A 124,789-nucleotide genomic window follows, 5' to 3' on the forward strand; every position below is an offset into this window, starting at 1 on the left:
AATAATAATAATAATAATAATAATAATAATAATAATAATAATAATAAATAATAATTTTAACGGTGGTTTTAGAAATGGGACACCGCTCGTAGGAAGTGATCAACGAACATCTCGTCCACAGTATTTTGTTTTGCCATTTTGCACACTAATGAAAAATGTTCGCTGCCAAAATTTGGTGGTCCGCTGAAGTTTTAAGTAATTCGAATAACACATTATGTTACACGGTATGGGATAGTATTTTGTGTCCGATAATTATTGTTGTTGAGTATTAAAACGGGGACCGGTCGAAATGGCGAAAAATAAACAACGAAAACAATAGTCGAGAAAAGTAAGAAATCTAGTGATTTTGGTTCAGTTTCTTTGAAAGTATAGGTATAAGTAACTTTGATATCAGTCCTATAAAGTCTTTCGTTATATTCTCGTCGAGTTCATCATTACATTTACCTAAACGCTTTTTTATTGATTAAGGGAATTCCGTAAATAGATCAAATTAATTTTTGTATCTCGATATTAATTAAGTTTTTGTTTCTTATATAAAAGCATAAGTATCAGTGTATTATATCTAGAATTATTCTCATACCGCAATACATGTTTCTTCAGAGTGTTGCAGTAAAAATCATACATCAACGCTTCGGACAAGTCTAATACACACATTCGTTTGTAGACACCTATAGGATGATTAAAATGTATATTTGTTCTATATTGTACGAATAATATTTCATGTTTTAAGATATTAATTTTTAACACCAACTATTTTAAACGAACATTTTTTTTTCCGTATTAATTTAACCTTATAAATAACAAATAAATGTATACGCCACTGTATAATTCACTACGATTGTTTTTGGTGTTTAACATTTCGCTATTTCGACTTTCACGATTTATACCTACTTGGACTTTAATAGAAACATATGTTTAGACGATATTAAAATGGTTAAAATCGTATTAAGACTAATTCATAATGGTTCGAATCGCTTAGAAAATTAAAAACAATTAAAACAATTAAAAAACATCTCTTCAATCGAGTGCAGTTCATATATATGATAAACAATAGATATGCATCTGCGTAGAGACATGTGTTAATTTATTTTTTATAGCGAATTTCACGTCTCGATATTGACGGTTTCGATTCGCATTGACCTTGTGAAAAAAACGGAGTCTTACTGGTATACGCTATACGTATAAAAATTAACATTTAAGCTAATTACACGGCAATTACCGGCACGTATGAGTAGAAACTCGCGTACAAGACTGCTCATACATTTTACTAGTGGACGATGGTCGATTTTTTTTTACATATTATTATTATTAATTTTTTTTCACGCATTCGATTACTGTTTAAAGCGGTACTATTACTCGCGGTGATTGCCGGCCGAACACAGAACATGAAAACATTAATTATTATCACACAATGTACCTATATTATAGAGATATATCGGTTGATGTATAGGTCTAGGTTCTCCGAAAATCGTGAACGAGCCGACGTTCGCTTTGGGTGAATATCAACGGGATTAGGAAATCCGAAGAGTTAAAGGAGATATCACATTTATGTTTTTTCTCTTAATTTATCGTAAATCCTATACGCGCGGGTATTGCGTTATCCGCTCAGGCGTTGCAGCGCGGAGAAATGTTGTATTGGTATCTGCGGGGGACACGAACCTGTATACGAACGGATAATAATAACAATATCTTAATAGTTTATGTTTTTCGATGGGAACGCGGTGTTCGGATTTCGGAGTTATGAGGTCAACTAGATCGTATGAGCACCGACTAGCGACTAGTGTTTGGTTATTGTCAACAAACCGTTCGCGTGTGTTCATGTGACATCACGAGGAGAGAAAGAAAGAGAAAAACCATTGCATTGTGTATAAGTGCGGATGGATAAACACGCGGTTCTACAATGACCGTTTACGAGAAATCTTTAAAAGATCATGTTTTTTTTTTTTTTCGTTCGGTCTGAAACATGATACACATTCGCTAAACGAACACTTTTCTGTTGAATTCCTAAGTGGTACGTGCGTGCGCCTCCAGTACGGACTAGATTAAATTTTTAATTTCCCTCGTAATAACATACGTATTTTGTGAATACGACCGATTTTGTTCGCCGATAGATTTACGACGTCGACGTATACCGGTAACGCATACGCGGTCGGTATACGAATACGTATATTGTTCCTGCGGTGTCCGCAGGTCGTCGTGCTATGTAAATACATATAGTTCACGAACCGTTTTCGTGGAGACGTATAATTTTCGACGGAGAAACGGAGAGGAAAGAAAGGAAAGGAAAGGAAAGAAAAAAAAAAATCAAACAAGAAAATTCGCACACATCCCGTCGGGCGACGGCGGATCGTGTTCCAGACCCGGACCCGGAGCAGCTGTCGGCGGCGGAAAGAGAAATCTGGTCGGATCGGTCGGAACGATAATATCGTAAACGGACACTCGGCCGACTCAATGTCCTTGATGCGCTGACAAAGAACAATAATAATAAAAATAATAGTAAACGGTACGGCAGACCTCGTACACGGATGGCGCACCGGGGGGGAGGGGGGAGGCAGAAGTTAGGTGTCGTACGCACGTGCAATTGGATCGTGATCGTCGGTTGTACATACAAAACACCGTTGTTACGGTCGCGGGTAAACCACGGTAAACGCATTTTTTTGTTTTTCTCGCATGTGACGGCGCCAACTCGGGAGAGTAGTTGTAGGTACGGTCGCGCGGGCAGAAACAACCGACACCCGAAGCTGTCGTGTCGACGTACGTTAAAATGTTGGTCGTGCACGAAAGTCTCAAATCCGTGGTGGGAGGTTATCGAAATCTTTAAATCTCCGCTGTACCGAGTCGGACGTCCGAGAAGAGTGCTGCTGCTGCAGTCACGGACTCCGAGATGACGATGTGAACACTTGCACCACGCTGCGATAGACGTTAATAATAATAAAAAAAAAAACAGAAGAAGAGAGAGAGAGATAGAGAGAGTCGAGTTCGTTTCGAGTACGGTCGAGCTTCGAGAGATCCGGGTTGCGCTTCAATATTATTATTATTATTGCCGGTGATGGCTACCGTAAACTCTCCTCCGCCGCCAGTTGGCAAGTCCATATGGAAAATAATATACGTATAAAGATGATATACGGGTAGGCGCGTCCGCGTATGATTTACTGCAGCAGAAACAGTTGGGGATTAGAGTTTTTTCTTTCACTTCATCGCGTTGGAAAACAAAACGTACACTGGAACGACGGAAAATAATGATAAACAAACGCTGTCCAGCAGTACTCGCAACATCGGATTTCAGATAAGAACTTAATAGGCATAGAAATGTACTCGGGTGATGTTCCAATACCGTTTCGGACACTCCGGCGACCACCAACTGCAGTGTTTGCTTTCTGCTGACGCGTCCGAACCCTTTTCTTACCGATCACCGTTTTCACTACGTCAAACCAGTGCCGCAACTACACACTACGGAGCTGGTATGCGAATCTGAATTTGGGGCCTAAATATTTTTTTAAAAAAGTATTTACCTACTATAAATAAAACATGTTAATTGGTGTTTATATTATGGAAGGTAGTCTAGTGGATCTTTAATTATAAATTATCTGCATCAATGTAGACATTCCATTATATTCTGCTATTTCTGTTCTGAGAATTAATATTACCATAGGATTATAAATACTTTAGTAATACAATAGTATTTATAATCAATGGTATTGCATTTGGTCGTTGGCAACTAGTTAGTAGTTGAGTATGTTATTTGATTATAAATATTTAATAATATGATAAATCTGTTTTTTACATTTATCAATTTACTTCAGTTAAAATGTCTATAATAGTACATTGTGTGGGGCCTATAACGGTTTGGGGGCCGATGTGCAATGCACACCTTGCACACCCGGTAGTTGCGGCACCGGTCATAACACACACAATGCTTCGTGCGCTTTTTATCCTTTGTCTCGTGCGCTGCGCATTTCATTTCGCAAGCGCGTTTCTCGTGACGCGGATTATTATGCAAAGTCGATATTATCTTTAAAAGCCCCTTTTACTTTTGCACATGCTGAAGTCGCAGTAATTACAAACCGATTTTTGGTTTAAGCGTACAACGTTCTCATACCATTACAACGCGTTTCGTGTTTTTTTTTTTTTTAATGAAATCATCGGGAAAGCGACGGTGTGTTATAACATTTGTAAGTAATGTTTGGTCAGAGTCTTCTACCGAACTTCATCTCCGACGTACAACGCACGAGCAGCAGGTAGGTGGTTAAAATAAGGTGGGTGGGTAGGTAGGTCGGTCGCGTATTTTGAATACTTTTTTTTCTTAACAGGAAATAATTGTCAAGCGCGAGAGAATAAAAATTGGAATATCAGATACATTCATACGTGTGCGCACGTGTACACCGAACTCGCGCGTCTTTGTGTCCACAACACGTGTTATAAGTAGAGTTTCAAAACGAATAAGCGCACAATAAGTTTGTTTGCGTACGAGGCCGATTAATCTTAAACGAAATCTATCATTTCGCCCAGGACGGAGAGCCAAAGAAAGTTAATTACATTTTCCTCCGACGCGACGGACAATGTTATCGTCTCCGGGGGGGCGTACGTGGGGTTGCCCGTATGTTGCGCAACGGTCGCGGAATGCTATCCATCACAACGGTGGCAGCTTCTGCTGCGTGCAAACGCCAACATATGACGGGGGAAAACGCGCTCGGCCGGCTTGCAATGGTTTTCGTTCGCTTCGAAAAGCGTTTGCTGGTTCGAAACAACGATGTTGCGCGTCCTGCATGTGTGCGATTTTCCGTTAATATCCAAACGAAAACCGATTTTCTCGGTTACTTACAGCAAAATCGAGCACGAGAAACGAAAACAAAAATCCAATCCGTTCCCTGGGAACGGAGACGCCGAATTACTTTTTTTAACACGTGGTGGAAACACATATCATCCGTACCTAAACATTACTTGACCGTTAATGATCAGACCAAACCGCATGGGCGTAGCTAAAATTTGAATCAGGGAGGGGCAAAAACATAAAATGATAAGTGTTAAACTCGTAATTCAAATTATCTACAGATAGACCATTGGATAACACATGAAACGTCAAAACGATTACACGTGTAGATATCACTCGGTTCCACTAAACTATTTTTAGAATTATATCTTATTTAATTTTTGATTTTAATGTAAAACATACACGTTTGGTATAAACAATTATATTCAGTTTGAGGCGCAGAGGTGGGCAAGTGCCCCCCCTGCCGCACCCTTGCTACACCCATGCCAAACCGTTTTTATATTACGTAGGGAATCGATTACATAATACCGACTGGCTACTTAGTACTAGTTTGTCAAAAAGGCTATAGACCCAGTACCCATTTTAGGTGGTGCAAACGCGCTACACCAAGTACTTATTCGGCGCCACTTCCTGGCAACACGGAATGCACCCTGTTCTCCGCTACTGCATTAACTTTACGGCGACGCCGTTCACTTGTAATACGCGGATCGTACGTGATTGCAATGTACACGTGATTGGATGATGAGTTCGATTGTCGCAGCGCCGTCGTCGTACCGATAAGGGGATGGGAAAACGAGAGAGAAAAAGGAAAAAGAACGGTAATATGATCGACATTACGATTACGACTGTTTAGACGTAATTTCGTTTCTCGGTCACGCGGGGCGGCTGCTGCGGGGCCGTGGTCGACGTCGATCGTGACATCGAACCCCGCCGCGGTCGCAAAAGTCGCGACCAGAACCGGCATAATGTCATCACGCGGTTACCGTCGTGCCGGCGTGTATACATTATGCATAACGCGTACGTGGACGTATATTGAATTGAAACCGGGCGGCACAAGCGTTACAATAATAATAATAATAATAATACACACACGACGTAAGCGTCATCATATTCATACGTACGTCGTGTGTGTGCGGTCGCGGACGTTGCGTAGACGAAATATGTAAATCAGCTACGGCGTACCGTGCGCGAAAGCGACACGACGTTTTGCAAAACGAAAACAAACGTACAGACGTAAAACGCTTACGTGCGCGAGCGTAATACGTAAAAATAGAAAAATTCTGAAAAAAAAATCGCGCGCGCGACATTATACGTGCGCGTACACCGTGCACGGAATGCAGATCGGCCCTGTTGTCCGCGTGCCGAACGTGAAGACGGAGAAAAAACGTACGTTTCGCCCACCGGTCGTATTGCGGTGAAAAATCGATCCGACAATTTTAGGGCGAAAACCCGTTTTCTTTTGGCCCGTACTCGTTGGTAACTCGCGGGATCAAGTACGGGAAACTGCGATCGCCGATAACGGTTACAATCGAAATCAGATAACAGAACTCGCCTTTCTGAGTCGGTCCGATCGGGTTAGGTTGGAAACAGTGCAGGATCCAGGATTTTCTTTTTCGGGGCTTGAAAAATGTTTTCCCTTGGGATATTTTTTATAACGTTGCAGTCAGTGATTGATAATGAATTAAGATAATAGTAAGAAATATAATACATTAGTTCTAAATCTAATTTAATTAAGAAGAAGAAGAAGTTCTAAATCTAATTTAATCTAATAAACTTAATTTAAATAAGCTTTTTCTTGATTCATAAAACTACTGATTTTTAATATATATTTTTCCTGAATTGGTGGGGGGGGGGGTGATAACCCCCTTCCCCGTGAATCCACCACTGGTTGGAAACATACGTAACCAAGGAGTGTTACACGAGGTAAACATCGTACATGACGTACGAGAGTAGTACACATTATTTTCGGCGGAATATCGGAATATAATTATCGTGTTTAAAATATACAGTTACGAAATCGGTATTTAATTGTATAAAACCATAAGCGATCAACTGAAGACTAGTTTAATAAATCTGCTCGGTAAAGAACCGTTTGCTCTACAATAACCAGTCAAAATATACCTTCTTGGTTTTACGATATAAGTAGGTTAACGATATCTCTCTCCGCACGTTTATCCTCGGACGACTTTCCTTTGCCCTCCACGTGATCTCTAAGCCACCGGACAAATATGTTACCAATTACACGTATTTTTTTACCGGCCCCTTATATCCCATCGGTAAAATATCATAGCACAATTTCCACCACAATAATTTCATCAACGAGCTCAGTTGAATTTATAGTAGTCGCGGTTACCGCAGCAACGCATTGAGCCAATGCCACCAACGTATGTAGACCTGAAAAAGCCTAACGGAAAAATAAAAAATTGTCGACAAATACTAAAAACGAGAATGATACTACGATATTATGGTAGTTCGTTTTGATCCGAAGACCAGTATTCTTTGATCGCAAACGATTACGATTATCTTTTAACGTATACTGGTACCACTATGGTACCACGTTCGGTTATCTGCTGAAAATATCTCGTCGAGTATTGAGAGCACATCACAGGTATTCCGTGTTCAAACACTGATGCTTTCAATACGTACGTGTTCGGATTGCTAAACGTACAGTGTTCTATATCGGTGTAATGATGTACAGGATTTATAGTAATGTTTGTTGCACCGACCGACATTAGGTGAAAAAAAAAAAACGTTTTCCTAGACCGTCGTTTTCGTCGTAGAAATAATACGGCCAACAGACAAAAGACGAAAACACGACAAAAATACAGCGGTCCGCGTCCGGTCGAACTCTCTGGCGATTTAGAGCGCACATTCCCGATTTCCAGTGAAACGTTCGCAACACGTACTCGTCCGAACGGTTTTGTCCGGTAACAATATCGAAACGTACAAGTACATTGCTCGCATGCTTTTTATTTTTGTAATACGCCTGTGGGGTCGCGTACTGTTGCCGAGTTTTCGCGTACTCGCGCGCACCGCCTCGGGGCGCCTCGCACGAGCGACAAGGGGTCAATGTTTATGGTACGGTCGCGTTGTGCAACCACACAGTCACAAACAGTAACGTATCGGTTTGCTATTATTATTATTATTTATTACAATTTTTTTTTTTCTTTCTGTGTTCAATGTTCGGCCCGAGCATACGTAGTTGGTTAGGTTATAATATCCTTTTTTTTTATTATTACACACTCAACCGCGTTTATAACGATTTGACATGAAAATCGTACTACTCTGTCGTACGCGAACTGTTCACGTTTCCCAGGCAAACGATACGCCCAGGTACGACAGGGTATCACGATACGCCGTCTCGTATCGATCGCATGATCACGTCGAAACCGTGTCGAAAAACCGCGGTGCACATTTCATTGAACAGCTCGAAATGGATCGGTAGAAAGTTTTGTTGTAGAAAAGTCTGAAAAACGTTGACGTCGAACGAGTCGATTATAATGTTAACATTTTCTCAACTTTTTGTTCGCTTTACAGCATTTTCTTATAACTATCTATAGGCATTTACTTAAAACGTCTAGATTTACAGAATGATTAAATACAGTTGAGAATCGTATAACTTGTAGTATATATTTTTTCATACATTTTTATTTTATTAATCATGTTGGTGTGACGTTTTTCTTTGTGATCATACTGCCGGATGGAAAACGTACACTTTATTATAAGGTTTGTATAAAGTTTCGTAATACGAAATAATCGTATTTAAGTGATAGGTTATTTTAAATATATTTGGTTGAATAAGTACTGAATTATGCATTTTATACGTGTTTTTTTTTTTACAAGTCTATACATTTATTATACTACGCATTTATGTGATAAATTTGAATGAAAATATTTTATTAAACAAGAAACATTATATCGGCTTTTTGAATCGTTTTTTAAATACCATGATTTATCTTTGAAATATGAACAAATAATAATTCAAACTAATAAAACTAAAAGAAGACAAACATCATGATAATGTATTTTCGTATAACTGATCAAGTTTTTGATGTTATTAAAAAGTTTTTAGAACTTGTAAGATGTTTAAGATTACAAAGTTCAGAGTTGTGCTGAAGCATATATCTAATATTGGACACTTGTTAGAAATTACTTACCTATCTTCTAAAAAGTACAAGTGTTCATATTGTTCTAAAAGTATACTGATCTAGATCTTTCGACACTATTTATGCGTTTCTCGCACATGAATATAAATTTATTAAATCGAATAGGAACAAAAGCTAAATTCATATCTTTATTTATTTCTATCGTATCAATAAATGTTACATTTTTCAGTCGTACATACGAACCTACAAGTTTCATCACCTTTACGTTTGTTTACTTCTTTTAAATTGTTATTAAAAAGTTTGTGTTCAAGTAAAACGATATTTGATAGTTTTAGTAAACTAATTGTGCAAGGATTATGAGACTACTTCGTACACAAACAAAGTGCTGACAACATTTTCCATCGGCTTTTGTTCCACACGAGTGTTGTTACGATAATATACTAGTAATAAATTGATAAAAATACGTAGTAAACTATACGCATTCGATTACGCAGCGCATATTTCGTCTTGCGGCAGATTTTGCGACCAGAAAGCAATCCGATATCGTTAAGCCGATTATTTGTTGCGACGGGTGTTGCGTGTGTGTACGGTGTAATGTATCATATTTTAATTACATAAATATATAATCTGCGCACACCGTAGGCCGGTCTAATCCCGTTTGGTTAATCTGTGCAGTGGAACGCGCGTCTGCGTACAGACGACGACCGTAACGACGACAACAACATCCATCAAAAACCACAAAGACGACGTCGTGGTATTATATTAAATTGTATTATTATTATTATTTTATTTGTAATAACCTACTAAGACGCCACAGCAGACTTTTTGTCCGATAATCCGGCACGGCTGAAACCAAATTGCGTGATCTCGTTCGTTACGCGAGTGAAATACCGTTTCAGGATACAAGGTAAACCGTTTGTAAATATCCTGGCACCGAGTATAAATGCATATAATAATACAGTGTTTAATAATAAAGAACAAGTGTCAGAAGGTTAGATACCAAGTAGAAGTCCCTTAGAAAAAAACTTATTTTTTCGTTCATGTTCGTCACTTTCAATTATACGTTTAAACATTTGGATTTATTAATTCACTAGGCATTACAATTTTTTTGAATGTGATGCATCAAATAAATAATAAAAAAAGAAAGAGCTCGAAAAAAAAAAAAATTATGAAACCGAAAATTTCAATTTTAGATTTTAGTTTTAAAGGTCCTTTAAAGCTTGAGACGTCGATGCATTGCATCCCCCTAAATCCCGGCAAAATCTGGAACCGATAAACGCACGTACGTACCCGGTTGTGAGCGAGGAAGTAACCTTATTAACATAAGATGTTTATCCCTGTACAACACCACTCTAACGGGAAAATAATTTAATGATTGATATTACATTGTAAATCGATTTGGTATTGTTTTTTAAAAAACAATAGTAAGTGTATTACCTAGTGTCGTGGTGGCTGATGCGAGAACGCCAACCCTAATAATGTACGGTAGGGGTGCATATCGAAAATTAGGTATCAACGACTTGCTATTTTGCTTGTAGTACATCTACAACTAACCACCACCGCCGAATAGTATTTTTAATTACCCAACAAAACTACCGATCAATATTACGCAGTGCACAGAAATACAGTTCGAGGGGAGCGGGTTATTCTTGTAAGGGTGTATGAGGGACGGGTGTTGTTGTGTAATTGCGCTAAGGTCTGATATTTTATCACCACACCACTGGTCTTACATGTTCCCCTCCTCCTAAGTTTTTACGTACAAAAGTATGCGAGTAGAGCTAGACATCGTTTTTGTTCCATTGCGATTTCCTGTTCCACGTTTTATTTTTAGTTCGAAACCGTACAAACAGACGTGTGTAGCCGGAAGGGAAATCCTAGACCGAGTTCGTACGATTTCCACCGTGTACAGGAAATAAGTGCGTGCTATTGATCGAACCGACCTTTACATTCCGACGTGTGTTCATGTCTCACGATTCCAATGATCATCACTATAACAACTCGCAAAGCATAGTCAACTTCGAACACGGAGCAAGCAGGCCTCCGGTGGAGTGTGCAAGTAATGTTTTGTCGCTGAGCGAAACAGCCGCCTTCGAAATTAGCATATTTATTTTGAAAACGTATTTTTATGTTAATCGGTTATTATATACGCGCGTACGAGCACGCTCACTGAATTTCAGGTTTTTCATTAGCTCGGAAAGAAGTTACACCGACCTCATTTGTTTTTTTTTGTACAATGAATTTCTAAACAATTTTCACAAGCCAATACTAGAAGCTGAATAAAATTATATAGTAGAACATCACAATCGGTCACTCGTACCGTTATACGGAAACAAAAGTACATAAAATTAAAAATTAAAAAAAAAAAATTGAACTTTAAACGTTACGTTCACTGTGCGCACACATTATTCATACAAATTCTACCCTCGACAAGTTTAATGAAGGAGATTCTACCCTATTGTACGACGATTCTTCGTGCACGCTTATAGTAGTGATTGCTTAGAGCACTTCGAACACGAAAACAGCGGTGCAGTCGGTTCGGGTTGGTACCAGGTACCTAACCGACCACGAGACTTGACGGACATTCGTCGAAAAAATGAACAACTATTTATTTTTATGGCCGGGGCAGAGTGATGAGGTGCGTCGAAGACGTCGTGCAGCCATACAATGTAATTTACGTGCACGGCACCGCAGTTGTATGGGGACCATTTTCGTAGGAATCGAAAAGGTACGCTCGGCGTGTTGCTAAAAGGCTTCTTTTTCTCAAGTCGTTCGAGTCGCATACGGAATGAAATCGATCGCGACGTTTGCGTAACATTTATGCGAATGCGAAACTGAACGTTATAATTATGCCAAACATTTCGCGCGTTTTTATTTCCGGTTAAAGCCACGACAAAAATCAAACGTTACGTCGCTTGCGTCTAGGTTTCTAGACATTTTCAATGTTTCATTTTTTAAATACTACGGATTCGGAAATTTTTTCGTCATGCCGTTAGCTATCGTAGCTACCGTAGCTATCGGAATCTCGACTGACCCGTTTCCGTACGAGCAAGACGTCAAAGGCATAATATTCGATTTCGTTCACTAGAACACGCGTCGATCGCGACCGCGATGTTTTCCGGTCGGTTACTAGCGATCTCCCGAAGCCGACAGGTCATAGCTATTGTACACTACGTACGTCTATAAACAGCATCGCCGAACGATCGTTTTCGCATACATATATTGTTTTCCGGTCGCGGATTGGCTAAACGGGATGAATACCTGCTCACCAATATACACGTACGTCAGTGGCGTCATTCGGGGAGAGGTTAGAAACTCGTGCGTTTGCCACAGTCCAAAGTTTAGTCATTCCGACTATCGTCAATACATCGTCAAAATATGGATACATCTTTTATAAAGCCATTGACGTGTTGTAAATCAGAAAAATGACACGTGCACTAGACGGGTACGAACGTACAAATCATTATATTTTTGGACTGGTTTGACGTCCCCTTCGATCACGTTAACCGGCACTTTGGTAAAATGAGCCGCCGAGTCGGCCATGGTTAATAAGACCGTTCCGACTACCCAACTATGGAAAAAAAACCTAAATCACGCCACCGGGGTACGTACCGTCGCGTTGTTGCACGTGGCGTAGGTACCGTGCAAATCCAAACGTTTTCAAATGTTCGTCCTGCGTTTTATATAACCGTTCGTTTGTAGGTTTGAAAGTTATTTCGTTTATCGCGTACAAATCGATTGGTACGATATCGAGCAAGTGACCGTTTTCCGTGATTCCAATCATGTGTAAATCTTAACTTTTATTTTATTCCTTGAATATTTCGTACGCATCCATTTAACTCGTTCGTTATAAATGTAAAGTTAACATTCTAACCGGCGAAGCGCTTCGCCGTGTTGTTTTATTTTTTCATTCAATACCGTTTCCAATGAATAGAAAATATGTTTGTTACGCACTTCACATCTACGCACTGCGCACAAAGTGTGTAATAGTGCAAACATTTTTCAGCCCCAGTGCCGGGTACGGGGTGACGTAACGGGAAAGTTTTTGTTCGAAGGAGAACAGTGGAAATGCCTTGCTGTGACGGTTATTTTTAAATTTACGACACTGAACCACCCTCGTACACGAGCTTGTTAGCGCAATGCGCCGCTGCCGCCATCGTTTAAACCATAAATAAGAAACCGCACAGCGACAGATGTGCGCGATAATAATATTATAATAACTATTGGCCGTAACCATCGTGGGGCAACGCGTTTATTTCCTCTCACTCGGAATAATTATAGGGCCCCCGAATTTATTTTCGTCTACATCCATACGACCATATTCGTACGATTGAAATGATTATTTTTTCAAATGCGTTTTCAAGTGCATGTTTATCTTAAATAAATTTCAAGGTATTGCAAATTCCTGTACAACATTTTTGTAATAGGGGTTTAACTTAAAATGTTACAAGAAAAAAAATAAATCTTCACCGGTTTGTATTGGCTCAGATCAGTTTTTCAAATATAATAACTTGTTAACCATTAAAGATTCCAAATACAATACTACAACATGCATCATAATTTTGATCAGTGATTTAATTGAAGGCATTGGATACGTGTTGACTTGTTTAACAAAATATATCTATTACTTCATCATAATTTATTTCTATGCAGTAGTTACATAACATATTAACATAGAAGCGTATAAATCTTGGGGCGGATTCCTGAGCCCTGACACTAACTACAAACACGATCAATATTATTACAGTTATCTATATTAGTTATTGTATATTTACATTTATTTGCATATTTGGCACTGCCGACTCTTAACATTTTATTCAACGATCTCAAGATCCTGTTGAATGGTTATGCATTTATATTGTTTGCTCCAGAGACTAGAGTGGGGCCCCAAATGGATGTAGACCCCGGGACCCACGAGAAATCAGTGTAGTTGCACCACTCGGTGCCCTACGTGGGCGTCACTGTTGATAATAAATACATGTTTTAACTTGGACTGTAGATATATTATAATAATAACGACATTAATAATGCGAATGTTCTCTTCGGAATTGTTTGCAAATATTAACTTGATCTCTACCACAGCCGTTTTTCTAAACGTCTTCACGAAAAAAAAAAAACTGTTTTTTTTTCCTGCTCCTTTCTACTAATAATATCATGTAGTAATGTTCGTGTTAGCAACATCAGCATCTTCGAATTTTCTAAAGTAAATTCAATAAATATAGCGCTACGTCCGCAAAGTGGTTATTATAAATGATTTACATGTAAGACACGAAACGAACCCGATTTTTTGTTCTAGTCAGGTCTTGCAGTGCAACGTAGGTATATGATTATCGTCGGAGAAAACTAGTTTCGCCGAACGAAATGCGACAAAGGAAAAAAAAAAAGTAATAACGAATAAATAAATAAATAAAAAACATACTTTTCGGAGTCGTTATTTTGGACTATAATATACGTTGTCGTTCTGAAGACAACCCGCTTAACTTGGTTGTTCGATCCCGAAAATCTTCCGCGCTTTCTTTCGGCGCGGTATAATATCTTGGCGAACGATTTGTTTTTCGACCGCGTTCGCGTGCACGTAATATTAATTCATTTCATAAATATATCGTAACACCGTACTGTTCATATCGGTCGTTATGTGCACAACGAGCCGTGCAGTAGTTTGTTTTTTGTCGATCTCCGATTAAAAAAAAAAAAAAAAAAACCCGTTAATTCGATGATTTATTTGTTCTCGCGTCCGATAGAATTTTAATTCGAATCGATTACGATAATATCGTTATTGATACACTGCAACGCATTGTACGGTTTTCGATCGACGTCCACGAGCACCGCTGACAAATCGTTCCGATTCGTCGTGGGCTCCGATCAGATATCGTAACGATTCGGTAACCTAATTACAATAACGTTCGATTCCGCGATCGTTTGCGGGTACACCGTGTCCTACGCGAAATTCGCGAACACCATACACGGTCGAACGGAATTCCGATCGATGTCCTCGGACGCGAATCCGAGAAGCACGAGATATTATAATTGATCGAAACTATTATTGTTAGTAATGGCCGCAGATTACGGCTCGGAGCAGTTAATCAATCCCACGGTAACCGCGCTCGGGCTAAAATAATGTATACGACCATAGTATACACGTGTACGTAAAAATTGAATTAAAAATACCTATTACGATGTCGACTTCACGATTTGCATAACGATTATGTCTTACTGATTGTTACTGATATTACGTTATCCCGGTCGTGCGCACAACTATATTGTTCCGTGTAAACACCCTAAAACTATAGCCGACAAACGTTGGAAAAATTACGTTCTCAAGACCTACTACACGTCGTACGTTATATTTAATCAATACGCATTACGTGTGCTCACCAACACGGTCCGGTATTGTGCAAAAGAAACATAATTGTTAGGCATGTTCTATACAAAAATAATATTGATGATATCGATATCGATGTATCATGATTTAATTTTTTAACATCGAATTTTTTTTTTTTTTTTTTAGTAAAACCATAGATATTTGATATATTATTAATATTTGTTATCAACATCTTTTTTAGTCTCAAAATTGAAAATCAAATATTAGGCAACAATAATTCTACAAAGCATTTTTTTTAACCAACTTAATATGTCATTTCACCATTATTTTTAACTGTAAATTCCTATGTTCCTCATCAAGTGATGGTAAGTACGTTAATGTTTTTCCAGTTGTATGTTTTGGTTAGGATTTGAATAGTGAATTATAAAAATTTGGATTTTTTTTTTTTTTTTCCGTTGATTGGGTCCTAGAAGAGATTAATTTTCCCGAAATTAATTTTTATATAAATTGGTAATTTAATTTCAGTAGTCATTTTGAGACAATCTGATCAAGATAGAGAAGAAAATATCAGTGGTACATCGATACCATCGCACGTTTTAAATATCAAATTATACAAAGACAAATATCGATATTTGATAATTTTAACATATCCAACCCATGCCTAATAATTGCGTTACAATATTATCACCGTACTGCAATATTATTATCCTGCTGCATTCCAATACGACTCGCACGGTCCTGTAGGTGCGTTTAAAACGTCTCACACGCCGCGTAATATTATTATAATATATTATTACCGTTTTTTTTCTCTCTCACTTCTCTCTTCTCCTTGGCCTCTTAAAGCGCTGAACCCAATCATCGGCACCGTATTGTTTTCGTTCGACAACCATAATCGTAATAATCTGAAGCAATTATATTTTATTTATTTTCCGTTCAATCGTATATACATATATTCACACGATCGTTGCGTTCGGTGACTTTTACTCCGCTGTACATCGGTTGTGCTTCGCTGCGAGGGTTATCCTACCGCGCGAGTTTAGCGAAAATTCCCTGCGCAAATAACGCAACAAAACCCACACGTCCGTTATCGGTGTTTTACTCGCGTTCAACTTCATCCACGATGAATTATAATCATTCAACGTACATACTGTTGTAAGGGTTTTTTTATTTTTACATTTCGTAAGACCGTATCGTAATCATGTTTCATTCGCAACGCGTTCGATGCAGTAATCATCGGAAGGCGTACGTTTATTTTCATTTCCACAAAATCCGCTCGAACAAACGACATTTTACCATAGCCGGATTAACCTAGGTGTAAAAGGAGCATTTGCTCCAGGGCGGCAAATTTAGTAGGGCGGCATAAATAAAATAGCCTCAAAAAATTATTTAAGATCGTCATTAATACAAGAAGCAGGGCTCGAGAGTTAAAGCATTTGCTTATTTTTATGGATTAACTAAAAATGTAGCAGAGTGCTATAGAAGTTTATGCCAAGTTATAACTCGTATAATTATGAAATTTGAAAGTTCCTTTTTTTGCTTTTTTCAGCAATTTTTTAAAAAAATGTTTATTTCCAGTTTTTCTGATTATTTTTGTTTATTTGACTAGTTTTTTTTACATATTTATAGTTTTCTCCTGCAAAGTCGTTTTTGATAGAATCAAAAATAAAAATAATTCTAATCTTATCTACGTTGTCACGTAGTTTGTCGCCATCCAAGGGCATCGTTGTAGGGTTAACAAAGATATTCCAACGCTGAAAATATAACTGAATGTCAAACGACAGAATGACCAAAAACAGAGAGAATAGTTTACATTTTATTTTTCAGAAAAATCCTTTAGAAAATTCATAAAATCCTTAAAGTCTTGAAGTGAAGATTTATTTTTATTTTCTTTGATTTTTTAGTTAAAATTGTATAGGTTTTTTTTTTATAAATATTTTTGCTTAATTTAAAATTTTTTAAATGCTTATTTTAGTGCTTATTATGATGTTTTTAAGTGCTTTTTTTAAGTGTTTATTTTAATGATTTTAAATGCTATAAGTCCCGAGTACTGACAAGAAGAAATGTCCAATTTATCAATTTATGCATAGAATCTGATTTGGTTGAGGAAATGAAGTGAGAAGAACTAACATAAAAACTTGTAACTATTAAATCCATAAAAAAATATAACTAAAGAAAAATAAATATTATAAAAAAAAATAATATTATATAATATATACATAGTTAAATGGTTATAATTTTTTTTTTTTTTTTTTTAATTGGCGTTAATATTAAAAATAATTTTAAATAATTTTTTTAATATTTAAGTAATTATTACTTTGATTATTATCTATATATTTTGAACCAATTTATTAATATTATAATTGTATTTTGTCAGTACTTTCCATTAGTTTAAAAAAATTCTTTGCAAAACTATTCTGTGATATTAAACATATATACCTATTTATACTTTTTAGTTTAAGTAGATTAATTATTATATTAACTACCTACATTTTATAATAGTATTTTATTTTTTTAATTTCACTTAAACTTTATTTTGTTGAGGGGGAGAAGGACAAACATTATTTGCTCCAGGGCGGCATCCGGCACTGAATGTTACTACAACGCACAAAACCGATTACACAAATGCACTTATATAACGATCATAATATTGCAGTAATCTTTGCAGGTCACGTCAATGATTACATTTTTAACAAAAATCATTCTATTAATAAGTACTAGGGAAATCATTACTTGCGTTCTTTGTAATTTTTGTTTTTGATGTTTACAATGTATATTAATTATAATGATTCAAAATTAGCATGAGCGAAAACGTTATGATGTTAATGATTGTTATTATATTAATTATTTTCGTGTTTATAGCTAACCTTGCATTTATATTTTATTGTGACATTTGTTCTAATGTTCTCTTCTTTATGAAAACATGGATTTTACACCCAACTATACAGTTATTTGACTGAAGTTTGTGTACATAATCTAAATATTCATATACGTTGTTCGGGTATAAAACGGTGGTGGAGTAGAGTGCAGAACTCGATATTCATTTTTCGTGAAATCAAACAGACCGCAACTTATTACTATTACTGCACGCCCGCTAAAAAACATGGTTTTCGACTTGAGATGAATCTCTATATTTCCATACGTAAACTTGAAATCGATTTTTTTATATTTATTATTTACATATCTTACTCGTAAATATCATACTACCTATATTATGTTGACGGCGGTGGTGTACGAGAATCGTTTCGGCGTTTCTCGACAACGATCATTATGCATATACGCGCTTTTAATTTTTTTCTCAATGCGGTTTGATGGGCTCACGTTTATCTTTTTAACAAGCGTGTAGTTCGATCCTCTTCCCCACGGTTCGCTAATCCATTAATGGACCTTCTCGTTACAGGAGGAAAAAAAAAATTAAAATTAAAAATACAAATACGACGGAAAGCAACAAAAAAAAAAAAAAAAAATCGGACAACAGGTTATTACGATAATAATTTCCTCGTACCACATAATGTAATCGCGTATTATTCCGAATAAAAGAAGCTTACCGTTATGATTTGACAATTTTTTTTTTTTTACGAATAATTGCGAACATATTCGCTCACCAAATCGACTTGAGTGCACATTTTCGTATTGTATACGCTTTTTTGTGAACGTACGCGCGCGTATAAATATATATATATGTGTGTGTGTGTGAGTGTGTGTGTGTAGTGCGCGTAGTTAGGAACAAGTTCTAAAATCTCCGTCACGTGTATAACTTTTCAAACGAAACGGCACGTCACATCGTTATAGTAGGTTTAACGGATATTTTTATCGTTATTGTCGTTTCGATAGTTTTCCATAAAACTTCAAAACGTCACGGAACACAATGTAGACGCAACAATAATAATTATTCTCGTTGCCGCAGCGTGTAACACACGACTAGGGGGACTGCAGTATTGTGCGGCTACCGTTATGTTTTCGTGCGGTAAATTGTGTACACGTTTTACGCGCGTTCGACTCTCATTAGAACCCGGTAACATGTAAATCAGGTGCACGGAGATTTCACACATTGTTATATTTTTTTTCTCCTCCCGAACGCGGTCCATCGGCGTGAAACCGTCAAACGCACTTGTGTGCAGCGAATCCTTATACGCGTATGCCGCATAGATACTGGATTTCGTTGCCCGGCGTCGCCCGAGGTACAGGTCGCCCGGGTTGAGTAATATGAATGAGAACAAGAATAATAAAAAAAATGTCAGAACGTCAGTTTCAAAGTTGTGATCGATCAACACGTGGCCCGGCGTGCCGTTACGAGGTTTGGGCGATTTGAAATATCCGACCAACATTACGGGCGTGCTCGCACTCGAACGCTATAGCCCGACGGTGTGGAAAACCGGGTGGGAATCCGAAGAGTTCAAGAATTAAATCGGCTAACGAACGGCGTCGTCTGCAATTACTGCGGAGAGTGTTATGGCCGAAAATCGTTTATTTCCCTCCGAACGATACCGGTAGCGTATCATTAATAATTGCTGTTCCGAACGGATTCGGTGTGGTTCCTTCACGAAACCATTTCATAGGTTTATCGGTGAACGTCGGCTGCGTCCGGATAAACGTTAACTCCTGAACCGCAGTCGCTGCAGTGCACACACAGTTCGTTCTGGAGAAAATTCAAAATGTAAATGTACAATGTCGTGCGCGGCTCCGAGAAAATTGAACACGGTCAACTATGAATCCATCACATCGTTTCAAGTACACCGCGTAAGCAATACAATTACCTCAGTGTACGTTTGGTTCTTAGACAACAATAAATGTAATACGTACAGAGCGTTCTTGATTAATGACAACGTGGCGTTGTGACGGTTTTTTTTTTTTTGAATCCTATTCGCATTCGTATTGCTCAGCCCTGGAAAACTAAACTCAGAGTATGAACTATACGGTTCTAAGCGTTTATCAGGATATCGCTATTGTACGTACACCGTTATAACAGTCCAGTCATAAGTCTGCTCGACGAGTAGATCGCAAAAGTTGACCGAAAAAAAAAAATTAAACTGTTTAGTTTGTAGACCGTACTGCAAACCTCGTTTCATAGCCTTAGGGAGATGAGAAAACGCCTCAGCGGTTCGATTTTCATAAATCCGTTTTTAACGCATGCCCAATCCGTCGTACAAGAAATCGTCGCGCGAAACTTTTAGCCCGTAGATCCGGGCGGTTCGCAGGGCCGTAACTTCGGTCGGTCAATCGGTTCGTCCGTTTACGCGCACAGATAACGTACGCGCGTTTTTTACGGCCGCGAGACAGCACTCTTACCGCGCGCACTCGCAGGCACACCGTTTAAACATACGTGTAGACACGTGTACGTTGACGTGCACATAGAAACCAAAAACGCCATGTCATACGATGCATTGACGTATTGCATCCCGTGTACACGAACGGTTTCCGACCGGCAGAACTTTCCGTTTTCTCGTGCACGGGAATCGGCGACATCGGATAAACCGTTTTCGCGTACTACGACGAGTGTACTCTAGAAATCATGCGCGGTTGTGCGCGCGTTATCGATTGTGCCGATTTCTTTCGCTCGCGGCTACCGCGGTATGGTTACCGCCAGCAGACTGATTTGCCTAAAAAAAAAAACGAAATATTCAATTAATCATTATTGGAGAAAAAAAATAATGTCTACAAGCGCGTACGCGTACATCGTACAATCGGTTTTAGGCTATGAATCGCCTTCGACGTGTAACTGTACCTCTACATTACGTGCTGCGCGTGCCTACATACATGTGCGGTTCATTGTGTTCTTACGCGATGTTATACATGGTCGTTGCACAAAGTGCACGAAATATTGTTACACCACGTAATATTTTGGTTCGCCGCTGTTGTACCACTGTTTTTCTTTACATTTTTTCAGAACAATGACTTAATAACGAAGTCAACACCGCAGCGCATACGCCGCCGCGCTATTATACTGTACGGCAGTAGTGCCTAACCCAACTTTTGTTTTACACCGAACGCGTAATATTAAACAGTGCACCTTTTAGGTGTAAAAATAATAATAACAAAATATAATGCTGTACTGATGGTAATAGGTTATATACTTACGGCCGTTGTGTTGTAACGATTGTTGTTCATGGTTCGACGTCGAAACATATAATTTATTATAAAACGAGCGCAGAACGGATTACCAGTTGCACCAGTGTACATTATATCTGATACAGTATATAAGACGCGTTTGGTTAATTCATTAATTATAGCGCGAACGCACTTACAACGAAATACAATGAAAATGAAAATACGTAAGAGAACGACGGAACGACGCGCGATGGTCGCAAGCGGATTGGTCAGTTCGGAAAATTGAAATAATAAATACGAGACATTTTATGAAACTTTTATGGTATGCTTGAATCACCGTTCGCTATAGATGGGACAATTTTCAAAAATATGTTTTTGATAGTTTTTATAGAAAATGTTATCTGAGTTTTCTTAAAAATATCGATTAAATGATTTTGGTGTATGATAAAATATCCTGAAAGTTTCATACAAAATTCCCCGTACATTTCTATTGTTGATTAAAAAATATTTAGTTTAGTTTCAGAAAATAACATAAATTTACAAGCGTTTGTAAGTTAAATTTTGACAAACGATAAAAATCCACTACATTTACACTCAAAAATTCTTAAAATTTTTAGTTTTAATCTTGAAAATTAGATAAAAGATTTTTCATATGATTTTTTTATAGTTACTGATATTATCCAAAAATTATATATAAGCGTTATAAAATTAAATCGGATATTTCAAAAAAATGTTTATTAAACGATATGAGATATTTAGTTAAAGACATTTCATAGTCTTAAATTATTTTAATGAAAATTTAACTGTTTATGGACACGTTAAATTTTTGATTTTTCCAAATTTTAGATACGTTTTTCCTTTTTTTGTTTTTGCGAAACCCTAAACATTAAAAGTTCAACCTACATCGCAGAGAAATTTGATTCCTCTACTATAATATTTAATGTTGGTTGATGTAACCATATCAGCCAACTTGAAAATGATAAGCTAACATCCGACTTCATCCGCTCAGATTCGTTCTTTCGAGAGCAACGACATACATTGGTTACGAGTTTATAAAAACACCAATAATATTATTCACTCGTCCTTGATCGATCCCTGATAGAAATTATTTTTTTTTAATAAAAGGTTAGTAGGTACGTATTGTTGTTATTATTGTTATACCCACAAAAACGTGAGATGCGTTCATCACGGCAAACGTGGTATTTTTCCTACGAAGGTTATGAAAACACGTCCAACACGTCGTTTACTTAATGTTTTTCCGTCTGTTAACCATCCGACCGTCGGATGAAGTGTTATCATTATAAATATAACGTATATCGTTTGTACACCGTTTTGTACTCCGCGCGTGTATTTCACAGTTTGTTTTTCTACCGTACGCACACAGGATCTGCGAGCATTCGTGGCGCAATAACAACACGCGCGTTGACGGTCCGAAGTAACGAAATCGCGGACGCGCACCGCTCAGCATCCTGTCCATGGTAGATTCCGCCCGAAAATATATGCAGGTACAAAAATTAATTTGTAAATCCCGCCCGGAAAAATGAATGTTTTTAAACTAAACGTTCCGTGACCTGTACGACGGGCGCATGTAAATTCCGTCCAAGATGAACTACAAGTAAAATAAGGTACTTGTAAATTCCGCCCGAAAAAATATTGATAACTATTACAACTTCTGAGTTTACTTTAGAAAATTTGAAATCGTCCAATACTAAAAGAATATTTTCACGATCCGATCCTATAAATTGAGCTATTGTAGCGTGGCGTGTTATAGTGTTTGGAAGTCACAAAATGCGAACAAACGAACACTGAACAATCGTATCTCATCATCACTTTATCTGTTAAGAACATACTTTTATTTGGGCTTATTTTCATCTTTATCTAGACAAAAAAGTATTCTTTTAGGCTCAACACTACGTCGATTCGCCGTCTCGCTGCACGCCCAAGTACCGAGCGGTCGGAAAAGTTGGGAATTTATCGCGCAGGACTACCGCGACGACGACGGCGAGGGCAACGGTCGCACGCGCGCGCGAAGAACGTAATCTCGCGTATACTGCTCACTCGGTTTTTTTTTCCTTTTACAACGCAGAAAAACAAATATTATTTCGCTCGATGTATACTCACCCCTCCTCCAATCCCCCTCGGCATGCACGTGGTATTTATCGCTGTTATTACGCATACTATCCGTGTGCAGCCGGGTCGCACGTAACCATCAACTCGTTGCACGCACGCCATTAAAATCGCTGTGCGTCCGTTACATTGTCCGCGCGCGGAAAGAAAAAAAAATCCTTCGCGCTGACGGCGAGAAAGCTTAGTCCGACGGGAAAACAATGCACAAACAACGTTCTACGAGGCGGCGGACGCGAGAGCTATGCACTTATGTCGTTTCCTTGTTTCCTGCGCGTTTTCATTGTTATCCTTTCGACCGCGTAGTGGCGACGACGACGCGAGCGCGGAAAAATGCGACCCGACGAACGGACGATCGTAAGACGCCGAACCGAGAAATATGTACCTCAGCGTTCGCAGAAAACTAAATTATAAAACAGTTTTGGGAAATTATAAAACCACGGTGTCATAACGCAACAAGCGTAGCGTACCGTAAAGTTGAGCACCATTTGCACATCTCGAGAAAGGTAAATAAAATACGATAAAACTAAAATTTAAAAGTAGTATTTTCTTAACATACATTTATAATACATACAAATAACTTAGGCAATGGGGGGGAATAGCCCCCATCGCTTCCCCCTCAAATACGCTACTGGCACCACGTTTATTAGCGAAGTACCCGAGCGGACGAAACGATCGAGGACAAAGACGTGCCACGTGTGGGTAATGAAAATCGAATGTAAACACTTTACGCGTTGTTCGGTACAACGATTTACGTACGCATAGGTACCGAACGCACATGTATATTCGTACGCTATAAAATATCGTATAATAATATTGTATCCGGTTCCGTAGCGATCGGATATTGCGCCCGGAACGAAGCTTCGAAAGGCACCTTTTCGTATTTTTAATTTAAAAACGTCATAAACATTAGACGTTAGTTTCGACGATCGCTTCGATTAAAGGACTTTGAAGTTTTTGTTAACAAAGCATACAACATCGACCGTGGATATATTGAACATAAAAACTTTTCGTTTCCGCGCCCTCTCAGGAATTACGCCCGGGGTGTATCGCACCTCTCTTGCTGATTATATCGTCCGCCATATGTGCGGTCAGGCACGTAGCTAAGAGAGGGCCAGGGTGTGCTTGGCCTACCCTAATGTGTGTCCTAATATGTTTATGTAAACTACCTTTTTATAATATAAAAAAATCGGAAAGGAGGGGGCCAACCTAACATTGACCGATCCAGTGAATGTTTTCTGACTACGTGTGCGGTGCACATATACATGGTCACAGGACGTATTTGCACCGCTTCACCTGATCACGGTCTTGTCCGGGCCCAAATTTCTTCGGTGGCATATGCACGTGCACACGAGCACTCCATGCGGTCGATTTCATTATTACCGGCGGCTCGTGTTCACACGTTATTAACTATGACCGCGGTTTCGTCGAGTAATAACTATAATTTGTTCGCCCACGTGTAAGTATGAAAACACACGGAAAAAACAGTCGGGGACCGGTTGTTTCGAAAACGTATTCGTCTCGGCGAACCTTTAACATTCTTATAGGACATCAAGCACCGCCTTGGGATTGGTAAAAAATCGGGAGCCCGCGCGCGCAATAACTGATTCGACGGGATTATTCGCGAACGCATCGCGTCTGTGCACTTGTTCGTATAACTAACCGTACGCCGTGGGCAGAACATACACTCGCGTGTGTTCAATTAAACGTTTACAGCGACGTTTCTATTTGCACGCGGCACGAAAACGATACGGAATCGCGCGCGCCCGTCAAGAAACCGATTTCTTACACGTGCTTGCGCGCCCACAAACGTATGTTACGTGTGAATGAGCGTTTTAATCGACGCGATGTCCGAAGCAGTTTTCGTCCGGCTGCACCAGACAAACGAACGCGTCCGTGTCCACTTCTGTAACCCGTCATCGGATCGCAAAGAAAAAAGATATTGGACCACTCGGGGTTTTTGTTTTCTCTCTCTCAAATTTCCATCTCGGTATTATAAAAAAAAAATAAAAAAAAAAAAAAAAATGCAATGTTCTGTAATCGGTCCGGAAATATCAGGCGATAAAATAGGTCTGTTGTAAAAGTGTGCCCGATATAATTATAGCCGGTAAAATACAATAAACGCGACAAAGTTTAACCCGAAACCGACGTGCAAGATCTCCGGGTCAAGATCATCCGGTATATTAAGAGGAATATGTGTAACGCTAGTTACACATAATTACACATTACGAATTGAAAAACAGCGGGCATTAGAAATTGTGCAAATAGTGACGAATAGAAAATCATATTTTTTGTTACGTCGTGATAAACATGAACAAATTATGATTTTAAGCTGAATCTAAAAACGATATGCACATCAGAACAGCGGGCGTATGTAAGGGGGGGGGGGGGGGCTGGGGGTTTACACCATGAAAAAACGTCAAATTTTAAACATATCAGTAATATAATAATTTTAGTTTGTTTATTCAATAAAGTATTAAAGTATAATGTAAAAATATATATAAAAAACATTAATGTCCGCTAATAATTAAATTGTAATCGGATAATAATAATAACAATCGACCGCACGACACTCACACACACGGTATATAAATAAGTGGGGAAATTATCGGTCGATAAAAATATCAATATCTTAGTCCGTGACTGTCACGTCTTGTCAGTTGTCAGTATGCACTATGCCCAACATAAAGTAGTATAAAAAACGATTAATGCGATCATAAAATTATTTCACAATTAGGCATGATACCCTCCCATCAAACCAAAAAAAAGTTTCCAAGTACGCCACTACATCAGAATATAATATATTTAAAATACCATTATATATCAATGATACGTTAACGGAAATTTCTCATACCGTATCAGGTATTTTAAACAGACTTTTACAACACATGCTCATATAAATGACCATTACGTACCGCTGGTTATTTGTTTATCACCCGCAAAAATTACAGATACATTTCATATCCGTGAAAAATACAGGGCTATTCAATGTGGTTTCAAATAGGCTTTAGGTATCTGCAATTTGGAAAAATCTATCCGATTTTACTGTATTCCGAATACTACTACTACTAATTAAATGTCAGCATGTCCCGACAGTGTTTTTTTTTCTCGAGCCGAGTTTACGCACCAATTATTTTTACCTGAAAAAAATCGGAGCCGAACTTACAATCGACCTTTTATAACCTTTTTCCCCTCGGTCCGGGGGTGCGCTCGTCCGTGGTTTATACCGCGGGTATAGTACGCATGTGTTATTGTAATACACATAATGTTGTACGTGCACGCGCGCGTCAAGACGTAAATCGATTGTTTGACATTTTCATCGACTCGTTTTTTTCTCCCTGCACGCGCGCATATTATTCGCACGACATCGTAACCGTGGTAGCTGTGGTACCACGCTTTCAAGTGTAATAGTAATAATAATAACAACAACAGTCGACGTGCTGACGTGCGTCTGTTAAAGTCTCTTTGTCCGGTTGAGGAAAAAAAAAATAAATACGTACAACGTACTTTTTACGTGAGATCGCGCAAGCAAGAGATTTTTTGTTTATGCCGTTGTAATAATAATTTATGCAAATGCGCACGTTGTATAATTTTTTACGTTATAATAAACATATACTTGTGTGCAGATGTGCGGAAAAGTGAAACAATCGAAAACGTTTCGTCGGTAATGCAGAACGTCGATGAAGTCTGGGCCGTGGGCGAGATTTTCGAATTCTCGATTTGTTCGAATCGTTCGGTGCAACAGTAGTGAACATAAAATTAAAAATAATCAATATCTAGTCGACACAAGTCAATGTATAGTACACATATTATTAAGTTTTATACAACCTTTTCCGATAGTTTTTACAATATTGAGCAGATTAACTTAAGTTTTGCCGTCCCTTCTATATAAATACTACATCAAATATATTTTTAATTTTTAAGCAATACTAAAACAGACTTAATTCTGAGTTCATTAAATTTATTTATGTATCAATACATTGGTGAACAAATAAACCATTACGAATTTAAATGAACCAAAAAAAATGTTTAGTCTTATTTTTTACTACACGTAATTTAATACGAGTGGGTACTAGGAATTGTAATATTTTTTTTATTTTTTTTTTAATTATCCGTGGTGTAAAAATGTTAAATACCGCCCTAGGCGTGAGCTTATGTCGCCTACCCTTTGAGCCGGACCTCGTTCTAACACTCTTAACACTATAACGTCGGTGCCGTACGTTCACGCGTTGAAATCCGAAGCTTTACCAGATTATTACATGTACGAACTCGTGATTTTATTTTTAGCTCACGTAATACGTTTGGAATGATAGACTTCCTGCTGCAAATCAAACGTGCAACGCAGTGGCATATTACGGACACGCGCGCACACTTGTGTATTTAAATATGTTTTTATATATGGAGCGTGCTGCCGGAAGAGATGGAAAGCGTGGTATGGTAATATACATCGTTGCGACCGCGAATAAAATTAGCGAAACGAAAAACAAAACAAGAAAAACTAAAAAATAGTATTGCGGCGACGTCATCACGACTTTAAAAACTCACGGTTAAAAACGTACGGCCCTTATAGGACACGGCACGCGGAAGTTTATTGTATAATAGTGTATTATCGCGTCTCGTGCACCGCATTGTGTACATGCGTAGCTTGTTGAACGCGCACACGATCTCCGGACAAATCGTCGTGAACACGTCCGATGAATGCGATTTGACCGCCGCGAGTAACTGTAAAACGATAGAAAATACAAACGGAAAAAAACAAAAAAAAAAAAAAACAGGCGAACGTAACGTACGGAAAGACCGGCCCCGACCGATGAACAATGCGCTCGCACCCCTAATCCTAGTGGCGAGGGCAAGTTAGCAGATGCTACGTTTTGGCACCGCTGACCACGAAATTCCTAAAAAAAGATTTGCGACCACGTCAACGCGCGAGATTCGCACGTGTTCGGTCCGGTGCGAATAGCGAAAACTCTCAAAAACACGATAAAGAGAATATTTTATCTTTATTTTGTTTCGGTTGGTCAAACATTATGACTAAAAATGTGCACGTTTTGTTACCGAACCGTTTATCATCTCTAGACAATTCCCTTTTAAGGAAAATTTCAAGCACGTCACTGCGGCGGTGGTACACATTTTGAAATCGGGATTAGAAATCTTGTCAATGGAAACATTCTTAGATATTTCAGATTTAGGAGTGGAAAATCGTAACGGTCGCAAATGCGTTTTCGGCATTAGACAATATTAATTTTCATCGGTACGTGCGCGGTGATCGTACACGAATCTCGATCGCCCACCGCGAGCGACTTAAACGCGACGTCGGCAAACCGCAACACGTGAAAGATTCGCGATCGCATTTACGTGGTACAATGTTCGCGTACTGTTACTACGATTAGACGTTTTCGCGGTTTTTATCGTTAAATATTTTTCCCGCCGTCCGAACACGCTTACGTAATACTTACGTAGTCACGTGCATTATATCACCCCGCATCATATTATACATCACACGCCTTCGGTCTCATTACAATATCGTTATGATGGATCGCGTGTTCGAAACACACACACACACACACACACAAAATGCGCGCACGAAGAGTTATCGCAAAAGGAAATCCGATCAGCGGACGACATCCCCCGGGACAGCGATGGACGTACACTTTGAATATGTTTTTTTTTTTTTCCGTTGAAAATTAAAATCCTACACGGTTCGGTGCCGCCGGTACTGACGTGCATACGTACCCTACGATCCGGATACCTTAATAATTTATGGGTACGAAGAAAAAAAAATTAATAATGATGGTCATAGCGAGACGCCACGGCGGATCGAACATCAAACGCGACCGTTGCGAACGCGGACGATATTGAGATATCAACAGTTTATTATTATGCATGGGCGCGTTTCGTACACGGAGAACTATCGCAGCGGCGTAACGGAGGGTGCGCAGGATATACAGCTGTATCGTTACGATGCGACAAGTGTGCACGTAACAAATTTATTACGTTTGGATCGAATGAAGATTAAAAAAAAAAAAACTCGCGTTCGTGGGCTACTTCAAAGTCGTACGTCTTACGCGACGGTGCACCTACACGTTACAATTAATGCAGTCGCGGGTTTAATAATGGTCTGCAGCAGTGATGCCCAACGTGTGATAGTAGTGGCACCGGGAGCGGATCCAGAGTCGGAGAACTGTGGGTCAAGCCATTTCAAGAGGCCATTTATTAGGGATGAAACTGAATTAGAAATGAATACCTTGTAAAAAAAAAAAAAAAAAAACACAATATGCTCATAAAAGTCTATAAGTATATTTATATTATATTTTAGAATTAGTGATACCACCGATAATGACATATTTACGATTAATAAATGTAATCTAATTTTATCAGCGCAACAAACGTACGGAATAAAATATGATTTACTTGACTTTCTACTAAAACTATATAATTTAAAATATAAATTATGAAAAGTTGAAAAGTTTTAAATTTTGAATGTACATGGCATTCATTTTTCAAGTAACTCTGATGGGCCAACTGTCCAAGGGTCCAAATCAAAGTCAAAAAGGAGAAAAAAAATTTCAAGAGACCAATTTTGTCAACAAATATCAACTGTGGGCTAGCTATCCCTCTGAACCCCCCCCCCCCCTAGATCCGCTCCTGAGTAACACCCTCGGAGCGTTTTATTCAAAGGAGACGATTCTTCTGCGGTTGAAATGTTTTAAACAAAAAAAAAAAAAAAAACCATATGTCTTTAACATTGGAAAGTAGTGCAATTATAATCACGGTCTTTCCGTTGAAGTACACGGTTCGAAAAAAAAAAACACAACAGTGAGTGATTTCTCAACATTTGAAAGGTACGTTAAGCAAAAAAAAAAAAAAGTTTGTGAGACACCGGTATGTACTGTACACCTAATACGAAAATTTATGATGATTCGGTGCGCCGACCGAATCCGAGTCCACGAATTTGAAAATTTTATTCTTCTTGAAACATTGAAAAATGATTTTTCTTCTTTTAAACGTGTTCGGTTGCAGATGAATAGAAATAATATATTGATTGTACACAGAAAAAATTTTCTGCGTTCATTTTCCACCATTTATTTCTTATGTGAACGGGCTATTACTTGTTTCTTGTCATGTTAAATTCTCCTGATGTACATTTAAAAATAGGTCTAAAAATAAATATCAAAAATCTAAAACCCAATAACAATATACGGTTATTTTCAATAATTTCAATGACTAGTTGTGGGCTCGTCGCACAGGAATTATCGGAAGTCCTCACCATGTGCCTGTTGCGAGTTTTATTGCGCATCGCGAACAAGGGATCACAATGTTATATTTCAACCTCTTGTACCGTGTACGGTTCGGTCACACGTTTTGGTACCACGTAACCCGGACGGATTAATTTTTTTTTATGATTTTCCGTCGTAAACTATGCAGGTCGAAAACATGCTCATTCCTTTTGATTCCCTTTTTATTCTCTTTTCATTCCCGATTGAGTCCCAAATGATAATTTTATATAAATTGTTATTTTTAGTAATTATTAAAAAATGTTTGTAGTTTTAATAAAATTTTAATTTTAGACCTATATGTAGATAATACGAAAATAAAACACATTCATATATATTGTAGTATAATTATTTTATTCGTATATTTTAATTAATTTCGGACTAAAATACACTTAAAAAGTTATTATAAATCAATATTAGGTAAAAATGTATAAAAACAAAAAAAAAAAACATAAAAACATGTACATTAGATATAAACAACAATCTATTAATTTATTTTTTGTTACATTTGGAAATCTGAGATTCAATAAATTTTATTTTATCTTTTTGGTTAAATAATTAATTTTTTGTTTAATCGAACTGTTCGTAAAAATATATATACTGGTTTGAAATTATTCGATTTTGAGCTGCGCGTTTGAGTTTCGTTTAAGTTTAATACGTAGGTCGTAGTCGATACCCACTGTAACATGTGTCTAGTGTTGACTGAAAATGAAACTACAAATTACAAATGAAAAATACGTATGCGTGTATATCACTCAAATATCACCCTCGCTACGGGATGTAATTTAAGATTTTTATCTTAATTAAGATGTCAAGTTATATCAATGAGAAACGGTGGTAGAAGTACGATTGGGAATGGCTATACCATCGATACATTTTTTTTTTTAATTCCAACATTCTCAATCATTGTTATCAAAATTATCGTTTGGGGCGCAAACAACCCGTCAATGAACTTGCGTCCGAGCATACAACCGCCGTAATATCGCAGATTCCCGCAAAAAATAGATATTTTAATATTACGTGACGCCCGTAACACGTAGCCACGTGTTCTACGTACGACCGCGTTAAAAATGTCACGACCGATTTATCAGAACCGTTGCCGCGGTCTAATGTTTGTAACCGTAGTATCAAAGTTGTGGGGAGAAGGCGCAATCATAGCACGCATCCTGTGGTCGACACTGGATCGTCGTGCACAATGCAATAAAGGTTCGTGTCTCGCGGTAGGAGTTTGCGTACGTACATAAAGGTCGCGCGCGCGTGAAAACCAAAACCGTGACCGTCCGTCGCCATCAACACGGAGATTTGAATGTTTAAAGAAAAAATAAAAATAAAACAGGGATATAGCATTTATACGCGTACGGGTCCGCGGGTTTCGGACGATCTTTGCGCCGAGTTCTTTACGACCGTAAACACCGCCCGTTTTATTATTAAACATGACGCGTGTGCGCTAGTACATAGCACTAATAACAATAATAATAAACAAACCCGGCGGAGAGGTAAATGGAAAACGAGCGTACGGCAACGTACTACTGGGGCTGTTGCGCGCGGAGCAATAAACTTACGGCGGTCGTAAAAACAAAAAAATCATCAAGCCGCTTTCCCGTTGATCCATAAAATATAATGCGTACGAGCAAGCGGACTGGGTTTGTTTCGGACCGTTTCTCCGGGCGTCACGCGGAACACGTAGTGATCCGCCTACCGATCGCCCGACGTCCGGCGGCAAGACGACCCTGTTGTACAAACGACGCCGGTCTCGTCACGGGGTAGGGGGTGGGAAATTAATTTTTTGAAAAACATTCCGTGACCGGCGATAAACTGAGAACGAAGCGATTCTCAAACGGGACGCCTCGGCACGTACCGAACCCGTAGAATAGACGACGAATTCGCCCGACGACGTTCACCGTCCGCTGTCAGGTCGCCGCGGTGCGCTCCGATCTTTGGAACAAATATAAAAAAAAATTGAAATAAAAACCGAATGTAAGACGCGGCACGCGCGAGTCGAACGCTCCGGGTTGGTTACCAACGTTGTTCGTGTTCGTGCACCGGTTACGGTCGAGGAACGCACGTGTAGGCGGTCACCGTTGGTCCACGGGACACGCGTTCAATTTGTCCCGGATAAGTTTCACGAACGCGTAAGCAAGCCCCGAAGAAGGTCGACCGGTTGTCGAGATCGAAAAACAACGCACGGCGGTAAGTACGCGGACTTGCACCGCGGGCGGTTGTCGATACGGTTTCCGACGGTTTTGCGACGCGCGTCGTGTATTGATCGAGACGTGATTGACGTTTTAAAGTTCTCGGACACGCGCGCGCGTTCCGATCCACTGTTACCGGGCGGCGACGTAATCGTTTTCCAAACCGGTCGGGTGGCGTACCAGTGAAACATTTTTTTGGGGAGGGGGCGTATATTAATCGCACAATTTTTTTATGTTTATAATATAATCTGAAACTTTATTATAAATTATTGCTAAACACTTAGAACTCATGTTGATCACTTGATATCAACGATAACCACATTATAAAATAGTTACTATATGTGACCATCACTCCTAATCGCGATTCGGTCGAATATCGATATTTTATATTACATTTGTAAGCGATATCAAAAACTCTTGATGTCAAACACGATTATAATTGGTGAAAATTAAAAGTATTTATAATTTACGTTATTTAAGCTGAACAATTAGTTTGCATCATGTCATCAAAAAACTTCTCGGAGGGACAAATGTCCCTCCCCCCCCAAAGGTACGGCGCTATCGGGCAAACCGTCGTGGACGACAACGCGTGTGCAACGACGATGTGCATTGTTCGTACGCGCCTGCCGGACATCGTTGCCGCAAGAATAACAAACACCGCCGGGGAAAGAGGAAAGTTTCTCCTCCGGTACGGACAACGTTTGACATCTTCACACCGTTTTTAGAACGGGTAAAACGTCCGGATATTACGATTTGAATTTAGTACCGCGCTGCAGCGATAGCGCACGAGCACTCAACGGAGCAGACCGCACAAACTAAACGTTCGGTCATATCACTTCATTGCTGCGGAGTTCGCCCTGGACGAAAACCCGCGTGGACGGACGATCGATTCGAAACAACGTTTTTAAAAATAACTTCACGCGCGGCAGGCGGTTTCGGACGAACTTTACGAGTTCACCGCACGTGCAGCTCGGTCGAAATAATAACACGTGCACGCGCCATCCTTCTCCTACTGCCTCGTAGAAATATGCACTTGTTTTATGGCCGTTCGCTTGCACTCAAGTCCGTACCCACGGACACACGCACACACACGGACGTACGCGTATGTATAAATACATATATAAGTGTGCGCGTGTGCGTGTAAATAAGGAGGAACCCACGAAGCGTCGTATACGGACCGTCTACGTACGTTGCAGGATAACAAACCGAGCGGTGCGATGTGCGATCGCGCGGCCCGGTAGCCGGCAGCTCGCGACCCGATTAGGTACAACCCGGTATAATAAATTACCGTACCGGAGGGGGTCCCCCAGGGGTCTGGGACTATAAATCAGATCACGCGCGTGCGCGCGCAGGGCGAACGGAGCGTAAAAAGAACGAAGAAAAAAAAAAAAAGTAAAAATAATTATCGAACCTTAAGATAAAAACCGTACGCACACGCGTGCACGGCAGCAGCGTACACGTGCATAAATATGGAACGTTAAGGACACGGCGCTTTCTCTTGCGGCGCGCACGTAAAGTGTAGGTGCCCAGCAGTACCCGACCTAACCTCGTCATCGTAACAATATCAGGACAATGTTTGTGCGCATTTCGGAGATAAGCTCTGCGCGTCGTACACGCGCGTTTAACAAACATTTATATATATATATATACACGCGGACGCATTGTATCGTGTCAATCGCATATATTATAATATGATATCCGTGTACAGTCGTTGGCTCCGCGCTCGCACCTGACGCACGTCACGCGTTTTTCGTCGTGCACATTTTCCGCTCGACGGTATAGTTATTATTGTTTTTATCATCATCATCATCGTTCCAGCTGAGGCTTTTCGCGGGACGCGCGTGTGGACGAGAGGATTACGTAAAACAACGACCGCGATATACGTCCAGGAAATCGTTTCTGTAACGCAGGCACCGGCGTTCCTCTTTCTCGAAACCACCGTCCGAAGTCGATAAATCATTTCGGAGATCGTGCACGGACGGCCGCCTTAAATCGTTTTCCGCGCCGCGTGAAATTTATAGTATCCACGGGCATGGATTTGCATAACATTAAGCGCTATACCTTCGCGGGGTCGTTACCTATAGTATACGTGTTGGAAAATCGCGTCGTCCCGCTGCGGGAGAACGTCGCCGTATAAAACGTTGTACATCCGTGCAACGTAACAACGCGTAACGGTCGCTTTGTGGCACGCCGCGGTAACCGGGTTTCGGGTAACAGTGTTCGGGCACACGATAATATTATATTTACCGCCTTCGCGTTTAACAAACAAATCGTAATGTGTAATGCGAGCGCAAACGTTAATTCTGATGCAGAACTGAAGCAATGCGCCCTCCTAGGTTGTAGGGTTGTCACACTCACAGCTTTTAATATGCATAATACGATTCGAAAAAATCTGAAAAATTGTAATTAGGTTTCTAGCGAAACAAGAAATAACATTTCTAAAAATAAGTTAATTATTTAATACTTTTGCGCTTCCCCCAGGTTGAAGCGCCCTAGGCAAGTGCCTCGCTCGCCTCACCCTAGTTACGGCTCCGAATGTTTCCACCAATTCAGCAGCATCCGTATCGTTTACGCGTTTCACGTGCACTTGCCACCGGCGCAGTGGTTGGACTTACGGTTCGATTGACGGACAACTCGCGAACGTATTGACGCGCACGTCGCGCATTCGAACTTCCGTACCGTTGAAGGTGTCCCGAAAAACTTTCCTGCCGGCACACAACCGGGTCCGGCGCGTTATGACGCACTGATGTTGATTGCGAAATGATCGCATTAAACGTACATTTTACGGTATCCACCGGTCCCGGAACACTTCGGTCGTAGTTCGTTAGAACGACGACACGTGATATATTTTCAGATCCGATTGAAAGGTCCCGCACGCTTTGAACTCGTCGCACGGAGTAGGGATTACGCGCGTTCGTAAACTAAGAGATTAGACGAACACCCATTTTAAATCGTTGCACTCCGACGTTTACTACTGCGTAACGGTAAATCTCGCGCGCACATCGTCTTGATACGACGTGCGTACGATCGCGATAAACAAAGATTTTCGTTTTCAGCCCGGAGACTTAGACGACCGGCAGCGGTAGCGCTGTGCAGGTATAATGCCACCGAACGCGGTGACTGGAGCGCGACGATCGATAAACCTCACGGTTCACATTTTCGAATCGTATAAATTACGGGCTCGCTTAAGCTTTTCCGTTTACTTATCCGTTTCCCTCCGCGGGTTGTAAGCGCTATAACTGTTCACGTGCATTTACGCGCACACGGATTAAAACGTTTTTATACCACGCGTGCGCCGAGTACGTTACTAAGTAATGTACTTGTACAAAATATGCTTTTGTCGTGTCATTGTTCATTAAAGACGCGTCAAAGCCGCCGTGTGCGTGCGTAGATACCGCAGGGGCAACAGAGGCAGTTGCTTCGGGGCGCAACATTTTTTTGAGGGCGCACACGATGTATGATAAATTTTATTTTTCTATTTAATTTCATTTTAATAATATTATGAACTGTACATTAACTGTGAATTTTGTATACGAAAAAAAAAAAAAACAATTTATATTAGGTGGGTGGAAAAATATATTTTGTCTCGGGGCGCTGATGGGGATAGTTACGCCACTGGTGTGCGCAAGTTTGCACACGAGTACACTTGCAATTATGTGTACACGGACGGCGTCGACAACGAAATATTGGAATTTATTCCCGCGAATTTACCGCAGCGACCACTGCGAGTGGCTGACACTTATGCGTGAAGTAATATATGCGCGTACATTGTTCACTTGTACGTAAAACGTAAACCGTGATTTCAGCAGCAGTCGTTCCATACATTTAGACGCGGCCCATGCAGCGTATACTGTTCACGCACTCGTATATGTATATTTATGGTATAAATGTTTTATGCATATACAGGCAAACGACGTATAACCATTAACGTTTCCATTAGCGTGAGAACGATATTTAAATGTTATTAAAATGTACATCGATTTCGATTTAAGCATGCTCGTATAGTATATATATATATATATCTTTATTATGTAACGAGTAAGTATTTAACATTAAATAAAATTCAAATACGCACATGTCTACAAACCTATTTTACAATAACGTGCGGTCGTCTGTCATGACAAGAAATGAGACGACATAAATGTAGAAAAGCGCAAGGTTTTTTAGTTAAATGATCAATCCTTATTTTGTATTAATACTCTCGACTGTAGTCTTTCAGGGAAATCGTTGTATTTTTGTTTTTAAATATTCCTGACAATTGTTATTGATCCAAAGCACCACGTACGCAAATCTGATATAAATGATAAACGAACTAGAGAAAAGTATTCGGAGCCAAAAGAAGTATTAATCGGTGACATGTTCTAAACGAAACTATAAAAAAAAAAATATATTAATAATAATGATAATCAATATTCTATAAGAAATATATACTGCTTTTTGGATAAGTTTTACTTTAGAGTTTCAAATTGTCATTTATTTAGAGTGTAAATATTACAAAATAAAACAAAAATGTTGTCAGATTTGTTTTAACAATAAAAGAAAAACCACTTTTTTTGTAAATCATGTCTCTCGATGATAATTTTATTTTTTTTTTACTATTATCTGGACGACAAGGAAAAACATAAGTTGTTAATTATTAATTTAACAATTAATAATAATTTCTTGTCAAACCTCACTGAAGTGCCCTGGAGCAAGTGCCCCTAATGGTATAATAATATCGACAGTAAAAAAACATTTGCCAACAAACAATAAATTATAATCACGGCTTAAATGGTGGGCGCGTGACGCGGTCGCCGCATCGGAAACATCACGTTCATCGATCACCATCGATCACCTATCGATCACTACACGTGGACATTTGTTATTACGTATTGTTACGTTGAAAATCGTCGCGCGGCACGAATATGGTAGGCCGGATCTTTTCCTCCTTAAACGTGTTTCCTTCACCCCCTCCCCCGGTGAACGGCAGACGGAACGAAATCAGTACGCGACCAACGTTTCATATTACACAACATGCGAGTCGACTGTATAGCTGTCGGCCGGTGTACCGTCTTTGTGCACACACTAACATGTACATGATTAATGGTCGAATCCGAATGCAGGCCAAACGGACGATGAAGTTGTGTCAACGAGGCGAAACTGCCGTACGCTATAAACCCTATGATCTCATTAGGAAAATGTGTCTCAAAATCGTTTTTATAGATGAAAAAATAAATAAAAATGAAAATCCATCCGGTGACATTTTTTTATCCGTTTATTTATTCACCGATTCGTATGTAGCGTTCCGTGCGTTTTGAAATTCGTTACAATGGTTATACGAACCGTATAACCTTTGGGTTCAGAATTTTTTTTTAAACACCACGTACAAAACGTGTACACGTTACGTGCGATACGGTTTGCGTCCGCCGTTTGTCGCGACCCTTAGCATTTGTACAACAATGGTCAAGACGTGCTGAAATAACGTTGTAGGCATAAAAATCGTGTTACCTACAAATCGCCCTCTGACCTATGGCAGTTTGCAAGACCGATTGGTTTTATAACGAACGCGTGGGGGGATTTTTATTCCCCTTGGATCTTAAACATATAACTGTTGTCGCAACGCAATACCGACGTGGGATCTTTACGCGAGCAGATCGGAGGAATCGACGTCTTACCGCGTCCACCGATCACTTCCCCCGCACCGAACGGCGAAAAGGGGTAAAACCGATTGCACGCCAGATCTCGACTAAATCTGGCAGTACGTTTTGTTCACGGGATTCATTCGCGTACGAAACAATGAAAAACTACTATTCCGCGCGCATATGGGATGTGATCGAAGCGAGAGTGCTCGACAACGAGCTGATCGGACAACTGCATGTTTACCGATGCACATAAATGCGCGTCCGAAAAAGAAAAAACATAACCTCGAATTTGATCGTCGGTCGACAGGTTATCTGAACGGAACGCGGCATCATAAATCCAACGCCTAGTCTGATTAAACATGTGATTTAAGATAATAATGAATCACGTTGTTGTAATACGCATATATACATACGTATATGGTTTTGTGGCAGTGACCCAAACCGTTTATGACATATGATTCATCCGCGTGTGCGTGTGTTCCTATTAAAAGAAGGTCGTCGAATCGAACGATTTGTCGCCGGGAATATCGAACGAGAAAGCCACGTTATGACGTAGGCGTACGGGGAATAATACGTTTCTAATCGGTCGTAGAAATGTTTCGAGTCGTAATCACCGGAGAATTTCGACGGACGTACGTTTCGCGCGGAGTTACCCAATCGGGTATGTGTCTGTTCCGCCGGAACAAAAAGACGCGCACTTACGTTTTCAACGAACCAATGCAATACGGACGACGGTGATTTCGACTAGAGAACGATTTTCTAATTCTCGTAGACAAACAGAACGTGAAAATATATAAAAGTCCAGTGCAAGTATAGACATTATTCCGCGCTACTAATAAAAATTATTGAATAACAATTCTTATTATATTATTATTTTTTTTGTTTTCTTCTTTTTTTGCGTTGCCGCATTGCTTCATTCGGCCGTCGCTTGACTGTTTACCGCCGTAGAATTAAAATGCAGTCAACGAGAACACAATAGTGCACTTGAATTTAATTGAAACACTGTGGGGACTTACGAGAGCGCGTGTGATCGCCACAAACAATCAACGGTCACCATTATATAACGGGGTAATACTCATAAGGTTTGTGATTGCACATACCAAAATGAGTTAAAATCCCAGTAGAAATGAATTCGATCGCGTTTCAGCCATATTTTTGTTGACGCGTGAGAATCAATACCCGACTGTTGCGGGGAAATCGAAATCGAACATAAAAAAAAAAAAAAAAACTGTTTTACCACGGTACGGTTGGTCAAGTTTTCGAGACACATCTTTAACCACCGGTAAAATTAAACTGTAAAAATTGCAGTACTGTAAGCTTCAACGTGAGATATGTGTACGACATAAGTGTGCGTTGAGTTGCTACGCACAAAATCATCACGAATTTACGTGATTTTTCACAACGAGATATACCGTTGTTGCGAGTGAATAACAATTGACACGTGCGCTTAGGACTGTTACAAAAATGTACGGAGTGCACTCGTAAAGCAGTGTTGTATGGTACAAATACAAATGGTGATTGAAGTTGAGAACACGTCTAACTCTTGAACATCACAAAATACGTGTGTAGATGCACTTGAAAAATATACGTGTATGCACGAGCAGGGCCGGTTTTAAGTTTTTCGCCGCCCCAGGCAAATCTAATTTATGCTGCTCCCATTTCAATAGTTGATTTTTGGGGATCAAGGGAGTTTATATAATAAAGACGTTCGGTCTTTAACAATAACCACTTCTTATTATTTATAAATAAAAAATAAAAAAATGGTTTAGATTTTTATTACGAAACACAAAAATAAATGAAAATAGTTTAATGGTTTTTAAAATAGAAAAAAGCATTGCATAGAAACTGATATTATACAGTTCTTATACAGTATCAAACAATAACAATAAGTATTAAAATGTCGATTGAAAAAATATAAACACAAAGTTAAAAATGTATCAAATAATATTTATTTTGCGAGTATTTTCGTGTACAAAATCAATTTATACATTTTTTTAACTCAGGATTTCTTGCCACTTTTTTTTAACTGAAATTGTAGTAAGATATAATATATATCTATATATATATATACCTTTATTAATTTATAGAAGACCTCGTAGTTCTTAATAGTTTTTAACATGGAAAAACTCAGTTCAACTAATGCGCAACCGATACAGGCGTTGTTAAAATAATACGAACAGCTGTTGGATACAAAATCATCATTATTTATAATAAAAATTCAATGCAGTATTATTAAGTTTTAATAACAATTGAAGATCTATACAATTTTTTATAATATTATTTTTTATTATATTTTTTTTATTTTACTTATGTCATACAATAACAACTTACAATTATCGCAGTGGTTATCCGTTTGTTAAAATCTTTCTTTAATATAATTGATTGCCATGTCCAATGTATAAAAGTATAACTCGACTTCAAATTTTGTTTTTTAAATAAATTATTGGCTCTTCATAATGTTCGTAAAAAAACAGACCACAGTCTTATTTTTTATGGGCCAATGAAAGCTTGTTGCTCGAAAGAAGTCTCAATCGCGTCCTCGGATTGAGATGGTATTATTATAATACGTTTTTTCGTATTTCATGTTCAATGATTTTCATTCGACATTTATCGCGTCTAAAGTAGTGCCACAAAAAAGGCTGCGTATTTTTCTACCGCGTTGGATCGGCCCTGTACAGTACACAAGCGATAAAAATGTTTCAAGATTGAACGAAGATAGATGTAAACAATTTTAGTTATTTTTAGAAATTTTAGAATTTATGCAGTTGCATAATGTAGCCGTACCCATAGGCGTCACTAAGGGGTATCGAGGGATATTTTTTCGCTACCCCAAAAAAAGTTATAGATTTTAAAAACATATTCGAAGTTTATTATTCAAGTGTGTACGAACATGGACCATCTATTATTGTGATTGTATCCAAAATAATTCTATTTTGTGATATACAAGTTCAATACAGACAATAAGGCAGTGTATACACTATAGGTCATACCAAGATTTAGGAACAAGAGTTAGCCAGTTATCATGTTAAATCTTTAAAAATGTATTTTTTAACTTTCTAAAAATAAACTTTGCTACCCCAAAATTTGGATTTTAGTGACGCCCATGCCCGTACCGATATTCTTGCATATTATTAAAATTATAGTAGTGTAAAACTATTTTAAAATATTTATGGGCATATTTATCGTGTTCGACTACACGAGTTTGTGTGTTTCCAAATACACGAACAAAATTTACAAAATGTATGACGATTGAAATATTGAACGCGATTTATATCGAAAAACTGAGTCTACATCGAACGTAAATATTTTACACGTGACACGCTTATACGTAAGATAATTCTGGGACCGAATACACGTAGTAATACGTAAAACATTTTTTTTTTAATCTATCTTCATCACACCTCAAAACACGTTTGTGTACACCCACTAGTGGAGTTTTGAACCGGTGTAGTTCTCAGCGCCCAATAAAAATATGCTACACGTAGTTATAGTATGGTTTACACAACAAAAATACTATGTGGTGCAATGTTTAAATCAATTAACGTGATGAGACTTTCTCTCTCTCTCTCTCTCACTCTTTTCTTCGTTTCTCGACGACAATGACGCGTTCGGTGCCTGGTTTTTACCGTGCGCCGAATATTGCTGCGATGTATAATCGATCCGGACAAATCGTAGTTCAACGTCTACTGTACACATTTACAGCATTAGGTGTACGGATGGTATTACTATTTTTTTCTTAGACCACCACTTTGGGTTCCTGGGACTGCGATACACATTATTGGTGGAAACACGTAACCGCGCAGCAGTGCACCGGAAAGAGTTGGATAACACATGTCACGCGCGATACACGTTTTGATTATAATGCGTAATGCACGGCAGTGGCCGATGACGAACAGCGAATCAACATTGTTATTTTCTTGCCCCAATTTCGACGATGAGGTCATTAAAAAAATAAAATAATGAAAATCGCTCGTGTTGTTGTTTAGTTTACACACTCGCTTACACGTCGGCAGACCTCGGTGTTTCGTAATAATCGTATTATGTGATACCATCGGAAACAATGTTTTTAGTAAAAGGTCATTTCGTTATTTATTTATTTTTGTGGGTTGCGGTGTGTGTGTGTGTGTGTGTGTGTGTGTGCGCGCGTAATGCGATTAAATTTAATTATGAAATCGTATCAGATAATCGTTAGTAAAAAAATATCCTCAAGAATCAAGGTAAAACCGAGCGATCTTGAATTATATATTGTACCGAAATATTCATAAAAAATAAAAAAAACAATTAAAATATACAAATATGATATACAGTTCTGTTTTAATAAGTAGTAACTTTTCGTGCCTGTATAATATTATGGAGTAGAATAATTTGCAAACATCTCTATTTTAAACGAAAACTAAATTATGTAATTAAAGCAAACTCGGAGTAGATAATGTATTAGACATACGTAAACAGACATATTAATAAAACCCACACTAAAAGATGCTATAATACCGCAAGATTCTAATGAACCTTATTCCCAATATTCTATAGATTTGAACATATTTCATTAACTAAACGTAATTATCGATACGAACTCAATATCATCTATAATATACCTCATAAAAATAATTTAAATTTAAATATTATTAAAATAATCCATAAACGTATGGGAGAAAAAATAAAACATCTCACGAAATGAAGGGTGGGCATGAAATCCGAAAATTTGAAGTATCCGGAATATCCAGATTAATAAATTCGCTTTTTATATAACTTATAATTATCTTTAATTTCTAGTAAAATAAACTATTGATTTTATCGTAACAATTAATTATTATTGTATTATATGGTTTTCAGAGTACTTATCATGACTTTAACAATTTTTATAATTTGTTAATAGTTACCAAAATAATAATTTATTAAATTGTTGAATTTATTTTATACCTCTATGACTTACAGTGATAGCATGACTGAATACCCAATTAACTTATTTTAACTGCATAATTTTTGAATGGTTATTGAATAAGCTTTTCTGAAGATGAGTTAAATGTATATTACAATACAATAATAGAATGATGGAATAATAATTGTTATCGATTTATTTACATGGAAAAGCTTTCTAACAATTATTATATAAAAATTTCAGACATGGAACAGCAAAATTGAATTGAATAATTTGGATAATCCGGATATGCTCATCACTACTTGAAATACTGTTGATAACTATTATAATATGAAATATCAAAATAATATTTCTAACAAATTTGCTTAAATTCTAAACAATACTAATCGCTTTTATAACTAATCATCATTCGATCAAACATATAAATAATAGAACTAAAAACCTCATAAAAATCTCCCTTCTTTTGAAAATGGTAGTATATACAATGTATATGTATATTATACATAGCAAATATAAAACTAAATGTTATTGTAATAAATTGTATACAAGTAGGACAAATAGAAATTTTAAAATAAGATATAAAGGAAACATAAAAAAAAAAACTGCCCCTAAAATGTTATTTTATATATTTTGATATCAATACAGACTCAGAAATATTGAGTACCCAAAATAATATTTAAATTAATTTATTCTTAGAAGATTTACACGTACACAATGAAATAATAAAAAAAAGTTTTATAATACTAGAATTTTGAATACACAAACAAATTTAAAAAATATATATCTCATATCAATACATTTTATATAATTATAAACAAAATACTCCAAGTATTTATGTCCAATTACAATTTCTTTTAAATAATCTCTCCTATTAAAATAATTTATCTCTATGTAATGTGAACCCTACACGATCAACAATACTGAAATAATTAAATTGTGTCAATATTTTGTTCAATATTAATTTCTTCCAAACTTCTTAAATACTATTGCACAATATAAAGTATTCGGATATTAGTTATGTCGTTTAATTTATGATTTATGGGTGTTTAATGGCGTAATGACGCCTCAGTATTATGGCATTAACCATCAGTTATAAATTATCATTGTTTTAAAAATGTATGTTAATGATACTAAATTTATTTGCACCGCGGTTACATTTGAACTCAACTAAAACGAGCGAAAAAGAAAAAAAAAAGAAAGCGTTGAATGAAAAAGTGATTGAGCCAGATGACTATAGGATTTTTTACGAATTATTTTGAGAATTTATCGAAAGTTTGTGAATATAAAATTATTGTTCTTCACAATATCATATCCAAACATACAATGATATTGTGTATTATGCAATTTATTTCCAACCCTATTTGATTTATTTAATATCTTGTAAAATATTTCAATATATTTTCTACACTATCAATAATATTGCGCAATATTATTGATCGTGTAGGGTCTGATTAAAACGATCAATTTTTCTCAACGCATTCCTTCCTTTATTTTTTTCAGACTCGGTCGCGATTTCATTGACTTTACATGTACCAGATGATCGAAACCGTTCACAAGTATAAAGGTACTCCAGACTGAGTATTTCTTTGTTTATTTTTTCTTAGTTTGATACAGGTTGATACACCGTCGACGGTATCTGACCCGCGCTTAGGGTCGGGCTGACCTATCTGACCAGATCGGGTCTGCAGGTGATAGATAACGGTAATTAAACACTCCGTTGTGACGGTGGCGGACAGAGAGACGAAATATGGCGAATACGTCCACCCGAACAGAGACCATGCACGGGTCAGCGGCTTCTGTGCAATCCACGTAAAATGCCGACCGTGCCCGAGCCGCGGGGCGCCCTTTGCCGATCGAAATTTACTCTCGAACCGTCAACGAAGGCGGTGGCTGGTGGGCTTGTGGTATGACCATCGGGCAACATTACGATTCGAGTGTGTTCCCATTCCAACGATCGCGCGTAATCCCTGCGAGACCGTACGATCACGCCATAAGCTTTAAGGTTTCAACGAATCGTCCGCACGGTTCTTGCGCAAAAGTCATCGCGACCAAGGAACGTGTTGGTTCGTAACGAACACTCTTTGATCGCATACGTCATTCCAGTACACGGAGATCAACCGTAGGCGGAAAAATTGATCGTTGACGATTGCCATCATTCGATTCGATCATGTATTTCCGTCCAATTGACAAACCAATGCGGTTTCAATATTTTAATACGAATGCGAATTAATCTTATAAGTTTTTTTTTTCCCCGGTCGTCACTGAACTGTGAACAGTAAAAACATTACATAAAACGTCCTTTGCGCGGGTTGTAGATCACCAGGAAGAGTCAAGAAACAACGACTCAAATGCGGATATTTTCGAATAATTGTATGATTATATATGTGTATTTATATAATCCATAGATCCCTCGAAAGATTAATTAATAAAAATTATAATATGACCTTTGCGTGTTTGCATATCAATAATATAATAAATGCAAATATTTAATTAGAATAATTGCGAGTTATGCGAGCTGGTACACAATAATATTTTTGTACGACTAAAAGTATTTAACCTTAGTCAGAACGCAAACAATGAATTATTCGCAATTAAATTACAGTGAATACTATGTAATTGTTGTTGCTTGAAGAACGAAAAAAATTCTTTTTTAATTAATATTTCAAACCACTTGCTTTACAGACCATTTTACCAAGACGATTACGCAATACTTAATTATACGCGTTAATTTATTTAAAATGTACCTATGTATTTCCGTTTTTCGTATGATTTTTCTGTTATAGTTCTGTATCTACCTTGGATGTCGATGTAACAGTGGTATGTATGTTGATTATTTTGAACCTTTATCGATTGTACTGATATTTTCATTTTGAAAATGAGGTGGCTCTGTGTTTGATACGTGTGCAACGAATTAAGGTATTCATTAATATTACCATGAAATCAAACTGCAGTTTCAGACACGTTACCGATGTATTTCGTTCGTTGAATGGATCATTATTACCGCGTGGACTTTGCAGAACCAAAGTGAGTACTACTCACTTCCTTCTCTAGCATACCAATATTGAAAATACGTAATTGTATAACATCAATGAAATGGTGTAACTGAAATCGAGAACGAAACTAAGAAAAAATTCTTAATATTTTGCGCGTTGGATACGGTGTTATTGCAATTCGACAGTGTCTGGTATTATTATTTATTTTGATGATATTATATGAGCTATGAAGTACTTGCAAACTTGAAATTAAAAGATTAATGGCCATTCCCCCCTCTCTACCATGAACGTCGCTTGTCAAAAATAATTGGTCATAACGTAGTAGGATTTTATATATTTTGAAAAAAGTCCTGTATTCTACTAAGATGTCGTCGTGGTTATCCACGTACACTTACCTATATTTGCTGGTGGACCGAACGCCGTATGTTATATACAATGGTAGTAGTACGATCATGAACGAAAAAAAGGTAAATGGAAGACGAGACTTTCCAGTCCTTTTGTTTTTTAAAACCTTTTGAACTATTATCGACGTACGTGGCTACGACGCAACGAACAAATACACGCTTAATAATAAAAAAATGAACATCTACGGTTATATTATAACGGGTGTTATATAAAACAGTAAAAAGGCATCGAATTCATCATTTTGTTCGGCTTTTTTCCCAGACTAATGGTACGAATACTTCGTACATGATGTTTAAAAAAAAAAATTATTATTTTACCCCATCGAATAACATACGAATGGTTATAATAGCATTTTATTGAATTGTATCAACTACTTTTTTATTGTACACTACTTAATTAAAACACAGTAACCGAATAATATTATTTAGGAGTTAATTGTCCATGAATTTAAAATTTATTATTCTTCATATACTGTAAAATATTTAAACTTGTTGAATTTTCTCCGGTATCGGCGCTTATAATTTGGGGGTTTGTGGTATCGGACAATTCTTCATTCATTTCAGAAATAAACTTTTGTAATAGATCCCAGGTGGACACAATCCTCATGACATCGACTAGTCTAAATACACCGAAAAGGTCAATTAATGTAATATATTTAAAACTAAATCAAAGATCTCTCACAGCAGTAGAAATTGCAACGAAAACATGTGCACGGATTTATATGTGACTGCGTGAATTGTGCATTTGAAGAACCGACTTCAAGGCAAACTCCGCGTTGTTCTTACAATAATCAAATATCGTTATTATTAATATTATATTTACCAGACGTTGCTTTCAATATCGTTTTCGCAAGATCCACGGTCAAAGATGCAATTTCTACTCCCAATCCAATTGGTCCCATTGCAAAGAAGGATCTTGGCACCATTTTGTACGACGTGTTCGTTTCAGCTGTAGATAAATTCTGACTGGAAATCGAGTCGAGTTGTGTAGTATTAATTGGAGGAGTGATGGTTGTAATTTGTGTGGTACCCGCCAGAATTGAGACGATCAACAGATTCACAAGAATGCAAATAAATATTACTTTTGACATTTTGTGTTTTCTCTGAAAAATATAAACATAATATTTAAACACAAAAATCTATTTTAGATGCAAAGAAATCGCACTGTTATACATTTTTAGAGCATAATAATTATTAACTAACTAAAACGCGTGCCATAATCTCGCATATACTTGGTTAATATTATGTCTTACCTAATTCAGACGATGAATAATGAAGCGTATTCCACTTGGTGTCAACGGGTCTGATGTAAAAGCTCTCAGTGACTGATCTTATATACGTGTAATCTGAGATAATTTTATCTGGTATGAGACGTAAATAGGTAATAAAAATAAAAAATTGATACATTTCCAATTATTTTTCGGATATTTAAATGCAAGTTAAATGAAAATTACTATACATTATCGTATTATACTCATTATTATGGCATCTGGCACCATAAAATATCATTGGAATTATGTTTTTTATTGATATATTTTTATATCTTCTCTTTTTCCGTCATTCTATAAAGTTAATCTCACGTCCTTGGATTGTTTGTAATGGTATAGTTTTTTTTATTTATTTTTTATTACATTTAATTACTGTGAACGCAATATTGTAACAATATGCGATGTCTCATAATGAAATTGCGTGTGCTTATATGTCAACCGGAGGTCTTAATCACTTCGAATCGACTCTATGCTGGTACACATACATTTTTCATCCACAGAATGTTTATATCGTCGGTTAAAAAGCTATTTGCTGTAAGCGACACTTTTGATGTGAGCGAAACTTGTCATCTAGTGTTGTAGACCAGTAGCTTTCAACCTGGGAGTCGCGACCCACAAGGGTGTCGCGAATCATAGGTATAGAGAGCCGCCTAAAATAATGAATGAAATGATTTTTCCATATTATTTCAAAATAAAAATAAGTTAATTGTTTATTTTATGAAATTTTTAAGTGTTAATTAATCAATCTAGGTCCTCGATAATGGTATACGCGCGTATATGAATAGGATTAGGATTATAGGATTGCGTGTATCGACCGTGTGGAAAATTAATATACACACGCATGTAACCGACCAATAACGGGTGAACAATATTTATGTATCAATGTGTAAGTAAATACTGTGTGACTATTTGGCCACAAGAGAGCCGTTCGAAAATTATACATTTTATTTTTTTTAACATTGATTCAATTAAATTCAAGCAGTTTTAAGTGATTTGTTAAATCATTGTCGGTTAAGTTTTACATAATGCAGTATGAGCTAAATGTATGGGGGTGCTAGAATTATGTCGACCAAATTGATCCGTGGAGGCTTTGTCCCCTACAAAACCATTCATGCATACATCACACTTACTCAGTAGCGTAGCCAGAATTTTTAAATGGTGGGGGGGCTAACCACTTTTTTGGATAAGTAAGGTAAGAGAGGATATGAGAATTCACCCTTAATCCCCCCACCATCTACCACCAAGTTTCTAAACGTAATTCAAGCATTTTAATATAGTTTTAAAAATATTTATTAATATATAATTTATAATAATAATAATAATTTTGGTTTCAGTGTTCAGTCACTTGCTCCACTCTGACAGCTGCATCCTCTTAGGCGAATTTCTGGCAAATTCAGTTATTATTTCACTTTCATCGAATTGCTCTTTTTTATTTATATTAGCCATAGCTAACCCATTCAGTCTGTTTTCCGACATGGTGTTTCTTAAAAAAATGTTTAAGCGATTAAGTGCTGAAAACGTTCTTTCCGGAGTGAAAGAGTTAACTGGTAACGTGGCGAATAATTGTAAGGGTATTTTAATGTTAGGTCGAAGATTGGTGCGATGAGAGAGTAAATCAAGAGCAGGATTCGGTTTTGGAATAGTATTTTGACTCCATTGTTGCCTCCATATGAACAGGTCAGCTCTGATTGTAGATGAGGTATCATCATGGAGATCTTGGACATATATTTTAGCAGCTTTTATAATATTTTTATTTTATTATATTTAAATTGGCCGGAATAAGTCCTTCAAGTGGCATAACATCAATAAGCCTTTGATTAAAACGAGTATCCATTGACTTTATTAAATAGTCAAGATACATTATACATATAAACACGGCCCATGGAGGGGCTATAGCCCCCTTAGTCCCCCCCCCCTTGGCTACGCCACTGCACTTACTTATTAATCTATAATTATTAGTAATTTATAATAAAATAACATTGAAACACAAATTTAAGGTAGTTGTATTTAAATACAGGTAAATACATTATTTATTTTGATTTAAATATTTTATTAAAGATATACGCTTTTGAGACATACCAAAATTATTTATTATTTTATATTTATTAATTTTAGTGCTTAGATCTTCCTCAATATTAGTAACTGACAAATTTGTAAATTTTGGCTGTCCATGCTTGTCCTAAGCCTATTATTTATTCAGTGCATAAACGAAAAAGACCTTTCACAAGTAGCCGAGCTTATAGGAATAGTTAATCCTACTTGAATAAGTTTAAACAAGTTTGGAAAAACATTTTCAGTTACCGTTTTCTTTATTCCAAATATATCAAAATCCAAATTTCTATTTCGTATACAATTTCTTGTCAGCAACATTTCTGCTTTCAATAATGTTAAATCCATATTTACAACATCCTGAAATCTTCACATGATTGTATTATTTAAAAAAGGTCTTGTGATTATAACTTTACAAGTGACCTGCCTCTAGGCTTTTGCGTTTAGATTTTGTTTCGTTTCTATGAATATAAAAGTAAAACTATTAATACTTAGGTATTAAAATTAAAAATATCTTATTTCTAGTAATTCTAATGTTATCATACTTGGTTTAAATTTCAAAATTCCTTAATTTGATCCCAAAGTTTAGAAAACTATCTTCATTCCTCTCATTTTCAGAAGTAGAATCAGAGTCGTCCTCAGGAATTTTATTGGTGGTAAGAGGGGAATGAAAATGTATTAAAATGTGAGCCATAGATTCCAAACCCTCACATCCTCTTTTTTATATAAAAACAATATAGATTAAATGAAAATGAAAAAATATTATATATACAAAATAATATCAAGTTTTCTTGATTTATAAGCCCTCATATCAAAAACTTTTTTGGCATCAATTGGGATTTCTCTATGGTCGGTCAACAATGTTAAGCCGTTAAGACGATTTTATGAATGATATCAAATTATGAAAAATATAAAGTTATAATATTAATTTTTTAATTTTTGAAAAATAAATTTATATACTTGAATAATTACGTTTCATTTTGACCAAAAATACATATCTTGATACCAAAGATATAATTATTCTCAATTCCCATAGGGGTATCTATTAATCGTCGTGTGTATATTGGATCGTGGGAAACAATCTTTTCGCCTACGATGATTACCTCAATAATGTTCATGAATTTTTGATGAGCCAGAATATCAGCTGACAAAGGATGTGATGAACATAATTGTATTGTCCTCACCTGTTTATTTTTAATGTTTGTACAATTACGTACAGTCGTACACTGTTATATTTTTAAAATTAAATACTCTTTTTGTTTTGAAGTTTTAGATGTTTCTGATTTTGAGTAATACGAAACATGTATTGATTTTGCCATGAAGAGTTTTTCTTACCTATATATACTATTTCGACTTGAATGATAGTTACGATTATTGCTAAATAAGAAGTAAAATATAAGAAATGGTTCTAGTCAAAACTTACAGGGAAGAGTTATTTATTTTAATTTCTCGAAATTTTTCCGTATAATTGAGAAAAATAGAAAAAAAAAAAGTTGCATAAAATTTAGTTATTATATTTTTATTAACCGAAATTTGAATCCTAAATACTGAAAATCGATAATATACCTCAATCATCTCAACCACCAGAGGTTTTAATAATATATTTTGTGTTTAAATACTTAATGAGCCGTTTTGTGTAATTACGAAAAATAATTGATTCACCTTCAATCAGAATCGTTTTTTCAAAACTAATGGTAAATTAGTTTTAAATTCAAAAATATCGCCAGAAAGAATATTTCACCCAATTATGAAGTCCGACCTAAGATTTGTGCTCTTTTTTTAAGTGTTCTCTTATTTCTATACTGGGAAACCAATTGAAAAATTCAAAAGCGACTGGTTTAAAGTACATTTATTATCAGCTGTGTATAATACATATTATTTTTTATAGATGAAAACGATATCATATGACATATCGGTGCTAATTTAAAGTCTAAAAATGTGGTTATATAAAAATAAAATATATGTTTATCATCATTATTCATTAAAATTAATATAGTATAGATCATCAGCGAGAGAACTGTTGGAATAGAGTGAGGAAAATCTGACAAAATTAAAATTATAAAACCTAAAGATATATTTGTTTATCATTTGAAACGTTTAAAAATACCTCGAGTAATTATAATAATAATCAAATACTGTGCTAAAATGTTCTTAGGTATTTAAACCTGTTAAACCTTTTAAAAAACCTGTTTGGAAAATGCGGGAAAATGAAAATGTTCTTTGAATGTTTAGTTTAATTGTAATAAATATTAATTACAATATTTGACCACTGTATGCACTATATTTTATAAGTATTCGAACGCAATCGGAATTTGATTTTTGAACTCCTCAATATTATTACGGGAATTTTATAAAAACACAAAGGCACTATTTTTGAAATATTTTTCTGCTTTTTTCCCAGCACCAGTTTATGGCCCAATAATTAACAATATCAACAATATGTAAAGCAATATAAACTAAAAAACAAGCAAAATATGTACAACATAAAATTAAATACGAGTTGTACTTATGGATTTTTTTTTTTTGTAATGATAATGCCCAGAAAAAATCGTTCGGTACGTATCTTGTGTACTTCGAATGATGATGATTCTAATGTTTACTCAGTAGGAAAAAAGTCGAAATTTTTTCTTTGGATTGGCAATACGTATGTTTGCTGTTAGTACAAATACTTCGTAGATGATGTTTAAAAAAATATCACAATTTTTTTATTTATATACTACCCGTCGTTACCATCGCAACTAGAGGGCCAATTAATAAAACTTAAAAATCTGGCGGACCAGAGTAAAAAAAGCGAAAATATTTAAAAAATGCATTAAAATTGATAATTAGCATTTACTTTATACAATTCAATTGGACTGCTAAACCAATACAATACTTATCCAATACCTATAGCTATATTAGCTATGTCAATATGGAGATATGTATATTATATTTAGACATTTAATATATTGGTCGCCAGTTGCCCATCCCTGGTGTACACAATATCGATTACGTACGAATGATTATTATAAAATTTTAGTGAACTGTATTAACCACATTTTTATTATACACTGTCATAATTAAAACACACAGAGACTGACAAATACTATTTAATAGGAAATAATAATTTTATTCGGAAAAAAGCATTACAAAGTACGGTACACCATATACGTTAGCCGCACGATGGCTACGTTACAATTATAAAACGGGGTTCACGAATAAGCTGACGAACATATTCAATGTGTTCGCATTGTTCATTTGCAAGGACCGCTGTTTTTTGTCCATCTCGATAGGAATTTGTTTCAAGCCAAGTTCCAAATCCTTAAGAAACAATGCAGGACTTTGATGCGTTTTAGAATTTTTCTTGTATTGATCAATAAAATCTGTAATTGCCTGTATCAAGAACACTCTGTTGGTTTTCAAATAATTCCTAATGAATTCGTTGAGCTCGATGTTGATTTGTGATTCAGACAGATCTTTATACTTAATATTGCTCAAGTTTACCTAGAAAATTGGAGAATGTATATTATAAATTACAATTACAACTTATTCATGTCGAAGGTGAATTATTTTTTTCAATCTTCTTTTCTTTGAGTTTTTCCTACTACTTTTACTCATTGGAATCTTTGAACTGTGTTCCGTAGTTACTACGGCGTAGTAGATAACGATAAATTGGGCAAGAAAATTCTAAAATAGGTACAATAATAATGTTTATAACAGGTGCCCTATATATAGGACACTGGGTATGAGTTAAGCTTATTGGTTGATACCACAAGAAATCTGAACGGGCACGCTTATATTTTTAGAAAATGTCTTTATAAGTTAACCTATATTTTGTGTTTGGTTGAAAAATATTAGAATAAAAAAAAAAACGTTAACTATTTTCACAGAATCTGTCTTTGATCAATATTTATGAAATTAGAATAATCAATACTTGATAGAGAAGTTTATTTCTACTGAGAAAATATTTTTATCTCGAAAACAAGTTTCTTTAACAAAGTTATTAAAAAATGTCGATCAATTTGTCTGTTATTAAATGAGTTAATAAATTAATAATGGAAAGTATTCGTATACATTCCTTCGCATTGGAACATATTTTCGTCTTGGTAAATACCGTCTTAGGAGGGGAAAAAAACTTAGCAACTGTCATCTACGTTAGTGACCGAAATGTTTAACCGTACTGCGAGTTGTTTGGTCATTTATAGCGATTAATCGTAATGATTGCGTGTTATAGAAGTATTATTTTTATTACCATCATTTTTTCCGCCGACCAGTCCACCGTCTTATTTTTGACAGCCAATTCGCATACATCATTGCTTAAAAGCATTGCGTTGCATTCCATGTTTGTTTGCATAAATAAACCCATCATCGTGATACTCGCACTAACGGCCAATATGATAAATTTACATTGTTTAATAATATCATTAGATTTTAATGTTTCAGTTAATAATATCGACATCTATTATAAACGGTGGAAAAAAATAGAACTTTATATAGCGTATATTGTTATCGAAATGATTTTTTCACGTTAAATCGATTTGTTTGGTCAATATTCAAAAATTTTATACAAATAAATGTTGCGGTTAGATGGTATCATTGGTATAAAACGATTCTTCGCAAATTCATTATTATTAAAATTATTTTTTTTTTTTAAATCTACATATACTTTTAATTTTCATATTTAGAAGCAGAATATTTTTCTGAAATGTTGAATGTATTTACAAATTCGACTAGTTAGCATTGGACATTTAACTCACAAGAATGAAGTATTGAGTTGATGCGCAACCACAAAGAATTTTTAAACATCTCTGTATACATTATTAATCTTTACTTAACAAATAATTAATTAACTATCGCGTTTTGTCATAATTTTGTCGAACGAAATAAATTACGATTTTCGATTATCTGTTTACGAAATGCACCTGCAATGTTTTAACTCACTTCAGTATACCATCACCGGATATTGGTGATCCGTTAACATTTCCTTTCAATGTGTACGAGCTCGTGATTTCCAATGTCGGTACATACATCTCAACTGTAGAAGCCAATCCACAAAAATCGATGATATACTGTGTTATTATAATGTTTTCCAAACCTTTGAGTGTCAAACCTTTTAACTTAAATTCTGAAATCCTGTAAAAATTAATTTTCTATTTATGGATGGATACAAACATCGGCGAGGTTTTCCATCACAATATGCAATGTTGATTTATTACAGTGTGTAGTATTTATTACACTAGCAGATGACGAGAACATAGAAATAAATCGAATAAAAAATACATTTAATGTTCTGCTAAAATGGATTTTTCACTTTTATTTGAAAAACGTTTTAATTATAAAAATGTACACACTTCAAGGTATCTGATAGGTTAAAATGTAAAATGTATTGGAATGTGAACAAACAGAAAATCTATTTCCAAGTATTATATTAAATTTCAATAATCATATATTATGTATTGTACTTTAGTGTACTGGTAACGCGATATGCAGTGTGATATGTGTAGGTTACTCATACGAGTTTTGTATTTATGTGAGACTATTAGTCCATTAGGAGTACATTTTTCGAAATTCATCAGTATTGTGCCAATGTACAATTTAGCGAGAAGAACATAATATAATAAGGATAACGAACAACAACCTTTAAAGCTATATCGTTATAGGCACAATATAAATGCCACTCAGGAATGTAAATGAACACAATTATAATGTCCTAAGTTTTCTCGTAATGCAAATTTTTCTATTGAAAATAGCCAAAAAAAAAAACAATATGACTCACTCGTTTTGTTCGTCGAACGTGTTTTTGTAGTTGGGCAACTCGGCGATTTGAGTAACGGACAATTCTTCCTTCATCTCAGCAATCAACTGTTCCAAAATTAATTTCAACGCAGCGCTTAATATTCCCGAATATGTACTCTCGACAGATGAACACATTCCCGTTGAAATCGACCGACCTGAATGTGCCGAATAAATCGATTAAAATGCAGACATCGATCGATCGTTAAATGTAACATAAATATTTGTTATATATTTAAAACTAAATCAAAGACCTTGTGGCAGCGGGAATTGCTACGAAAACAGGTGCATGGAATTAATGTCCACACCATATATACCAATATACTCCATAGGCGTGCGCACGGGAAGCACCGGGTATGTTCGGGCACTCCCCGAAACGTTGTAAATAGGGTTTCTACGATTTAAGTCTAAGAGTAAGGAGCATTCGTTTTAACTGAAGTTACTGAAATTGAATGTATTTTGTTCTAAAATATTTGATAAAAAATAAATGATATTTCGTAGTTGGAAGAAACAAAACTAGATATTCTACATCTTCGTGCAAAAACCTATTATGATAACACTACAGTTGACTGCAAAAGTGAAAATCATAAAAAATCGAAGAAAATATACGAGACCCGAGGAAAACATGTACATCGGGACTTATGTATCAAAATAATAGATAAAAAATCGAAGTTATATTTTTTAAAATCATTTATACGTGTAAATTGTAATCTATCAATTGTACCCACACGTTATGCTTAGATAAGGATCAAAAATATTTTAGGCACCCCCTGAAATGCAGGTCTGCGCACGTCTATAAATATGACTGTATGCTTGAGCAGACGGAGAATCGACTCAACGTTTTACTCCGCGTTGCACTTACAACGATAAGGGGTCATCATTATCACTATTATTATTATTACCTATTTGTTTTGGATCGCTGGACAAACGTTTGATGGCCCAAAATGCATTTTTCAATTGTTTTAATATTTCCTTTACTGTTACTAAGATCGACGTGTCCGTTCCAACTTCTAGTACGGTCTGACTAGTAGTCGAGTCGAGGTTGGCAGTAGTAGTTACAGGAGAGATGGTTGAAATTTGGGCTGTGTCCGCCAGGTAAGAGACCATCAACAGCTGGACAACGATGCAAATGAACGTTACTTTTGACATTTTGTTCTTTCGCTGAAAAAGATAAACATATTATTTAAACACGAAAATCTATTTTAAATGCAAAGAAATCGCTGTGTTATATTTTTCTAGAGCACAATAATCATTAAAATACTGAAACGCGAACACTCGTCTCGCATACGCTTCGATAATGTCTCACCTGATTTAGACGACGAATAATAAATCGTATTGGTTATGGTAAAGTTTGTCGATTATGCGACTCGGTTTACTGTTTCAACGGATATGACGTTAAAGCTCTCGGCGATTGCTCTAATATACGTGTTATTCGAGATAATTTTATCCGGTAAAAAGACGTAAATTGGTAAGCGATAAAAAAAAATGGATGCATTTTTAATAGCTGTTCGGGTAATAAAGTGCAAGTTAAGTCACAGTTACAACGTATTATCATATTAAACTCATTATTATGCCATCTGGCACCATAAATTATAGTTGAAATAATATTGTTTATAGGTATATTTTTTTCTTCCGTTTTTATTTGTCTATCAAGTTTATCTCACGTGTTTGGATTATTTATAATATTTTGATTCTTTCTCTTATTAAATTACCGCGAACGCGATATTAAAACAATAATTAAAGTCCTTTAATCTAAAATGTGGTATGTTAATAGCAATGACTTGAGCGGCAAGCGCCAAACAAGTTTTGTTTTCATAATAAAGCTTATTAATAATCCAACGTGAACATCGCATTAATTCCTCCACGTAGTTTTAAGAATTTCAGCAGCTATCTGTTAAGAAAATGAAAGAAGGTAAAATATTTAGGTCATCTCATAATAACCATACATAGGTGCGATTGAGTGTTAAACAAACAGTTTCAACATTTATAGTATTAAACATTTTTTTTTTTTTTTTGATTGACTATTTTACTTTTTTACGACTATACGTTCTTTACGAACGCGTTATGCGCTGAAAAAAGTTCATAAAATTCGAAATACCTTTATCGTTGCACTCCATTTATGCTTTTACGAATAGTTTGATACTGAAACAGTTGATTTATGATTGTGCAATAGATGAACTTTAGAAAAGTCTCAAAATTATTTTGAGAATATGAATATTAATTGAAACTCGGAGCGAAATGCTTACAAATAAATCTAAAAGTCAAGCCGCTGAAGTTAAAAGCTGTAAATATAAAACGACATGCTAGTTAGATTATAAGTAGAGCGCGGATTTTGAAGGCATTTTCTTTTTCATTCTATTGTTTAGAAATTAAGCTAGATCAGCTAAAAATTTTATTTGTACTACTTAGAATAAAATGCACGACATTTCATTTTGCTTTTTATCGTTGTATCTTTTACGTTTTTTGTATATTTATAATTTTTGGGTATTTTGTGTAATTTTTTTTGCTTTTAAGTTAATTTTTTTCAAAATGTGTTCTAAATAAACTTATTTGAAATGATTATACTTATTTTAATATTATTCAATGTGTTCCAAATCTTGTTCAATCATTTCTTGACATACTTTTCCATGTGTGTTTGTCACTTAACGTAAATTATATAGTAGATTAATTTATCTTGAAACGACAATAAACATAAAAATATGCTCTTGCTCTGAAAACGATCTACTCAAAATTATAATTCAGTTTTTGTTGTAATACCGCATAGTCATTTACAAAATTATTATTTCTTTTTTTTTTTTAACTCATTTTTAATGGGTTTTTTTATGCTTTTTTTGTAGGATGTATACAGCTTTATTATGTATAATATGTTTATTATAGTATAATACTTTTCTTTAGTTTTTTGTTGATTTAAAATCCGTACACTAGTAATAAGTAATACGTTTTTCGTACACTTTTAGAACTGCGATGGATCGAAAAACATCGACATTGTTGAATCGCAAAAACAAAAATATATATATTTAACTTTCATATCGTTCGAGAAAACGGTTCGAATTTTACTGGCCGTTAACTGCACTGGTAGAAATCAAGTCTGGAGAATGGTGAAATACGAGGACAATTAGCAGTGTCAAGTCCATGTCGGTTAGACAGCTCAAATCTTCAGAGGTATAAATGGAAAAGATGGATGTGCCGAAAGTCAAAAACGAGAAATATCTCTTCGGTCGCTTGTCATTAATGCGATGTTTCACGGACCACACTGTGCAGTCAATAAGCACTACTATAAATAAAACGATTAGGTGACTAATTATGTTTCATGCGTGTGCGTAAAACCTATGACTCTGACGATAATGTAATCGAACGAATGGCACGTACGAACGGTAATTTCAAATGATTCGAATTTAACAACTCGCAGTTGTTTTACACGAACACGGGCCGCTTGGAAATTATGTTGTAAAATGTTATTAGTCCGCGAGCGTTTATTTATTTATTTATTATGTTGATTACTAATAAGGAATAAAAACAATAAATGTTTTAATCTCCGAAAACGATAAAGTTAATAATACGTTCGTTCGGATTTACGATCGCAGCTCTCGCCGGTCGATTATCCAGATGAACTGCGCACAAGTCGACCGATATAATACGTCAAAAGTTAAAATTATAATTAATTCGAAAACAGTATTTGAAATGTTGAAGTCTACTGTGTGCGGGATATTTTGAAGGCCGCGGCGTAATCAGCATTGATATTTTGAGAATTATTTTACTGATGTCAATCACCGCGTCGGAGGCTATCCAAGATGGTAAGGTTAGGTTAGGTGGCAACAATAACTGTGTAAAAACATATTTTTTTCGTTCGAAAATATTATTACGTGCACAACGATATGAAAAACATGCTGCAGTACTCGCATCGTCCTACAGGGACACAGCTGTTGAATTTTTAGCCATAAAATAATTGCTCTGGATATGACCGTCAAATAATAATTATTGCAAACAATTTTTAATTATTATTTTTTTTTCGTTTTGAAAGTTTATTTGCCCTATTTTTTATAATTACATTTCGTTTTTTATTATTTGAGATATTTTTATTTTTAATTTAATAATTTATTTTTAAATTTGCCTCTACCACGTTCATTGTATTTATTTTAATAGTTAATACACTATTATAGTTTAGAACATTTACTATTTCAAAATAAAAATAAATGTTTGGTTGAAAAGTGTTGAGATATTCTAACTTTCAATCCTGAACCAAAAAACTGTTTTAATCCTAAAAAACGTGATTTTCGAAAAACTCTTTCTTAGGGAACCTAAACATAGTAACAAGTACCTACATTCTCTCAAAATATCTAATTAATCGGTATGGTAGTTTTGGTTTTATGTAAATCAGAAAGTGTGTGGTATTTGAATTGTATACAGGTACCTACAGCTTAAACGTTTGTACTACGACTAAAAAGTCTTCACCTGCAAGATAATTAGTTGAATTTTTTAAAGTGAAACTTCTTTAGGCGCGGCATCGTAAGTCGGATTCATAGGCCGTTGCGACCAAAAAGCGTTACGGACGTGACTTATCACTGCCGCCGCAGTAGGCCGTAGTCTTTAACAATCATTGTATATTGTTTTAAAAACAATAAACAATGTTAAAAAATGAACAAAAAACAATGTTTTCAATTTAATTGGCAGCAGCGACGTGATGTATAATCCCATGCCTATATTTACCTAGGCTATACCTCGTGTTGCGCTATTCAGCTGAACCGTATTGTGTGGTGTGTTATTATTTCACAGTTTTTTGTTCACTTTTAACCATTGATTATGAATTAGACAGAAGCGCAGCGAATTAAAAAAAAAAAATCCGTAAAAACCAATAAAAATGGTAAAAATCGAAATCTGCCGAGAACATAATGCACGGGAAAAAACATTCCAATCCATGGTCGATCGTTACCAACAAAAGGCAAGTAGATCTAATACTAACAATAGTCAACTGTTATTAACCTGTTGATTTGGCCGCATCATCAACGGTCTTCTGTTTACATTTACGAATATTTTTTAAAGTTTGTATTATGCAGTAAAATCGATCATTAAAATTATTAATATCCTTATTAAACTCATGTTTCGTACATACTACACAGTGCCGTAACGACCTCTCGTGATGCCCTCGATGCGTTTTATTTCAGCACTGTTTTTATACAAAAGACCCAATTTTAGTTGACCTCGAATGCGCCCCTTACGCCCTTGGCACATCGATCCGTATCGCCAACCTTTGTTACGATATTTTTCGATGGTCCGCGGCTGAAATCACATCTGCTGCGGTGGCTTTTTGTTAGTCCTGTAGTCGCTCGTGCGGTAAATAGGTTGAAATCGAAAATGTCGTTCGGCTTCTCGCCTCATGTACGCGTCATTCGTGTCCCGAAACACGACGACGAAAAAGTAGAAATGTGTAAAAAAAAAAAAAAAAAACGGTTCCGAAGTTACATTTTTTTTATTATATTTCTCAAGAAAAGGACATGCATTTGACATTGTGTTTACACGTTCGTATATCCGTGTGCATTGTCATGTAAATCCCGTGCGCTTACGGGTTCCGCGCGTTCCGGTGAATAAATCGCCGAAACGTGAACAACAACGGTCAAGACGATCCGCGGCGAGACACGCTTAGGGACACACTGTACAAACGGTAACGCGTCCTTGGCCGGCCAAGGAGTCAAACGGCAGGAGCAAGCGCGCGAATCGTGTTCCCTTTGTCGTGCACGACCTCGCGACGGCGGCGAACGGGTCGCGCGGCCAAACGAAATAATAATAAAAACGATAATAACGATCGAATAGAATACGAAAATAATAAAAACTAGGACGTCACGACTCGCGTCCGATATTTCATAACGCCTCTCTCGAACGGTATTTTACGTACGCGGTTATTTATTATATACCGGGCGCGGTGGAAGGCAAATAAGAGCGTTGCACACGGGTAAATGAGTTTTCGGACGACGTGGACTAATCGGTGTCAACCGGGCGCGCTTATGCGGACGCACACATACCGTTAAGCACTCGCGCGTACAATATCTAACCCTCAGTCCGAGATCCGTACACGTAATACGTCTGCATGTATGTTTCGAGCGTTGCATTATTATACGTCGTCGCCTCACGGTTTTTTTTGTTTTTTTTTTTTTTTGTTGTTTTTTTATGCACACGTTTATTTCCCCCCCTCCCCCCGTTATTCCTCTCTCCGAACGCGAAACGGACGGAGTAATGGTTTTAGCGCGGATCCTAAACGCGTCGTTGTCGTGCCGACGGTATAACAACGCCACTCGTAGTAATACGCGATGTCCGATGGTAATATATTACGCACGACGGCCGTGAACCGTTTACAAACGCTGCCGCGCGCACTCAGCCGACGAACGAATGTGTTACGGGAATAGGAAGAGCTTTAGAAACGTATTTATAAATCGACGGTCGAATTTAATGAACTTGCCCGGCAGTGATTTTACGATTCGACGATCGCTAGTGGTAAACCTGAAAATCGTAGGGAACCGCACCACCATCATCGTATATATTCAGATAACGTGATTTATTTTCGTTTAAAATACAATCATTTACGTATGCCACAGTCGGCAATTACTGAAATCGACGAGTTTTACGAAATAAAACATTTCCTAGGCAACCGAAGAGTGTGTACGACCGGCTTAAAACTATTTCGACCCTTAAAGACCGCAACTTTTGAAAATTCCTTCTTTACTGTACCTATACATTATTATTATCTCCCGATATTTATAACGAAGACCAATAAGTGAGGGCGTGATCGACTGGTATGAAAATTCATTTATTCAAAATACATGGATCGCGGTTCAATAGAAATTTAATATAAGGTGTTTTCAAACACATTAAATAACGCGACGAAAATTTTATTTATACTTCTACGTGAAAAGGATGTAAAATACAAACATCGTTATAAGAAATAAACTCGTACGTTTACATAATAACATTAGATTGGAACAATAATGAAATCGAATCACTTAACTTTCAACTATGGCGGGCGCATGCGACGGTCATCCGTAGTTAAGGTTTTCGATGATCTCACGTCTGTCGTCTGCCACCGCTGTCATCGTGTACATTTAGGTACGTATGGCCGTAACAATAATACATACGATACGGCCGTGTTATACGTCCGTGCACTGTTATATCATGATATGATAAGCACGTGTAGCTACGTTTAAGTCGTGCAATCACGTCACGATCTGAGATAGACGTATTATGTTTGTCAACGTAAACGACAGCCACTTTTCTCTGCGTATAAAACACGATCTCGTCGGAGTACGATATCATGTGATCGAATCGATCCGAAAAAAAATACTCGACGGTCTATTATAATCAGTGGCGTGCGAAGGGGGGGGGATATATCCCCTTATGGGTTTTTTTTTTGTAACCACGACGACTAGTGAACTAGTAGTTCTTCTTCGTAAGTAGCTCTTTGTCTACCCTTAAACGTTTAAAAACGTATTTAAGAAATACGACGGGGCAGTCACGGTTAAAGGGATTGGCGTTAATGAACACACATCGAGACATTCAATTATCTATAGAACAAATAATTTATATGAATTTAGTGTGAAATCCAGAAGGACGAATTTCCGCCTTGATTGAATTTTTTTTTTTTGTATTATAATAAAGAATAAATATTGAAAATAATACTCACCCGAAATATCGGAGAAAATTGTATGAAATATGACGTTACCTACGAATTTAATAGTTATTTCAAAGTTTTTCATAAGACGTGCAAATATAAAACACGAGTATAAAATTAATTATATTCTATAATGAGTGATAAAGCTGTAATGCTATTTATGAAAATTTTACACATTTTCAACCCCTTCCCCCCCATCAAATAATATAATGTTTCCTGCGTTCGACATAATTATGCATTAATGCATACATTAATGCATGTTTCGATGTAAATCTAGTCTGATACCGCCGCAGTTTTAATGAAAACTGCGAACACCCACATAAAACTGCGCATTGCGAACACCCGGGAAATGAAGTTTTCATTAAATTAAACCCTCTCGAACTTGTAGTATACTTGTTCATAAGAAAAAATTTATAAACAACACCCGATGTGTACGCATGTCCACGCGAAACGTTACGACTGCGAATCGTTTTCGTTCGAACCGGTCGACTGGCCATCGCTTCGGAATTTTCAAACGTACGACGCGGCGAAAAAAACATCAATATCACATGATTGATTACAGATACTATTAACACGTGCGTTGCACGCGTAAATTACATGCGAACCATTAGTGAATAACGGGAGTCGTTATTTACTAGTGATAAAGGGACAAGGACGAGGTACACTCAGATATTTCTCAGATGCCCCGCGGAAGAAAACGCTCAAATAAGTGATGTAAACACGCTTCGATTCGATCGTACGCACAGTAAAAGTCCTATTCAGAAACTAAAATTAGTTACTAAAATTTGGTGAGTAAAATGCAACTCAAACTTTGTCTGTACACGGACCGTAAATAAATAGCTGAACGACAGTTTTAACGATTGTGAATTTCATAATAATTATTTTTTAGGCCCTCTTCACACGACGATACTCAAAAGAAACTTTATATCGCCTGGATACTAGGATACTGGGTAACTAGGTGACTGAGCAAATTGCGTTTAAATGGCGTCATTCGAACGACACCATTGAAATCTCGGTGACTGAGCAGCTTACGTGAATAGTCTCCTCGCTACATTGTTGATCGAGTAGCCAGGTAATTTTTATTGTATATTATTTCATGTGTAATAAAATAGTATAATATGGATCAAAATTTTAACATAAAATTCGTGCAACAAATGGAAAAGTATCCCGAGCGATTACAAATTAAAAATCTACTACGGAAAAAATATAACGGAAAAAGCTTGGAGTGATGTAGCCACAAAAGGTAAGCTCACAGGTTCTGGGCACATGGCTATGAATAATTTATATCCATGTAAATCATATATGTTACATGAAATTATGAAATCAAAAATCAGTTTCCTGTAATTCTTTAGCAATAACGAACAGTCTGCAGTTAATATTTTTTTCGATGTAAGAATTGGTCCAACATTTTCTTCTGGGTTTTTTCAAGTGGCGTTTATAATAAAAATAAGGAATATTTTCTTCATCGCTACTCAAATCACTCCTAGACATCATAAAAAATGTATTTATTTTAAGTTATTTGCTGCAGAAATATTATTGTACACATGTAACACGGAAAACTGAACAGCGGCGTCGAAATCGTAAGGCGACATTAAACATTTGGTGTACTGTACGTGAGGATAACCTGCAACTGAAGTTGCCTAGTCGCCCAGTCTAGTGATATCTTGGCGATTACAGTTTCTTTTGAGTATCCCCGTGCGGGGAGAGCTTAAGTTATCGTTCGTTTTATGCCTACACAACACGTACACAGTACACCATGTTCGATAACAATTGTTGTGATTATGTTAATGTAATACATTTCGTTACAAAATAATAGTATCGCGTAAAAAGTAAAATAGATGACACTGCATTATTGCATCGCACAATATTTGTGTAAAAATAAGTCCAATAGGCCTACCGCGCGCGTGTGTATATATTAATTATATATGTAAATAAAAATATAGTAATTCGAATGTAGACGTACTGCAACGTATTATACTTAAGTCGATTTTATCTTTGAAGTTATGGCGACGGGAACACATTACCATACGTGCATATAATTCAAGTATTACCAGCAGCATAAATTATGTTATTATAACCGACGGACGAAACTTCTACCGTGCGCGAGTCTACGTGTACCGCGCGTGTAATACGTCTGATCGATCACGTAAAATATTTCTTCCGCGCGCCCAATAAGATTTTAACGATTTTTTATGCCAGCGAAATCCATCGCGTCTGACACATCTCAGTGTAATTACATTTCAATGATGCGATCTACACACATAAAGAAACGCACTGACCACTCGTGCCTCACGGATTCATCGCGGCGATAAAATAACAATTAATTTCGGAAGTCTGCAGGCGCGGCTGGATTGGGTTAGGTTATCTAATAAGCGACGGCGTCTGTAGATTTCTACATAACGCGGTATTACGATTACATCGTGAGCAACGCAATGTTTTATTTTCGATTTACCGGAAACACCTTTTTTTCGATCATTTGTTTTGAAATACGTCTTTCGTCTTCCGACCTTACGCTCTGACCGCGCACCGAAGTTTTAAACTGGTGATGCAGTAGGACATCGAGGTAATAATGCGCGTTGAGATTTACTTTGATTTTTATGATTATTTATTTACATAATAACAACCGTGTGATCGGAACGTGATGTCAGTATCGTAGTTTTAGCTTATACGTGGCACGTGGCGACGATCGAACAGACAATTACATCGTATTCGTGTATTGTGTTACTTTATGTCACGGTTATTGCTAAAATATCGAGAGAAAAATAGTGCTTTTAATTTTCGTATTATTTACAACTAGGTACACTAGACAGTATACGAATCGGTTTTATCAGAGTGTCCGAACAATGTGCAACCGGTCGTCAACGTTGCGATATTCTAACCGACCAACTTTCATAACTCAATCGTTTAATCTTTTTCACAACGATTCATCTATAAATTGTCTTATAATTGTTCATGTTTACGTTAATATGGCAGTGTATTCGTTTCGATAATATCGATGTGTGTTAAGATTTCATCGGAATGTATCGAATTGAAATGCATCGAACCAACTCCATTGTATAACACATTGTAATAATTAGAACGAATACGTGAACTTCGTAAGTATACGATATTCTGGTAATTTCGTACAAGTCATTTGTAATGTCTTCTACTTTTCTTTTTGGTCCGTTTTGGCGGTCCATCGGCTCATGTGCAATATATCGATACGTAAGAGCAAACAAACACATTATCCAATGATTTTTTTGAAAACTGCAATTTCTAAAATGTCGTTAGTCGCAACAAATTCAGGGGTTTGCCTATTAAAATTAAAATTGTATTTTTAATAACCTCTGTATGAGTATGTATAACAATTAGAGGTCTCTATTTCACGTGAATTTGTGAATTTAATTACACGTGAACACATGAATTCTGTTATTCAATCACGCTTTTATTATTAAATTTGAAATTGTATTATTGTCTGTTAGTAGTAGGAACTTCGTACTGTTTATAGAAATCTCCACGTTTCTGTCGTATGTGTAGTATCTAGATTAATCCACTTATCCCCGTCATTTTACGATAATACTGTTTATGAAACATTTATTTTTAAAATAGTTGGTATAAATACTTTTTAGTTTTTAGTTCTGGTTTTAGGCACACGTTATGTAAGTATCCGTGGTAATGAATTACACGGGAATTAAATTCACGGATTTTTAAATTTAAGCACGCGTGAACAAAAAACACGTGATCACGTGAATCTTAATTCACGTTCAAATTCGAGAGCTATAACAATAATATATCCGTGCTGTACATATAATAAAATATACGGACGATTATGTAAATTTACACGATCACCTACTATAGTAATTATGGCTTTGAAAGTGAAAAGTGATTGTCCAAACGAATTGCTTGAAAACTTGATCGATAGAAATGCGTATAATTTTGTCGAAAATCAAATAGGTAGGTTTTTAACAGATGAACAAAAAAAAAAAAAATGGAATTTTTCGGTTCCCTCTTGATAAGTCGATCAATTGCACATAAATCAATCTAGCGTAAACGGCATGAACGACGTTGACCGAACGTTTGTGTACGAAGAAGACACACATCGTTGGAGATATCTCGCGAGCACATATATTATTAACCTTGACATTTCTTTTCTATTCCACGCGTGTGTAGATTTATGAAGGAAAATATGATAATTGTATACGATCGTTGTTATGCCAGAAATGTGTACACTTATACCTACTCAAAAACGCGTTTACATTTTCACGCATAAAAAAAGAGTGCTTTGAATACATGTTGATTAATCGTAGTTAACGTGGAAAAAAATTGTTCAAGCAATTCGTGCATCTTTCACATCCATACATATTCATATTTACACATAATATATTATACCAATACATATATAAACACCCGCCTCATATTTTATCCGCACCAACACATTTGAAGAATTTCCATCTTATACTTGTTGTACCTGAACAGATTGGTTTTTTTTTTTTTTTTTTAGTCATTCCCGTGAAATTACGTTTGAAAATACATTTCGAACAAAATAACATAAACCACTTAATACTAGTGTGTCTATAAATATGATTTTCTTATTAATTTTTTTTTTTTATTCCACATCAGTCCTTGCATACAGTATACATACACACACACGCGTATATGTGTGTACACGACAGCGCGCATATAAACGTGAGTGTATAAAATATTGTCGTTAAAAAAAAAAAAAAAAAAAACAAGAAAACGGTCGACGTTATATATACTATTATTATTTTTACTTTTTTCCCCTTGTTAGATTAGAAATGCATTCCGTATCGTAATAAAACGCGTGTCTGTCTTTTATTCGGAATTTTTTCCAAGAGCAGTAATAATAATGTTTAAATAAAAAAAATCGATTGGCAAATCGACGCCAATGTACATGCATGCACCGCATTATCGCGGTGAACGGTTCAGCAAACCCGGTCTGGTCGCTCGTTTTTCCCGACAAACAACAACAACAACAGCAATAATAATAATAATGATGATGATGATGATGATAATGATAAAAAATCAACGAGTCGTATTGAAAACGACTGTTTTTGTGTACGTATCGCGTTGTATGTAAGGAAAACACGTGCTGACCATGGGCGACGCAAAGGGGGTGCAAAGGAGTGCGCTTGCCCTTCCTCTAGCTTTTTTTTAAAAAAATAAATTAATTAATTGAATTCGATAAAACAGAAGATTGAGGACTACTATTATCATTGTCTAGAGGCCGACGACAAAACCAAAACCACTTTGTACTGTCAATTACAACATAAAAAACTATTCCTACGTGTTTAACTCGACCAATTTAAGCATTATTCAGAAATCAGCGTGTACGCTATGCTCGATGCATCCCGCTGACGAAATTCTAGGTGTATTTTTCGACCCCAATGCACCGAAACTGCAGTTTTCCGATGCGTTCGCGCGGACTCGTCCTTATCGCGTCGGCACGTGTTGGTCTTGCACCGTACAGATACGCCACGTATCGTACTGTCGGAATGGGAACGGCCGACCGCGTGGACATCGTTGCGTATTCGTCTGCATTGAAATCGAAAAAGACTTGTTTTTTTTTTTTTTACCACAGCAACTTGCCGTTAACAGTTCTGAACTGTTGAAAAACCGTTTTCATCGAATGCGCACACGATTGCAGCGACGTCTGGCGGCTGCGTCCCTGCAGATTTTCGACCCGATAAGTGCGTCAAGAACGTATAATAACATCCAGTAGCGTACATTCAAATCAACTCTGGGGGAAGAGGGGTTTAAAAAAAATTAATGCACTCCAAAAACTACCAATTTATAACTGACTCTTTTTTTCAAATAATCAAATTCTTCAAAAACGGGTTATAACCCCCCCCCCCTCCAAACATCTCTCTTATTTTGTAAGATATACAATCATCCTAAAACATAAGTATAATGTTATATCCTACGTTATACGTATCATAGGTATAATGTTGTACCCGTACGGCCGAACACTAATCCGTTATAAATATTATTTCATACATTTTTCTTAGAAGCTGGTACTAAAACAGTCGTATTATCGTGAATTATCAATTCTTATTATCATACGAACACGCATTTCTCGGCGAGTATAACCATAGTCCGACCATAAATTATGTTTTTACTCTTAGCTCAGAACGAAAAATGTTTCAAAAATCACTTCATAACTTTTTTTTTCTCTGGCCCAGGGGGGAGGGGTAGAACTCGAAAACCCTGTCCGACGATACGCAGTACATCAAAGGGTCCGTTCCCGCCGCAGCTTGGAAATCGTAAACATAAAGTTCATGCGTGTTCGTAACGTCATCGCGCACTCGTACTCGGGCTTGCAAACGGTGAACGCCGCGTGTACGACATACGCCCCTGGTCATTCGTCGCGGACCGCAATGGCACTGCACCTTTTTAGGACCGCCTATCGCGCGTTAGTAGTCGTGATATCGCCGCGAACGATTTTTCCGCTGACCAAGAGGAAAAGGGGGGAAGGGCAAGACGGAGCATTTGCCCTCCCCCCTGGAAAAAATTAGTTGAACGGTTTATAAAAAGGTTTGCACTTGAGAACAACTGCGAAAACTTCAATTTTTATTTAAGAACGACTGAAGTGTTCAATAATTCCGACGTATTGTTTGCTAAGAATACATTTTTGAACATACTTTTTGGTGTTTTATTTAACTATGCACCCTCCCCCCCTGATAAATTTCTTGCGGGCGCCCGTGCCGTGGAACATTATCTACCTATTGTTCCGTCTTGGAGATGACGGGCGATTTCGTAATCCGCTGAACGTTCGTGTCCATTGTTTTTCGTTTTGTTTTTGTTTTTCGTGCGTTGCGTAACGGGTCAGTCCGGTGAACTTGTCCCGTAACGAACTTATAGCCCTGAACGCGATGTGACAGCGCCGCGTTGTGTGTCGTCGCTTCGTTGTATGCTGTCGAATCGGTTATTCGTTCGATAGAATCATTGTACTTTCCGTCGGAGTGTCAACTCTGCGAACGTAACAAGAACGTAAATAAGTCGTACCGGGGTCCATCGTGATGACCGCGTTAGGTCCGCCAACCGAAGTCGACGGTCCATCTGATATTCGTTTTCGACTGCAACACGATAATTCGAAAACGCCACGTGCACATTTATCGAACGATCGGAGTACACAGACGGCAATGACGGTTCAATGTTTTCCTACAGATTTACACGGGCAAGAGTGTAAACTAATATACTCTTTGTTTCTTTTCTAGGTACCCTAAGGAGGCGGACTCCGTGTAGCAGTGACTGCAATTTAATGCGGACCCCGTCCAATCGGCAATCGTATCGAAACCGTAACAAAGAAACGTAAATTATAAGCGCGCGAGATGCATGTGCCGCAGATGGTGTATCGATCGGTCCGTCGAATTATTGCGGTACATTACGAGCAAAACGTTTGAAACGACACCGCTGTACGACGTTTTTCACCGAGAAAACGAATCAAATAACATTTCAGATTCTCGATGCCCACAAACGAAACGATTAATAAAGATAAGACCTCGTTATGGTTATTCGGTTAGCCGAACGCGGTTCAATCTTTGTGCTCGCTGGATTTTTTTTCCTCGTTCTCGATCGTTTTAATTTCTGTAAAACGGCGCGACGCGTGCACATGCCCGAGAGATATTTTCGAGATTTTCGACATAACGACGTTATAATAATACATATTATCGGACATCACGGATCATTACGAAGGCGGTCACCATTTTGAAGGATAACATAGTACATTTTAGCAGACCGAAAATAAAAATTATTTTTAATTTTCGCAGCAACATTGTGTCATTACAACATTACGAGCATCGTAAGCGAACCACTCGTTTCGATGAAATAGCAATTTCTTTTTTTTTCTGGAACCAGTTCGCGTTGATTTTATATTACATTATTTTAGCTCCTCACTGATTCGTGATCACTAGAGTTAGGATGTTTACGACTTTTTTCACATTTTTTTTTTTTTAGTCGTGCAGCATGCGGACCAAGTTATAAATTCGTTTCTTACGACATAGAATCAAATACATTACTTTTTATTTTGCATATTGCTGCATACTTAGGGATTTTTATGAATAAATACATATTTTTAAAATAAAAAAAATAAAATAAATGCATACTATATTCCAACTAAAAAATAACTTATAATACAAAACCCATAGGTAGAGATTGTTGGTTTCACAAATAATGTAAACGTGAAAATATAAAACGTGTACGGTACTTTATGGAAAGTTTATCTTTAATACTAAATCTTTACTGGTTGTACGTTTTATATTACGACAGTTACGACTGATAATTGCGATAAAGTGGTGATACCGATCGGATGTTATAGTGGCTAATCATAAAATCTTTAGTGTATGGTATGTCGTGAGTAGTTTACAGTTGTTTTTGTAATAAAACTCTTTTATTCCGTCTATAAAATACCCAAAATTAAATTTTCGCATATTGCTCGGACTACGCAAATTTGTTACCGGATTCGGAAAAGATGTATTTTCAAAAAATGATTTAGTGACATGCGCGTACACAAACAAATATTTTGAGAGAGGTTTTAGGTTCGTTTTCATAATTATATAATCCATATACCACTTGTACTATAAAAAAACATATTTAATAATTTTCCGGCATTTCAAGAGTGGTGTAAACCTCACCTTTTGTACGCGCCTGTTTAGTGATATTTTGTAAAATATTTGGAGTAAAAATTGTAACTGAGAATAAAATTACATTATAATAACATAATGTACGTGAAAAACATTTAAGGGTATTACAAAGCAAAACAGTGATGGTAAATATACGCATTTTAATGTACAATTGTATCTTTTGAGTAAAAACAAAATTAATAATAAACATTTTAAACAGTCATATTTGATTTTTTTCTTTTTAAGGACATGTGTTTTAAAGATCATAAGTATCCTGAACCTAGTGATCACTATTTCATTGACCAATTGGAAAATTCAACACAAACTTTTAGACATTTAGACGCAACAATAATACGATAATCAACACCCCTGAACAGCGGACGTATTCTGCATTCGCTACGATGTCTGCTGCTAGAAAGAGATTTCATTGTACAGCCATTTAACTGTTTTAAATCCTATTGGAAACAATTTCGCTATATATCTGACATTACGTCGTTCTCTGTATCGCAATATATATAAATAGTATACAAATAGCACGCTTGGGCGTTTTGTAAAAGTTTTAATAACTTATCGTTATTATACGGGTAAAAGTGTCTTATATATATTATATGTATAATTTATTCTCTTAAAACGTTGCCTCGACGCGTTTTGGCGTAAACCGATTCAGTATTGAAACTGTACATCGATTAGAAATCGGTGCTCAATGTACAAGTGTAAATTAAACACTCTTTCGTGACACCTTTTCATCACACACGTATTCTAATAATAATAATAATTACACGTAAAGAAAACTATTCGGACGGACTGCAGGATAGGCACGAATCCAGCCCTGGTGCAAGGGGTCTGGTGAATCGGGACCCTAGATGTAGGTCTTAGATTTTGTTAGTGGCATAAGACAATGGTTGTTCAACAATTTTTAGATCACGACCCCGCATTTTTTATTCTTTTGTAATGCGACCCCGTCAAAAAAAAAATGTTATGTTATTGATCGAAATGTAATTTAATAACCGGTAAAATATTTATATGGTATACAATTTTGATTAATTTTCACTTGAAAATTTGACAAAATAAACAATTCACTTTATTCATTATTTTTTATGACCCACAAACCTATTTTATTCATGACCCTCAGGTTAAAAACCACTGGCATTATATAATACATTATACAAAACCATTTTACTTTCAAATACACCGATTAACATGGTTTAACAAATTGGACTGTGATATTTATTTTTCACTCGATGGTGTAGCAAAGGGGATGGCGAACTGTACCTACGTCAGGGTCGCAAACTTGTGCGAATATCGTATTTTATACAGCCTTCAAAACGAAATTTTGCCATTAAACTTTTTGAAATGTATAAATTTTGTTTAATCGTACACAATACGTGTGAATTTAATGTTGAACTTATGAAAATCAGCACAAGGGAATTCACATAGAAAATGTAATACCTATGAAGAATTTATCGATGAATTCGCTAGTCAAAGAGCGAGAAAAGCAAATTGTTTATGTTTAAAATTTATACTGAAATATTAACGATGGATATTTGTCAGTGGCGCAACAAGTATTGGTTTTCGGGAGGGGTTGTGAATTTGAAAAAAATAAGCAGGTGTTTGGTGGGATTAAGGATGTAAGATTGAGTTAGGTTAAAATATTTAAATTACAGATTAAACTGTTTAACTTCTATTTCATATTGTGATACCACAAAAAAAAGTATTATACAATCGACTATAGAGAAATCGTAACAGCAAGGTTATTGATGTTTTAAAGTTGATCGGAACGTTACAAAACGTCATGTTATTATTGTTGTTCAAACACCACAATGGTTTGAATTTTCGCGCCATAACATGTCGTTCATTGTGCCATGAACGTCTCGAACTTTCGAGAATTTTCATGGCACTCCCCCCCCTCTACATCTCGGAGCTGTACTGATGACCGGTCTGCGACTCGGCCTTTGCGGTCTTTGTCTTTTACGTGCACTCGCTAGCGATACACGCTCCGCGTAATCTTCTCGCGTTGGTCGTCACGCGGGATTTGTGTATCGTTCGAGTTTTTCGCCGATTGTCGGCCATATTTTCCAGGGACGGATCGTCATTGTCATCGTGGTGTAGCTGTGTAGTGTTGCGCCATTGCCCGCAGACGTCAAGTTGACCATCCTGTGGCTGGTGATATCTTTTGTCTTTTTTATTGTATTTATTAATTATGTTTGTATTCTGATTAAGATTATATATCGTTTGTATGTTTTACACCCATAAGGCGTTATTGTGAATATTATTATTATTTATTTAACAATGGCGCCCGCATTATTATTACATTTTATTTTGTTCTAATACGATTAATTATTTATTGTAATATTATTACGTACCCGAACTCGGGTGCATTATCATATATTTGGTTTTTGTTAATTTATATATAATTTGTACAGTGATAATTATTACCTGGTCCTATATTATGCGAGTCAGAGCCGCCGACCACCATACTCGTAGGAACGGTTCAGGCACAAACAATTGTTATCTATTATATTACGAATAATATTCATATTTCATATGAATCAGCCGCTACGCGTGTTTAAGATAAACCATTTTTTTTCCTACGTAGAATTTGTAAAAATCTCAGAAAACTTTCGAGGGGGGTTACAACACCCAAACCCCACCACTAGTTGCGCGACTGATATTTATAATTATTCTTCGTAGTTATTGTAAATTGTGTTCTTAAAAATAATTAGTAAAATTAAAGGTTGAAAAAAATATCATCGTATCGAATTTTTAACCGGTGAAAAGGCATTTTTTTTTTCTAAGTTTACCAAGTTAGGTTAGCGAGTCTTCGTGCACCGCTAATTCGTGTTTATTATTATTCCGTTTCAACACGAACTGTAAAACAGTCGAAACAGTTTCCGAAGAGCCTCCTCCGATTAGTATATACGTAGTTATACGACTTGACCATTAGGTCCGGCGCATAGTACACGGAGGGTGTAGAATCGGAGATTTCGAATTATCGTCCGCCAAAACACGTTATAATAATTATGACTACTATTACGATCGCGTTGATACAACGTAACAATACGCATTACGCGCGCAGGTCGCAGCGGTCGGTCGTTTTATCGCAACACGAAAAATACATCGCACCAAGACAATAGCCGAACAAAGTCGGACCGCTTGCGCAAGCGCTACGAACGCGCGGCTCGTAAAATGCGTTTATTGTTTATGCGCGCACATTATGTACCGTATTGTTATGTATCTTTGTGCGCATACAACACATAACGTCTACGATCGGCATGATCACGTTGTACCCGTCGGGCCCCGGTCGGACCTGCGTGAATATTTCGTCGACTTCGCGAGACCAAACGGTACGACCCGCGATCGGGTGTACGACGTACGTGTCCCCAGCCCCAACCGTTTTAATTTTTCAACTTTCTCCGACGCCGAATGTTTAGTGCTCGATTCCTGCCACCTCTTCCGGATTTCCTGCTCAACTTCTGCCCCCCCTCTGCAAAAATCGAAAAACTACGGATGGGGCTGGGCACACGTGTCTCCTTGTTGCCCATCCGCAGTCTAAAATTGACTTTTTTAACTTATTAAATAATTGGCGTTGGAAAAAGTCGAAAAACGAAAACGGGTGGGATCGAGGGCATATACGTGTAAAAACCAGCGTAACCTCAACCTAACCTACATGTGTGCAAAACGTTTCGCGGAACAGGACGCGCTATTTTTTTTCTCGATCCTTAAGCGTTTCGCGCGTTTTCAACCAGACGGTCGGAGCCTCCGGTGACGGACTACATTTTCGCCGCGGAACGTTTTGTTCTCGGTGCTGTTTTTCTTTTTTCAATTACAAACCGCCCGTGGAACGGTTCAACTGTACCGGCAACGCGGGATTTACTGTCCGGACATAATTTCGTCGCGATCAAACGTCGCCTTTGGTGATCGTTCGCCCTCGAATCCGGTAGACGTGCAACGATAACGGTTAATCCATTGTGTTCGACAAGAAGACGGTCGTCGTCCGTCTCGCGTTGGAACCGTGCCCCAAGTCAAGTCACACCGCGACGTATTTCACGTTATTCGCCTGATCAGGTCAATCTAACGTCGCGCGAACCTCGTCTACGCACGATTCGGTTGTAACGAAAAATCCGTGACGGACCCAAACTCGGACGGCGACCCGTACGGTACACAAGTCGACGACGTGACTCAAGAGTGCCCCCGCCGCGACCCACAAACAGATCGTGAATGTGACGACGTGCGGGTTGGACAGTTGGAGCGGCGAAATCTCTTTCGGGTCGTCCAAAGGGTTGACGTTTCGAGTGCATTGCGACTGGTGGTCGTGTACGTGTACACGTGCCGGCGTTTCACCGTGTGACGCAAACTTGTAACACACAGCTCTTGGCGTACACGGACTTGGATCGCACGAGCTAAACAATTGTTGTAAGCTTCGAACGAAATCACCCCTTGTCCGGTGCGCCCTCGAGGGCACACACATTAGTCGCGAAAACGAACCCGCCGTATATACGTAGACGCGCAAACACCAAAAACATTACCACAATGTTGCTGAGCGTACTCCTAACGTGCGGGCCGAGAATATTGCGCGTGCTTGCGAAAACAGAACTCTGTTTATTGTTACGATCCGGTCCGCGGAGCTAGAACGTGTGACCGGGGCAGGCGAGAGGATAGGGTTAGAGCCCCGGGCCTCGTAACTCCGAGAAGTCCCGTCGTCTCAGCATTTCGTACAAAATTATTTTATAAATATTAGAATGTAGGTTCTTTTTATACGAAATCTTCATAATTTAAAAAAAAACTTGTTTTCTTAAAAGTAAATTAAACATTAGGTATTCGAATATAGATATTAAAAAAATTTCTAAATTAAAAAAAAAAATTTCTAGTCTTTTTTTCTGCAAATGCATCGATAACTTCATCAAAATTATTGCTTATAGTGTTGTGTCATTTTTAATGGATAAGTTTCCTAGGGCATTCAACATTTCTTTACCCAGAGATCATCTTAATCTATTTTTAATTTTTTTGGGAACTGACCTGAGCTCACGCCCCCCCCCCAAAAATCTAAAAATAGGTTTGTATTATGTACAAAATAATATATTGGACTTTCGATTATTTTTCACAAGTTCATTACATCTACTAACAGGAGTTTATAAAACTGCAAAAAATATAATAATATAATTTTATATGCATTGTGTCGTGACAAGTGTGTTACTGCGCCCTTTCCGTAAAACGTTTCTGGATACGCTCCTGACAGGCTGAGAACGTTTTAATTTCATCACGAGCTGTACGTGTATATATGGAGATGATACCTGCATAATATACGCCGTGCAGGGACCAGATCGGGAGGGTGACACTGGTTCGAGTGCGGTTCCCAGGCCCTTACTACGATCCGAAAAAATGCCATCAATCTTTTCCGTAATGGTATACAACGTTACCGTGTCGGAATACACTGCAACGAAAACACGATCTCATCACAAAACACTTGATCCACTTAAAACTTGATAAATAATTACCGTCGGTATGTTAATATAATCATTCCCACGTCGTCTTCGTTTCTACATCATTTCGTGGCGCTGTTCACTCTCACAAACTATAACGCATGTAATACATTATGTGGACATAGTGTCGTGGTTACACGAATCAATCTTAATTGTGCGTAATTAATTTTTATATATGTATGTTTTTTATTTTTTTTTTTTTTCAGTGAAACCAACGTTCTAACATCGATCTTTACGCCCGTTGTTGTGTGATTAAGCGCATTAATTACTTTTACGATGCATAATTTCAATCACACGCGTATCGGGCAAAACTCCATCATCGACCGGTATCCGCCATCTAATACAGTGGTCGCCGAAAGCCGGCTCACGCGTCTGTACGACCGGCTTTACAATCCAAAATTTTTGTACGATTATAAGTTAATCGAATGTATTACATTTAAAATGATCGTCTAACATTTTAAACGAGCGTCGAGCGCATATCACGTATTATTTACAACGTGCCGAATGACTTTAACACGAAAAACGTACTAATTCGGTTGTGTTTCAAACGGAAATAATAGCTGTACATCGGGATAACATGAGAAATTCTTAAAAACTCTCACACTCGCACACCCTGAATTTTTTTCATCTTCAATTATTGGCCTAGGCGTCACTGATACATGGCCTTGTCACTTTGGCCTTCAGTTTTCCAATCTTTAATGTTGTGCATGCACCGTGGCTAATCAGTAATCACTGCTAATCATAAATGTTGGCCTGGTTGTGGGAAAAAATTGACGTCTTTAATTGCTTGAACATCCTTAAAAAAAACTTAAATGGCACCCCTGAATACGTATTTTGTTTGGTACGTGGCGCCTGGATCAGGTCGCAACCGAGTACGTGTTTTTAAACGTAATTCTGTAGGGTGGACGTGAGGTAACGTACCGCCGAGGTAGAATGGATCTGTACTTACGCGTAATAACACGAGACGAAAGTATTGTAGCGCACGAGATATTATGTCAGCTCGTTTCCACTAAAATGGCGTAACCTATATAATAATAACAACAAACAGTTGGTTTTAAACATCACGATTATATACGCGTACATTAGGTTCTGTGCAGTTGTGTAGAGCCAAAACATCGGTGAGCGTGGCATTGTTATTTCGTTCATCGGACACGTTTTTAGTTTATAACTTTTGAATTGTTTTAGGATTTTGGAATTACAACGATTATTATATGATCGACAAGATGGTACGCGGGGGAAATGTTCGTATGGGACACGAGGACATTTCAACTACGTGTATGCAACGTTGCTTCCGTGAAACGTGTGTTTTATTCCTCCGGTAAGTAATTAATATTTGTTTCAATAAAAATATTAAAAACATGATATTTCATCAGTGACATTGTAGCACGAAGCACCTTGACATTTACACGAAATGAAATTAATCAAAATTACGTACACGCCTGAGCACTCGTACATACGAAGTGACAATCTCTCGGCGTCGATGTAAGGCATATAAAAACTGCCTTGGATTCTCGTACACGAACATGAACTCCATCATCAAACGGTATCCGCCGTCTAAACAGTGGTCGCCGAAAGCCGGCTCACGCATCTGTACGACCGGCTTTAAAATCCAAAATTTTTGTACGATTATAAGTTAATCGAATGTATTACGTTTAAAATGATCGATGAACATTTTAAACGAGTGTCGAGCGCATATCACGTATTATTTACAACGCGCCGAATGTATTTAACACGAAAAACGTACTGATTCATGAACATAAACATGAACGGTATGATAATTAAAATTTTAAACACTTCCAAGTCGAATTAATATTTTTGCCATATATTATTATATCCTTTTACCGTTCTTATCGTAATTATTTTTATTTATTTTTTTAATCCCAATATAAACGTAGTATACTTTGAATTGAAATATTATTCCCACAAATTCAAGATGTATTAAAATCTTGTCGAACGAAAGCTGTAAATTATTAATTAAAATTTTAATTTCAGATGTCTAATGGATAGTTGCGCTTATATATAATTAATTTTATTATAATATAGCGTTTCGGTTTCCGATTTGTACGTTTTGTACAAATTTGTACTCGATCTTTTTTCGATTAACATTAAATGCGCTTCGTGTTATCTATTAGATTAAAAAATGCAAGTTATATTTTGAAAAAAAAAATCCCTAAGATTGAGAAAATTATTCCGATAAGATACATTATACAAACTGCGGTAATTTATTTTATATATATACTATTTATTATAATACCTACATCATATATACCTACTTGTGTGTACCTATATACGTATATCATTTAATTAATTATGAAATGTTGCGTATTGCGTACAAAGTGGTAAAGTAAATCCAAATATATTTTTAAGTTTTAACGAAATATATGAGTAATATCGGTTCCTTTACTTTTGAAAATACTAGTTATTACCTACTTACAAGTGTTAGAGGTTAGTAGAAATAGAGTTAAGTATTCATTCAACGTCATGGAATTTACAACAATGTTTAGTCAGAATGGCAAGGAATTATCAGTGTTAAATAATTTTAAATTCGAATTTAAATATGAATCCAAAATAAATGGTAATCATCAAACATGGGAATGCACTAAAAAAAACATGCAAGGCAAAATTAGTTTTCACAAGGAAAAAACTTTATTACAAGAAAAATCAGTTTTAGATCATAGTCATGAATCGGATTCTACAATTGAACGTCAAGCAGTAAATAATAACATCAAACAAAAAATATATTTAAATAGTATATATAATAAATTGCCGCAGTTTGTATCATGTGTATCTTATCGGATTTGTCGCAGATTGTATAATCTTATTTTTTTTTTTTTTTTGCCGCAGTTTACCATCTTCCTTATAACCGAATTGTTTTTAACGTATTTGGATAAGTCCGGACTGTTCCGAGCGATTCCGAGTCCGATAAACGGCCTTACAAGCGGCGTCAACTGCATAATATACATATTAATATCATTACTATTGAGCGTGTAATACATAATTTTTTTTTTTACGTATATTTATTATATGTATAGTGAACACCGCTGCGCTTGGACGGGTTGACGCGCGCGTAAGGTGTTCCTTACAGCATGCCATTGTAAACAGGTATGTGCGACCGATCGGATACACCCGAAAAAAATCACCTTCGTTATTATTATTTTTACTACTATTATTAAGATGACCGTTACAACGCGGTACGGTGTGTACCACGCGCGCGTGCGTGTGTCACATCCACTCATCGTGTGACCTATACACCGTTCAACCGTAATGTGGGCGGTGCAAGAACAAAAACCAATGTTTTCCCGAACACTCGCGGTATACATATTTATGAACGTTTCCGAACGCTCAGCATCATTTCGTGAGTGCAACGCAGTGCGTACACGGCACACCGGTAGGCTAACTGCGGTCGGGGTCGACGTCGGGTGTACTTACAAGCAGTGCTCGGCTTGAGGAGGGACGCAGGGGAACGGAGTACCCCTTCTAATTTTCTTGAAATTTTAGCGTGCCCCTACTATCAATACGTTATAATTATTACGCTTAACAAGTTTTGGGAACACAATTTTTTTTTAAACAAACAGAGTCCCCCCTTCTTTAATTATGCCAAATCAAGCACTGTTTACAAGTAACGTAGCAAGTCACCGTCGCGTATGATATGTTTGTGTAGTACGCTTGTTGGACCGGGTCTGATGTAAGCAATGCGACATCTCGCGGTCGTACCTTACAGCAGCGTTTCCCAAACTGTGGTCCGCACTTATACCGGAGGGGGTCCGCGAACATAAAAATGTAACGATTTATCATTGTTTTTCATTTGTATTAAGGGATCCGCGATCATTTTCGTTATCTCTAAGGGGTCCGGCGGAGAAAGCGTTTAGGAAACGCCGCCCTACAGGGCAGTGGTTCTCAACAGGAGGTCGTGTGTTTGCAATGCGAGAGATGCAATGTCGGGTCAAGACTTGAACGCGAGGTCGTGCGAACGTTTAAACGACAATGATTTCGCTCGTCTTGCGGAAATTGAACGCGACGACCGATTCGAGCGGCCGTGTTCGTAAACGCGACGCACAAAAATAAACAATATATGGGCCTCCAGTTTGCGGCTTCGTACCGTTCGGCTCCCGCTCACCCCTAACCCTAGGATACGTGCCGCGTACACGTCATATGGCTACGGCGGACTAGGCGAGTTCGCGAAACGTTCATACACTTTTTCTTTGCCGTGGGTCTCCAGATCTGTACGGTAATACCCACGATCAAACCCAGAGGTAGAACTAGAAATTTTTACGCCCGGGGAAAATGTTAAAATAACGCTTTATCATAGACCGATAATCAAATATTCTTCTCGGGGATTTTTTTCCTAATAATTAATATACAATCATACTTATTGAGTTTTAACCTAATATCAGTATTTAACGAAGTTAAAAATATCCAATAATTGTTAATAATTACAAACCCTCTACCTCTACAATTTTACGTTTGGGGTCACACCGGGTGCGTAGCCAGTGGGTGTGTTACAGGTGTAGTAACAACCCCCCTATCATCAATCGTGTTAAAATTAAGTCTTGTAAAGGTAAAAATTCATCATAAACCGTGATGAACACGTATTTATCGTAACGAAATATATACGATAGCAATAATGTAAGACCGGGATCCGGATTTTCAATACACCGTTGTTTTGTCTGATCAACTAAGACCGCGGTTCCGAGTCGTTTTATGCACGATTTCAAATACACATAACGGACAAAAATGTATTTTATATTTAAACACTTTCTCGTTCATTAGTACGTTACACATGAATAGATATACGTATATTTATTTATTAATATTCATATGTAATGTGCTAATGTGTTTGTATGCGTGGACAATAAAGTGTACGTAAGAAATTATTATTTTGTTATGTATAATTGTGTCGGTTAGTTTTGAATAACACCCCTCTTAGCTCTAGCTACGCGCCTGCGTCACACGACGGACTCGGAAAGATGTATCTTTGAGTACGCCGTTTAAAATGATAAGAAAACGTTGTTTTCGTTACGATTTTTGCACACGGCGGCGTACGTATGTGCGTGTTGTACAGCCATAACGGACACTGTTCGAACAACAATCATTGAGATATTAGAACTTATTGTATTATAATAAAAAAAAGGAGTTCGTAACGAACAAACGTTAAAAAATGTATTGAAAAACGAGCGACGTGCGACGCGCGTGCGGTTGAAGATTTATGGTGCATTACGGAGACCACCCCCATTGTAGTGACAATAGCATTTATTAATCAGAGTACAAGCACAGAATAGATTAAATTTAATTTAAGGGAAATGATAAATGTTATATAATATTTATATATCATTTCACGGCTGCACGCGAAACATTGTACCGCACCGTATCGCGGTAATAGTATTACTCAGATCGAACGGTTCAAAAGACAGCGCGTCGGACAAACGAGCCAAGTCGATCACAGAACAAACAATACGATAAAAAAAATAAAATAATATAATACAATACAATATCGATCGCGAAACGTAAACAGTTGCATGGCAAAAACCGCGGAGCTGCGCCGAGACGGCTAATAATCCACTTAGCTTACGAAAACACTTGAGATTCCTGTTGAGCACACCGAGGCGCTATCGGTCATTTCAAAAACCTACGGGAAAACGAACGCATTTTTTCTGGTTTACAACGAACCATCGTGCGCGGCGTCTATTTATCGTGATCGGGGATAACGCATTCTTCGAGGGTCCCTCGCGACGCGCGCCGTCTCCGCCGCGTAACAATAATCTCCGTCGAAACGGTGAACGGGCGCGCATGATGTTATCGTCGTGTCTTGAGTAAGTCCGAGAAATGCGACGCGAAGCTGCGCCCGTTAAATTCCTCGGCGGCCCACCGAAAAGGGTCTTTTCCGCCGCATTGTCGTCCAACTAGCATACGACGTACACATACGTGCCGCAGAGACACAATACGTGCACACGAACAGGTAGGTAGAACACAGGTATACATTATACATAAGTACCGGGAGAAGCGAGGATGGTGTGTGGAAAAAAAAACCGACCACGAATATTTAACGTACAAATGAGGTTAAAAAACACGATTCGTTCCACTCGATTTGTCCGGGAGGCGACAAACGGTGTTGATTGTACCGTACGTGATATTCCGTTTGGACGCGCTGCGACTGAAACCGCTGCGCGTGCGCGAGTGCATTTCTCGTGATGTCCCCGGGACGATCGCTCCGATATACGAGTATATTCTTTTATTTTCTATTTTTTTTTCGCGCCATCCAACGTCCCGTGTTCGTTGGGCCATACGGTTTTGGCGGGCGGGCCGGAAAATTTCTAAAATTTTTCCTCTCCCAAAACCTTCCGCTGGCGCCTTCGTTCGCGGTACAACGATTCCATCGCCTCGTACAACGCTGTTGTATAAACATGAATATAAACATATGCTAATCCAATCGTAACCCACGTCGATTGCTCGTTTATAGTTCGTCGACTGTTGCCCGTTCAAAAACTGGCTACATACTACTTGTGTCTCCCAAAAACGTGTATTTTTCAGGTAGTAAATTCAACAGGTAACTTGCGTCCCGTCATGGGGACCCAACTCGATCATGTTATTTTTCTTACCTGCTATAATGGTCATGGCCGATATACGTCCATAAATATTATGCATTACATTAATCATGTGTGTGTAAATTGTGTATATGGTATATAATATCTGCGACTATCGATTAATTAATATTATCAGCTATTATTGAATTTCAGTGAGATAAAATTATGCACCATGAAAATGTTCGCTTGTCGCCAAACAATTTCCAAACCGTATTTAAAACTGAATGCTTTGAGAGACCAGGAAGCTCATTTGATAGGTATATCGTATATTATAATCGATCGGAATAACACAAATTATTTTGCACTATACATTTCTCAGTACATGTTCACGCTTTCCGTTCTTCAGTGTTCGTGGTGTCAAATTAAAATTATTATTATATTTTAATTTAAACAATTTAAAATGGAGAAAATGTTTAGCTCCAAATTGAAAAAAGAATTCTATAAAATTGAAGAATATAAGTTCAGTTACAGGGGCGGACTGGGCAGGTGGGCAAATACACATGGTGTATTTTTTTTTATTGAATACTATGTAAGTGGTAAAAGATAAACAGTACGGTATTTAGTAATAGATTACAGAAAAATTACTAGACAAGAACATAAGGTTTATGGACTATAGACAATATATGAATTTTTACAAGCCAATAAATTTTGTAAATATCACTTAGATAACGTGGGCCTTTACTTCATTCGACGGCCTATAACATTTTGTAAATAAACCGTTATGACCACAAACCAGTTCATGGTAATACGTAGCTATGGTATATATTTTAAAAACAACAAATAATAATCACAGGTTCCCTAAAAGTCAGCAACACCACTAATGTATTTAGATAATATTATAAAACTCATGCGTGATTCGATAAGCAATAAATAATCGGCCTGTAGATCTAATAAATAACCTTGTGTCAGTGGCGTATTTATAGGGGGGGGGTTCTGGGGTTTTCACCCTCCCTCCACCAAATAGATGAAACGTCTAAACATATACTGATATGTAATATAATAATTTTAGTGTTTTTATTCAATTAAGTATTAAAGTATAATGAAAAATATAAACATATATATATAAAAAGAATATTAATATCACTAATAATTAAATTGTAATCGGATAATAATAATAACAATCAACCGCACGGCACTCACACACGATTGGTATAAAAATAATCTGATGCGGGGAATTATCGGTAGATAAAGAATATCAATATCTTAGTCCGTGACTGTCACGTCTTTTCAGTTGACAATATGCATTAAGCATCTATACGCAACATAAAGTAATTTAAAATACGATTATTACGATCAATACGTTTAATTTAGTTCGATTTCATTAATTTATTTTCATCTAATTGTTGAGTTGGTTAGTTAATTTCAATAGTTTGGTTATAATTTTATTTATTTAAATGTGATTAATTATTTGTAATACTTATTTTATGCTATGCTTATGACTTATTTGTGCTTGGACACAACTTAGCTGTCTCAAAAGGTACTATTGGACGCAAATACGATACCTGGGAATTACCTATGATGAAAATTTAAGGTGGAATGTACATATTGATAACATAGTTATGCGTTTAAGAATATCAGTATATAAATTCTGTAAACTTAAAGACATTTTTCCTATTAACATTGTACGTAATATATATTTATCATTATACCAAGCAGTTTTCCAATATGGCATTCTAGTATGGGGAGGTCTTACCCAAAAAGCTATTAAACCACTACAACTGCAACAAAATAAAATTATTAGGATATGTTTAAATAAATACAGTTTAGAAGAATCTACGTCTCAAAATTATAAAGATTTCAAAGTTTTGCCTATTAATTCACTGTATAAGAAATTTGCAATTATGTGGGTAGTTAAAAATATGGAAAATTGGTATAATATAGATAAATCTATTCAAACTAGGGAAAACAGGGCATATGATGCTAAAATTAATTATACAATTACTTCTTTTGGTCAAAAATTTGTAGATTATCTTGGTCCAAAATTTTATAACTCTTTAGATTTAGATTTAAAAAAAATAATAATCAAAAAACCAAAATATGCAAAAAATATTATAAAAAATTGGTCTATGTTAAACATTGAATAAAATGTATATCATTATATTATAAATAAAATATTATATAACATCTTTGCTTCATATCAACTATTATATTTTGTTCTAATCTAAATTTAATTTCTTGTATAATTTTTATATTAATTTTTGTATAAATTGTATATAACTACTAAACATGTTTATCCTGTTATCATAAGCAACCTGTATAATATATAAGTAATATTAACTCCCTACCTTCATCACAAGCAATGCTTAAAGAAGGTAGGTATAAATTTAAGATATATTGTATTGTATTTATATGTGTACAATTAATCTTTTATTTAAATTCAATAAAAAAAATTTCGATTAAGGTAAAAAAAAAAAAAAAAAAAAAATAGGTTATGACCTTTTTTAAACCTTTTTTTGGTGGGACGCAAATTACCTACTGATAATAATCTCGGACGCAAGTAGTATGCACCGCAAAAACTATGTCAAGCTATTTACGGAAAAAATAAAACGAATAAAATAGAGAACGTTTTGGTGCACAGACCAGTTCGAAACCTTCTTCTTTTCGCGCCTGCGCCATTAATTATATCATGTGCAACGCGGGCGCGCGAATGATTTTGTGCACAACGCACTTCAAATGGTTGCGAACTTTTCCCACGCGCGCACCCGGTTCGTTACTTCCGGTTTCAAACTCTCCGTACACAACTCTGTACACAATCGCGTTGACCATCCTTTGCTCGGCCTGCCGTTATCGCCGAGTAGCGAATCTTCGCCGATCTCGGAATGGGAAACGATCCTCTCGCGGCGTCCCCGTTCCACCGTCCCGTGCGAACGAAAACAATATATTCCGCACGAACAATAGCGTACCCGTGCGCACCTCGTACGTCATATTGTTGTATAATCACACGCACGAAATCTACCGAGTACGCTTGACACGGCCTCAAGTCGGTAGTAAGATTTCCCTCGGTGAGGTGGCCGGTCAAAGTTGAATGAAATGGATTAAACAAACCAAAAAAACAAAAGAGAAGAGAAACCAAAGAAAAAGATATGACGATCAATTTATTTATTTGTCTAAAAGGTTAGAATAAAAAATGTGGTCCTCTGGTGACGGTGGTGGAATCGGTGTGTCGATATTGACCAAACCGGTGTCCGTCGAAAGATAGGCCTCGTCCGTAGACACCGCCCGCCGGCCGCTGGTGCGCTACCTTATCGGCATCAAAAGCTTTCCCCCTCTGCCCGGTGTCCGAGGTAGGTAGGAAAGTGTTGGTGCGATATTATCGCCACCCGGGATGTGGCTGGAGAGAAGCTAACGCGGTGTGCGGTGTCGGTGTACATATTGTACCTACATCATGGTACCGCATCACGCTTCAAATCGCATTCTTGTTCTATTATTACAACCGTATCGTAAACCGCACGCGTTACAATACGCGTACGTTTTTTCTTGTTTACAATACGCACACGTGTTTCATCGCGCGCAGGATCTGTTTTAATGTCCGCCTCGAACCCGAATTCGATTTCGCACGCGCGCACCAACTTCGTCAGCCAAGGGGTTCCACCTCCTGGACCCTGAACCTTCACCGCGGACACGTCGGTCTCACATTTCCTGCACCTTTTCCGCCATGACTGTTTCGAAAATATGTGCATATTACGTTCTCCGGCGCACGCGTGTACACACTTTCGCGAACCCGGACTAAGCAGCTGAGAGTGTCGTTCGAAGTCGCGCGGATGTAGAACGTCTGAAACGCAACGAGGCGTAACGATAATCGATTTTTTTTCCTTCTTCTCCGAACGCGTCTCGTTGCTGTTGTACAGACACATGTGTGTACTGTTTCAAGCGATATTAGGTAGCCCTGCGGCGATGTCGATTAGTCGGCGGAATCGTTGCAGTCGGCCAGAGACGAAACTAGGGGTTGGAAGTTTTATCTCCGGATGTAAAATTGTAGACAGTGTAAGTTTTGCAATTATAAACAACTAATTTGATATTTTTAACTTTGTTAAACACTGATATTAGGTTAAAACTCAACAAGTACGAACGTATATCAATTATTAGAAAAAAATCCTCGAGAAGAGTATATGGTTATTGGTCTACGATAGGGCGTAATTTTACCATTTTCCTCGGGCGTAAAAATGTCTAGTTCCACCTCCGCCGTCGGCACGCGTTAAAGTTTCCGGCAACCCGCACACGATTCTGCCGCTCGTATTACGCGGCGAGATAAATAAAAAAGTCAATATAAATTTAATAGTTCGATGGCAAAACGGTTGTTTCGCGTGCACCCGAGGCCGGTACGCGTTACCACGCAAAATCACCGCGTCCGAAAGCGGTCAGGTGCCGTTTTTAACTGGTCCGAACGCGTGTTGTGCTCTCGTGTAAATTATCATTGTTTATAACAACGGTCCGGCTGCAGTTTACCGTTCGCGTACGGAAAATACTCGTGGGCAGGACGATTACGTGCGGTAACGCCACTGTTGTGTATCCTTAAAGAAATCACGTTTCGTACCTACAAAGCGTTTAACTAAACGCGCACCCGATATTTTACTGAACGAGTACTCGGCATACTCGTAACAAGAGTTTACTTTCAACGTACGCGCCAGTATTTTCGCACTGCTCGTAATACGGTTTCAGACGGTATACTTGTAATAGTCAGTACCGACGCCCGCCCGTTGTGCGCAGTTATAGGTACCATTAGCGATCGGATAAAATACAACGTTGTTGAAACATAGAGAATTAACGTGTGTTTTTATTATTGTTATTACGCCCAAGACCGTATCCGCGGCATATTACGAAATTATATTGTGTTATTGACTTTAAACGGGTTGATGTGAACGGTTTTCTTTTCTTTCTTCTAATTAAACGTTAAAAACAATATAATATCGTATTCCGCGCGAACGCATTCGCACTACGGTGCGTTAGCTACACACGATACACGTTTTATACATCAACTGCGTCGTGAATCAGATTCGCGTTTTTTCCATCGATGCTATTAACATTGTCGAGATTTTCGTTAGCGGTGCAACAACGCGGATTGTACACCCAATATCGTACTGACGGCGAGCACGCATTGACCGGATAACGGAATTGAATACGATTACCATATAAGAGAGACTACCCGCGACCATAATAGGTACGTGCGCGAAACACTTTACGTCGGATTCGGTCGCACTTCATTTCGCATAAACCTGTACGTATCAGGAACAGCTTAGCGCGCCGCGGCCGTCCGCGGACAATGCGCACGTAATACGTGTTGTTTTTCTCCTCGTCCGCCGTTTCCAAAACGATTTAAATCTCATGCGTTTGTTAGCGTTTTGGGCTATTTACATATATATTGTATAATAACACGGTTCTTACTGCACAGCCCGACGGCGTACGACACCGTGTGAAAGTGTGTCGAAATAATGTCAAATAGTCTTTCTCCAATTCTTTTGTTTTGTGCTACAGAGGCAGACGTGTGTGAGTGCGTGTGTGTGTTTGTGTGTGTGTGGGTGTGTGTGTGTGTACCCAATACCAACGGGCTAATTGAATCCCACGTACTAGTTATAATAATACACACGCGCGTACAGCGGTTTTGCCATATCGTGTTCCACGCGTGAATAATTCATGAGCGTCTGCGGTGTAGCGTTCGGATAAACTACAATATTGCGTCTCATAAACGGTGAATAGTAAAAATGCGTACGAACAGGGCCGACGAAAACTTCTGAGGGCCCTAGGGCTGCGGGGGTCCGGGCCTCCTTCCCTTTGCAATTGTTTGACCAAGACGCACCAAGACCACTTGTACATGCTTTGGTACAACAAACACATTGTATACAAAGCCGAAACGACGGGCCCTCTCGGGTGTACGGGCCCGGAACTCTAGCCCTCCTTGCCCCACCCTCACGCCGGCCCTGCGTACGACAGTCGATCGAACCGTAAGGAGTTGGATGTACGTGGACGCGTTATAGACGATGCTTTTGTCTGAAAAAGCCCGATACTACGTAGCTTAACACCCTTCGAAATAGACTTGGAATCCCAACGTTCTGTAAACCATACGCGTTTGTTAATTGCTTACGATTAAGCTAACGTGGTAAAAGCACATTTACCGTTTCGGTGCGTCGAGTTCTCTCGTTAGTCACACTGAAAACTGTCTGAGAACGAATACATGTTTAAGGCGTAGCAAATGATGCGCACGTGATTTTTCACCCTATCGATGTTGTTCGACAAATGTTCGTGCACGGTTTTTCGTCGTGCGTTTGCGATGACCAGCCAGACGAAAAAACATTCGATCGATCACCAACCAATTTTTCGCTTTATTTAGCACACGGTTACTCCGTATGTTTGTTTTGTGTACAATAACACAAAGGCGATTAGAAAGCGCAACGTAGCTCTAGACGAAATCGGAAAACTGGAAAGGAGCGATAAAACGCGTATCTCCGGGCGTTTTCAAAAGCGATCGGTGTGCCGCATCGACACGGTAATAATGGCTAGCCGAACGCTTGGTAACAACGAGCTGATCCATCAACGAGTCGGGAGTTTGTAATTTGCACCAAAATGAGTATCTGTTCGATTGATAATCGATTATTTAATATTATAATATTCGATCATTCCTCGGTATCCTCGTCGGCATCCAGACTACACTCGAATGACAACAATGATTTTTCTGGATTTCATCATGTGTTTTTTGCCTAAAATAATGAAATAATTAAACTATCATCATAAATTATTGACTATTCTTATAAGGTAGCTTTGAGGTGCAATTAACTTAAATAACGACACTGAATCTAAAACCTAAAATTCTGTGTTATTGTTACTTCTCATATCTCGATGTATAGAAACTAGCACGTTGATACTATGGAGATACTACGGAAAAAATAATAGAATTTTAATTTCGGTGCAAATTACAATTCCTATTTCTTACTACCTGAGGGCGATGCAAATTACATATCATTGTTTAGTGGCAAATCACACGTGTTTTATACGTTTTGGGTCCATTCTGGTGCAAACAGCCGACGAGGCGAATCGTCTCGCGCTCCTACTCGGCGACGCGTCCGCCGTAATCCGATCGCGTCTCGGAGCAACTAATCGGCGGCAAACACAATCGGTCGCGGTCCACGTGAATCCGTCGCCCGCGACCTCTTGTCTCGGACGCCCTTAACGGTTGTGTCGCAGGTCGTCGCGTCGTGTGCCGCCGCGTTATTTACGCGTAACTCTACGCGTCATAACCGAATAACCTTTCGGCCGCCGCCGAAGACGACGGCAACAAATTATTATTATTATTATTATTGTTGTTACCGTAAACAGACTCGTAAATTATTCGGAGCCGACGATTCGTCCGTGTATCATTAATGCTGAACGAATGCCCACCCGGGTGGACGGCGAACCCGTGTACGTAGCGGCGCCGACGGGTTACGCCATCGCGCACGAGACAATGAGATAAGAACGGTTTTTTTTTTTTTAATTTTTTTTTATTACCCGCGATTTGCATACGAACGATTTATAATGTTACGACCTTACGTCGGACGACGCCGTTGTCATGACAAGAATGTTTTCACCGGGTCCGCAGTTGGTCGCTCGTTCGTCCGCGCCACTTGACGCATCGAAAATGACGTGCGCACGACACGATCGACTGTGCTGCGGACACGGTGGTGGCCTATTACCGTCTTTGCCTGCAAGCCCTACAAGTTTACGTCGTAAGAACAATAAGAATCCACGCCGACCACTAGATAAACAACATCGATCATGATAACAATACGTTATTGATAAGAACCGGCTCGAACCCTTTGGAAAGTAAATGCACTAGTGAAGGAAAACCGACGTGTTACGATGTATCCTTATGATCTTATCGCTGATCAATTTTTTCGGATTGGAAAGGTCTAGTAATATATGATAATAGATATATTATAATATGACGTGCGTTATGATCGGCATACATTGTTATTGGACTCGTTGGTTAGGTTCGTCTAATTCGGCATAAACGCAACCACGGCTTGGTTCCCAAATATTTCCATAACCCTATCAAATTAAAAATCATGAGGTAGATATTTTTTTGTCGTGTTTGAAAACATTTTACACAGTACATGAAATAATTATACAGCTCGGGAATTCCGGTTTTTAGTGCAATCATGTTACCTAGTATTTAGTTCACATGTCTTCGGGTGTAATTATGTAAAATAGTGGATTTTCTACTTGAATTAGTATTTTCCATCTCGTTTCTAGTGTCTATAGACACTATATAGTCACATATACACTATAATGTCTATATATATGTATGAACATATATGTTCGTAGTTTTTTATGATGTTATGAGGAGTTGGTCCTGTAAAATGTTGAACCTAAAGTAGTGAATAATGAATGATTGTATCTGTTAGGAAATTAGTAAAATCGGAATACGGAAGCCCTTGCGGGTCTGTTTGGTCTTTCACCCCCCCCCCCCCCCCAACCATCCATTTAAGCTCTAGTTGCGCCTTTGTACTGCAGAAAACCTTTAATAGTACATTGTTAATTTTTCTTCCTCTTATATACGGTTTTGAAATATAGCGGGTAGTGTTAAATGCTGATCACCCACAAAAGTATAACGTTGTATGATAACAAATCAATAAATAAAAACTTTAAGTTTAATTTGCATACTATTTCGTTTAATATTTTTTAATCTTTTGACACTAGCACACAGCAGTGTGTACTTTAAACAGACACTCCTTAACTATTTCTGATAATAATTTCAAATTGTGAATTTGATTGTAACTCATGTGTAATAAGCCTTTGACATTAGGAATGCACGTATCGCATTAAATGTGTATTTCACCGCACACTGAAAAGATATGGAAATAAACCTCTGTAAAAAAAGTGAGTAAAATTACACACTGCGAGGTAAGCGTTTATGTACGTAATACATAAACGCTTACCTCGCAGTGTAAATGAGGCAGTAAAAATCAATTTTAAAGGTCTCTGGAGTCTTTGGTGCGTAACTCGACGCCTGCAATACGTCTGCATGGACAGTGTCGCATTTGGACAATTTGCGACCTAAGACAAAAACAAATTGGCACCCCTTACAGTGGCTTACACATAGGGAGATGGATCCCCCATGAACTCTTTAGATTTTGAACTACGCAACGAATGTATTGGTTTTACAATGATGCGAGTTCTTTTATCAAAAATATATATGTAGTTGTATAATTTAGTGAACATCCCTGCCCACCCCCAAAGAAAAAATTGAATGTATTCTAGGAATTTCATATATTTTGTATTTTATTCCTTAAATTTTAATTTAATCACAGCGATCCATCCGGTTTAAACGAAAAATTAACACTTAAACGAGCAGTTCCTTATTTCCACGTGTAAAACATAATACGTGCGCGTGAGCGTACAATGCGGTTTCGAGTCAATATTTATACGACCACACGTATAAGTATTTCAATTCATTTTGTACACATTACACTCGCCTCACGAACTCACCGATCGCGCGCGCACAAAACGGTCTACGTTTGTATTCGTTATTATCGTCTGTTGTATTGGAAGTATCAATAATATTATTGGTAATGATAATAATAATAAAAATATTAGTGCGCAAACAAACGTGATCGCTAGATTTAAGTCCCGTAACGTCGTGCATTGATTTTTCGACCGTACCGCTGCGGTGTTACTACAGGTATATCGTTTATGTTAAAAACGTTCAAACAAACCGTCTTGATACGTTGAACGACCCCAGGGGCGTATCTTGGGTAAAAATTCAGGATGGACTCGGTTTTAAGAATAGTTTGTATAAGATACACGGTTTTTTTTAAAGAGAAACTTTACTTTATTTTTAAGTTGTACTTACTACTTTGCAGCCATATGTATAATATATACTTATAAAATAACTTTTTGTAATATTTATTTAGTAAATTTAATTTTTCTGTTTTTCATTTTGGCAAACTCGTCAATTTCTTGATTCTTCTCATCGTCGAAAAACTTCTTTCAGCTGCTACCGAAATTACCGGTATAACCAATACGCGTTTGATAACTAATTTAATTTTCTCAAATAACTTTCCCGTATTGCAAATTTCTTTGTAAAAATCCAAAACATTTGTGCAGCTACTGTACGTATTGTTCGCTCGTCGACTTTGGCTCACTATTTTATTCCAGAAATATTTTTTATATCCGTAATAGTTCATAAGTTTTAAAAACAAAATTATCATTTAAAAAATCATATCAAGAAATCATAGAATAAATAATATGTTAAAAGAACAAAATTGATTTAGTAGACCTATGACTTCTGCGGCTTCTTTCTTTTATTAACTTACTACCAAAAATAAATTATTTGGGTTTATTTAAACGCTAAAATTCAGGGTAGGCCCGGGCCCACCAGGCCCACCCGCTGAACACGCCCCTGAACGACCACGCGCGCCCCGTCGTGTTAAAGTCACTCGCGAGAGTGAACAACAGTTCTCACACCCGTGTTGCGTTAATGACGGTTTTCTTATCATTTCGGATGCAAACAGTGCAAACGTAAACGCATACGCATAGTGCGCGTGTACACAGTGCTCGACTTGAGGTGGGACGCAGGGTGACCGAGTACCCCGACTAATTTTCAGAAATGTTAGCGTCCCCCTACTATTATTACGTTATAATTATGACGCTTAACAAGTTTTGAGGGCACTCTTTTTTTTTTGAGTAAACAGAATCCCTCTTTTTTAATTTTGCCAAGTCGAGTAGTAAACTTGAGTTGTAAACTGCGTGTACATGTTCGTATGTGTGAGGGTGTGCGTGTGCGTTTGGTACGCACGCTTTAAACGGTCGTGGAAGCCGACCAGGTGCCGACCAGGGCACTGCAAGGACACGAGATTTGCACAGGACAAAGACATGAATAGCCGTATAATTATTGTTAGGGATTGCATATTTATGAACTAAATAATTACTGAATACGCATTCAAAATATGCACTAAAAAACGTACGATATACGTTTTAGGTAAAACAAAAAATGGTTTTTTTAATTTTAATTTGATAAAACTCTTAAAATATTCGAGACAAAAAAAAATTATACCGACCCCCGTGGGAGTACAGTGCGTCGAATGACACCCCTCAGAGAATTGGTGGATAACTAGTTCTGTATGAACTTGTATGAATATTTGTTTAATTCAATACTACCCAATTTTTCAGCTATCCAAATCAACATACGAATTATGTTTATCCTAGAACTAAAGCGTCACAGAGAATAAGTAGTGGCGCTCAATATCAAAAATTATGCTATACAAACTAATAAATTAATATCCAGAAAATTGAAAAATAATTAATATTAGGTTTATTATTAACATTTTATTTTTAGTATCTTTTTTAGTAAGAAAAAACCAAAAACACTTAAAAATAAGTAAGACACCCGCCGACAGCGGTTTCCGACCGTGTGCGTGCCACGTCCAAACGCGTCGAACCGCGCGCGCGACGCCCAAAAAAACGAAAACGGATCGAGTCCCCTGCCGAACCGCGCGCGCAGATTGATCGTTGACCCTGCAGCGCCCACGTTTTCCGGACGAACGCGGATGGCCACGGTACGGGATCGAGGACCGCGCGGGCAAAACGCGCGATCCGACGTTCAGCCCTTGCGAATGTTTCCAAAGCCCTTCGGTGAACCGCCCTGTGTCCCGTTCCTGTCGGTCAAAACTTTGCTCGACGCGTACAACTCCCGAACCGCGCGCAGCGTCTCCGATAGATCGTTCGTAGTTAAGACGATCGAAATCGAAACGCGTGGCTGATAGGCATTATGCGCGCGCCACGCGTCGAACGCAACACGTATTGCGCACCACTTGTGTGCGAATCCGTGACGAAAACACGAGAAAACCGATCGTCAACCGATTTATCGATCGTACCGGTATATGCATATATATGTATATGCGTGTCATCGTCGCGGCCAACGTCTTCCGAATTCTTTCCGAGAGATTGTGACGACGAGGCGCGCCAAGGTGGGCAGAGGGAATTGCATACCTCCGGCAATTAGTGGAGTGCGAACTTTGAAGGCATTGGTTTTTTTTTTTCTCTTCCGGTGTTCGAAAACGAAACTGTATCGGCTATAAATTCGATTTCTATTATTTCTATTACATGGAATCAAATGATGAGTGAAATTTTATTTCGTTGTTTTGGTATTTTTTGTGTTTTGATGCTTTCTAAGGTGTTTTCGGTGCATTTTTTGATTTTAAATAACATTTTGAAACATTTGTTCCAAACATATTCGAAATAAAGGCATTTTGAAAGATCAACATTTATTTTATTTAATAAATTGATTTTATCTCGTTATGTTTAATTTAATTAAGCGATTAATAAAAAAAAAAAATTAAATAAATTACCGTCCAAAGCGGCTCCGATCGAATAAGTATTTAAATAATTTTCAATTATTATATGATTAATTCTTATAAATTGTCTTAAGCACAATATATTTAATTTACGGATTAATAATGAAAGGAGAAAAATAGAAATCTTTTTTATTAATATACCTTTTTTTAATAATTTAATAAATTAATAAATATTTTTAATACTTCTTTTGTAGTAAATAACATTTTATTTAAAAACAAAATGTTGGTGTTCTTTTAGGCTTTTTTTTTAATATTTGCAGAGCGTTTTTGCTTTAAGTCCTTTTTTTTGTTTTTAATTTCTTCAAAATCCATACTCTAAGGATAATTAATTAATATATATACCTACATCTAAATAAAAACTTCATCACATATTTCTGTACGTTTCGACTTTTGGAAAACGAAATTTCTGACCGATTTCGTCTTGTTATTATTTTTTCATTGCCAACAATTGTCACCACTTTAATCCCATGTCCAACCCCATCCATATCCGTCATTGAACATTTAATAGACACAAATATAAAATTTTAGATAATCGATTAAAATATAAGAAATAAGTACCATTCCAATACCATGTGAAATTTATACGCCCAATATTTAGCTCTATAACTTTGTATAACTTTATAAAAAAAAAAATGTCGTATTAATTCGGTATACAAATGATGCTAATTACATGCTTAATTGGTACAAATTGTTTGCCGAAATTTTAAATGGGCCTGACTGGCGCAACGCACGCTAAAACAACGCCCGAAGCAATCAAACGTTTAACAAACATGCATGTTCGTCTAAAATCGAATAGTTTACGTACAAAATTGTACACGTATATGATAATAAGATATTGTTACGTTTTAATAATAATATTGCCGTCACACCCAGCCCGTGCTGTAGGTATACCGAACGACATCGTTTTGCGCTAATAGATCGTAACATTACCAATCATGTTATTAGTATTATTATTATCATTTTTATACGTTTTTTATTTCACTCGAACGTTTATTAATCGACCATGGATGGCGGTCGACGAGCTATAAATAATATTATTACGGTGCAACAATATAATTTTCCGTTCGCCACACACCGCAGCGGCTGCGTGCACCGGCGATCCGATATCGACGCGATCTTTTTGTCGGTGTTATTTTTTTATTTCATTATTTTGCATCTGTAATCGCTTCGTCTGCGGTACGTGACTGGCGCAAAGCTCTCGTCAGTTATTATTTATGATACTCATCGCACGTTTATAACGTTCGAAAAACCAAAACCCCGAACTCGTGTACTATTATACACATTGCACATAATGTGCTTATTACACTAGATTGTACGAGATTGTTTATAATATAGAATTAATACGGAAATGAACACTTAATCGTACGACCAAGTGGTTGTTATATTTAAACCAACAATTGCACTGCTACGGTAGTAGTTACTAATCTTTACTATATATATATATATTATAGGCTTCCTAATATACCACATAATCAATGCATTTAAACACACGTTGTTCACATAAGGAAATGATGGACATAATTCGTTTTAAAACGTGTCTACGATCCGTACAATGTAATATACATATATGTGTGCCTGCGATTATTAAAAAACATATTTGAAGAGAGTTATTGCCGTTCAAAATATACGTATCTAATCGTAAATGCATGTGTGCGTCTATGCGTGTGAAACAATTTGTCGACTACTGTTTAAGAAAATTACAAACTGAACGCTGTATTTGATAGCCAACTTGAAGCAAGTAAAAGTTCTCTAAAAGATTTAAATAAATTCATTAATGCGGTTAAACGGATGTTAAGAATTGTTCAAAGTTATGTAACTAGAACTAAAACATCAAAATATTTCACTTTATTAATATCATTTATACCTACAATTTTTGATTTTAGATAATTTATTATGTCCATTTGTCCTGTATGTCCTAAGGGCCACGTTCAAACGACAACCTTGATTTGTCCGTATTCGCCTGCCGCCTACTGCAATCATACAATATGCTGACGAATGGCGATCTGCACTGACATTAGAGGGATCGGAAACCGAATGATGTCGGACGCAAACCGAACAAAAACAACAAATAATCATAATTGTTTACAGTTTGAGTGTTAAATGTTTATACGGACGGATAAAACGCGCCGTTCGAATTCCCAAGTTATGTATACCTTCGGTCGGCGGAAAAGATGCGCGAACGGGAACGACGACGATTTTGACTGCAAGATGATAAAAAAAAACGATTCGAATATTATAACACATATTTTATATTATACTCCGTGAGTTCTTGGCATTAGCTTAAGTCCGACCGTTTATTTATTACCGGTTGTATCGTATAATCTGTACGTTTAACGAGCTTATAAATCTAATAAGGATCGCATACGGTGACTAGTTATTTTAATATTTTATTGAGCAACGGATTATGTACATTAGCGGTAACATTTAAGACCACTAAAATCGTGGCTAATAAAATATAATAAATTTACAGCGGTCTATTTGGCAATCGTCTGAGAACGAGGAGATGCCGATAGAAATCGGTGGGTACCCACGCGTAGGTTACCCTACCGTTCGGGAAGAAGTGTGCCTAACTGCGTTTATGATATTCAAACAGTTGTGTTTGTACCGACAGTGGAAACAATATGTAATTGTTTTACAATCGGAGGGCACTGGACACGTAGTGTCTACGCCGTCGATCACCGCTGTCTGCAACCCGTACAGCGGTTTCTCGCTTCGAAAACTTCGTCGGGCGAACGTTCGACGAGCAAATGTCGATGGAACGAGCGCATACGTAAATCGTGTACCCCGTGGCAGTAGCTAGCGACGTTTTCGCGCGTGTTATTATTTCTGATTCGAGTATTCAAACGTCGGGAAAATGCAATACCGGCGTCGGTCGTCATAAGCGTACCCGCGCCGAACACGAGCACTCGCCGCCCGTTTCGTAAACACGACGACGCAGCTGAACCCTATACGGTCCCGCTGTTCAGCGCACAAAACATGATGTAATGCATAAATCACGTCCACCGAACGTAATCCTGTACGCGATCGTTTCGCGTCCGAGTCGGTACGCACCTTTGACACCCGAGCCGCAGGTTTTTACAACGATTATTAAAACAGTCGGTCGGATTTTTTTTTTAATTTCTCGTTTTTCTGTCCTTCTTATCGCGATATTATCGTTTCCGGGCCGAGCGTGCCGGAGTCCAGTTTTAACGAGTACGTTTTTTTTTTTTAACGGCAGCGTTTGCCGATTAAATGAAAAGCGAATACGTGTCTCGCGAATTCCCCGAACCTCGGCGGCAACGAACCATTCATCGCGATATTTTTGTAACATCAACGCGACGGTGTGTAACGTACGACACGATACGCGCGTGCGAATTCGTTGACGCGAGCTCCGGTGATGTTTCGGCAGTGATTCACGCATAGGCTAGGGGGTGTAATAGAGTTTTTAGTACCCTTAAGTTCAAATGTAACACTCCTATTTTTTTTTTTGTTCAGATCCATATAATCTATAGTGATTACAGTTAAATACCATTTAGTTTTATTTTCAGCAATTTCAGCACCTTCAATATCTAGTTTGTCTAGTTGCGTCCACGGTTGCACAGTTTAGGGATCGTATTCGACGTGTTGCTAGGTGGCTCGGTGTCGTCTTCCGACTATAGCAGGGATGGCAAACCTTTTGAACATTGAGTGCCCAAAATTACCTTTTTTTTTTTTTTTTTATATATATAGAGCGTGCCATGAAAAAAATATTAAAAATATTATATTTTGTTATATTATAATTTGATTGTATAATTAATGTATTGGTATAAAAAGGTTAGTTTAGGTACATAATAATTATAATAATATTGCTTTTTTAATTATTTATATTATATTATATTATAGGTCCTATAATATTGTGTATTATATAATATATAATAGTAAAAATTTTCTTGCGTGTCATAAATTTACCATCCCTGGCCTATAGGGATGTTTCCACACGGCGTCCGGGCGACGGAAATCCGTTCTGCGCGCGCTTGCATCTTATAATCCTATCGTAAGTGTAAGAAGTGTAAGTAGGTTCACGTTTATGTAGTTCAGCGGTTCCCAAAGTGTGGACCGTGACGCTCTGGTACGCCGTGATGTCTGTACAGGGGCGCCGCACCGTCATGAAATAATATCTGTTCCAAAATTGTCCGTATGATTAGCCATGCTATGACTTGGGCACCCTGAAAAAGCCTTGAATTAAAAAGGGTGCCGTGAGTCGAAAAAGTTTGGGAAGCACTGATGTAGTTCGTTGAATGTAAACGATTTTATAATTAGAATATCGTTTAAAAAATGTGTAAAACAATTAGATGTTTGCGATTTTCATCATTCGATATTCATCATATAATATTATTATCTTTGTTCATTATGTATATGATATTTTTTACAAAATTTGTCTGTTCTGTCTTGTTAGTTAGAAAACTAATAGTCGTTTTATATTAAAATACATACACAATAACCTAACCTAACCGTGGCTGATAGCTTATACGGGGTGCTGCAATATTTAAGTATCAAATATTTGTGAAATATTGTAAATATTCTGTTGCAGTGATGAATTGCTAAAATAAATCATGGGTATACCGCCTTATTTCGGGTAGTAACTATCATATGGTAGGAAGTTTATTAACCTACTAGGAACCAAAAAATGTTTTCTCCGTTCGCTCGAACAATATTCACTTTACTTGTATTCACTTAAAACCTGATAGAATATTATACTTTTGTATTTATTCTATAACACTATATGCTATACAAACGGAATAATTATTTTATTAAGTGGTTATTGATTTTTAATTTAATCACTCTTCATATCTCTATCTATTTTGAAAGTTAGAAATCACGTGTTTATGGTACACATTTATAACATGACATACAAAAAAATGCCAGGCTTCGCTTAAATTTTACATCACGTTTATTACTGTCACATTGACAAAAAAATTTAAACAAAAAAAATTTAATCAAAAAAAATAGATCATATTTTAGTTTACTTTTTTTTTTACGTCAGTATTCTCCAAAGACTTGTTTTGTTTTCACTGTTTTGATCTACATCTGGGTGACATAATTTACTTCTATTGTCTTCTGCTGATCTATGATTTATCATCTACGAATTCACATAGTCTTTAGGATCCCACTTTTCTAATGAAAACTTGTTAAATGAAAACAAATTTGAATTTTTCATAAAAAAAAATAAAAAAATAATAATATATCTGATACCGAATCTCGTCATAAATATAACCAAAAGTTTTACTATTTATATTTATCAAATTACAAGCTATACGCTAGATACGGCCGTTACCCGCGTATCATCAATTTCTCATAAGCTATATACCATGAATAAAAATAGCGTATTGGGTATACGCCGTATACCCTCCAATACACCACTGCTCTATTGTTGCAATAAAGTTTATTATTGTAATTAAAAAAATAAATGCTCTACATCGCGTAACAAACCGTGGCGTGTGATACAGCCGGTATACTCTTGGCCGTCGACATAACCGCATGCGAACGTATACTATAGTATTGCAATGCATCGTTTCCCATGCAAAATGTTTCCGATGAATGTTCGTTAAACTAATGACGAGAATAATATTTTAACCATTAACGAAACAATTATTTTTTTTCTCTCTTTTCTTTGTTGAGTTACGTAGAATTGTGTTAAGATATATGATAATACGATTACAATCAAATGGTTATAATTATTATAATTATTAATGTAGAAAAATAGAATGCATCAATATTTTATTTTATTTTTTTGGCGAAGGATCGCAAACAGAGGAAATGTTTGGGTTGCCAAAACAAAAACGATAAAAAAAAAACGGGAAAAACGAATCGTACTCAAGTCGCGTTTCACAAACACTTTAATATCATCGCGAAAAACTTTGAGCGTTTTCATTGGATTCGATAAACCTACAGACAAAATAATACTTGGACACATCCACCGTGCGATTATAATAACAGTACACATGACGTGTCAAATAATCGTGCTACTGCACCTGCTGCGTATATAACCACGGGAACGTGCCTTTTTTTCCGATTTAACTTTTGAGCGCAGAGTGTCTGCACCCAATAATATATTAACGGTCAATTATATTAGATTTATATTTACGAATAATATCATGTCTTGTACGCAATAGTGTCTTATTGGTTTTGAATAATGATGTATTGAAGCGTATTTCGAACAGGTTATACTTAGATTGCCTCCAAAAATCAAATCTGTAATAATTCACCTTATTTTGAACACGGTGGCGATACTGATGATGTAATATTAATAATAATAATGCATTGTAATGAACACGTCAGAGTAACATAGTAATTTATCATTGCTACATACAAATATATAATTATAAATTGTATTATAAACGAATTCTACAGTATTTATAAATAAATTTTAGAAATAAAAGCCTTAAAAGTGGTGGTATCGTTTGGGGAAAATGTTTTCAGTGCCGTTTATAATCTTACAGTCTCCCACTTTATATCATTGAAATTGTTAGTTTAGCAAAAATTACAAACCCCCCCCCCCCCCCCCTCCACTTTCCTCCAAGTTACACCAATGATTGCCTCGGTTTGGTTAAGTACTCAGTTGGATACTTTTGTTGAGAAAAAATTCTGTAAACTTGTGTTTAAATTCGTATGACTGAATCAATTGTTTGATTGTTTTATAAAATTGAAGTGTGCTTATAAAATTTGTTTAGACAGAATAAATACTTAACTCTGTTCTCTTGAAACTTGTTATTTCAATAAAAAAAAAAAAATTAGGAATATTATTCTGTTACGTGTTATATTTTCAATGGAAATTCGAACACGTCAACCGAGGGCAAACAAACTGATATTCTAAAACAACCGCAGCACCGTGCAATTTTACTTAATAATGATGATTATTATTATTGATCAAAAAACCTAATGGCAATCGATTACGACGCGTATGTATAGCATCGAACGACTTTAGGGCAAGCGAACAGGATAACATTTCATTACAAGATTTCCGAAGCAGTAATAGCACAACGATATCGAGTTATCGGAACGCAATTCGGATCGTTTAACACGAGGACAAAACGAATTCTTACGCTCATCGATTGTGAACACGAAAATTCTAATTATACTAACAATATAATAAATCATAATGATCGCTTGCACAATTGCACGACGCGATATACTTTAACGGAGGTAATTATTTTTAATGTAGACACCGAGCGACCATTGTTATTTTAATGAAACACGGCTAATGTGAAGTAGAAAGAAAAAAAATATAGAAAAAAGGTGCGCTCTTTAACGAATTTCGCTCCTATAGGATTCAACATACAGACTCCCCTTATGTTGTTCTTTTCGATTACGATTGCGTAATTACAATAATGTAGCGAACACGCGCGTACAAGTTATTCCGAAACATGATTTTTGATTTTCATTGCTTCTCCCATTCCGTCGGAATGTGAACCCGGTACACATTATAAAAAATGAATCGTACATAAAACGGAATATTATTGTCTACGGCGGAACGGTCGCGCGCATCTATTATTCAGTCGGACGTTGAACAATCATCAGTAGACGTGTGTACTGCACACGTACGTGTGTTGTGCGCTGTACGATATTAATACGTACCTAGACGTGATAGTGCAAACGCAGTGGTGCGGTGGACAACATCAGTGGCGTAGCCAAGAGGGAAGGGCTGAGGGTACTACAAACCCCCCTCCTCAAAATGTTAAGAAAATTATATTGATGGTCTGTGAAAATCGCTAAAAAAGTAAGAATATTTAAAAAATTTTAGTTTTATAACATTTTACAGCTATCTATCTGTGGTAGTAGGTATTTAATGCATATAATATTGTGCATCTGTTGCGAAAAACTAAACTACTGCTGTATAAAAACTGATCAGCCCTCCACCTCACCCCAAGAAAAATCCTGGCTGCGCCACTGCACAACAGCATACGATTTTAATGATCAATAGGGTGGTGGGGGTGATAAACATGTTTTCCACGAGTGGAGGACGGGGAAAAGTGTGGAGCCGGATGAATCATAACAAAAAACGAACTGCACGCGCACGAATGTGTATTTTTATGCGTTCCTTTTAATTTGCATGCCCCCGGGCATTGCGTTTTTGCATATTGCACAACCGGGTACATCATGGCACATCGCTGCACGTGTGTGTCATGTTGCGTCTCTCTCTGCGGTCAAAAAGTCCCGGACGAAGTCTCGTTCGTTCGGTGGTTTTTCGTCGACGACGTAACGCTCGTTTTTTTTTTTTTTTCTTAAACTACGTATTTTACTACGGCTGTTGTCGGCCGTCGTCAAACTCGTTTTCGGGCCCCGAACAATAATCGTTCTTCCAGTGGCGGTAAAGATTTCAATCGCGTCCGTCGGGATTCCGATTTTTTTCCGCGTTCGGACGATGCCCGGCGATGATTTTCTCCTTTTATTATTATTATAATTATAACGATTATTATTCGTCCGATTAGGATCGTATTATTACGACTTGTGTAATACGATTCGTGGCTGTTTAGTATTTAAATTAAAAGTCAAACGCGCGCGTAATAATAATCGTGTACCTCGACGCGTTATTTCACGTGTTGATTATTGTACGACGTGGTATCGGCCCCGCGATCGTCCGGTGCAAGTTTTTTACGTCCCTCCGGTTTCGTGGAATTCGGTAAAAAAAAAAAAAAGTCTACGGGCTCTCCGCATTTACTGTTTACACGTTAATAAACACGTTAATAAGATGTTACGCAAGTGGACGCATTTATTGCGTCCGTGTGATTGTCCGTCCGTGAGAAAAATTCAAATGAAATATGTATTACAATCGGAGTGTTTGTACATATGAAAAATATGTGTGTGTGTGTCGTATTCGAGTCTATACGCGTACCGGACGAACAAAGAAATGTTTTTATTGTCTTTTTTTTTTTTTTATCCCCTATCAATCCTTTTCTCCGAATTTTGTTTACATTCCGAGCGGCCTTGGACTCCGCGCAGATAATAGCGTCGTTTAATTATTATTTAAAAAGATGATCATCATTCATCGCGGTCGTTTGTACTTGGGAATCGATAAGTTCGTGGTCGCGCGTGGTACACAGAGACGATCATTAGTCACCGAACGGCGGCGCGGGTTTGTTCACATGCCTAGTCGACAAAAAACGTCAACTATTTTTTAATCGATTCACTGCCTCGGATGATGCACGATGACGACGGTTGTCGGTATTAACTATTTATTTATGTTTTAAATATTTTTTCTATCTTTGATAATTGAAAAAAAAATAACATTTTAATGTTTGGAATGACCTTTGAACGCGCGAATAGGTTTTATTTAATTGTTTCTCTTCTTGCGGTCGATACGAGATACACGCGCAGAGAAATTTTATAATTGCAACGTATCATCATTACACGCACGTGCACGTAAATAATCATAAAAGTGATTGAATACGATTTACGTTATAATCTCGTATATTACGTACAGCAGATTTATAATTCATCGTTATACTGCAACTAACGACGTTTATCCGCGGTGCGCGAGTTATGGCCGTCGATGCGTGAATACGATTTCGTGCAGTTTTTCCCAAAACGTTGGGAAAATATCGTCGGCAAGGGCTTATTCGACCCACCCTAGGGGGTAGGCGACCGGCTTTCTTTTCAAATCCACCGCATATTATGACACAAAAGTGGTAGTACAATAGTCGTGGTGATTTATTGAAAGATTTTTTTTTTTGGGGGGTGGGAGGGGCGCACATAAATGTATTAGACAAGCGGATTAAAATAAATTAACAGATATTGTACTTCATTATTTTTATCTTTTGATTTTTTATAAAATATCGGATGATCGTAGACCGGTGAGATCAACCATACATCATTATGCGTATCGTTGTATCCTACTTGTGATTACATTGTAATGACTTATTTTTTATATTTAGTTTTGTTCGATAAATTTTACAAACTATGTTTGAAAACAAGTATGTATATTAACGGTATGGACGCACAGTTGCTCTGAATAAATAAGGGCACATTATATTCTTCATTTACTCTTATTAATTCTACATATTTATTAGAAAACTTATTTCTGTCTTAAAAATATGTTTAAAGAAAATCTAAACTTGATTTGACAATTCAATCTTTTGGTATATCATTAAATACAAGAAATAGTTTATACTTACAAATAAATAAATATATAAATAATAGTTCGGCCTGGAGTTATAATTGTAAGGTATAACTGGTTTTGAATTAAAAATTCATCATCAGGTATATACAAAGTTAATAAAATCGTGACTGAATATGAAAAAATGGGAAATAAAATAAATAAAAAATTATTTACGATTTTATTTCTTCATATTCAGTTTTAATTTTATTAGCTTAGTATATACTTGATGATGAATTTTTAATTTGTAACCGGTCGTACTTTACAAATATAGTAATACTCTAGACTAAGCTTTTATTTATTTATTTATTTCTACATATAAACTATTTTTTTATTTATTCATATATTAATTTACAAGTATTAACTATTTAATAATTTTTAATTTTTTATTATTTTGTTATTTAGTATTTTTAATTATTTTTATACTACATAGATCATTTAAAATTAAAGTTTTTCTTATAGCACACATAAATCTGATATAATTTAATTCCCTCACTTCCATAAGTATATTTTACGCGTAGCATCGGTAATTTACGTTGTGAAAAAATAATACAATAATCAACGGACTTTATCAAAAAATTGTCTATATAACTACGCCTGAATTATACAATGTAGACTTAAAAATACATGGATAGTAGTTAGAATTTTAATTTCTAGCGCGTCATAATAATCGAATTTTAATCAAAACTTATGACAAATTTTATACTGAAAATCCGCTTGTTTACTGCTAGTTAATGACCTTCACTTTATTTATTAATTTACTTGTATTGTTATTTAAAAGGGCTAAGGCTCAATACCTGTTGTATAATATGTTTATAGTTGTAGGTGATTAAATATATTTAAAAATGAGTAACATGTATAAATCAATTAGAGAAACAGTAAATAAATAGGTACTAATAATATTACAAATTTTAGTAAAATAAAAACATTAATGTGACTACTGATAATATCTATTAATATGATTACAAAATAACTTAATAGAGTAAAAATTGAAAAATTCTGTTTGGGTATCATCAGCTAATTTAGTGGATATATTAAATAGATTAAAAATGTACCTTTAAATTTTAAAAACGCATTTTTTATAGAGTTTATTCTGTGAAAGTGATTGCGAAGTGTATAATTATTCCTGGTTTGTCGCCGAGGGACATAAATGTCTCTCGTAAATGATATTTATGTCTACGATACAGATGGATTTTAAAGATTGCTACACCAACATGTAATGTCTGCAAGTCGAAGATGTAGAATTTCTTGGAGAATCCGTATCTGCAGATAGATCGTCGGTGATCATATATCGTCACCTATAAGATGCAAGTAAGTATGAGCAGGTCCTCCCGGGTTGGGGACAACATAAAGACTGATATCCGATCACATTTGCGCTGTTTTTCTTGGTATAAGATTTAGTGATAGCACATTTTTGCAGAAACGTGTTTTGTCAAGACCGTTCAAAACCCGCAGGTGTCATGTTTTGTTCCAAGCAACCGCCCCAAAATCGGTAAATAACGTAAGGCGACGGATAATATAAGAAATATACATGCGATTAGATAAGCAATTGGAATTGAATAGATAAAAACGAACGTGGACGCTTATTTAAAAATTGAATAGTATTTGATATAAGTTTGCCGTTGGTCATATTAATGAAAACTAAACGTTTTGGAGACAGTGTTCGTCTGTTGAATTGTTTTATACACAATTCGAATGGCAAAAACAGCAACGACTAAAAATACAATTATTTTTATGCAAATGAAAACCGTTCGAACGGTTCGGGTGAACTCGAAGAAGTGGTACCGATATTTTTCCGTCGATAATTTCTACACAGCCATCACCGTACTATTAACTACGATATCATAACGCGCGCGACGTATCCTGTAGACGGGCTTTGGTATGCTTTATTATACGATATAATTTATAACGTATTATAACTAAAATTTGATCTTGCAGCGGATCGCGGTCGAATCCAATCGGAACGCGGGATTTCGCCCGTTTCCACTAGCCATCACGATATTATAACGCTGTAACGCATACCTACGAAAACGATAAGAATTCACGATAAGAACACGCGTGGCGGAGAGATAAAAACCTTTTGTTTTACGCGTTGACCCGCGTGCACATGTTATCCGGTACGCACGACGGCCGGCGACCAGGAAACCGCTGCGTACGCCCGCGACGTTCTGTTTTCACCTCGGGTGGTGCAAGTATACGATTATTATATTACTAATGTTTCAGTAATATGCCCACGGACGGACGCACGAGGTATAATGATGTATGATATTACGCGCGTGTTATTATCTCGGGTTCTTATCAAAAACGGGAAGGAATCGAGCGGTCCATTAGGCGGGGTTAACTCCTCGGGTAGTGCGCGCGGCCGTTCTGAGCGATAAATTATAGCGAAAACCGTCGTCCTACGTCATGTCGTAGCGTGCTTAACCCCGTACAGGATACGTCACACGTATTACGATATCGTACGCGCGTTTATAACGATTATTGTTAGCAATACGAACGGTGACTGAATCTTATTCGCGGGTGTACGAGTCGTCATCGGCGTCGCTGTGGGCGAATGATTTGCGATGAAATCGTCAGAAGGACTTGTCACGGATAATTGCTACCATTAGTAAATATTTTATGCATTACATATTATTTATTATTGTACATATATATACTCGTATGTTATATTTTAGTACATTTTTTTTTTTTTTTTTTTACTCGTATTTTTCCACTTTACTTGTTTATTTATGAAATTTCTTGTACAACGTAGTACCTACAACACGTTTTTTCGTTTTTATACGTTACACTGAATTCTGGTGATCATTCAGATACAACGTGAAATAATATACATCGTGAACACATCAAACGAATCACGTGAAATTAATATTGTAATATAGTAAAATTATTTTGTAACCATGCATCTGTAGGGATTATCAAGTCACGTATTACCATTCAACGTATAATGTTTTTCGATCGTCGGCAATGGCGAAATGCATTTCTAACACGTCCAATGATCATAGGACGGATCATACCCGCAGGAAAATGGACAGTTTTTCACATGAACCAAACATATCCAGTCTACTGCGTTTCAAGGGTGTGGGATAATGCGGTGGATCTGGAACGACAGTGTACGTGTAGAAAAATGATTGTACGCTACTATTACTGCGTTTCGGCATTGTAAATCTGCAGACCACTATATCGGCGGAATAGGAATGTCGTATCGAATCCGACAGCTAAAACAGCCGACAGCGTTCAATGTAATTTACTGTCTCGGGCGTACGAATAACGCAATCGCTCTGCGCGTTTCATCCATATCGCGTGCACGTGCGTACCTGTTGCCGCAGGACGTGCCAGTGGAGTACGCAAGTCGGACCGTTACGAAATGTTGCAAAAATCATCCCCTGCGAAATCTTCACGTGGATGACAAATCGATTATCGTTATTATTCGATAACGTTCGGCAGTGCCGTATTTCCCAGTAAACACTATAAGCTAGTGTTTAGGGCGGAAATTTCTCAAGGGCGGGCAAATCATTTGTAACACTACATTTTTTATTATAAGTAACTAGAACTAAAATAAATGCAACTAATTATAAAATGTTTTATCTTAATAATAATTGCTTTAATTAAAGCCGATGGGTACTGGACACTAACTATTTAATTATGAATATAATTTAAAAATGAACTATTTAAGCATTTTTTACTATCATGTTTTTTTATCATTATATTTTATATCATATTTTTATAATTACATTTTACATCATTAAAATTTCAAGTAATAAAACAACTACTTATATAATTGTATGCTTCCATAACATTTTTTAGACTAGAAAAATATTTCTATTAAAATGCAACAATTTGTTTAGTGCTTAAAGCGGCACAATGGTTAAATCCGGCACTGACGTTCGGGGTGACCGTGTAATGGCTTGAGGCCATGCGACGGGAGTGGTTGAAAATATAACGGATAATCTTTACTGTTCTCGTTGACGTACAGCAGGATACGTCAAATGGATCCTAGCCGTGTCGGGACACCCTGTATACCGATCGTTATGACGCGCGCGATCCTGCCGCGTACCAAACGCGTTCTCGTTTCGGGAAAAAATAAATACAACTAAAAACAGAAGTGTACTCGTAAAACAGCCGCACGCGCAACTGTGCCACTCGCGTTATGCGCGTCGCGTCGAGCTGTCAACTATTTTAGTATGTTTCCAGGTGTCGGTTTATGACCCATCAAGTGTCATAATATATGCACAACTGCAGGGGAGCCGGGTGAATAAAAAACGCCCGGACGACGCGCTCCACTATTGAATAACGTAGTACAATCGGGCGCGAGGCTCTAGCAAAAATGATAATATACAGAACGTATAATGTACATCAAGTTCCGAAACACGTCTGATTTCGGGGGAGGCACTTTTTAATTCTGTTGTTACCATTGATTTCCATACCAAACCGCCCAAAATCTTACCCACAATTTAGTTTTCAAGGGACACAAAGTGTGTTTGGACACGCATTATCTTACTTTTAAGACATTCGCGGTACGAAACATTGTGCAGGACGCGTCGGAAACGTATTTTCAAAACGCTGATAAAAGTCGTTTAACGCGCCCTGTATACTACGTGCATATTACCATTGATTTTAATATCAATGATATTACCTTGAGCACGTTCGTCGAACAAATTATAATATTTGCATGTGTGCAATACGTTTATTGTGAACGCCGTGAACATTTTTAAGCACTTAACGTAACTTAACGTACTTAACTTAATCTACAATAAAAGTACCTAGTAAAAAGAAAAAAAAATCTTAATTTATAACTGTTTCTTTGTATTTCAATTATGGTACAATATATTAATTATTATATGTAAGGTACCCTTTTTTTTTAACATTTATATAAATAAAAAAAATTACTTAATTAGTCAGTCAGTTTAAATTCAAATTTCAAAGTTCTAGGTCGAAACAGGTGGGCCAACTTCACAAGTTCAAAATCTTATAGTGGCCAACTGAATAACATTCAAATACATACAAATAACTTGCAACATAACTGCACAGATTTGAAAAAATTGCAATCCTTAGGTGAGCCAACTTTACGAACGTCGTCTCGGGCAAGTATAATAACATCTATAACCCCTCCGCACAGGATTGATAATCGAGCAGACCGAAATGAAAAACTTGATGCTCATGGCGACCGACAGAAGAATCTTTAAGTTAATTTCCATAATAAGATAGTCGATGGCTTTCGGGAAATCGTTATAACCAACGGGCCCAACGCTCCATAACGAATATTGTTGCAACTCAATTGTTGCGGTCGGTCAGGTCGCAACATATATAAATAGTTGATCTCCCAGCGAAATCTGAGGACACAGTCAAATGTATACGTCATTAAACAATATTAGGTAATAGAAAAAATACACCAGTATTGAGTTTTGTAGCGTAATCGCAGCCGTAATTTTCGTTCTCGTCAATACTCAATAGAAATAACGGTTAGAATGCAAACATCGCATGAAATATACTCGTAATTATTTTTTCAGCGATACGATTCTCAGCATCGCAATAGGTACGATATATTACGACCCGTTGGATCCCAAACGGCTTCTGTCTATTGTTCGCTTATTCCCAAACTTCTCCCGTCCAAAAAGGTCTAACGAACAGGTAAATTCCTGAACGGCTCCGGTTTTGTACACCACAAATTCCTTCCCACTTAGTACAGACTTAAGGTACGATTTGGCTAGAGCGACCGCGACAGCGACCGTGTTTCACTGCGTCAATGTTATTATATGTACCTTAATTGTGCTTAACAATATTTTTATTTATACATTTTTTAAATATTTTTTTAACGTTAAAAATTTAAAATTTAATATTATACTATACGCTTTTTTTATATAATTTTAATAATTTACATAGTTTACACAAAGACATTTTTAACCACACCTCTTTTGAGACAGTCCTACGTCTGTATAAAGTGGGAAGGAATTTGTGGTGTACAAAACCGGAGCCGTTTGGGAATTGACCTTTTTGTAAAACGGGAGCCGATTAGAGAAACGGGAGCCGAACGGGCTACGGCCTTACGACCATGTACGCGTACCGGAGTTGAAAACACATGAAGATATATTTTCGACTGTACAGCTTCCGAATGTAAAATCCAACAGTGGAATCTAAAGCATCCATAATAGTATACAAGCACGATGGGTTGACAACAGACCACGGACAAAAATATCAATACGATTGAAAATCACACGTTTTCCACCTGGGTTTTAAACGAAACGCGTTTGTCATTCGTTTCGCGGGACAAGAAAAAAATATTAATAATAATAATAATGAACACTATGAAAATGCGATTTGCGCACCGAAAACCAGCTCATGCGCTCTGCAACGATCGATGACACTCATAAAGTTGTGTGCCAACGTGTTTTTACGCTCGTTATTGTTACGGCTGCGCGCGAGTCGCGTCCCGACAAACGTAAATCGCGATAAACGCTGCACGCCGTTTTGACCGGGTCACCCGAGCGACTGTTAAATTTCGAATTGCACAATCTCAGCTCTGCGCCGGTTGCGTAATATCCAACGTTTACTTTTCATTAAACGCGTTATTCGCATACCGTTTTTCGTTCTGCACGTTCGTATAAAATGTTCGTAAAAACGGATGCGCGCGTCGCGGTTTCCTCGTGCACATCATCCCGATCAATGCGTTCGGTGTACGACGTCGCGTTTCGGCCGAAAAATCCGAAAAATTGAGTCATCCTTAGGTGGCGTGAAATATTTTACTTCATAAGTCCTGTTAGGATTTTGCCCACCCACTCACCTACCTAAACAGAAATTTAAGGGTAGCTTGTACAAAGAACTCCCTCACTATTCGTTCTACATGCTTCATACCCACTCGATACCCAATCGTCAATACCCACCCACCTACCCACCCACTGATTTAAGTCCAGGGACTCAAAAATCTGCAGTCACGCCGCCACTGCCCAACGCGCACGTCATCTCCTCTTTACGGTAATCGTAAAATCGTTCAAATCGCAACACAGTGCCGGAGCGTCGTATTTATTTATTTATTTTTTTTCATTGTTAGCAACCGGAGCGACAGACCGTCGCCGGATTAGTCGGCGGTGGCAACGCGTTCGGAGACGGAAGAACGTGTCGGAATACAGATCGAATATCGCCCCATCGCACTCGTGTTCGACGGGGGTTGATCAGTATCGTTTGTCCGGACGGACGGGGAGGAAGCGACGATCGGATAAAACGCATTCCCCCTCGTCGTCCACGGAACGATGATGATGAGACGGGCACGTTCGATCGGAAATCGTCGATGATCGTCGGTCGTTCGATCGCGTATTTCGGACACGACGGGCTAGGAGTGCACTCACAAGAACAATAAATCGTACCGTCCCGATAAGTATCGGCTATGTTTATATTTGTCTATTGTGATTTTTCAAAAATCGAGGCGTTGCCGTTTTCGCTCTCATCGACCATATGTCGAGGTGCGTGGGTTGTGTTTAGATCCGACGGTTGCGTTGAAACCTCTTGTGGTTTTAGGGCGTCCGGTGGACCGTACAATCCTGTGCAGAGAAACGTCTCAACATTTTGATTCTAGGTTATCCTACGATTTGCATAAGAACTAGATAGGTGATCGTCCTCTTAGAAACGACCTGAGCGATATCGTTGACCGGTGATTCTTAAACTATTTGATATCACGGAACACCAAACATAAAATAATTTTTTTACGCGGAACCTAAAGGAAATTAAAAATTGTCTTCAAAATGAATAGTACACAAAACATGGCGATAAACGGTAACATTAAGAACACACTAAAACACTAAGTACAGAAAAATGCAATTCAATTATTTATTTTGGAGCTATCGTAGCACTCGAGATGCATAATCATATCCGATTTCGATTATAAGAAAAATAATAATGAAATCGATACGTGAATCTTAATGGAATGAATGAACTTGAATGTGACTGCAATCATTAACGATGTCTGAAGTATGATTTGTTAATGACAGTCCTGGTGTCGACGTCAAATTCAGCCTATTTCGATATTTAGTCTTGACTGCAGGGATTGCTGAGAATGCACACATTACGTTTAAGGAAATGGAAATAAGACACTAAATTCCTTTTAATTTAATACTCGTTCTATTCGCACTGCACTGCAGGTATCGCAAGACACGACCGACGGTCGTATAGAAACCAAACCGTCGTTTTATCTGTTATAATTACATTATAATTGTTCGTTGTTGATGGTCGTTTTTCGACTTCTCCTACATTGTTTAAGTATTAACACTATATTATTAATTATTGTACATTTCATATTGTAACTGGCTATTTGTTAAAATATAACATTTTATAAACGTGCACGTCGAATTAATTCTTCTCATCAGCCACTTTTGATTATTGGTTCGATATTTTCAAAATAACACTTGAGTTTCGCGGAACACAGTTTAAGAAACACTGTCATGTGAGGAATAGTGTTATGCTAGTTTTGCAATAGTATTACTGCGTAATTCTGCTGCAATAGTATCACTCTACGCGTTCGCCAAAACGATATGGACTATTAATTCGACATTAGGACGGTATAAAAGCGATAATAACATGCTTAAACATTGTTCGAGTGGCAGATAGCGTTAGGCACCGTAATCATGTACGTTATTACGTTGTTCTCGGAGACGGGGTTATCTAAGTCGTCATATAAATCAATGGTCGCCCTCAAACCGACCAGTTTTAGATCCGTCATTGTTGGATCATAACACACAGGGCCGGCGCGAGAGGGTGGGCAACAGGGGCAGTTGCCCAGGGCCCCGCGCCTTAAATTATAATTAAGGCCCGGCGGTTCTGATTTAACTGAACTTCAAATATTTTATTAATATAAATTATAAGACCCAACATTTATTTTTCTCAGGGCCTCGCAAGCTGTAGCACCGTCACTGACCATACACATAATATGTATAATATTATTACAATAAATTTTATACGGCCGCGTTGGCAGAAGCGGCACGCATGCAGTGACTCACTGCACAATGCACCCGTCAGAATATCTCTTCCCGTGAAACGTTTACGTTTCTTCAGTTTTCGTCGAAGTCGCGAGCAACCGAGAGACGACTCATCGCCTCGCAATCGTATGCGACTATAATGTTTCGGGGTTATGTACACGCAGTCTTGGCGACGTTGACGATGGGCGAAAGACGTTTCGAAAACAAAGAAACGAAAGCGAAAACGATAGCGCACGTAGTACGGGCGTCTCGCATACTAGCGAACGAATTGTACAGTTCAAATCACGTACAATTCGTTGTCGTTGCTCGCATACACATACGCGTACTCCGTGTAAATACACGTTCACGATTATTTGAAGACCGAATTATGTCATTCGGTAAGTTTCCGGTGTGTGCTGAAATCCACGACGAAGAAAGCAACTGTAATGTCGTTCGAAGGTCTGAAATACAACGTACTACGTAATCGTCAAACAACTGCGTTACGTTGATTCGTCGTACGTTTTACGTAGGGAAAATAAAATCGTAAGAAAGTTCGTTGTGCGCGGAGAGTTTCGTTTTAAGCAACTGGGTGTGTACGTATATTGGGTATGATATGTTGTACATCGCGTTTCTGCAACACGAAGATCGACACTTGACCGTATTTCTCCAGGCGAGCACACAAGTCCCGCGTGAACTATAGCACTGTAGTTAAGTGTCGTTTTTTTCATCCCGGCAGTCCGACAGGTATAGATTATATCCCGGCCGCACGCATCGCGTGCGTTCGCCGCGATAATAATACGGATTGGGTACGCGCATAAACAATAGAAATGTTGCAACGGGTGAACGCATGCGCAGGTTCGCGGCAGGACACGGGACGCGCGTGATCCTTGGTGAACAAATGAACGTAAACGTGTGCGCACGAGTTGCGAATATTACTGCGCACGTGCGACGAAACCCAAAAGCGAAACCAGCCACGAGATATCCGTTGCAACACAATCCGGCGCATTCACAACACGCGACTGCCGCGATCGAGTAATTCCGTGTACTGTGTATGTATTGTCTATTTATCATTACCGGAAGAATTATCCGCAAAAATCTTATAGTCGGGTAACACCTAACGATCATTTTTCGTTTAAAGGAATCAACATTAAAATGCGTACATCCTGTATTTTCGAGCATCCTTCTTTGGACCTACAAATCCTGCGTCTGACATGACGGCGCAACCGTCGGTACTACAGGACACACGTTCGTCGACACTTGTCGAACGATAACCTGCGAGCCTCCGACTAACCCATTGTAATTACGGCCGTCTTACCGCGTCTCAGAGCTATACCGAGGTCGGTTCGCGACTGTAATAGCGTTCTGTCGACCAAACTTATCGGGGCAACCGTCGGACTTCTCGAACGGTTCCGAGTATAAGATAAAAGGACCGATTATTGCCGAACGATTCGACATTGCTGGCCAGAACGGAATCCTTCGAGCACGCGAGGGCATCGTTTTCGACGAGCGATCCAATATTTTTTTTCGTTTTCCCACTCGCTCTGCAGCTGCACGTACCGCGATGACTTTCAAAACGTACTCGTACGTTATGGCGCACGCGATCTATTATTACGCGTTTCTTCGACGTTAACGAACGCGTTGTACTGTTACAGCCGGTGACGAGAGAAAAACCACGAGAACCAGCGGCGTATTTAAGAATCGTTGTAGGGAGGGGATGGGCCATTGAATGACGTACATAAAAGTGGGGTGCGCTACTCCCCCAACATCCCCCTTTGAGTTTTTTTAAAAAAAATACTCACTTAATGCGGTGTAATATTAATAATAATATATTTTTATACGGAATAAAAATAGTTTACTCTTTACACCCTACAAATATTTATTTTTATTGTAATTATTTATTATTTGCGATTAAAATACGAAATCAAGTTTTCTTTGTTCAGATGCACTTCATCGATTACTTCATCAGTATTTATGTCTATTGCCCCATAAACTGATAAAAGTGCTGGTCCGTTAAGACGTCCCTAAGAAAAAAAAATACCAGGGGGGACTGATCCCTCAAATCCCCCCCCCGTAAACACGCCGCTGACGAGAACCCCATCCCTTCGTCGAATGCCGTTTACGATCGGCAGGACGCGTGCGCGCGCTAACGGTGGAGCTAAACAGACGGATGCCGAATAGAACCAGCGTGTAACACGTAGACCCCGATAACGATCAGCAAGAATTTCATGGTTTTCTTTTCGTTTCCATCCACCCGGACAAAACGCGTTCATTGCGCATTGCAAAATCGAGTAACGCACTTTATACTGTTTTTTTTTTCAACGAGTCAATTAAAACGCGTCAGATAATAAATAGGTAGGTATTTTTTGCGAAATAAACAAAACTTACACCGTAATCAACAAACGGTTTGCTGATTAAAAATCTTTTCCATTACGTTGTCCATGAGAAATGGATTTTTTTCTCACTCCGTGTATAAATTCTTCACGCTGTTTATCTGGGCGTAAAAAAAAAAAAAAAACCTCGTTAACTTATCACGAACCAAACGTCAACGTTTTCGATCGTCATGAATATTTATCGCATTTCGATTTGCTCCGACTGTTTACGTTGTTGAATACGTCATGTTAATAACGGAGCTGCTTCTAAAGCAACGGAAGTCTGGAACGCTAAAGTATTTTTCTCGAAGACGGTTCGACTGAAATTAATTTAAGTGAGCAAACGCGCAGATGGGCAACAATCCGAGAAAAATAGTCGAGGGTAAATATTTTAAATTCGAAATTAGTCGTATTGTACAACGCACGCCTGAAACCAGAACAGAAAAAAAAAATCATCCGTCTAAAGAACTATGGAGTAATTTTTAACTCTTCTTTCGACACATATCCGCATACCCCCTAACTCCACAAATAAACAAAATTTAATTATGCGACACGCATAATTAATCATACCAGCCGCCCCTTTGTATAAAAATAACGAAATATTTTTTTACATCAGCTTTTGTTCTTATTATTGTTTTCGAAGACATTTCTATGATCCGGATTAACTGCTATTATAAAAAACTAACGAGCGAGTATCTATGTGTACTCGTTGGTAGTATGATGGGTTCTTATTGGGGTGTCATCAGTTTAAAGTATCTTGACTACAATAATATTAATTTTTTACGTTGTAATGCACACTCGTAATGTAGTTCATCGAAATAAACGGACGGAGTATAATTTCACTTTCGTTTTTAAATTAGTATCTATACGAATAATATACGCTGTGTACAATTGATGAGATGTACCAGACGAGACGAGAGCTCATGCCATTGAAGGGGCGGCTGTCTTTAAATATCAAAGCAAATGATAAATCATCGTGTTCAAATAGAAACGTTCCCAATGGAATTCGGTTTGCTACGTAAAAGAGTTTATTGATTGAGGCGCTCTTAAAAATAGTTTTTTCACGGGTCTTTAATTGTTTTATAAAACGGTTAGAATATTGCGATCAGATCAATTAAACACAAATTTCATTAACCCGTACACAATATAAAAACTACACGTTCTATCATACGAAATGGTTGCTGCAGTCGTACACGTCATAAAACATTTGATTGCGACAAAAATCGAACATTAAAAAAAAATAAATACCGACCGCGCAATTGTTGAAATCTTATCCGAAAAGTAATTTTAAAGGCCAATTAAAATGGAAAACTTTAAAATTTAAAATTTCATCGACGTAATTTATGTAATTTAAGTAATAATAAATGGTAAATTTAAATTTAAAATTCACTGCATTTTCAAGGATAACTTGAATAAAACTAATAATGTTATTAATATCGATGGTACGTACCTTGAACAACTGTTGAAACTTGAACCCTCTCAGCATATTGTATTCTTATACGAATTTTTCTATTTTCGTTATTGAAATAACAAAAACGTGATGGATACCAAACGACTCCACGGCGAGTTGCTGTCGAGCTTCGTTGATAAACATAATGATCGGCGATATGTTTCACATTGCGAGTGATACAGAGTTCGGTAATTTGATGTGTCCAAAGTTCAGCTATAGCAGTCGAAGAACGCTTGATATTGGATCATAACTGTTCCCCGTTCAGTATAGAATTAACAATTTTATTATAACTCACATGAATATCGGTTGAATTACCTATTTCCTTGTGTGCATATTATCTAGGAGAAAAAGCTCGTTTTCCTAAAAATCGTTTTGGCGATAATTGTGTGTCAAAACTGTTTACTGTTTAGAAAAATGTTCTTTCCTATAAGTATGACTGTTAATTAAGTTTGAATAAAAAATAATTTTTGTTTTCATTTTTTTATTGATGCCTATATTTTTATGTTATGTCATTGTGGTATAAAGTTTATAGAACTTAAAATTACTTCTCGTATATCGAGCAATAGGAAAAAATAAATGGGATATGTATGCAAATTCTGAGTACATGTAAAATATTTTCATCCCACCCCCCTTGTGGCTTCTCAAAAACTACCACAGGCAAAAGCAATATTCTCCGTTCCAAAGTAATCGACTTGAAAGTTGACGTACCGTAAATATGACGATATATGATTTAACGTATCAAATCGTTTCGAAAATTCGATTCGAACACATTACACGGCGCACGATAACGATATGATACGAACGGGCATGCACCTACAACGTGTTCGTGGAACGCGGCCTTAGGAAATGGTCGCCAGGAATGCGTACATGGACAGAGGTAATATATTCGTCTCGATCCGAAAGCTAGTCGATCAATCGTGTGTAATGTTGACGACGTCGGTCGTACGCGATCCAGAACGAAATGTAACCAACGAATTTTGAAAACAAAAAAAAAAAAAATCACCCCGTACAAATTTTACAGGAAAGCCGTGCACGAACGCACTTGCCGGGACGGTCCACAAAGCACGTCTACCGCGTGTCACGTGCGTCGAATTGATATTATCGGCGACAAAAAGTATTAAACTATTTAATATTTAACATAATTACATAAAAGCACATCGGTTGTGATACGCTGATTACGGTGATACAAGCCAGAAGACGGTAGACCGTATTATTAACGCAGACAATACGATAACGATAGTACGATATGGTGTAAAATCCCAAATATATTTATCTTTAGATTGTGTTGTCGGTATGGTAATATCCACTGGTTACAATATTATGGCAGGGTTTCAGCGTTTACACCATTTGGTAGGTGGGTAGGTACTATTAAAATTTGATATTCGCACGTGTACGGTATTGAATTTTGATGGCACGTCTTGTCTGTGCACCAGTGGCGCGCTCAAGTGGTGAACCGAGCGCGCGTAGTACACATAGGTATCTGGAACAGGACCGTCCAGGACACTGTCCTTACGAGTGTGTTGCACGACCGACGATATTGCCGTTCGTAAGATACGCTGCACGTTTCGGAGAAGCACACAACATGGCCATTTCTTCGCCCCGTCCGCGCGGCATCGTACCGATCTGCAGTGGCGTGGCGATATGGGTAATCGAGAGGCATTGAGAACCTGTGGTTTAATTCTGCGCGCTCGACGTAGAACTACTAACCAAAGGACCGTGTTAGTGCTCGGCACTATTTACGAGCCTTGGTCGGGCAGGACTACCGCTTGCGCGAGAATCCCGTTTCATCTATTGACCACCAGCACCGGCCTGAGCCGTATCCGTTTGGAACCCGTTGACCCGTCGGGTTCCCCCTGGGTGAGAGTTTTGTTACTATCTAGCGCCGGTCCCACAACCACCGGGTTGCAGCCGAAGTAGGCTACTCAACCTTGAGAGGCATCACATTCGAAGCGGCAAGTCGGTCCGGCATGTGATGGGGCTCTCCTCTCCCGTGGTACCAATTAGGTTAAGTTGATATTGGTAGATCAACCCGACACACCTTTTGAGTGTATCTCCCACTATTTTGATCCACGGGTGGATCGGCTAGTGGAGGGCCATTAGCCCCTTTAGCCGCCTCTTACGACAAGCCGGGTCGCTGTCGTCATATTCTTTTCCCTGACGACAGGGAGGTAATATTTCTTTTTTCTTTTTCTATTCTTCTTTCTTCTAACTTTCTTTACTTCTTTTCTTTCTTCTTCCGAAAACGTGGCACGATTCGCGGTTTCGACCGCAGCACCAGGTGCGACCGATTCGCGCACAGCTCGCCGGATACTTCATTCTGTTGCGAGCACGGCGCCGAGTCCCCGGGTGCGTGCGCGTCGCGAACAACGCCCCGAGGGCTGCGCACCCCAAGCGCGGTACAAAGAAAAAACAAGACAAAACAAACACAATATCGCGTACGAAACAATATGATACGTATACGGCGGATGTGTATGTGGCGGGTCGAAAACTCGACAGATGTCGGTCCCAGCGGCTGCGGATAGCACGAGGCGAACGCGGTTTCCAGCCGTCTGCGCACGCCGGGACAGATGCAGTGCGACCGGACGACGACGACGTCGTCAGCGTAATAATAACACGTTACGGTTACGGCTACCACCCCGTCGCCTGTGCGCCACCCCCAGGGGATCGATGCACGATTTTCCCGGCGGCGGTCGCGTGCCAGCGGCGATGTCGTCCCGAAGATAAGTCGAAAACAACACGTCCCCGAAATCGGTGGACGGATAAAACCGTGCGCTACTACCGCGTACCGTGTACTGTATGAATCAAGCAATATCAATAACCACCATGAAAATGTCGATGAGATAAATACATAAGTGCGGCACGTTTTTTTTTTTTGGAAATCAAAAATTATTATCAAACCTATTGCATTAACTGTCTAATGTTTTATCGCCGTCCTCTACAGACCCATTATAAAAAAACTCGTTTTGGCTGTTGCGTGATCGCAATCGGCATTTATGCGGATGATAATAACTCGGTACTGTTGTCCTCGACAGAACTCGCGAGTTGCCATCACACCGAGGGGAGCAATAACTGTAAAAGTATATACTGGCACACCAGTGTTAATGACGTTAACGTAATTACCAAGGGTGCGTATACCCTCGACTGCATTAAACACATACGGGTTGGCAGCCGTTTCCGGGAGGGCGAGGCTGGACTCTGAACAGATCGGCAGTGATCTAAATGTGTACGTATTGGCGGTGCTGGTACAGTTGTCGTTCGTAAACAACTGAATATCACGGGATGAAATTATTTGGACATATTATGCATTGGTGGTCGGATACGTTTTAGTTGAACTTTAAATCCATAAATAGAGTTCAGCTAAGCGCGATGGAAATACATCGATATATTAAAATAACATTTGGATCTGTCTTGATAAAAGTGAAGTTTATACATGTATTTATATTGTTTTCAAAATGTCTTGTTATTCCATCCTGGGGGCCTATTCTCAAACGCATCGAAAGTGATGATCGAATAGAATAGTTCGATTGACACTATTCGATCATAAAAGTTCATTCGACACAGAATATTCGATCTATCGTATTCTCAAACGACTATCGAATGTTGATCATCGAATAAAGTAATATTCAATACACTATTCGATTGACGAAAAAAATCATTGCTTTTTCCATGATATTATCTGTTGTAAACTATTAAGTTAGTAAGACACGCATATCTAACGCTTCATCATTTAAAATGATATTGTATTCAACATAAAAATATAAGTCTTACGAGCAATAAAGTTTCGCACCACATAAATCCTCGGCAGACATGACTTCTCCTGCCGCAGCCTTTATTAACGGAAGACCAGCAAGAAAAATTGTTCCGATATTTCTCACAATTACATTCTCATCAGCCATAGTAAGCAAGTAAGCAGCGCCTGCCGTACAGCTCTCCATCACTACGGCTACCTGAAACATTAATGTCATTTAAACTCTTTTAAGTAAAACTTTATAAATTGGATAATTTTAACATTCTTACTTGAGTAATATTTTTTGAAGACATAATAGCTTCATTGAAAAATATTCTCCCAAAATGTTCTCTGTCAGGAAAAATGTCTGCCTGTTTTTTCAAATAACCACCACCAGTGTCGACCAAATAAACGTAAGGTTACCGTATTACATTATTAAAATGTTAAAATTATTATTCAATTAGAATTTTTTTTTGTGTAAAAAATTATTATTAAATTGATTTTCGATCAAATTTTAATTTATTTTTATCACTAATAGTTTATTTATAATTATATAGTTTAAATTACGGAGAAATTTAAAAAGCACATTTTTCACTGGGAAAACTTGAGTTGGGTAATTATGATAAAAACAAGATAAAATCAACCGTGGATCAGGCACGTTTTCGGGGGGAGTAGGGGTGACCCCCCGTTGGCCGTATCAAATTGTGTTAATTTAATTTGATGTACTATTAAATTGCATTATCTTACGTAATAACATTATAATGTATTGCTATTATTATTACAAATTTTCGTCTTTTATTTTTATTACATAAATTAATGAATTGTCGATAAAAACAATATTATTGTGACCGTATGATGGACGACAACCGTCAGCCGGCCAGCCCCAGCCGACTCATAGAGTATACTTATTTATAATCCGCCCCTCCCGTTATGGTAGGTTGGATCCGCGCCTACCGTGGACCCAATTCACGTAGTATCAAATGTGACCATGGACCCAATTTGAGTATTATTAAAGAACCGCGGACCCCAATCGTGCTTTTTTAAGCAATCAAATATCTCAGGACCCAACTAAAAAGTTTCCTTTACATCAATGTATATCTATATAATTTAAATCACTAAAATGTTATTATAAGTAGGGTGCAGATTTTTATGTAATAAAAAAGTCAAAATATGTAAATATTTATGTTCTTATTTTTGCTAAAATATTTATTAAAAACCGTAAGATATTTAACAAAAAAAAATTGGTATAATATACCTATTTTTTTTTCCCAAATTTATTCTTCTGATAACGTATGTTGCTTATCAAAGTTAACATTTTTTAAAAATTGTCTTGTCAGTTTAATTCTAAAATGTTTAACCTTTCAATTTTCGTATAATGTCCATGACTAAAATTTCAGTTGATACAATCCCGAACTGTAACCCATTATGTTACCTCCCAGTACTTTACTTCTGCGTCATGTGCATAAACCTATTGCAAATGTTGTCATAGAACGTGCGAAACAGTCTCCTGTATTTCGATCATTTGCATATATGCCACCTGCTTAATTTTACAATTGGTGCGAAGTTAAAATGAAAATGTATTTCACGAATCTTAGTACTGATGGCAAGGTCAAGCCCTTGAGTGAAACCATGGCCAGTGAACTTGGGTCGAATCTACTGTGGTGAATGTGCGTAGTATGCATGGGGCTCATAAAATTGTTTTTGAAAATAA

The 124,789-nt window shown here is 37.4% G+C and overlaps 1 protein-coding gene and 2 long non-coding RNA genes across 4 annotated transcripts; 2 read left to right on the plus strand and 1 right to left on the minus strand.

Annotated features, from left to right (window-relative positions):
- Positions 1-53,164: 53,164 nt before the first annotated feature.
- Positions 53,165-119,467, minus strand: LOC112686898. Of its 2 annotated transcripts, none has more exons than XM_025559370.1 (6): positions 119,352-119,467; positions 56,720-56,978; positions 55,801-55,975; positions 54,966-55,157; positions 54,277-54,406; positions 53,165-53,528 (listed from the first exon to the last, which is right to left on the minus strand). In XM_025559370.1, the coding sequence occupies exons 1-6, from the start codon at positions 119,385-119,387 to the stop codon at positions 53,223-53,225; spliced, it is 1,098 nt and encodes a 365-aa protein (XP_025415155.1). In that variant the 5' UTR covers positions 119,388-119,467; the 3' UTR covers positions 53,165-53,222. The 2 variants fall into 2 exon arrangements, with proteins under 2 accessions (XP_025415155.1, XP_025415156.1); XM_025559371.1 differs by lacking the exon at positions 119,352-119,467 and adding an exon at positions 57,124-57,206.
- LOC112686900 lies at positions 77,124-79,234 on the plus strand. Its single transcript, XR_003148931.1, has 3 exons — positions 77,124-78,690; positions 78,758-78,890; positions 78,946-79,234. It is a non-coding gene; the product is annotated as an uncharacterized LOC112686900 (long non-coding RNA).
- On the plus strand, positions 104,012-109,244 carry LOC112686899. The gene is made up of 4 exons (XR_003148930.1): positions 104,012-104,214; positions 107,676-107,901; positions 108,011-108,469; positions 108,529-109,244. It is a non-coding gene; the product is annotated as an uncharacterized LOC112686899 (long non-coding RNA).
- Positions 119,468-124,789: the final 5,322 nt, after the last annotated feature.

The sequence above is a fragment of the Sipha flava genome, unplaced genomic scaffold (genome assembly GCF_003268045.1).
Source record: "Sipha flava isolate LNK unplaced genomic scaffold, YSA_version1 329_pilon_pilon, whole genome shotgun sequence".
NCBI classification, from domain to species: domain Eukaryota; kingdom Metazoa; phylum Arthropoda; class Insecta; order Hemiptera; family Aphididae; genus Sipha; species Sipha flava.

Bases quoted from the DNA above. Each gene is read 5' to 3' on its own strand.
- LOC112686898 (XM_025559370.1), bottom strand. From the start codon at position 119,387: ATGCTGAGAGGGTTCAAGTTTCAACAGTTGTTCAAG. The intron at 56,979-119,351 runs GTACGTACCATC...TATCTTTTTCAG, and splicing joins AGTTTCAACAGTTGTTCAAG to CGAAAGAACAAAATGTCAAA. The intron at 53,529-54,276 runs GTAATAAAAATA...CCAATTTTCTAG, and splicing joins GGTCGGCGGAAAAAATGATG to GTAAACTTGAGCAATATTAA.